The sequence below is a fragment of the Quercus robur genome, chromosome 2 (assembly GCF_932294415.1).
Source record: "Quercus robur chromosome 2, dhQueRobu3.1, whole genome shotgun sequence".
NCBI lineage: Eukaryota > Viridiplantae > Streptophyta > Magnoliopsida > Fagales > Fagaceae > Quercus > Quercus robur.
In genome coordinates this window covers 4209785-4346670 of record NC_065535.1, presented here as the reverse complement: position 1 = coordinate 4346670, position 136886 = coordinate 4209785, and the positions used below count along the sequence as shown (strand labels likewise).

Genomic DNA, 136886 nt, shown 5'->3' with positions numbered 1-136886 from the left:
TGAAATAAGGTTAGCATAGTGGCTTATATAAGCTTCATTCTGAGCAGTAAGATTAACAAGGTGGATTTCGAGAGCTTGGAGGGTTTTTTCAAACAGGGAACAATGGTTTCTAGTAAAAGTAGCATAGAGATTATCAAGAATATATTTTATGGAATTTGGTAATTCACTATAGACTCCATTATGAAATTGTAAGGATCTGGATAAGACTTCCTGTAAAGCAATTATCATATCACCACTGGAATATGTCATTTTAGTTGGGACATATCCCTGAAGGGATGTTGATCCGCTGGGTTTTACCCCAGAAGATGCGCCTTCATGCATTGCAAAAGGTCCCGTTGGGAGTCTTTTGTTTTGAGAATAGTCCTATGTAGGAGCTTTTCCCTTATTTTTCTTTTCCATAATATTCCACTTACTAGTGGTATAAATATGAATATTATTATTATCCCACTTATTAGTGGTATTTATCCACACATCATTGTCCGATTCCTGCAAAGAATCATTGATAATGTTAGGATGATTGATAGTATTTAACATTTTGTCACTATGAAAATTACCTTTAAAATCATCAGTGAAATATTGGCAAGAACTTAACACTAGTTCTTGAATAAGTTCATTCATGGGAGAATTTTTCTTATAAGACAGATTATCAACATCAATTTCAAATTTTGAAGCAAATTTGAATTTTACTTTCTGTCTAAAAGGATCAGTAGTAATTCCATCATGTTCAACAAGAAAAGGATATAAAGCATTTATAAATGGCAGACCAAGAATCACTTTATCAGTCATATTTTTAACAAGAACAGAAGGAATCTTGAAATAGACATTATCATGGCACACATGAGCATTATTCAATTTATACTTAATTTTCATCTGAGAACCATTAGCAAAAACCAATCATTCAGTAGATTTTTCAAAATATTTTGAAGGAATCAGTATTTCTTGGATATAGTTCATATCCGCACCAGAATCAATCATAGCAATAACAGTGAAATGATAATCAGGAGAAACAACAATTTTAACTTTTGTAAACCATTTTGGAGGAAGAATTTTATTAACAAAAGCAAGTTGAGGATTAGTGAAAGTATCAGGAATACCTTTATCAGAAAGAAGAGCCTGTTGACTGGATTCATCTCCATCTTGGTGCTCATCATGTTCACTATCAGATTTATCAGATTGTTGTTTATCAAGGTTTTTATCAACTTTTAACATTATTAGCTCTTGTTTAAGATTATTGTTATCATTTTTAATATACTTAAAATCATGTTTTAATTCGTTTATTTCTTGTTTAACAATATTAATTTCATATTGTAAATCATTAACAGTTAATTCTTTGGATTTCTTTTTATTAAATCTTTCCAAAGTTTCTTCAAAGCTTATAGTTGATTTTAGTTTTTTATCAGTTTCATCTTTTACCAAATTTTTCTTGAACTTATCTAAATATTCTTTTTGTAATTCAGGATGTTGAATTTGATTTATCAGTTGAATTATTAATTTTCATTTTCTTCACTTTTAGTGAGGGTTTTAACGGATTTAATAACATTGCAACAAGAATCTTTACAACCAAGTTTAATATTAGGAGAATTAGAAGAATCATCAACAGATTGATAACAAGAATCAGAAGAAGAAAAATCATCTTCCAAAGAATCAGACAAGTTGTTTGATTCAAGGATTCTGAATAATTCTTCTTGCACATTATCATCAATATTTAACATGTTGAACTTGTTTTTTAACTTGCCTGGTTTTTCTTTACAATCTTTACTAAAGTGTCCAGGTTTACCACAGTTAAAGCATTTACCTTTACCTGATCTTTGTTTAACATATTTTTTAGAAACATTTTTCTTTTTAGCATAGAAATCATTAGGTTTAACAAAGTTATTTCTGTATTTTTTATATTTTTTATGGCTCTTATCATGTTTTTTACTTTTTTGCCTGGAAGGAGCAATAGGAGGCAAACCATATTGTTCACAGAAATTTCCCATTTCATATTTAGCTTTCCTTTTATTCCTTAATTGGTGTTTTAACAATTTTTCATCATTACACATATTGATACCAAATTTTTTAATAGTACTGAAAATATCACCATAGGTTAAATTATCATAATCAATAGAATTATTTTTACCCATTAACTCTTGTTTTACCTTATGAGTAAAGATAGGAGGCAAACCGTCAATAAACTTTTCTTTCCAATAAGGCTTATGACAATCTTTCCGGAGCATCACTTTGGAAGTAAAAACATCTTGATACCATCTGTAATCAGACATAGTAGGACAACTCAAATTATTTAAATAGTTAGAAACACGAGATGAAATATTGGATGGAGTACCAACAAAATGTTTGAGAATAGTATAGATCAACGTATTAACACCATCAGGAATACCACGACCAATACTTTCATCAAAAATAGGCAAACCTTCATCATTCTTTTTAACAGCATGTTTAATAGACTCTCTGGATTCTTCAGTGATGTATGAATCCCACCATCCACGAAGAGTACCAGAAAAACCAGTAACAAATAAATTAACAATTTCAGGTTGATCAAGATCATGGTTATTTTGATAAGCAATACCAACCATAGACATATGACTCATTTTGTTAATGATTTCTTGTTCAAACAAACCATCAATATTCCATTCATAAAGCTTATCAGCAGAGACAGAAAATTGTGTTTGAAAAGATCTCTCTTCAAACTGCATATCAGGAGGAGTGGGTTTTGAATACCAGTTTTTAGTAAAAGATATGGGTTTGGAGTTCCAAAAAATCTTTTAATTTCTGGTAAATCATCATCAAAGATTCTTTTTGCAGAAACAGAAGAAACAGTATCAAAATCTGTATTTTCTTCAGAAACAATTTCGTTTTTGGAAATAGTTCGAGTAGTTGGAGTACTTGTAGAAGTACCTTCAGTTTTAACTTTTAAATTAGAAAGCATTTTTTCAACAATTTCAAAAGTCTTGGACTGAGAAGTTTTAAACATAACTTTTTCTCTTTGACTAGGTAAATCAATCAAAGGTTTCTCAGTTTTAACAGAAACAGATTTTTCAGAAACAGGTTTTTCAACAATTTTTTCTTCAATACGGTCAAGCTGTTGACCAATAATATGCAAAGATTGATTAGTAAAATTGTTTTGTTCAATAAGACTAACAATGGGAGTTTGGTCATCAGCAATTTTGTTATATATATATAAAACTAAAATCACAACAGTATGATTAATCAAAAATAAATTTACAGTCTTTGAACCCTAGAAACAAAACCAAACAGCAAACAACATGAGTGAACCTTAAAAAAAAAAAAAAAAACACTAAAACTAAAAGCAAAATCAAACACAAACATGAAAGTTTGACACAACATGGTGAGCTGAAAACAAAATAAAAAATAATCCTTAAAAGAAAATCAAACAAAAAAGAAAAAAAAATTGTGAACTCAAAACAAATATAAATAGTATGAGAAAATACTCAGAACTATTTAAGCCTTCGAGATTTATTCCTTTACTAGGCTGAAGCTGAATCTTTTAAATTACTCCTGATATTACAAGAAAATAACCAAAAAAAAAAAAAAATTAGAATCAACAAGAAACATTAGTGAGCATAAAATAAAACTAAAACAAAGTAGGGATTAGGGTTACCAAAGACAGAACTACATAGTGGCAGAGCCACGGTGGAGAACAGAGATGAAAAGGAGATTGACTGTCTTAGCCTCTTAGATATTAGGAATTTCGTGAGACCATGAGAGGAAGGTCTTTCTTTGTGAGAGACTGAGACTGAGAATCAGAGATGAGTCTTGAGAGTGAGACTGAGAGCTTGTGTTCTTAAATAGGGGAAGGTTAGGTCGGAGCCTAAGATTAAGAATTTGAGAGGGAACAACTACTTTTTGTTCGGTGGGATTAGGGTATAGAAAAAAAATTATGTGGCTGAGTGCAAAAGAGAAGAGAAAAATGGTTGGTGGGAGCCTGAAAATCTAAGATTGAGAGGGAAACACTACTAATTGTTCGACGAGATTAGGGTTTGGAAGAAACATTATGATTATGTGGCTAACTGAGAGCAAAAAAAGAAGAGAAAAATGGTTGGGTGAGAGTCTGAGATTGAGAGGGAAAAACTAATGTTTGTTCGGCGGGATTAGGGTTTGGAAGAGAAATGAAGGTAGCTAAAAGCTATCTAGCTAATGAGTAATGAATGATTGAGTTCTTCTGAGTCTGAGAGGCGAGAGAGTTTGAGACTTGAGAGGAGCAGAGTCTAAAGAATAAAGAGGAAAAATGAGAGCAGCTGAGTAGAGGAGAAAAGACTCGTGTGGCTGAGATCAAAAGAGAAAAAAAAAAAAAAAAATCTTGCACAAACTGACTCCATCATTGACAGGCATCCTTTTTTTTTTTTTTTTTTTAATATTTTTTTTTCAAAAAACGCAAGTGGCATGGCTGTAACACACTAACCCATTCGGCCACAACATTCTTTTTATTTTTTTAATATATTTTTTTTCAAACAATGCAAGTGGGAGACACTGAGTTACTTAAACAAGACCACTCAAAGTTTCAGAGTACCATTCCTCTTGACACACACATAGCCTCACACATGTTAACTTCTTCTTTTATTTAAAATTTTCTTTTGATAAGGACGAGTGGACGTCAACCTCCTCTTTTTTTTTTTTTCTTTTTTAATTCTGACACTAAAACGACGCTGTTTTGAACTTGATAGTAAAATTTTAAAATGGTTCCAAAATGGCGTCGTTGTGAATCAGATTTAAAAAAAAAAATGCAACGGCGTCGTTCTAATTTAAATGGTTCCTTCTTCTTCCTTTAGTTCTCTTAGTTTCACGCCAAACTGCAACCGGTACTCTCTCTCTCTCCTTCTCAACTGATGAATGATTATATATTATATATGCATAACTTAAATATATATATATATATATATCGGTTCGGTTCGGTTTCTCTTCGATTTGCAGATCTTGCTGACGACCACCGCACCGGCTGACTTCGGTAACAGAAAAAGCCTACCGATCATCACACCGGGAACCTTCGGTGGAGCTATCAGCGATCGGATCGGCGCGGTTTCGGGCGGTTTTGTCGGCGCCGGTGAATTCTTGAACAGGCCTAGTTCACTCTATGTTAATCGCTCTTAAAGGTCGGTCAAATTGAGCCAACCTGACCCATTTTCTTTTGGCATGTAGGTTTGTTGGCTTCTTGGCTTCTTTATCAACCTAGCGTTTCATATTGCCCAGTCTTAAGCATTGTCTTTGCCTAATTTAGGTAAGGAGAAAGTTTATTTCTAAATTGATTTAGAGGAATTTTGGTAGTTGAAAAAGATCATCTATGTGTAGTTTTGGTCACAAATCATTTTTAATGAATTATGTGAATTATTTAAATAATACATGTGGGTAGTTTTAAGAATTGTCATCTAATTGGGATAGGCTTTCGAGTAACTGGAAAAGCCTAATGGGCTCATTGGCTTCCTTATTAACCTAGCCTTTCATATTGCCTGGTCCCGACTCCCAAGCATTATCTTGGCCTAATTTTGGTAAGGTAAAAGTTTAGTTCCAAACTGATTTGGAGGAATTTTTCTTTAACCCATTATATGGCAGTTGAAAAAATCATCTATGTTAGTTCCTTCATCATTTTATTCAATCAAACACTACCATGAAATTAATCATGCATATTATTTTATATTTGTGGTTTAATTTTAGTTAGATATTATTGTTCTAGTTGTAGTTGGAATTAGGGTAAATCCTTAAATCGATTTGGGGATTTTTTGTTATAGATGTATTTTTTTTCCCATTGATTATTAAAGGGTGGAATTGAGGACCCAAATTGAAGATTTGAATAATCAATTCATCAAAATAGCAACTGGTTAACAAATTACTAGAGATTATAAATTCTAGGGTTAGGGTTTATACTAAAATGGGAGATTTTTTTTTTTGGCCTTTAATACATTAAATTGAATTCTCAAGAATGTTATTCTAAAAAAAATTAAAAAAAAAAAAAAAAACCTCAAGAATGTAATATTAAGGGTTCCAATTAAAGTTTTAAACTTCCAATAATGTATCACTTGTTATAATTTGATAGGCCAAAAATGTATTGACCCCTTGTGATAAATTAATTGATTAATTAGCCAAGTTTATTAATTAACATACAAAACGCGTGGCAACACAAACAAATCACCAATTAAACTAAATACAACAAAAAATAAATTGACACGGTGATTTGTTTACAAATGGGAAAAACCTACACAACAAAAATCCCACCTAGTGATTTTAAAGTCACCACTCCCGAGAATCCACTATTATCAAAACAAGCGGTTACAAGTAAAGGAATCTCAGTACCTTATACCAATCTACAGTTGAATCCTTACCCCAATACCGAATTGGACTTGTTTTGTAGTAACAATCTCTCCTTTTCAATGCACGGCTCTCAGTACGTGACTAACCAATTGCGTGAATCTCAGTACATGACTTAATCACCAACTTGAGAAGAATGTTGGCTGCAAAGTTCTTCAATTCATCATACGATGAAAATCAAGAAGCTCCTTCAAACACAACAACTTCTTTAAGAAAAAGATGAACTAGGGCAAATTCTGTCTTTGGTCACAATTTTGCATGAACAAGACTTTACTTCACACTTGTGCAACTGTGCAACCTTTTACGGCCCTTAAAATAATCCTTATATATGTTTAGGGTTGTGAGAAAAAAAAACCTAAACACATACTCACAGATTGGATGAAAAACAATTCTGAAAAATCGAGTTTCATAAACCTCGATAGATAGCCATCTATCGAGCTAGTTGTTGAGTCATGAGTTTCAGCAGCTTTTAAATCTCAATAGATGCTAGCTGTCGAGCTTTAAAATCCAGTACTTTCTCACTTGTTTCTTGAACAGACTTGCATGGCTTTAACACTTGAACTTGAAACCTTATTTTTTGAAGTATTAAACACATTCTAGATCTACCCAACTACAAGTAAAGTGCGTTTTATCAAATGATTAGCCAATTAGATAAAATATTGACATATGTTCATAACATTGAATCACATATGTCCTAACATAATTCTTGTTCTTGTTACTTATATATTGAAAAAACGAGTTGGAGATCTATATTTTTTCAATAAATTCATATTTAGAATAGGTAGACGTGGCAAAACGGGCAGTTCAGGTCGGGTCAATCAAGTTTGCGGGTCGCGGGTCAAAACGGGTCATTTTTAAACGGGTCAATCGGGTTGCGGGTCAATTGGGTCGTGGGTTGAGTCGGGTTGAGTTGACCCATATTTTTCAAACAATTTTTTTTTTTTTTTTAAATAAATGCAATCTATCAATTGTTTATGAGTTTCTTAACTGTGATTAGATTCTCACTAGTGATATTGTTACCAACTATTACTAAACACTTGACTTGATACCCAAATTTGGTGCAACTCTTGTTCCAGCTTTCTAGAAACTAATCTTGGTATAATCTTCGATCTATTTAAAGTAGGAAGAGAAAATGAAGGTGACAAGTAAAGAATGATAAACTATAATGGAGTACATAACATATTAAGTATAGGAGAATAAGTAAATATTTTATAAAAATTACACCTCAATCTCAATCTACTCAACGTTGGTAGACATGGCAAAACGGGCGGGTCGGGTTGAGTTCGGGTTGGGTCAATCGAGTCGCGGGTCAAAACGGGTCACGGGTCATTGGTCAAAACGGGTCATTTTTAAACGGGTCAATCGGGTTACGGGTCAAACAGGTCGGGTCAAACGGGCCTGACCCGTTTTGCCATGTCTAAGAATAGGTACTCTAAACTCAAACTTGTGGACCGAATATACCAAGATAATCGAAAGGTAGACCTAGTGGACCGAATATGACCGAAATAGAACGAATGGACTGAAATGGATAGAATAGACCTAAGTAGACTGAAATGGACTGGAATAGAACAATGTGGACCAAATAGACTGAAATGGACCGAACTAGACCAAATAAACTGAAATGCTATAAATGTTACACTTCAACTTTTAGATTGATTATATATATATATATATATATATTCTTTTATCTTGCATAATGATTATAATTATGTTGTGGCTTATTTTAAGTACATTTAATCCTACTTGTGATGTGATGTATATGCGGTGTAGTAAAAGATGCAGCGGTGGTGGTGGTGGTGGTGGTTAGGGAAGTTTTACATCCCACAGGACATGGAATATTGCTCTTGCCTATGGTGCCCAGGACATCGTGCTGTTAATCATATCTTGAATCTGACTCTTATTATGATTCATAGTGTTGGATGCAAACTCTGTGCAATTTGGTTCACTTGATAAGTTACTCTTTTCTTCATAGGCACGAGTAAGGAACATTTCGTGACAATTCTAACTCATATTTATTTGGTCAGAATGTTCCTTACTCGTGCCTATTTTTGTTTGTTCAGAATATTCATTTTCAAACCTGTCTATTAATATGTGCGGACTGAGAGTCTTAAAACACGTAAATCAGGTTTTATTTAATTTGATTGGGATCCAAAATTGGTGGAGCCAGAAAGCTTGGAAATTTTTTTAGGCCATAATTTATAGATTTGAGACTTGAGGGGATGTTGTTTCATTGGATTAAGATATGGACTTTATTTATATATGAAATGTGAACCGTGTGCGAAACTGTCATGCATCCCACTAAGCCATGAGTCATTGCTATTGCCTCTTGGAGACCAGAACCTTTGTTTATTGAACAACTTGAAGGTTGTTTTAACATAAAAAGAAGTATAATGTTATGGAGGAGAGATGTTCTCTTGCCAGGAATGCATAGTTTGCAACTTTGAAAGTGCAATTGAAAGAAGGTATAGAGGAAACATACAGGAAAAATGGCATGATAAATGATGCCAAATAAGGTAAGACCAAACTTTCATCAAAACAGAAAATTTTAGCAGTTTATTATTATTATTATTATTTTTAAATAACGACTCTATTTGTATTTCTTGAAATAGTTTTTTAAATTTCTTTAAACTTTAATCATAGAATTTCACTTAGACTAATAGCAAACTATGTTAATAATTTCACTTAGACTAATAGTTCGGGCTAGTGACATGGCAACTCGGATTAGTGACATGTTAGGTCAACAAGACAACAAGGCCGCAAAAAGCCCCATCGTTGAGCCTCGACAAATAGAGTCATCTCTTTCTCCATATGGAAGTTCTTTCTCCATATGGAAGTTCAGTGTACCATTGAACTAAGGGGGTGAATTAAATGGGATAATCACCAAAGCAGGTATGAAAAAAATAACCTTAGAATTACATCTTTTTTCTCCTCTCTACATAAAGTCTCTTAAAATTTTATATTTGAGGGGAAAAGTCTCTTTACTGACTTAAGTATTGGCGAATTTCCCTCCTACCCAATGCGACTAGACTCCCTCCTTATAATATGTCATATGACAAAAGCACATCAGACGATATATAATGCTTACTTTAAGTTACACTAATGTAAACACAACGTGTGACACCACGTTTATTATTAATGTAATAAATTGTTGTAAATGATTACAATATAAAATAAAAAATTATTTATAAATTTCTAAAGCTTTTGGTGTTAAGATTTTTAATTGGGCAGTATTTTAAATTTCTTGAAAACTTTTGGCTATAGAGTTTCACTTTTTTTTTTTTAGTAAACAGTAATACTTATTAGAATATACAAGAAAATAATAATACTAGTATTTTAAACCGGGTCTATAATACATTACATAATCAAAGTACAACTACAAAAAGACCTAATTTCTGTAATTGTCCACATAAAATTGAGTGAAAAAATTAAGAGAGTGTCCATTTGGCACAACTGCAATGAGTGGAATGCAACTTTTTCTAGTCTTTATTTGGTTATTAGTACTCACTCAAAAATAATAAATAAATTTATTCCAAAAATTTTAAATAAATTAAGTATTGAAATGTCATTAGTCATAGGATTGTCCACGGGTCGGTCTAGGTTGGTTTTGGCCTCAACCCGATTAGGTCGGATGGAACAAAAACACACCCGCAACCGACTGCCGACCACCACAGATCGAGTTGGCCGGGCTCAGGGGAGTGAATGGTCGGTTCAGTTGAGTCCGATGATGAGTGATGGCAGGCAGAGGAGAAGTTCTATCTTCACCGATCTGAGTTGAAGGCGCTGGATCTAATGGAATATCGTCGGATTTGAGTAGATCAGAGCCTAATTTAGCCAAATTTAAGGAGATCTGAGTCAGATCTAACCAAATATTGTCGGATTTTAGCAAATTTGACGAAGAAGGAGAGTAGATCTTGGCCGGATTTGAGTGAATCTGAGCAAATGCCACCGAATCGAAATTGAGGAACACCAGAAAGTTGCTGGATCTAGGTAATTTTGGCTTCTATTTTTTAGCATTTGTCAGTTGGATCGGGTGGCTCAAGTTTTTGAGACCAAAACCCGCCACTCGACTTGTCGGAATTGGGTTTCAGAGGTTAGGACCTGTCATCGACCGTCGAAAGTGACGAATTTGGCCATGATGGGTCGAGTTCGATTGGTTTGGTCGGTTTGGCGGGGTCTTCGGGTTGCTTGGATAGCCCTAATCAGTCATGTGTGAATTTGCATTGTATTCAATTATATAAGAAAATAAATAAATTTACTTGCCACAATAAAAATTTATAGGCAAAAATTCAAAACTGACTTTTTAACTTTCAGCTTTTTTCATTTCAGTCTTTTAACTTTTAGTTTTGTCATTTCAGTCCTCTAACTAGAGCTCAGTTAGAGGCTACCGTTAAAGGTACTGAAATGATGTCATTTTGCCGTCATTCCCCTTGCCTGAAATCAAAAACAGTACTGTATGATTCCAAAAACCATAGGATTTGTTCCTTCACTTTCTTTCTTTCTTTCTTTCTTTTTTTTTTTTTTTTTTTTTCCTCTCTTGGAACCTGATTGGGGATTAGGATTTTAGGGTTTCTTTGTTGATTTTCGATTCCGCCATTGAAGGCAAAGAAAATCAAATCCATCACAGTTCAACACAGCTACAAATCTCAATGGGGAAGAACAAGTTCCCAATGCCAAAAGCAATCATGAATCGAATCAAAGCAAAGGGGCTCCAGAAGCTCTGATGGTATCGCCAGATGTGTCAGAAGCAATGTCGCGACAAGAACGGTTTCAAATGCCACTGTATGAGCGAGAGCCACCAGCGTCAGATGGAGGTTTTCGGCCAAAACCCAACCCGAATCGTCGAAGGATACTCCGAAGAATTCAAACGCACTTTCTTGGACCACATGAAGTGTAGCCACCGGTTCAGTCGCATCACCGCCACCGTCATTCACAACAAGTACATAAACTATTGTATATATAGGTATATACAAGAATAGGTTGTAATAATGATGGTTGAGTTTGGAGAATATGGTTTCATAAAGTGAAAATTCAAGTCCTAGAATTTTCTAAGTGAAAATTTGAAATCTAAATTTTCTGGAATTTTCTAGAATTTTCTGCAGAATTTTCTAGTGACTATTCAGAAAGGTTGAAGAGGTTTCAATCTTTGATAACCATATTATGAAAAAATAACTAACTCTCCATACGTGCCTTTTCATAAAACATAACCCTATGAGTATAAATAGAGGCTTATGTTCTCTTGAAAAACTAACTTCACAAAATCAAAAGTTGGAGAGAAACACAAGAAATCATGTGGTGATTCTCCAGAATTGCTATCTGTAGAACCCAACATCTTGGTTGTATCCTGGAAACAAATTTGCGATATCCCTTTAGTAACAAAAGTGTGGGGGCAAATATTGTCTGAGGAAAACGATATAGTGCCTCCACCACGTCCACATGAACTCGACGTCGTCATTCCCCTTCACTTCTTTGTTTTTATTTCAAGGGAAGGGGGACATGTTTTCTTTTCTTTTTTTTCAGATTTTTTTTTTTTAATTCTGAAATTTATAAAAAAAATAAAAAAGAATAAGAAGGCAAAACGACGTCATTTCAGAACCCTTAATGGCAGCCCCTAACTAAGCTCTAATGGAATCTTGCATTGATAAAAATTAAAAATTACAGAACTGAAATGACAAAACTGAAAGTTAAAAGACTAAAATGAAAAATGCTGAAAGTGAAAGGGTTAATTTTGAATTTTTGACAAATTTATACTATGTGCCGACGCAACCTCCACGTTTAATGACATGTAATTGCCTTTATCCGTTTACCAATGAACTAATAAAGGCTTTTAGGCAACTCTACAGCCAATAATTCCTTGTGAGGATTCTGTCTGCAAAATGAGGAACACATTAAGATGAATGAGCTCTTACTTGGATGGTTTTGCCTGGTGATTCTGCCATCAAATCCTTTAATATTTGCAGAGATGATAATCCCTCAATGGTGACTTTTTACTTTTTGCTCTTTCTTCACTTTCTCTTTTGCTTTGTTTAAAAGTCATTTTAACTGTTAGGAGGGGATGGGGGGTCATTATTTCCTAATTGACTTACTTTGCTAATCCATGGACATCTTTTTGTCATACATCTTATCTGGTTTTAGTGGTGCATTTTGTTTGTTCCTAAACAACTTGGACGGCATTAATTGTTACTGCATTGGGTACAGGTATAGAATATTAAGGCATTGAATAAGTTCCTTTTCAATTTCAGCCATTCATATCTCCATAACCATGGTTTGGTTTTCTTTAATTTCATCATTACTCACATATGACAAAAATCGAAACCTATACCTGAAACACCAGTGCTTCACCATTATATTAGGACAAATATGGAATCTTGTTTTTGTTGTGAGTCTTGTGACCCATTTTTCTTTTGCATTTTTGCATAATTAAGAATCCTTTTCCTTTTGGTTTTATCGTTTTAATGATATGCTCCTTGATTTATGGCAATTATCAATCAAATTATGAGACCGACTTCTTTCTCAACTACTACCAATACAAGGGCCGAATGGAGCATTTTAATTGTATATATTATTTTTATCAAGATTATTGGTAATGGGATGATTGTTAATTATTTAGATGATTACTCTTTCTATTTTTTATTCCATACTTGATGATGAAAGATAAGAATTAAGTAACCAACTATGGTGGGCTATAGTTGAATTGCTCTTTTGAAATCTGAGTTGGCATGGATGCATCATATCCAATGACTAGGACCCCAGTATGTTTTTTAGTAAAATAAAGATTAAGTATATTTTATTTGTAAGAATTTGTATGCAGAAAACTTCCACTTTCTTTCCTAGTTTTATTTAGTCTCTGGAAGTTCCTTTTCTAATAATTAGAGTGCTTCCATCCTGAAACAAAAAATCAGTTCATTCCAACTTAGATAGATGGAGACTGCCACTGCCACAATAAAGAAAAATCAGAACAAGTACATAGGTTGAATAAAAAATATTTGATCCAAACAAGTATTAATATAAAAAGAGAAAGAGGGGGTAGAGGGAGAGAAAGGAAAGAAAGAAAAGTTAGACTCTCTGTGTTTGAATGTCTATGGACAATGGATCCTTCCAATAATGTTGCATAAAAAAACACATGTTAAGCCCTTGCTTTAGTAAAGTTATCACTACAGGTTAAATCGGATAGTTATAAATAAACCCAAGTCACTAATTTAAACCTTTAAATAGCCTTATTGTTAACAAGATGACGCAGCTATACATGTCATAGTTTTATCCACTTCTCACTCAACTTGGCTTGTCTAACCAGAGTTCATCTCTAAAAAGACAAATCTCTTATATGGAATATATTTTGTTGATGTTTTATTTAAGAGATAAAGTGGACTCGATTCAAATCTCTAATTCATTGAAATGTTAATTGTTGATATTTTCTCGACTCATCCTAAATGCCCCTTTTTACTTCATGTTACAATTGCTTTATTTTCTACTCAAGGGTTTTGAACTTTGATAATTAGGCAGTCTATTATAAAACTAAATAGCGTATCAAAGTGTTGCGTTATTTAAAACCGATGTATCACTTTAAATTTAAATAAATAAAATCTTAACAACGAAATGGAGAGGATCTCGTGGGATAAACTATGACAAAGGAGCATAAATTAAATCTTAATTACAAACTTTACCAGTTTAACTAATTGAGAATTTGGAACTGCCTACATGATATTCACTCATTGACTTATAATCCAGGTGATTTTTATTATTTTTGAGAAGAACCTGAGTGATTAGTACCTCTGTTGCAAGCCATACTTTCTCACATTACCTGAGACCAACAATAAAGGTAATATAGCATTTGATTATGGTCAGTGAGACAAATAACTACCAGCACATACAACAAAAAGATTTCATGTTCCTCTGTTTTTCAACATCTCACTTCTTTTTCACTTTTTAACAGCCTCCCTCTTTGCCGGCTTGGCGGTATTCCAAATGGTCTCATTGTCCCCTCATCAAACCCAACTGTCAGACAACAAAATAGGAAAGAAAAAAACAACATGAAAAGCCCCCAATTCGAATTTGACATTTTAGATTCTAGAATTGCTTATATATGAAACAAAAATACCCCTCTTGTCCCTCTTACCTTCGAAACTAAAAATGAATCAAAAAACGCGTATTTTAAATGAGGCAAGTCTGTCGGTTCAAGTATCACATCAAAAAGAATTAGACCCAATAAAAAGTCTTCTATTGTATTGAAAAACATTAATCCCACATCTCTTCAAACACAAGATTGCTATATCTTCTTTGCCATTGACACCTTTATCGTTTTCTCACACCACGCTCTCCTGCCTTTCTTGAATCGGTCCTAGTCCACGCCTGCCTGTCTCTTAAACTTTTCATTCCCACGAAAATTCTCCAAATTCCTCTCTTCTTATCTAATCCAAACTAGTACCATTCAAAGCCTAAGAGAAGGAACAAAAAAGAGAAAAAAAAAATTGGAGGAGCTAAAGTTGAGAGATGCTTGGATGGATACAAGTTACAGTGGTGGCTTTGTCCATCGTAGTTCTTACTTCCCTTCTTGTTCTTTTGGTTTGGAGGTGGTGTCGTTGCAGACAACGTAAAGAAGTTGTAGAAACGTTAGGCGTTCCGAGTTTTCGAGCAACTGGGATTGGGAATAATGTTTCAAGAGCTAGTGTTCATCATCAACCTGATAATTCAGAAGCTAGAAGAAGAGGGAATCATGTTTTTCAACGTGGGGTTTCGGTGAAACCTTTGTTCAGTTGGGGTGATAATCCATCACTCATTACCGATGCTGTTGAGAATGGATGGTCTCAATTTGCTTTCATGGACAACAACACATCAACAAGATCAACATCACTGCTGGGTTTATGCGCTGTTGGTGATCAAAGGAATGAAACTGAGGCTGAAATAAGCTGGGAAGTTTGTCCAGGATCAGTGGAATACATGCAAAAGATAAGGTTCAATTCAGGGTTAAAGAGAGTGAGTCTAAGCCAACCTTCCACAACTGCTACAACTGTAATTAGAACAGCTTTGCCTTTACCAGGTCCTTCTTTGGGAAATAATATTGCTTTTCCTCAAGAAGCTTATTTTGAAATCACAATTTTGTTTTCTCATGGCGATGACAAAGAATCGGTAGGCAAGGCTAAAGAAGGTGAGAAGACTAAACTTATACAAGAGAATTTGAATGGAAAAGCTAATTATTCAGAATCTTTAGTCCATGTTACAAGCAGTAGTCATAGAGTTAACAAGTTTGAAGAGTTGAAGGTTGACATTGAAGAAAGTGGTAAAGGTGGCGAAGCAGTGAAGCTGTCTTTGGGGCTCACTGCAGGAGGCTCTCTTCCATCAAAACTTCCAGGCAGCTATCCAGGAAGCATTGGATTCAACTCCAATGGTTCTGTCTATCTTGAAGGTAAATTCTACTTTCTTGGTCTATGTTTGGTATTAAAGTACAGTAACAGAAATATAAGAAATATATAATTTTACTATTATACCATTCATCTTTTATTTGTCTTTTTTCATAATAGAATAAAATCTATATTTTTGCATTCATTTCATTAAAGGAATGAGTATTCCTCCCACTGTTTAGAAAAGCCCTTAAAAGGGAATTGAAGTAAATGAACGTTCCTTTCTAACCATTCCATTTTTTCCTACTTAATTCTAACAGAAAAATAAATAAAATTTTCTTGAAAATCCCTTTCAATTCATTTCATTCCTTTGTCCCCTCCCAAACAAGCCTAGTTTGTTGAACTTGCAGTTACAATATTTCAGAAAGCATACAACCAGGTTTTTGGGAATGTTCATGGATAGTGAACATAATAGCAATTCACTATTAGCGATTAATTTGTTATCACACTGCATTAGAAATGGGAAAGTGGCCACCCACCAAGGAATACCCTAGACCTAAAATGCCAACAAAAAGAAAGGTCCACTATATGACATGGTCACATGATCATAAATTATATGAAATGGAATAATTGATGCTGCTTTTTCTAATCTTTGACCCACCTTATCGTGCCAACATTTTTCGTGTATATGAAGTAGTTTTTGAGCTGCTGACCCAAAAAAGAAGGTTCCATTCATATTATTGCTATATTATTTTCTTGCCTAAATTTCTGAAATTAACAGTAATTTTCTTGTTTCTTTAGTCGCTTTGCTATCTGACTTTTCTTTTAAAGAATACTTTAATAAGTTTAGTCAGTAATAGATTATCAATTGTCTCAGAAGCTTGAGCCGTCAGGAAAGAGTGAATTTAATCATTTAATTATTATTCTAACAGTTTCCTTTTTCAGGAATCAAACTTGTGTTCGAATCCGAAGAAGCAGAATGGGGAAGAACAGATAAGGTGATTGGTTGTGGGTTTCATCCTAAGCAGAAGAAGGTGTTTTTCACAGTAGATTCAGAGCTGGTCCATGTAGTCCATTGCAAGTCTGAGGAATTTGGGACTCCATTATATCCAATTCTAGCAGCAAACACTGACATTTTGGTTCTGGTTAATATGGGCCAAAGTGTCTTCAAATATGGGCCTGCAAATGCACAGAGGACACCAAATCCTTGCTTCATTCAACCTCCTCTAAATTCTCCAGCTAGTGGCATAGACTATGAAGATAGCACAGATCTTTTCTCAATGAAATTTGACTCAAATTACTTTAATTCATACACAATCAGAGGCAGTCAAAATGGAACTAGTAGACATACAAAAGATTCTGACCATGAGGGTGAAGTTGAACTTTTTGAGATTGTCTTAGAAGAAAGTGGAAGACCCTCAGATGCAATGCAGTGACAAGAAGACACATTGGGTTTTGGTGCATTAGATTATAGATGCATTGATTTTGTTAGTCACATGGGTTTGCAGAATATATATGAGTTCCAGAGAGATTCAAAAATCAACTTAAGTTGGAGTTTGACATTTTGCTGTTCATCGTCAAATAAGATCTTATGCAACCTCAAGTGGCCTCAAGTGGCTTGCTCATTTCCAGAGAGATTGCAGATAAATAACACAGCTTCATAGACTGCGGACACTTTTGTTTTGTTATTTTCTGTATTCAACTCGTTTTATACATTTTTTTTTCCCTACAATTCTTTTCTTGTGAATATCAAGATACTATTGTTTATTCAAGTTGTAATTTTTGCCTTATCACCAATTTGCTAATTGAAAAGAGATAGTGATTGTATTGATGGTGTAGTGATATACAAGTACTTTTATGAGTTTAGGTCCCTCTTCAATTCATTGGTTAACTTGTTAGGAAGATAACACCTTGAGATGACTCTACTTGAGGTCACTTAACCTAAAAACACTTATAAGTTTAGGTCCAATTATGTTAAATTAGTTCCTCAACTTATTTATCATATGGGGCTTCCACTCACAAGTGTATACCCAACACTTCCCTGATTTTTTTTTTTTTTCTTCTTTTGGTGTCTAGTCTCTTTGGATCCATAGGAACCATATTACCTTTCAACACTATGAGATTGATCAAAACCTTCATTCTCAGTGTTTCAGAAATGTTGCTCAGTTATGCTGTATTGTGACCTATCAAAAGTCAATTCCCTGGATCAAATGGATAAAACGAACTAGTCAAACTCAATTCTTATGCTTCTTCATCAGTTACCTGGGGTTAGCAATAGGTATGAGGTTATTCCAGAGCTATTGGTGTCACTACTAGTGCTCTGGCAGAGTTATGGTCTCTCAGATGAGCTTCAATTGGCCTTTCAGATGGAGACCATAGCAATAGAAATTGATGCCTAAGTGGTGGTTAATTTTGTGGAAAATCAAAATACTAACAATAGGCAACATTGTGCTATCTATCATTGATGACAGGTGTTTACTTGTGTTTTGAGGAGGAAAAGTGCAACACGTCTATGTGAAGTAAAAAAATGTGTAGATACCCCTGCAAGAGTTGATGCACCCAATTAGAGGACTTTAATATTCATGTTTCATGATGTCCCGCATGATGTCATTTTTCCATTTGCTTCTGATTTTTCTAATATGTTCTCAGAAGTTTGAATTTTCTGTAACCAGTACTCTTTCTGTTGAGTTTGTTGAAAGGAAATCTTTATTATCCATTATTTGCACATTGGCATTGATTATTGCACACTAAGTGTATAATTGTTGTACACTATCCATTTTATGTGTTGAATGTGGATATACTTAATATATATATATATATGGACAACGTATGAGAAATTATGAATATTATGTGTACGGAGTGTATAAGTGCCTTAAAAGATTTTTCCTTTGCACATAAAAAAGGGGAGAGAATTGTGATTCACAAATAAGAATGAGAAAAATAAATAAATAAAGCATTGACGTGTCTAAACTTTTTGCTAGGAATAGAAGAGTCCAGAGATATAGATAAAATGATAAATAAGATGTTTCAATTCAATCTTTGACGCCTGCATGTAAATAAGATGTTTCAATTCAATCTTTGACGCCTGCATGTTTCAAAATCATGCGGTTTGACTATAAAATGAAATCCAAAGGGGAGAATTTGGTGCATGCATCGACTCCAAATTCAATGTTTACTCCTATAGATCCTATAGATCAATGATCACAAATTCAACCTTTGTTTATAACTTTGCTATGGTTGACGAAAGCACTCTCAACGACATATAGGAGTAATTTTTCATTTCTTTTGCTAAGAATGATACCTTTGCACCCTAGCAAATCAAATAAATATCTTTGTACATTTTTTTTTTTTTTACTAAATCTTTTATTTATTACTAAGACCAAGAGCCATGTACTTCAATTGTTTGACATGTTTTAGCATTTATTTATGGAATGTGTTAATAGGCACCACATTAACAACAATTTTTTTGACTTTTTTGTGACCATTTTTTTTAAATCTTTTTTGCAACTTTATGTTATTTTTTCAGCTTTATAACTACTTTTATGTCATTTTCTTTCATTTATCTCAATTTTTTTATTACGTAAAACTCACATTAGGAAAATCTTAGCAAGCACCGCATAGTGCCCGTTAACATTTCTCTTTATTTATTATTTTTGATTAGTTGATTGTTACAATTGGAAAGAGGGATTTGAATCCTGAACGTCTCAATTAAAAACATTCGAAAGCGTTAGTTGAATTATAAAACTCTAGACAACATCTTTTAATTTTATACCATAGAATCGCGGGTTTCATATTTCAAATCCAATGAGATTTGAAACCAAGCTCAGCTTCTGCAGGAGGTTTAGTAAATAGGAATAATCTTGTGCTAGCTATCCCAGAGTATTTTTCATGCCCCCCCCCCCCCCCCCCCTCTAGTAATATATAGTTATATACCGTACTAATTATATACAGAATGAAGTGAAGCACCAATTTATCTGGTCTTTATTTTTTTTTTTCTTTTTTCTTTTTTAAAGAAAATTTCTGTAGTTGATTTCCATTAATTATTGCTCGTTTGACATAGCAATATTGAAAGTTTGACTTAAAAGCGAAATGAATAGTCATTGACAGACATTGAATTAATTGGCCAGACGTATTTACACAAAGAAAATAATTATAGATCAGAAAACAAAGATTTTGGAAATCATTAGCAAGAAAATTAAGACGCATGCGCATTTAATTGATAATTTAAACATTATAGGAAAACACGTACTTGTACAAGGAAAGCTATGGAGAAAAAAAATGGTAAATATAGATCTTGGAAATTAGCAAGAGTCATTAGCAATTTTTTGAGGAGGAGTCATTAGCAATTGTCTTTATTTTAAATGAATTTATAATGTGTTATATTAAATAATTTGATTTGATTATCGGATATATAGCATTAACATAAAGAGAAAGAGAAACAAACTAATTTGTAATTTTAGTATCTTTAAAAGGAATAGAATAAACCAATTTTTATTCTTGTATATGTTTGAAATTATTTGATGTTTGATTATAATATTATATTTTTCGTGTATTTATTATAAGGAAATACAGTATATAGTATATGGTAAGTTTTTATAATGTCAAAAAATTTGTTTATAATTTATTGATAACAAACATAATCCAAATTATATATAATTTTTAACAATAAAAAAAGTTAAATAATCTAATTTTTATAAGTTCATAAAAAAAAAAAAAAAAAATCATTCTATATAGTTAACTTGATAATATAATTTCAACTAGAATTTAATTAGTAATTATTAACATACATGTGTGAATGAGTAAAAAAAAGCTTGAACATGTAATCTTACTTGATGATAAGCATAATTTTCAAAGTAAAGTTATATAAACAATTTTGAAATTTTTTGATAATCTTGACTCGACTCATTTACAACCCTAGTAAAGAGAGTGAATACAAAAATATGAGTATTGGACCTTGGAAGTAGAGGCCAGTGACGCTTCAAAAGTGGTCCAAATTTCTTTTGATGAAGAGAAGCCAACATCTAGTAGTGGTGTGATTTCATCCAATAGAAATGAGAAGGCTCATGAGAAGTTGGTCTTGCCTGGTCCAAGAAGGGCATACCAGAGTTGGGGTTGAAACATTGTTGACACAAACTGTGGATAGAGGGCATGGGTTTGAACCATCACTGAAACCAAGAAGATCATGACCTTTAAGATAGGGAAGTAATTGGGTTTTTTCCAGTAGAGAGAATTACTGTTGGTATGAATGATGGATAGGGAATGATGAGCATTTGACAAGGAAGAGAAGAAGCGGGTAAGGGAGATGTGGTGGAGTTAAGTAGAAGAAGGTGAAGAAGAAGATTAGTCTGAGGCCATGACACACACACACACACACACAAGCACTAATACCTAATTGAAACAAACGTAATTTTTTTAATTGTTGCAACCCTCTCATATTGTATTGAGTTTTTTTGTTTTATATATATAGATTAATACACATGATAAGGAGTGTAGCAGATAAAGATTACAAGAATTCAAAAATATAAATTGTTAAATACAAAATAGAAGCTGAAAAGAAGTGGAGACGCCACAAAGGAGAATGCATATATACATTCAATGCATGAAATAATTATTCTATCTTATACCAACTTGACTGCATTGATCGAGGAGCTTAGGAGTTTTCATCACTAGTGAATAATTAAATTATATGAATGAATGGTGCAATGAATGAATGAAATGCATCATAGAATATCTTCTCAAAAAAATAAAAATGCATCACAGAATAATTTCAGCATATATTGATTCTTTTATGGATGGGACAACAGCTAAAGCTTAGCAGATATATCTATATTAGTTTCATCCCAAACACAATTTGACTGAACATATTTCAAAAAAAAATTATATGATTATTTTTTGTCAAATTAAATAGAAAAATATTGTCAACTTATTTTGGAGAGAACCTTTTCAACATAGATTAAGAAATTTTGTATTAAATTCTATAATCCTCAACCACATTTATCCCTCTTTTCAGTACTTATTATCTTATATCGCAAGTGCAACACCACCTCTTTTACAGCTCCTGCATATTATTCACATGTACTCACCTTAAACATCCTCAAACTTGATCTGTCCCCGGAACATCATAGCTCCTCATATTCACTTACTGCATAAGACTACCAAAAGAGAATAACAACAATATTGCACAACAGTAACCATCTTGCTCTTTATAATTGGGTTATGCTAAGGACCACTTGCATAGCCATATCAAGAGAAGAATGGGGTCTCGCAACAAGCACATTGCCACTCAGCAGAGAGATACGGTTTACTAAAAAGACGCTTGAAACAGGTATGTTGCAGTCAACATTTGACATTCCTTCCAGCATAAGTAACCATAAATACAACCATATTTTATTATATCCACAGTGAACATGGTAACGACAAATCCACTCCTAACAAATTTATAGCCATGTTTGAAAAACAACTAAAATCCTGCCAATGACGCGGTCCAATCTTAAAAGGGCTTTAAGCATTTAATAATGGACAAGTTAAATAATTTGACCACATCCATCAAAATGCTAAACGAGAGGGGGATACTGCTTGGCCTGCTGCCGCACCCTTCTCCTGTACTCAGTTGGTTCCTGCATAACAGGGCCAGAGAAGTATTGTTAATACCATTAGCAAGACTTGGAAATTTAGACAAAGTCTAGGATTTAAGATGTGAGGGACTGCAAAAACCTGAATAAAGAGCTGGTAGCCATCAGTTTGTGCTGGATCAGCAGGGTTGGGTTGGTCTAGCAAGTCCTGAATGCCAACTAGAATTTGTTTTACAGTAATGGCTGGTCTCCACCCCTGCAAACAGAAACAAAAGGTCAAATAACAACTGCAAGTTTTGATAATCAATCATGTACACTCAGAAGCTCAATCTGCAAATCCTTGGAATGGCAGTGTTGAGTACTTACACTGTCCTCATTGAGGATTGACAAACACACTGTCCCTGAGGGGTAGACATTTGGGTGGAAGAAACCTTGAGGGAACTTGCACTTTGGGGGTTTGCTAGGGTAATCCTCACTGAAGTGGAGCGTAAGTGGAAAGAAGCCACCATCCCAATCAGTCTGCATTGTTAAGAAGATAGATGCATTGCCATTAAATGAGGCACTGAATCAACGCAATTACACCAAAATGTTATATCAGCACTCCTACTTCCAGCAAAATTCATCATCTAGACCCTAAAAGCTAAAAGAAAACATCTTTAATTGGAAACTTATCATTTGGCATAACCTGTAACTTTATAAATATAGGAAAATTTTTAAATGAAATAGCATTAAAAAATAAAGTTCTGATAACAGCCATTACCGGGCAGTATTCAATGGAAACGTCTTCTCCCATACTCACCTCTAGTACCTCTGCAAAAAGCCCTCAAGTAACTTTCAATCATGTAATCAATAATCTCTAATAGTTCCATTACTTTGTTGAGGGCCACCACAATGTCCATATTCCAAGTTCACACATCTCAATCAATATGTTATAGCTTCTGAAACATAGCCAATCCCATTTCTACCCTGACTCACTCAAATTCCCAACCACCCAACCTAGGGTTACTTTGGAAACCCTTCAGATTCTAACAGTGCCAATGTAAATGAATCATAAATCATATCTAAAGAAAAATGGAATAAAAAAATTAGTCTCCTTTATCATCAAACCAACAAATCCTTATTGAATTATTTAGGCCATCTTTGCAATTTCTGCTTTGCAAATCAACTCTTTCCAAAAGCATTGATTTTGCCACATCAGAGGTCATCGCATTATCTAACACTCCCTAAATCCATGACCTTTTATCCTTTTGCAAGCCAAATAACATAAAGCACATCACTCCTTTGTTGTTGTTCTGTGCAGTTATTAGTCTTTGTTCCACAAGATCAATCCACTAACCCCACTCTTTTGTGATCATGTCAAACATGTAAATAAAATTAAGAATTAAAAAGGAAAAGTATAGTGGGTGAATGTTCAAAAGCTAAGTCAACCAGAGAACAAAATTCCAATCTTGTATCATTAACTTTTGATTTATTAAAAAAAAAAAATCAATCAGTAATTATTAATATAACCAGCCAGAACAACAAAGGAATTTTTCAGCCCATTCTATATACCATAATTTGCAATATCTGGGGTACCTGTCAAACTTGCGAAGTTCCCAAATCACACTACTTGTCTTTAAGTTACATGATCTCAATGGATAACATAAGCACACTTCAAAGAGGACCTTCTGGATAGCTTTGTGTTAACAATACATGCTTAATACAATTGTGCATTTTGAAGGTGCAAATAAACAATATTTGAGTTAAACATATCCATGAACAAGTCAGCCATATTAAAACTTGCTTCTCCAAGTAGTTCGAAGTAAGGAACACTACAAAGGACAATGTTGTAATTAAATGTCTGCACGACATGGAATAAGCACCATAGTTTCAATAAAGAAACACAATTTCTGTAAAAGGGTGGGCGCATTAACATTGTCATTGTATCTTTATGCTACACCAAGAACAACATCAATTGTTTAAAAAAAAAAAGAAAAAAAAAAAAAGCATTGATCTCAAAACCAAAGCCCAACACGAAAGGCGATTTTACATTCATAGCTGAAATCCGCCCACTGCTGATGAAATGCACATTTACAGCATAAGACATCACTCCCATATCCACTGATAAAAACGATCTCCAAATCCAATTAAAATAAACCAAGTTACACATAAAATATCATTTAATTGCCAATTGCTAGTAATCAAAAACTCATCATCACATAAAAAAACAGCCGCCTCCATGTCATACAAAAGCGTAAAAGTCACATAATGAACAAAATCCATACAGTAATAGTATAAAATAAAATAAATTTTAAAAAAATTAAAAAGCTCCTAAATCAAAACCCTAATGGCAATTTTTAAATTCGTAAGTTACAATCTTAATTAAATTTTTTTTATAATCGGATCCTCAACAGACTATATCAACATGTATAAACGAGAAAAGTTTCCAATCATAATTTTTATGAACTATATCAACAAAAAAAAAAATAAAAAAATAAAAAAGAACTGACCCCAGGTTTGCCAGGAATGATGCACTGCCAGACCATCAAATTGACGGAGCCATCAGTACAGGTCTCGGGCTTAGCCACAAAACCCTAATTAAACAAAAATATAAAAAATATAAACAAAAAGTAAGGAAGAAAAAAAATTGAAGGATTGAAAATAAATAAAAATAGAGAGAGAGAGTACGGACATGAGGGTGATTCTTACGCCAGGCTTTTCGTTCCTCAGCGAGACGGCCACGCGCGATTCCTCCGGACATTTTTTTGTTTTCTCTCTCTCTAAATCTCTTCAAAGACTGGGTATGGGTTTTCTGATTTTCCAAGAATGGGACTAGCACGGCTTTAATCTAGTTTTGGAACTTTCTGTCTTTACCTTAGCTTTATAATCAATCACACTCACACACACACAGTCCCAATATATTTGTACTCCCCAATCCCCAATTTTTTTCTTTTTTTTCTTTTTCAAGGACCCAATTCTGTTTTTGGTTTTTTTTTTTTTTTTTTTTTTTTTTTTTTTTGTGTTTCAAATGGCAAGTACACTGTACACAGATCTGGGTAAGTACACACGAATTTTCACAATGATTTGATAAGTTGTAATATTCACGCTACATCATTTTCGTTATATATATATATATATATAAAAGTAATTATTTGATAGCCAACTAGAACATAAAGTGTTAGGATTAGTTTAATTGGTAAAATTTTTTATGGTTGTATAAGAAATTTAAGTTGAATCTTGTCTATATAAAAAATCAATTAATGTCTTGATATGATAATAAAAAACTATTATCAAGAACAAATATCATAAGTTGAAATTCTCTTTAAAAAAAAATACAATGTGACATCTCTATAAATATTGTGAAATAAAGTTATATTAATCTCAAGTAATGCTAGAGATATAAACTTTTTATAATTTTTTTTTTACAAAATACTAATGTTGTGAGTAGTTATTGGTAAATAAAAAAGTGATATTAATGGTAGATCTAGATGAAATCAATAAAAAACCAGTTACATTAATAATTTATAAAAATGTTGTAAAATAGTTTATAGCATTAATTGCAATGTATCATTCAAAATGTTATGTCACTAGATTTATTGAATATTTAAAAGTCAAAATGTTTCTATTTTAATCTTTTTTTTTTTACAATTTTTTTATTAAAGTCTATTCCACCCAGGTAAGTGACATTATAAAAAATAATTTTAAAAAAATAGTTTTTCTTCCATAAACAATTGTATCTTAAAAAAAAAATTAGTTGTATACATATTTTTAATCAAAATAATTATTTCGAACAAAGAATATAAAATACAGATTTTTTTTCCTTCTATTTGGCCAATTTTTAGTGCCTTTCATTTCTCTTTCCTTAATTTTTTAAAGAAAATTATATTTTAAAACTTATAGTTTAGAAGTATTAAAATCATATAGTTCTAAAACCAAAAAATTAAATTATAATCCATTTAAATGAAATGCATTGTCTTGGAATTTCAATCAACTTAATTCATACTATTATTATACCCCGTTGCTTTCTTTTTTACTTGTTTGCCAATAATAATTTACCTAAATTTCTATACATAACCTTTCTATTCATAGCATCTTTCAATCAATTATAAATAAATACTGTCATTATATTGTGTTGTTTTCTTTTTTCTTTTTCTTTTTTTAAAACTTATTTGCCAATAATAATTTACATGAATTTCTACACATAACCTTTGTATTCATATTGTCATATTTATCTTTGCTTTAGCAAGTAGATAAGAATGTTTTACTATCCCCACACATGTTAGATTTTTTTCTTTTTTCTTTTATTTCAATAATTCAATTATTACAATAAGTAGGGAAAGCGGGATTTAAACATGGTTCTCTTTATAGAGAAAACCAAATAATATCACAAAATTATATGGACCAATTAATGTCACAAACTTAGGAATTTACAAGAACCAAGTAATTTCGAACTACAAGACTCTTAGCATAATATTTTTATTTCTTACACATAATAAACTTCAAAAATTACATACATCTACAATGGTGAAATTGCAATAGCAGGAGATCCTCAAAAGTCTTCCAGTTCAATCAGTTTTTAGATCGTTTATTGTTTATCACTATTAAAAACATATATTTTAGGGAGTTCTACGTATTCAAACTCCCGAGTGAAGATTACCACTCAAAATATGCTATTACTAATGAATTTTTGCACCATCCATTCTAAGATTCAATCAACTTCAAACACTATATTAAGCCTAGTTGAATTTTTCCTCGCCATGTATTGATTACCCAAAAAAGAAAAACGCCACCATCATACACAGGCCTTTCCTTTTCAGAACATCAGTGAAGTTGCTAATTGGTAACAAAGCATTCAGCCCCATAATGGAAAAGTATTGGTCCCAGTATGACCCGTCTTCAAAATGCTTCCAGAGCAGTGACGCTTAAATCATCTTTTCCTTATCTTGAATAAAGCAGCTAGAGAGGTTCAGAAGAATAAAATATTTAATCTCTACAATTTTTTCATCCCAAAAATGTCCACAGTACAGTGAACAAACACTCTTTTTTTTTTTCTTCCCTTTGATAGGTAGATAATGGAGACAGGTGGAGTTTGAACCATAAACATGTGATAAGACACCCCAAAGGATGCTATTAAAACTATGGCTTATATTAAAAGTACTCAAAAGTTGCATGAACAAAATTTGTCATTCTAAAAATAATTGCACAGGAATTACTACATAAATTATCAACAATGACAGGCCGTAGCCTACATTACAAAAATTGTCTTAAAATATGAAGGGCATCTAAAAGAAACCTGATGAGGTCCGGCAAGAGCGGACAGAGTAGAGATTTGACATGCACCACTCAGTTTAACTAGTTTTAACTCTTGAGCACCAATGCTGTAACTCTTTTCAATGATTCAGCTGCCTTCTGCAGATCAGATTCTGAATGGGCCGCAGAAACAAACAATCTGATACCAACGGGCAAACGGCACTTATCAAGTGTTGATCTTTTGGAAGCCACCACAAATACGGAGTCTTCCTTCAACACCTGCAATCATACAACAATTAGGAAATAAAAATTGCAAAAGGTATGAATAGAAAATGGATAAAGCTATTTTACTTACATGGTCAGCAATGTCCTCAAGAAGGCTTAAGTCATTTTTCATTGATCCTGTTGACTTCTCTAATTTGAGAAAAACAATGGGTGATTCAGGATTACTTGCTATCGAGAGGCCAGGTATATCTGACAGTCCTGCAGTCACCAAATATATTTTGAACTAAACAGTATGAAGGCAGCTTTAAGCAAGCATATCTATATTAATTAATTTTTGGTTGACTTCATAAGTTTTAACAAGAAGGTAGGAACATAAAAAAAATTGGCTTTTGATAGATTAAACAATTATGTTTTCAATGGCTGGATGCAGCACCATGTATTCAAGGCATCAATCTAAAGTAAGCAGACTTGTTTTAAAAGGTATAATTCAGAGGTAAATACGTAAAAAGATTACACATGGCCATGCAGCCTAAAGCAACCAACTTTAAACAACGGATAATAATGCCCTATCAATAGTTGTTTCTTGTACCTATGCCTATAATGATTAAAAAAAAGGGATAAATGGTACTGTTATAAAGCATTACTGAACATAAAATTCTTCAGCTCCCAATGTATGGTATTTTTATTCTTTCCAAATATATCCAACATCAGTTAGCAGTGAGGTAGAATTTAGAACCAACCTTTCCATAAGAGAGCAGTGTTTGCCTTCAGCTTCTTTATCAGACCAGGATTTTCCTCCAGGACATCAATAGCGGTTATTGCAGCACTCGCAAGATAGGGGGGCAAGGAAGCAGAAAAAACGTATCCGGAACTGCTCAATCGCTGCCAAAAATTAGCGCGCACACAGACATTAGCACTTAAAACACTGGACAAGAAATCTATTACTATAAAATAAGCATTACCATCTAGAATAGAATAGTATAAAACTTTCGAATTGTGTTTCCATCCAATCAGCAAAATTGTTCATTTTACTTGGTCATTCTTATAATTTACTATTTACATACTTGGTGATCAATAACTCTAGCACTTCCAGTGCAGAATCCTCCTTCTGTGGCTAATGCATGTCCCATTGCAGCAGTTACAATATCTATCTTGTCAATCTGCATACCGTATCACCATCAATCACAAACAGAAACTGGGAAATTTATTTTAGAAGAAAAAAGGGTTTGGATAAGTTTTCATAACATACTGGAACCCCACAGTACTCAGTGAGACCTCTTCCAGAACTGCCAAGCACTCCAAATGAGTTGCTCTCATCCAATAAAACACGAAACCGATGTTTCTCCTTCAATCTAATGATCTCATCTAAGGGAGCAATTTGGCCAGAATTCTGCAAATTTTAGAAACAGATATCCAGTGTTTTATAAAAAAGGTGGCAGTGGCAAATATGGCAAAATTAGTAGAACGAATCAGTGTGGATACCATTAACAAAGCAAAGCCATCATGGTGTACCAATAAAATTATCATAGTCAATTCTTTTTTTTATTATTATAAATTTGATAGTTACAATAGGGGGGGGGGGGGGGGGGGGGGGGGGGCGCAATTTGAACCTTAGATGTCTACGTTGAAAACACTAAAACATGCTAGTTGAGCTAAAAGGCTCTTGGCCCAAATGTACAACCCTCTACCCTGAGAAATAAATTAAACAAATCTAATGGGAAGATAAGAAATTGGCTTCAGAAACAGAAAAGAATAAAACAGCTTAATAGTCTATTACAACTCTCCCAATTCTCTGTGGAACTGGAGAAAAATGGCTAACACGCATATTAGAGAGATTGCAACACTTAAGAATATACTAATGTATTTGCAATTGCCCATCTTTCTTCTACTGACTACTGCCAGAATGTATAGCAGTAATTCATGGAGAAACTTAACAACTACTGCAACATGCAACATAAAGACAATAGTTCAGGGTGCCTCCTATGTTTGTTCACTATGTCTAAGCACATGAGCCAAGTTAATGTATGAGATGTACACAAACGAAGCAAAGATGAATTTTTTAAATATATAAAGCACAAAAATTTACCTGGTATACAGCTTCCACAACAATGTAGCGCCGCAATTTCTTAGCCCGTTGATTCTCTGCAGTGAATTTCTCCAGAGTATTTCTTAGAGATTCCACATCATTGTGTTTGAAATACACAATTGTGCTTCTAGAAAGGTAAAGGCCATTTTGTATTCCCCAGTGGACTCCCTCATCCCTGAACAGGAATGACAAGAAGCACATTAAAGTACAGATACAAATTTACAGCAGAAAACCTATTTTAACAGCCAAAACTCCTAATTTATGCTGAAATCTAGAAGGCACCAGGATATATGTTAAAATTGGCTAAGGTCGGCTAGCAAGCTAATAAGGCTGGTTGCATCAACGTTCTTACATCAACAAAAGAAGGCCAAGCAACGATCACATTTGTAGTTACCTTTTTTTGAAATTCTATCTCACTACGGTCATTTTTAATCATGATTTTTTTTCTTTGGGGGGGGGGGGGGGGGGAATCCATTTAATTCAGAAGTAAAAATTTACACCCACCTTCATAAAATATCTCTTCAACAGATTTGTGTTTCAATATAATTATATAAACTATATTTCTATTTCCAAAGTAGAAAAATAGTTTTTCCTCCAACAATTGTGTTTGGTTTGCTTATAAGGAAAAAGGAAAATTTATTTCTTTAAAAACACCATTTGATGCAGCAGAAGCAAAAATTAAGCAATAATTGGACACATTCACTCTCCTCATTATGTTATTTACACCCACATTAGTGCTAACACTCTTGTCACCCAATTACTACCTCCAGTCATTGCTACTGTCTACAACATTCATCCCATCACAAGCAACTTGCCCCCTCTGAATCCGACCCAGCATCATTGATATTTTTCTCACCCCCACAAAGAAGAGCACCTTATGATTGCCCACATAGCCACCAACATGTCTTCAAAAGTGTCTCTTAACAAATTCGCAAACATGATTTTCCTCTTAGAATCGATTATTTCCTTTGATTATAAATACATACACAGAAAGAAATCCTAAAGGAACCTAACTTTTATACTACAATCAAGATTACGTATACTCACACCACAACGATGTCTCCTTTTTTGCAGAATGCTGGAATTGCACTGAACATGGTGGAGAGTCCATAAGAATAGAGAATTGAATCAGGAGTTCCCAAAAACTTTGCTATTCTTGCTTCACAATCAAGGTGTACATCTAGTAAGAGGGGAAAATATATAAGTAATCATCAAAAATAAAAATATTTTTACATGTGAAAACTGTTTTTTTGGAGGGGGGGGGGGGGGGGGGGTGCTCTTGATGGTAGTTTCAAGATTAACTCTTACCGATTGTTCCATAGAACCCACGAGGACCACAAGACCCAACACCATATTTCTCCAATGCAGACGTACATGACTCCTAAGAAAAAATATTGTTATAAATGCTCTATCCCAACAAAGAATCATAAAAGAAAAAACAAAATATATAATAGGAACCACATTTCCTTACAAGTAACTTCTCATGTCCTATCAATCCAAGATAATTTGCTGAAGCAAAATTGACAACTTCTTTGCCATTGATTATTGTATGCACCCCTGCAGCACTGCCAGAAGGAGAAGACACAACTCATGAGCGACAATACCTCTTTTTTGTGGTTGATAAGTGCTCATGAGTAACAATACTTTAGACTTTTTAAAAACACTTTTTAGTTCTTATTCAGAACCCTAATGTTTAACTTATGAATAATTGAAAGTCTGTAAACACAATTATTTGTCCATATAATAAAATACACAACAACGAAAGAGAATAGCAATAAAATGTGGTGCTAGGGAAGAAACTTTCTATAGAGGAGAAAAAATATGCATGAAACTCATAACTAGAAAAATATTTCCTCTTAAAGTTCAAGTGAAAAAAAAAAAAAAAAAAAAAAAAAAGATCAAAACATATAGGTAAAGGAATTATTCTGACAAAAATCAAGGAATCCTCTACATAGAGATCACAACTATACTCACCTTTCCAACACGGGAGGTTCACTCTGCATCTCTTCTGTAATAGGAGGAATGAGAGATTCTGGGACCCATTCATCACATAGCTCATCTATTTCCTATCAACATCAGGAACAGCTTCAGTGCCAGCCCTCAGTGAAACAGAATTAAGTAAAATCACAAAAGCACACAATAGACATACAGAACCCGGTGACAATTTCAATCCTATGCATTCAACTCTAACGATGATTTCATATGTCACCATAATTCAAAATTCAGCCAGGATTTCAAGCAGTGTCAAGAGTTAAGGTGTAGGTTTAATGATAATGACTTTCCAACATTGACTGAATTGATATTTTTCCTTTTCTTTTTATGAAAAAAAAAATTCCTTATATTGACTTTAGCAACAAAGATCCAGGGGGTGAAAGAAAGAGATAAAAGTCCTGCACCAAAATAAACTAGCTTTAAGCAGCAGTACAGCCTTCATCTATGCCAACTATGATAGAGCAGAAACATTGCTAAACCACATAACATTAAGAGCACTACACATAGGCCCAATCCACTGCAGAAGCCATAATACCACCCTCCCTTCTCCCTTTCCCAAACCCCCCCCCCCCCCCCCCCCCCCCCAAAAAAAAAAAACCCCCCAAAGCAATTAAAAAGAAGAAGAAAAATAACACCCATATACACCCACCAATAGAATCCAAAAGAGATTGCAAGACATTGGCAGAAAATTAAAAATTATTTTGGCAAACCAATCATCGTTAGGGAGAAGTTCTCTACATTTGATACCAAAAATGTTCTGAAACACTCTGTTCCACAGAACATGATCAGCAGAATTTTTGTAACAAAAAATTTCTTTCAATTTGTAAAGCATACTGATGTGGGAGACGCAAGAAGATTTTTATTTAGTATTATTTATGTTTGCAAGTCAATTGTATTTTTATGTACTAGGTCCTAGTAGTTTATTAGGATAATAGTATTTTAATTTGGAAGCAATGTTATTTTTGTAAATAAGCAATAAGGGCTTCCTAAGCCAATTAAAACTAGGGTTTAGCAATCCTTTATAACCAACCTATTGTACTCCTTGAGAAGATAGTTGATATTTTGATGAATTAAAAAAATGGTCATTTGGTCTCTCTTTGGTTTGGTGCTTACTCCAGGTCTGCCCTAAGTGCTGATTCTTAGTGCTTGGTGTTGACTCTAAGCTAGGTCTAGGTGTTGACTCCTAGGTCATATCCACTTATTTTCCTATTATTTTAATTATGTTCTGGTTGTCCCGCGCCACATATGCTAGTCATATCACAGCCATCAACACTCAATACATCTCACTTAAGTATGTTAAAGAAACAAAAAGTTCAAGTATACATCAGAATTGTCACACAAACCTTCTTTGTTAAAGGCCTCTTAGGGGGCTTGTAACTTTTTTGGGAAAGTAGGAAAAGGATGACCACCAGAAGAAGAACTTCCACAAATAAATGCCCTTCAACCAGAAGATCAAGGGAAAAAAAAAAGAATCAGTTAACCAAACAATTATCAGACAGATGAGAACAAAGACATTTTGTTTTTAAGATTTAAGAAATTACCGCCAATATGCACTCCAAAAACAACAGCTCGAGCAGAAGGAGCATCTAAAGCCATGGTAACCCAATCTAAAGTAGTATTAACTATTTTCAGAACAGCTGATGCCATTTTACTTGATATCTCAAATTGAGGGTTCATAGAGGCTTCATTCATCATTCACATAGACAAGGATACTAATGTAAGTACAATGTCTTGACACTCGTCACCGCAGCAAGTGGCTTAGAGACCAGAATCTGCATGTAGTTACGATTATTGTCCCATTGTTATGGCAGTAAAAAGTATTACACAATCAAAAGCAAAATATTATTAACAGAAAAAGATGAATAGTATTAAAATCAAAGATGCATACGATGCTACAGGGATATACCATATATGACTGCATATATTGCAACATTTTAGAAGTAACAATCATTTAAAGGTAGATATCTTATATCATCAAAAGTGGTCATGAAGAACCAGCAAACCTTAACAAGGGAGCCATCCAGTTCAAACAAATTTCAAATGATTCTATTCCTCATCCAAAATTCAAATTCCATTTCTTTATCATAAGACAATATTGATTAAAGTTAGAAAACGCAAACAAGTTCCAGTTTCCTAATTTCTGCTCTACTAGACCACTCAGTTTTCTGCTGGAATGAAAATATAAAGTATTTATTTCCCTTATTTAACAAATAACCTAATCACATCCACAATTATATAGTTTCAAGACAAACAATCAACAAGAAACTTGGCAAAATTTTAGACTCCAATTAAACATGCTTCCACAAATCAAAGCAGTATTGTTATAATCCTACAGTTCCTGCTTCTAATGGTTCAACTTTCAAGCAAAGTCAAATGTTCCTTGAATCAGATTAAAAATAAGCAGGTCAAACTACAGTAACTGAGAACAACATGCCAATACTGTAAATCAAATAGAGGATCTCGGAGGGGAAAAAAAAGACAATTTAAAATGACCTGAAACCCAAATGCCATACTACTTATAAGTATGACTTTTCATATTTTCATTTCATGTTTAATTCTTCTATGATACACATATGAATAACTGCTTGCATAATATGTAGTCTACTTTCCACCACACAAAAATAAGTCAGTCCTACTTACAACAATATCCAAAATGATAAGAAATTAAAGCAAGAGCAATTAAAACTCTCCAAAATGATAACCCCCTACCCCATAAATTTCACTTCCGGATACCTTGAATGTAAGAACCAACTCTCATTCTCAATGTAGGATTCCATAACAATCCCCATGCATCTTGATACAAACTTCAGCCTACTTATAATAACTCAGTAACCAAACCTAATGATGACATGAGATAAACCAATATTGAGGTCTCTCAAAACCGCCCACTAATCACCCTTAATCAGCCAAGCCATCAAAATAATGTTTTAGAGGGATAAGAGCCTCCAACTGCTCCTATGGAACATCTTCACAATCCTTAATTCCCTAAGCACAAGGGATAAGCCAAAACAATAAATCTAGAGATATAAGTTATATAACATCTTTCACAACTTTTTTCACAATAGCTGTGCATAATAAAAATGGTGTCAGTGGTGGACCAAGATGAAAGTGATGTTGTTCCTATCACAACATGCCAAATATTGTATCCCTAGCATCATCATCATCATCATCATCATCATAAAAAACAACAACAAAGCCATAGTCCCGAATTTTTAGGGATTGGCCACAGATTCTCAACAAACTAGTTAGTGTTTAACCACATGTATTCTTTTCCTCCAATTTATTCTATCCAAAGTCATACTCTTTGCCACTTCCTTAATTGACAATTGTATCAATATCATGATTGACATGAACCTCACATCTTGAAACATCATTCTCTAGAAATTCTAGTTCTCCTATGGAAAAACATCATGAAATAGTAATACACATAAAACACTTACCAAAAAAGTAATACACATGAAACAGAAATCTGTACATATAAAAAAAAATAATAAAAAATTTGTTATTCCCAAATCAAGCTGAGATTCTCAATTTAACATCCTCTTTTTTTCAATTTGCTTCGAAGTAAGTTTCTATATTAAGTTTTTGAATTACCAAAGATCTAAAAGACAGAAACAACAATATAGTCGAAAGTTTGGGGATACGAACCAAATCCAATCAATTTTAACGTAAATCAATCTGATGGCACATGGAAATGAGTGAAGAGAGATTGAGATTGTGGAGAGAGAGAGAGAGAACCTGGTAATAGAGTATTTTGGACACGGCACTGACTATTCAGAGCAGCTGATTCTTCTTATCCTTCTACTTGTATTTTTTCCTTCATTGGTTTTCTCAGACTCAGAAAAGAAAAAAAAAATTATAAAAAACGAGGGATAGGGTCAACCAATTCCCATTGACTCCTACGGAGGTAAATTTAATGGGCAAAACTCAAGTACAGTTCCTTAGCTACACTACCGTAGGTTCCTATTTAAAATTTTGACACTTGTCCAATTTAACAGCTCAAGCAAACGGCGTTAAAAAAGAAAAGAAAAGAGAAAGTATGGTCCAATGGAGCTCCCACCGAGTTTTCCTTCCATTTTCGCCACCACAGACAACCCTCCTACTATCCAAGTCGCAACCAGCGTTCTCCTCACCGGCTCTATCTCTGTTTTCCTCTTCCGCTCTGTCCGCCGCCGCGCTAAGCGAGCCAAAGAACTGGTATTCTTCTTGGATCTATGAGGCTTTCTTTGTTTCTGATCTATGATTCTGATCTGTGATTCTTTCTCTCTTTCTCGGTGTGTGTATGTATGTATATCTGTTTCCTTCTTCTTTTCTGATCTATGATTCTGATCTATGATTCCTCTTTTCTGATCTGTGATTCTTTCTCTCTCTTTCGGTGTGTGTGTATGTATGTGTATCTGTTTCCTTCTTCTTTTCTGATCTATGAGTCTTTCTTCGTTTCTGATCTATGTTTCTGATCTATGATCTTCTTCTCTGATCTGTGATTCGTTCTCTCTCTCTCGGTGTGAGTGTGTATGTATGTGTATTTGTTTCCTTCTTCTTTTCAGATCTATCTTTCTTCGTTTCTGATCTATGATTTTGATTTATGATTCTTCTTTTCTGGAGATTTTAAGCCAGTGGGTCGCAGTTGCAGTACAGGAAAAAGAAGGATGAAGGAAAAAAAAAAAAAAAAATTTTAACGCCGTTTGTTTGGGGTGTTAAATTGGACAGATGTTAAAATTTTAAGTAGAAAATTATTGTATTTAAAGCACTATACCTAAGTTTTGCCCATATTTAATTATGCTCGTTTTACTGTGTGATTAAAGAAAGAGATTAAATTTTATAACCTCCAATACTAGGACGCCACGTCATATTTTTACACATTAATGAATAAGGCTGAAACCACACACAATCCTTTCAGGAAAATTAAAGGAAAAAAAAAAAAAAATCCATCGTCTGAATTTCAATTCCTCACCGGAGTCTCCGTTTCCACCTCCCTCATTCACTTATTTGATAAAAAGTAATAATAATTATTGAGAAATACTAGTGCCATAAAAAGTTTCTTAATTTTGGTCACAATTTGTCACATTCTCGTCAAAATTGTCTTGAACGTCCTGAAATGGGTGTTTGAAAATGGTTGAAGAGTTGAGAGTGATGGTGAAGAAAAATTGTGGCCGTAGCATTTTTCATAATTATTAATAAGTGGTCTGAAGGCTCTGAACAATTCGTGGACCATGTCATGTGATTTCTTCGCCATACAGTTATGTTTTGTTTTGTTTTTTCGTTTGACTATTGGTGGATCATAAGCTTAGTTGGATAAAAGACCTGGAATAAGTGAATAACACCTAAACTATATGGACTCAAGCCCAACGAAATTTGCTGTTGGTCTAGTACTGCTACTTGGGGCCAGCATTAGAGAAAACACATATCTGTTTGGGCCTGGCTCACTACAGAGTTTTAACTCTAAGTTTTTGTTTGGTAAAATAGGATCACATACAAAATTAAGATCTTAGAGACCGAAAGATAATGATTTCCTTCATGATTTACATGCATTATACATTTTAGTTAGCTTACCTGATAAAATTTACCATCACTGTTATCTATTGCAACGAAAATGTAAAGACAATTTTCATATTTCAAGTGACAGTATCTTGAACTATATTCATCAATTTATTATTATTATCTTTTTATAATTTTTATTAGATAATTTTATAATCACGTCAATGGTGGTGTGATTTGAACATTAGACGATTCTATTAGAAATATTAAGAGGGGCATGTTGAGCTACAAAGCCTAATGATATAATAACTTCTGACGTAACAACATATTGCCATTTGACTCACCAATGCACCATATAACAATTTTGTCATTGAAACTCAAATTTCATGACTTAAAAACACCAAAATGGTGTTCCCGGTTTTCATCACTCAATTTGGAGTGATGAAAACATAACTAAAAAATTATACCAAACATCAATTTATGTTGTGGGTCCTACATGTTTTGAGTTTTGAGTGATGAAAACTAAGTTATATAACTTAGTTTTTACCGATTCAAACACCCTCTTAGTCATTAGATGTTGGGTCCAATCCCATAAGAAACCAAGAAAAGAGTTTGCACTTTGCATAGAGGAACTCATAAGTCGTAACTCGTAACCAAGTATCCCAAACCCACCCATAAATATTCCTTTACTAATAAGACCACATTTGAGGCATGATCATGATGAACATTTGCAGTGATGCACATGTTCTGTCTCCGCTCTCCTAAGCTTTTAAGCTTAGAGCTCGGAATAAGGTATTGTAGCAGAGCTTTAGAGGGGCATTGCGGTTGTTATCCAAGACAGGATATGATGGAAGACAAAACTAAAAAGAAGCACAATTAGATTGCCTAGTGGACAGGAGGACCGCATTGATAATCATACCATCAGAATCATATCTCCTCTATGGCACTATAATTTTATGTTTTAATGTTCTTAAAATGAGTGCACTGACTAAGAAAACTGCCGCTATTGGACCATAAGATAGTCCAAGTTAGTTATAATTATAGTATCAATAATTATGGTAAATAAAGAAGGATTTGCTTGAGAGAATGATAGAACAAAAGGGGACAGAAAGATGAGAGCTTGGATAAAGAGGACGATTGAGAATAATTTCGTGATGTAAAGGAGGTGGGAGCATGTGATGCAAAGCTCCACATGGGTAAAAAGTGCTGGGGAAAAAGGTTGTGTGAGAGGGAGTGTTGGAGAGAATACACTATGAAAGAAAAGCACTACCATCCACACAAGTAGTAGCATCTCTGAACCTGAGGAATACTTACACAACATTACTTTAGAAATAATCTTTTTGCCAAATTTCATGGTTGCCCTCATGGTCTAATGAGAGTTTGTGTTGGATTACAGTGATTATAAGCAAGTATTGGATGGCCGAAAGCTGATTACACTGTTTCACCGTACATTAAAATAAGACTAAAACTAAAAAAGGCACATATATAAAATGGGAAAAGTTGCCTTATTGATGAACATTGGCAGATTGAGTAATTGACTCGGCAACATAGAAGAAAAACCATTTTACTTTTAGTACGATTCTGTACAATAATGGCTGAAACTAGTTCAAGTTCCGTGCCACGGAGGACACAGGTTGGACATATGTAGAAGGAGCATTTTCTATTCGTTGGTTGGACATATTTACGGAACATAAGGCCATTTCCATCTTAGCATTTTAGTTAAACGACAAAATTTACACACAATCAAGATCTCAAAGAGCTGTCTTTGTAGTTTGCATTCAAAATTTTAATCATTATTTATTGAAACAACATATTAACATTGTTTTAGACCCTTTATTAAGGTTTTCTAAGGCAAGTTCAAAAGAAACAAATTCAAATTAACTACTCAATTATTTACAGGGGGCAATCTTACCTAGTTCCTTAGGTGATTTTTCAATTAAATTCATCCATGTAGTTAGATCGACTGATTCCATGTAAAAGTATTACATTTAAGGATAACTCAATTCAATCATATGGATGACAAATGTAGTCCATTGATTTGCCATATAATTGAATTTGATTAGAAAACTAAATGCACAATGTCCAAATCTAAAGAACTGTAGCTATATTTTGTCTATTGCAAAACTGCATTGTCATAAGAAACTTAATATGGAAAATTTTAAAGTGGGGCCTATCAGTGGTTGCTTGGCCTGCATCCAAGCTAACGGTCGGAACATTGAAATCCAATGAAGAGGAAGTTAGGTTGGGGAAAAGGGAACTTGGGGTTGGGATCATTTTTATTAGGTTTTCTTCACATCTCCCAGCTCTTCCTTCTGACTGAAGGAGTAGTAGAATTGCAGAAAGAATTGGCATGTGGACTTGTGGAGCAGTTTGCTTAACTTGTAGTCTACCACTTCAAGAAAAAGATGACTCAATAAAGGAGTGTTTGTTTTTATGAAAATAAATAAAATTAAAAAAAAAAAATGTCAATCTCTTGTCCAATGGGAACCACAACTTGAAATAAGTCAGATTATTTTGATGGTCTCATTATTGTAAAATTATTAAATATTGATTATTGGGCTTTTCACCCTTATCTTAAGAAAAAAAACAAAGACAATAACAGTATGATTTGATACGCATACAACCGTATTTGATAGGAAATGTTTTGTTTTTATTTTTTTCCCTCAATTTTGGGGTGATGATAGTTTTCCATGGTTACTACAAAGTTGGCATTGTGACATGACATTCAGACCAAAACAAATAAGAACAATGATATTTCAGCTGTGACCCACTTAAAAAAGTTTGGCACGCTCCATAATATGGTAAGAGTATTGGATTATTGAGTGGGTCTGATCTCCTATAGACATACACCTTTAGTCATGGATTTGTAATAAGTGGGGCTATCTTGCTTGAGCTCCTGTGTATACACCTTACTTTGTATAAATATGGATAGCAAAATTGTATGAAGTGAATAGCATGATTAAACTTTGTATGCTCCAATAGTCCTATGATTAGGACCTCCAACATGCAGCATGGAACCAAAGCAGGCTTGAAATGCAGGCCTACAATGACACAAGCTAATGACACAAAATTCACTCTACTTTAAACGTCATTGATAGACGGTGCTTGAGCCTGCAGATAATGACATTTCGGGCAAAATGTGTTGATTCACACTCTTTACTTGAAATGCCATTGATGAAAGTCCTTGTTTAACCACTTTGCTCGATAGTCCTTGCTTATCTACCATGATCATTTCTTTGAATCCTCTTAATGATCCAACAACTCAACAACCAGCAACGGCTTGCGCTAATTATCTATGTACTTAGGGCTGTGGGCTATTACTCCAATGCCGACTTAACACACACCATGTGCTACTTAAGTTCAGAGTAATATGTGGAAGACTCTTACATTCAGTTGGGGACCTCTAGCTTCATTTAATTGGATAAGTTTCTTCTGGTGTGGATGTGTGTTGGTGTTGCTCTCTTGTCATTTTAAATAAAAGTAGGAGAATGGAAGTCTCGAACGGACGAAAAAAAAATATGATACTTAAGAAATTAATATAATATAATTAAGTCTATAGACTCTATCACTCTATACTGATGAAACTTTTGAATTAAGTAATATCTAATATGATATTAGAGTTAATGGTGGTGTGTGGTAAAGGTCATCAAGATTCTTTTGTAATCTGAGAGGCCCAAAATATTAAGAGTTTGGCTTGTCTTTAGTACTTTTTTAACTAAACATGTCATTTTGTTTTAAATATATAAAGGTAAGTAGTAATGAATTTTAATCCCTACATTTTATTTAGTTAGTAAATGATATAACAGTCTTTCATTAAAACAAAATAGTCTCTCATTAAAATAAAATGAGATTCTTTTTTAAAAATTACTGGAAGTAAACCAAACCCAAAGATTAATTTTGCCATAGTGTTAGTGTTAGATACCCACCAAAGCCTCAATCGGAGGATGCCGAGTTCCTATGTGAATTAAATGATATATTAAGAGCACCTTTGGTACGCTAGAATATATTTTGTAATAAAATAGGTATTTGTCCCATAAATTGAAAGATAACTATTCCTTTGTAAAATAATTGTAATAGTTATTTCTTAATGCACATAATAACTCTAAAAATTACAACATCTGAAAACATAAACACTCTTTAACTATGTACATAATTGTAGGGACACGATTTACAGCCCAAGCCCAAAATGTATGGGATATTGGCCCAGTGAGCCTAGTACAATAAATTTGTAGAGAGTAGGTCAAAGAATTAGGCTTTAGTGAATTGGACAATGGCTAATATGGATGAACTCCTTGTCCGAGGAGGTAAGTGCTCATATAAATCAAGTAAATAGAGTACAAGTGCAACTGTGATTGCTACAATGTTCTTTCTCTGTTTTTCGATCCCCTTCTTCTAAGGTCTCTATTATCATTTATACTACGTCTCTTCCTTCACCTTTACCCTACACGTGGATAGTTGATGGCTTAGGCTGATACTTGTCCCATCAGCTTCCTCTAGAAATCTTTGGAGGATGATTATAAGGCTGGAAAAGTACTGTTCAGAGATCACTTCCTCATTAATGCGGCCAGGGAATTAGCTACAGAGCATTCAATGCTGTGGTAGCAGTTTTCCCTTAGATATTTTTGGGTTCTCATCTTTCTTGTACGTTTATGGTGCACGTCCTTATCACTAGAGCTTCTTGGAATGCCACTTTGATCATTAGGATCTATACCTGATCTGCGTTTAGCTTATTTGAGGAGATATTTCTCCTCGGATTCGGACTACTCATGCTCTCGACCAAAGCCCAAAACCCAATTGTATGATTTGGGCCCATGACCCCACAATAATAATTATAAAAAATCCTCAAAACATAGTATCTCTCTCATGACAAATTATTATTATTTTTTAAAAACAATCTTTCACACTCTTGGATACTCAAATAGTTTTGATAAATTCAATAGTTATAATAATTTCAAAGGGGGAGGATTTGAACCATGGACGTTTTTGTTAAAAATACTAGAAAGTGCTCATTAAACTACAAAACTCTTGACTATACGTAAATAGTTATCATAATCCATCTCTAGTATGCTCATGCTATCCATCTCCATCATAATTATGATTTATCCAAAGATATCTACCCCCTACTCCATCTCTAAAGCTCCATCAGCAACCACAATTTTAACAACTATTTGAAACATCAACATTTTTTTTACCATTTGAAACCCTCCATTTTAGTTTCCAAATCACACACATCCACACACACATGCTCACTTACCAAAAGAGTTCATCTCCATTTCTCATACCGTCATATTGTCCCTCTCCATCATAATTATAACTTAAACAATGACATCTGCCCCTTAGACTGCCGCCATGTTATCCATCTCTCTAAACCTCCATCATCAATCACAATCTCAACGACTATCTAAAACATCAACCTTTCCTAATTTTGTTTTTATGCAATTGGGATACAAAATTTTTTTATTTGTCTTCTTCTTCTTCTTCTTCCTTTTTTTTTTTTTAAATTTTTTTTAAAGTTGATATACGTATTAGTTTAAAAAATGGACAATGTGGTAAAGATTAAAATTATTCAATTTTTAAGATAATTGAACCATACAACAAGAATAAATATAATTGCATAAGCAAGAATTTTAGAAATACAATTTATGAAATACGGATTTGATTTTTTATTTCAAGTTTACAATCAAATGTACTATTAGAAAAAGTTATTTCATTGCAATTTTTTTTATTTGTTTGTTTATTTATGGGTTTATTACATGTTTAGTCCCTAACATTTATGCTATATGTCGATTTGGTCCCTGGCCTTTAAAATGTGTCAATTTGGTCCCTAACCTTTTGGTATTGTGTCAAAATGATTCTTATTATTAAGTGATGGATGGAAAATGATGACGTGTCTAATAGCAAAAATAAAATATTATGATTTTTGCCGCATAGACTGCCTTGTCAGCATAACCTTAAATAATCATTGAAAGATAAAAAAAAAAATTGTAGGGTCACGTTTTTCAGGCCAAGCCCAAAATGCATGAGACTTTGGACCAGTGAGCCCGGTATAATGAGTTTGTAGAGAGTGGGCCAAAGAGCTAGGCTTCAGTGTATTGACAACGGTTAATCACGGTGTTCTTCTCGATCAAGTTGAGACGGACTGAGTTCGCCAGAGAGGATTAGTCCTCGGCACAGTCCGAGGGGCTTTTTCTTATGCCTCTGGCATGTTGGGGGATCTCTACCCCCAACCCTTTTCTCTCCTTCCATCCCCTTTTTATAGTGGTTTTCTTCCTCCTGAATGGGGTGCTTAGGGTAGGTACTTGTCCTATCAGTCTTTCCCTTCAGTTGTTGGGAGTGGTTGTAAAGACAGAAATGCATGGCTGTGTCAGGCACGAGGCACTGAATGCAATAATGACAGCCTTTCCCTTAGACATTTCCCTTTTCTTCGTTGTCCCTTTCTACTTTAGTACTTTTCCTGCTCCGAGGGACGATATGGAGTGTCATTACTAGTGGCAGGTTGCCTCATTTATCCTCGGCTATATCCATGCCAAGGAGGGGTTTTTCCTTGGGCTGGGCCCTTGGCCCAATGTAGACATTGACATGGGCCTCCGGGTCTTTTACTCCCACAATAGCCCCTCAAAATCCTGTTGTCCGGCTCCTCGGACGGAGAGGAGGGTTTTGGTGACATCGGGCCTTCGTCACGGATTGCCAAGTATTGTCCTCCATTAATGCCAGAGCCTCTTCACCTGCTTGAGGCGCGTTCCTGGCTGTGAGACATCTTTTAGTCTATCCAAGCCGCGTTCCTGTCGTTTCGGTACACGAGGCGCGCTTTAATTAGGGCCTTTTCATGAGGTGACATAAATCTAACGGCTGAAGACTACTTTGGAATTTAAGCGAGATTTATCTCGTTTGTAATTCCTTCTTGGAGATTTGGGACGAATTGATTGCCTCCAGATTTGCCCCCTATATAAGATGTATGGTGGGAGATCATCCCCCTTTATTCATAGACCCTTGAGTTTTTTAGATTTCTAACTCTCCAAATGTTCCCAAAGTCCCCACTATGAGAGTGATTGAGATTTAGGGAGTGAAATGGTCGTGGTTAGGGTGAGGGTGAAGGAACCAAACCCTCTTTAAAAGCCTTGTGTGTCTCTGAGATTTAGAATGGCCCGGTCAGGGCAAGGGAGACAAAGGCCAAAGATATTCCTTCCCCTCAATAGGACAAGAAAGGAGTCTCTTCTTCCTTCAGCCAAAATCCGAAGCAGGTGGAGGTCGCATCTGATTTTTGGTGCGACAACATTGGGACTTTCATCTGGCGCCGTGTGTCACACATGTAAGGGTTTGGACTTCCCATCGCCAGTACCATCCATACTTGCTCGATTGCTGCTAGAGCAATACTTGCTCGGTTGCTGCTAGAGCAAGTATGGGAAAATTTGGTGTCCCTGCTTCTTCTTCTCTTCTACCGCTGGAGCCATTCATACTCGTTCGATTGCTGCTGGAGCGAGATCGAGGATTTGTCATTCCTGTGTACCCTTTTTTTTTTTTTTTTTTTTTTATAGTTAGCTTCTGATATAGGCTTGTCTAAGCCCTTTTATGTACATTGTACTACTTTTTTATCTAATAAAAGATGATTTTATCTCATTTGCGTATCCTTTTTTTTCTGCAATAATTATTTTGTGAATAGATGTGCCGGTGTCTTTTCTTTCAAATAGTTCTTAAAACTGATGCCATTGATGGTAAAGAGTCGTCACTCTGAACTTATCAAAATTGACGGGTACAGCAACGCCGACTTTAAGTAGGTCAATTATATAAAACTAACCAGGAAAAACAACCACATGTTCTGTGCTGCGAACAGAGTGACCGCCCGAGGACGTGTAACCTAAAGTAAGCTGTCTGAGGGGGTCACCGGTTAATAGGGTTCTTTTCCACGTTTCCGATGATATTCATAGCTTTAACTTGTTTTACGTGTTTGGTCCAAGGACCGAGGCATGATTGAACTTAGCTTGAACGCTTAGAAAGGTACCATCGTGTGTTAGTTTCCACAAAACCTGAGGTCCGAGGATCACGCAAGACCTTCGTTCCGTCAAGGACTTAGGTTTTTCTTGGAGTAGCTAGTTTCCCTATAGGTTTGAGTCCGAGAACCATGCAAGACCTTGGTTCTGTCTAGCACTTAGGCTTTTGGAGTGACTAGTTTTCCCATAGGTTTGAGTCCGAGGACCATGCAAGACCTTGATTCTGTCTAGCACTTAGGCTCTTGAAGTGTCTAGTTTCCCCATAGGTTTGAGTCCGAGGACCATGTAAGACCTTGGTTCTGTCTAGCACTTAGGCTTTTGGAGTGTCTAGTTTCCCCATAAGTTTGAGTCCGAGAACCATGCAAGACCTTGGTTCTGTCTAACACTTAGGCTCTTGGAGTGTCTAGTTTCTCCATAGGTTTGAGTTCGAGGACCATGTAAGACCTTGGTTCTGTCTAGCACGTAGGCTTTTGGAGTATCTAGTTTTCCCATAGGTTTGAGTCTGAGGACCATGCAAGACGTTGGTTCTGTCTAGCACTTCGGCTTTTGGAGTGACTAGTTTTCCCATAGGTTTGAGTCTGAGGACCATGCAAGACCTTGGTTCTGTCTAGCACTTGGGCTCTTGGAGTGTCTAGTTTCCCCATAGGTTTGAGTCCGAGAACCATGCAAGACTTTGGTTCTGTCTAGCACTTAGGCTTTTAGAGTGACTAGTTTCCCCATAGGTTTGAGTCCAAGGACCATGCAAGACCTTGATTCTGTCTAGCACTTAGGCTCTTAAAGTATCTAGTTTCCCCATAGGTTTGAATCTGAGAACCATGCAAGACCTTGGTTCTGTCTAGCACTTGGGCTTTTGTAATGACTAGTTTTCCCATAGGTTTGAGTCCAAGGACCATGCAAGATCTTGGTTCTGTCTAGCACTTAGACTTTTGGAGTATCTAGTTTCCCCATAGGTTTGAGTCCGAGGACCATGCAAGACCTAAGTTCTGTCTAGTACTTCGGCTTTTGGAGTGTCTAGTTTCCTTATAGGTTTGAATCCGAAGACCATACAAGACCTTGGTTCGGTCTAGCACTTAGGCTTTTGGAGTGTTATTAGTGTGCATTAATTTCCCCAAAGTCGGAAGTTCGAGGACCTGACATAGCTAAGGTTCTGTTTAACCGCTTCAAAAGATTCTAGTTTAGCCCTCGGCTTCTTTCTCCGAAGGGAATTCAACGAACCGAACCACTAGACCCTCAAGGATTAGCCCCTTGACGAGTACTTGAGGCATATGCCTAACGTTGGAAGCCCCTAGAACCGCACTCCGTTTAGCAATCCTTCCTGCGTAATGAACACTTTGAAGCGTGGACCTAAGCGGAGGCTGAGTTATGACAACGACGGTGTGTTCTTGGAAATGATGGGGGCTTTCGCGTAGCTTGCACCATTGCCAAAATGGTCCTCTCGAGGAACTCTTGCTGATAGGAGCTTAACCGTGATTAACCGTTACATTCGCCAACGCACAAGCTTCCCCACAGACGGCGCCAATTGTAGGGTCACGTTTTTCAGGCCAAGCCCAAAATGCATGAGACTTTGGACCAATGAGCCCAGTACAATGAATTTGTAGAGAGTGGGCCAAAGAGCTAGTTTTTAGTGTATGGACAACGGTTAATCACGGTGTTCTTCTCGATCAAGTTGAGACAGACTGAGTTTGCTAGAGAGGATTGGTCCTCAGCACAGTTCGGGGGGTTTTTTCTTATGCCTCTGGTGTGTTGGGAGGTCTCTGCCCCCAACCCTTTTCTCTCATTCCATCCCTTTTTTATAGTGGTTTTCTTCCTCTTGAATAGGGTCCCTAGGGTAGGTACTTGTCCCATCAGCCTTTTCCTTCAGTTGTTGGGAGTGGTTGTAAAGACAGAAATGCATGGCTGTGTTAGGCATGAGGCACTGAATGCAATAATGACTGTCTTTCCCTTAGACATTTCCCTTTTCTCCGTTGTCCATTTCTGCTTTAGTACTTTTCCTGCTCCGAGGGACGATATGGAGTGTCACTACCAATGGCAGGTTGCCTCCTTTATCCTCAGCTATATCCATGCCGAGGAGGATTCTCCCCATGACTGAGGAGGGGTTTTTCCTTGGGCTGGGCCCTTGGCCCAATGTAGACATTGACATGGGCCTCCGGGTCTTTTACCCCCCACAAAAACAATTCCCAAATAAGTGAGTAAAAGTAACACAGAATGTGAAGTGAAATTTGGGATAAAAAATTCAAAATCCCTAACCCACAATTGTAGAACAATTGGTTTGCTTTACGTTTTGGTCCAAAGATTAGATAACGGTCAGGCTCGACGGTATAATCTCTCTCTCTCTCTCGGTATAATCTCTCTCCCAGGCTTTTATCTCTTCAGTTTGAGTTGGTATTCTGATTTTTGGTATAACTTTTTCAATTTTCTCGATCAAATGCTTTAATTTCCACTAATTCCTTTTTCTTCCTGTTGGGTTTAGAGATTGTATAAACTTGGGCTGAACATGTCCCTAAATCGTTATAATTTCTTTTATGATCTCCTTTTTCTTGCCATTGACACAGAACGACTTGGTATATTGTAAGCTATCATTGTTCTTATTATGTAATTCTTATAAATCTTAGTGCTAAAAATGGTTAAGCAATGTATAGGATGTAATTTGTGGTATAAACAAACTTCATTAACCCTTCACTGGTAGAACTTAACACGAGTAAAGATTAATGGTTGTTTATCATTAATCTTTACTTCTTGTGCGCCATGATTTATTCTTCATAATGCGTGAAACCGCTCAAACTGAGAGGGAGATATTATACTAGCAGATCGGCAACATCGTCAACCCTTGGCTCTAGTCTTCACAATCGGTCATCGCTATCAGGCATCACCCTCGACGTCGCTGGTCATCGTCGAGCCTTATTGTTATCACTAGACCAAAATGTAAAGCAAACCAATTTTTCTATAATTGCAGGTTAGGGATTTTGAATTTTTTATCCCAAATTTTTCTTCACGTTCTGTGTTACTTTTCTCACTTAACTGGGAATTGTTTTTCTTTTATCGTTCAATGATTATTTAAGGTTATGCTGACATGGCAGTCTATGTGGCAAAAATATTAATATTTTATTTTGCCCGTTAGACACATCAGTATTTTTCATCCATCATTTAACAGTAAGGATCATTTTGACATAATACCAAAAGGTTAGGGATCAAATTGACACATTTGAAAAGTTATAGACCAAACCGACATATAGTGTAAAGGTTAGGGACTAAATATGTAGTTTACCCTTTATTTATTTATTGCTAGATAATTAAGGAGAACGATAGGAGTAGGAAAACATTTTTCGCTTAATTTGGAGAGAAATTATTCAAATTCCTCATATATCTTTTTATTAGATATGAACTTTGAAAATATAACCGTTAGATTGTAAGTTTTCTTGTAAAATTTTAAGAAGATCAAAGATCAATAACTATATCATCAATCAAATATTTAAATTTTAAATTTTTTTGATCTAAAATCATGCATTAAAATTAAGTATATATTGATCAAATAGTAAATAACATCTTATTTGAACGAAATTTTACATGCATGTTAAGAACATAGAGAACATGTCATTTAACAGTTAGATTTTCAAAATTTCACATCCAATAAAAAAGATATATAGAGAGTTTGAAAAATTTTCCTCCAAACTAATTTGGAGGGAAACCTTGTTTGATATAAGTAGATGTAGTCTAAAAGATACCTAAGTTACCTCGAGAGTTTTGGGATGGGCTTGAGACTTACACTATTACACCTATAAAACCTTACTCTACTCCTCTCATTCTCATTAATTACTTAGCAAAAGAAAATAAAAACATTTTATAGAAAGTTTAATAGTGACTTTATAAATCTCTAAACAACCTCTTTTATGTTTATTTATTATTATTATTATTTTTTATAATCTCCTTTAAATCTAGTAATACATATTTTCATTCCTAACATATTTTTATTTAAAGACAAAATTTATGTACAGTACCTTAAATGTTGTTTCTTAAATTCTCCTCTTAAAATTTGGAAAATTATTATGTACTCTCGGAGTACCATAAATGCGTACTCTCTCCTCTTACATGAATGATAAGTCCCACTAATTAAATTCATGGTGAGATTCATCATTCAAGTGAGAGGAAAGAGTACGCATTTATGATATTTCGAGAATACACAATAATTTCTCTTAAAATTTAGCTATGTAACTATTTAACTAAAAAAATACACTTCCATCTTATAAGATAAGAGTCATATGACAATATTTTAAAAAAGAACTTAAAGAAAAATAACTAAATATTGTATCGCATAAGATGTATCAAAACTTGTCCGAAGGTGGACCAACGTAAGTCCTTTCATATTAAACGTTATCTTTACATGTTAGTATGAAATGTTTGATACTTTTAACGTGTGTAGACTTAGAGTCTCCCCACATGATGAGGTACTTCTGATTAAATTTATGTTACGCTACTGAAAGCTGCAAAATACAAGGAGCCTATTTATTCTAACAGCCAGAATATCTGTAAAACGTGGGCCATCCAGAAGTTCTGACCGAGTTATTGTGGGGTCCACCTTGTTGTGGACACTAAAATGCCATGTGATGAGAAGAGACCACCAGCTGGCTATGTCTACTGTGTGGGTCTCTCTCTCTCTCTCTCTCGCTTTACTTCTCTTCCTCTAGCAGCTACCTTCCCATCCTTTCACTTTACAATGCTACGCGATAGACATTCCCAAGTGCAAGGTAATGTGCCCCCAACCCCATCCCCTTTCCCACCACATCTACAACCATCTTTCAGACAATAATTTCTATATACTAAAATCTATTTAAAGGTGGTAATAAACACTTTTGATAACTAATATTTCTTAATCTAACGAGATTTCTAGATTTCAAATTTATTATTCTCATGCCTATTTTTTTATTCAATAAACAAAGAATACAATATTTGTCATTTTTTTTTTCAATTATCAATATAATCTATTGTGATTAATGCATCGGAACAACCGTGATGAACTTTGATAAAAGTAATATTACTAGGCAATTACAACAAATCCGCAAACTATTATGAGGAAAAATTGTGTTTTCATTATTTGATAATTCAATAGTTGAAAAATATAAGATTTGTATCTGGACATTTCTACTAGAAACACCACCTATCGTCAATTGAACAGCCATACATTTGACAAAAAAAATCATGTATTTGACATTTACTTGGAAGAATCACAAGAATTAATCATGACAGTGTATCTTGCTCGTGCCGTGAACATCTCCGTAATCCTATTCGATTCCTCATCACGTGCCTTATGTGCTGTGCTGCTAATCCTTCTTTATTTTATTTTATAAACTAATGAGCAGCATTAAACCAAAAAAAGAGAGAGAGAAATGAAGAGGAAAGCGAAAGGGGTAAGATGGTAAAAACGGCGGGAAGGAGGGGTCAAGTGGGAAAGGCCAGAGAAAGAGAGAGAGAGAGAGAGAGAGCCGTTGTGAAAGGAAGGACGATTTCGGAAAGAGGTGTCATAAAAGTGTCACAAACGCAATCGTCAGGGCTGGTGTGTAGTGAAGCTTAAGGAAAATGATAGTGGTTGTTGTCTTTGCGGTTACCTCCTAATTACCCCAACTACCCCTCTCTCTTTCTCTCTTAACTATTTTTTTTTACTTTCTTTCTCTACTCCTACTTCTACTACTAGCTTTGTAATGTAACAAACTCTCTCTCTTTCTCTCACTCTCTCTCGTACACACAGTTTTCTCTTTCTCTTTCTCTCCTGCTCTTCCTTTATTATATTTCTTTACTTCTTTTCTTTCTTTCGCTCACTAGTTGCTGCATCGCTTTCTGTTCTTTCTGAGAATTCTCTCTGAATTCTCAGACAATGAGAACGGTTTTCCACGGGAATTAAAATTCCTTCAGCAACTTTATTTAATTTTACTTCTTTTTCTCTCTCACTCATTTTTCCAATTTCTCTCTGAAATTTCTTTTTCTCTCTCTCTCTCTCGCTTAGCTTCCTATGGAAGCTGGAGGAGAAGATTGTTGCGTGAAAGTCGCGGTTCACATCAGACCGCTCATCGGCGATGAGAAACTCCAAGGCTGTAAAGACTGTGTCACTGTTGTGTCTAACAAACCACAGGTACACAGAGACACACACTCTCACACATTCAGTGTGTTTTTCTCAGTTTAACTTGAAACGGTTACGAATTCAGTGCTTGTCAATGAATTTTGGTTATTTAGCAGAGAATTCAGGAGGAGTAAATCTAGGGAGATCTGGATCCGTATATAGTAGACTTTGCATGCGTTTCTTTGATTTGAAGTCTTTGTTCTCTATAATCCGATTTTGGATCGGAGCTAAGAAGTTAATTGAGTGGTACTTTACCATTGCAATTTGTTTGGATTTTGATTTTCTGAAAGCTTTTGACTGGTATCATGTTCTAGTGGCAATTTGGTAAATCATGGTAGTGTCATGCGCACACTCTTTTTTTTTTTTTTGCATTTTTGGCTTATTCTGGCTTAAGAGTTTGAGGTTGTAACTGGTAATGAATTTCTGTGAGGAACAGTGAGAATACAAGGAAAGTTAATTCTTTGATTTTATGGGGGGCTACATAGATTCTGCTCTGTTTGCTAGCTATGTCACTTGTGTATATTGCATTTAATAATTTCTCAATTTGGATAAAATTTGCAAATCTTTTCTTCTTCTATTAATTCTGTAGTATAAGACAAGGCGAATGAGGTCTAGCTCAAATAGCATCTTCTTTCCTTGTTGGGTGATGTTGTAGGTTCAAGACTTACTGGGTGCGTGTTTGACTTAGTAAAAAAAAAAAAAATGCAATTCATATATTACAGATATGTATGTGAACAAAACTCCCATTGTTGAGGGGTCGTGATTGGTAGGCAGCCTTACCCTCTTTTTTTTTTAAGAGGCTTGTTGCAAGAGTTGAACCTGCAACATATCGCATTTGGTGGAAGGCACCGTCACACCAAACCTAACCTCTAAATCGAATACTATGAATATCTAAGCTTATTATTTTTAAAAATAAATAAATAAAATGAACAGCAAAAACATACTATCTTGTTTCTTGTTCCTTGTGGAAATTTCTATTTGTTTGACATGCATTCTTTTGTATGATAAGTACGGACTTGATTGGTTGGATAAACAAAAGAATTTTAACTGTTGGTAAATGGGAAATTGCAAGGAAGATAATTGATAATTATGTATTATGTTTTATCTACATGACTACCTGAGACATACATGGCTAATATAGGATTTGGTACATCTATGGTAAGATTGCACTTTTCAGAAATGTATTTTGACGTGGGATTAAATGCCGGTTGTGGATGTGGTGCAGGTACAGATTGGTACACATTCCTTTACCTTTGATCATGTCTATGGAAGCACGGGTTCTCCCTCATCTGCCATGTTTGAGGAATGTATTGCTCCACTAGTTGATGGTCTATTCCAAGGATATAATGCTACGGTTCTTGCTTATGGTCAGGTAAAGCTTGCTCAAGCAACACTTACATGCTTTTCCATCCCCTTTACTTTGCAGTTGACATTTTCAATCTGTTGCAGACGGGTTCTGGTAAAACATATACCATGGGCACAGGCTTCAGAGATGGTTGCCAAACAGGAATAATCCCTCAAGTTATGAATGTTCTGTTCAGCAAGATTGAAACTCTAAAGCATCAAACTGAATTTCAATTGCATGTTTCCTTTATTGAGGTCTGTTGAAGTACTTGTTTCCTTGCTTGTCTCAATTAATTTGAAATTCCATACGTTATGATCAGTGACATTTCCTCTCTCTCTCTCTCTCTCTCTATATATATATATATATATATTTTTTTTTTTTTTCAATAAATATTTATATTAAAAATCATGTTAGTATGAGTCATGTAGTATATATATATATGTGTGGCTTGAACAATAAATTATTTCATCAAGGGTTAGGATTTATCAATCACATCATATATAGCACATGAATTTCTGGGTATTTTCTGCAGATTTATTTGTCCACTACTTGTGTTGTACTAGAAAACTATATGATATTAAAATAACAATAAAAGATTTCACATTATTGGGCTTAGTTTATGTAATGCACCAATGATATTCCACCTTTTTTTTTTTTTTTTTTTTTCCAATTAGATAGGTTTTAAGGTCTCTTCTCTAATTTTCTATTCCCTTACGTCTTATAGTGCAACTTTCTCAAACAAGTTTCAAAGAACCTTATCAATTTTTTTAAAAAAAATGCTATGAAATGGCCTATCATTTTCCTGAATGTAACTTCTGAAGCTATTCTGCCTTCTTAAAGCAAGCATCTGACTAAAAGATTTCAATGTGAAAAGATTCTAAAAGAAGAAGTACGAGACTTGCTGGATTCCACTTCTTTGAGCAAACCAGAGACTGCAAATGGGCATGCAGGGAAAGTACCTGTTCCTGGGAAACCACCCATACAAATTCGTGAATCATCAAATGGTGTGATTACACTGGCAGGTTCTACTGAACTCAGTGTAAGTACATTAAAGGAAATGGCTACTTGCCTCGAACAAGGATCATTGAGCAGGGCAACTGGGAGTACAAATATGAACAACCAGTCAAGGTTAGTTAAGCATCTCCCTCTTTCTAAATTGTGTTTTCATGAGTTCATCTGTATTTGAGGAGGAAACAGAAAACCGGTATGACCTTAAATGTTCATAAGTAAAACCTGTTACATGGCAAGTTTCTCTGGACATCTTAATATAATAAAACATCAATTACAAAATATAGTTGGAGAAAGAAAATGCCTAGTTTCACTCAATGAAGTCTTATTCACAGGAGTCAGGAATTTAGGTATACTATACACATATTGGGACATATCTAGATCTTTTTCCTCTTATATTTTACCCTTTTGGCCAACTATTCAATATTTCAATTCAGCCTACCAACCTGGATTTTAGGGTGGCATTGCATGTAAAACTCTTTTTGTTCAATCTGCAGTCTACACTATTGGTTTAGTGACCTTTTTTCATTATTTGGTTGTCTTTAAAGCCGTTCTCATGCCATCTTCACGATCACATTAGAGCAAATGCGCAAGTTCAATCCAGCTATCTCTAGTGATAGCAGTCTTGATGAGACTCTGAATGAAGAATATCTATGTGCCAAATTGCATTTAGTAGATCTTGCTGGATCAGAGCGAGCTAAAAGAACCGGTTCTGATGGTCTACGTTTTAAGGAAGGTATGTGGCAATGTACTTGACATGTTTAATTGAAATGTGCCTTCTGGTCATCACAAAATCACATCAATACTTCCATCTTTCAAACAGGTGTTCACATTAACAAGGGCCTTCTTGCACTTGGTAATGTTATCAGTGCACTTGGTGATGAGAAAAAGCGCAAAGAAGGTGTTCATGTTCCATACAGGGACAGTAAGCTTACTCGGCTTTTGCAGGTTCGATATGTTTAAATGTGCAACTGTCATGTTGTAAAGGGCAAACTTTCATTTATTATAATAAAGGACATTAAAGATGTGAAGAATTGGACTTTGATGCCTTTGTTTTGCTAGATGAATCTCATAGCAACTCCTTAGTCTGATTGCTAGTCATTAATTTTGAAGAGAGCATATGAGATCCATTGATTTATTGTGCTATTAGTTATCACCTTTGAAAATAAAATGTATGAATATGTATCTGAGTGAATGTGCAGCGTATTAGATCATTTCTGGTTTTATTATGCTTTGATTTTATATATGTTCTTTGTTTATTTCTTTTTATTTAATTTTTAAACTTAGCTAATGCATTTTGACAGGATTCACTTGGTGGTAACAGCAGAACTGTTATGATAGGTAAGTTGCTTATTGTTCATTTATTTGATTTCTCATGGGCAATATCCCATGTTGCTTTTGGCAATGATGGTGACCTTATTCTCTTTCATAGCAGTTGCCTGAATGTGATTTTGTTTTATATGTATAAAAATAAAATGAAAGTATAAGGGTACAATATAAACATGATAAAATAATTTCTTTTTATTTTGTTTCTTATGAAAGTTTCCCCTCAATAAAATCTGTATATTGGTGCAATAATTGGTCTTTGTATATCAGCATATTATATTAACTCTCTCATCCTATTCCCAAAGTGTGTCGTCCAAACCTCACAGACATGTCATGTTTCCAAGTAGCTAGAAATAAAGATTTATCCTTCACATCTCTGGCATTGCTCATGCCCAAATAATCAATGGCACTTCAGTTTAAAAATCTAGTATGTGCACTCAGGCATCACTTTTGTTATGTCCAGAAAATGCTTTTCAGCATCTCTTAGATGGTTCTCAGGTTTTCAGCATCATTAATAAGATACTACAAAATAACTACTGTCTGTATGTTGCATTTTTGTGTGTTCTAGTTTTCTTATATCTCTTATATTTCCCTTCACTTTCCTTCCAAAACAGTATCTCTGGGTATCATGTTTTCCTCATATCATCAAAATTTCATCCTTTTTCAGCCTGCATTAGTCCTGCTGATATTAATGCTGAAGAAACCCTTAACACTTTAAAGTATGCAAATCGTGCTCGCAACATCCAAAATAAGCCTGTTGTAAGTCTTTCAGATTGATTCTTTCTTTCTTTGTTCTTTCTGTTTTTCCCCCTCTTTATGAAATTTAGATACATATTTGTTACCATTGCATAAGTGCAATCATTTCTCTTCTGTGTTTTATCATCGAGCAGATCAATAGAGATCCTATGTCCAATGAGATGCTAAAAATGCGTCAACAACTAGAGTATTTGCAGGCTGAGCTTTGTGCTCGTACAGGAGGATCTTCTTCTGATGAAGTACAGGTACTTTGCATCTTATATTTAGATTAATTGTTTATTACTACAATTCAATGACCACGTTTTTCAAATATATTCTCAAAGATAGTTGATAATTAATGGAAATTAGTTCATAAAACTAATCATGAGGTTTTTAAAAAGAAATGTTACTTGGCTTAGTTTGACTTATATTTGTGATCTCTTGTTGATCCTAGAATGAACTTTACTATTCTTTCTTCCATCTGCTCTCGGAGATAATGTATATTTCACTAAAGTAAAGTTACGTTATTGTGTAGGTTCTCAAGGAAAGGATTACTTGGCTTGAAGCTGCTAATGAGGATCTCTGTCGGGAACTTCACGAATGCCGCAGCAGATGCACAGTTGGAGAACAATATGAAACAGATGTTCAAGTACGTTCTAGATACTCCTATTAAATTTTTTTGTGACTTCTAGTCTTTCTCTACTGTCATTTATGTCTCTGAGATGTGACTATAATAATAATAATAATAATACTATTATTATTATTATTAACACTGCACCCTAATGTTTTGGTTATGAATAATTGTTACTACAAGACTGGGCTTTATATATCATCTGGATACATATGTGAACCTAAAACTTCATCTTCCAGGATGGTAATACTTGCCCTCTAAAAAGTGATGGTCTTAAAAGGGGCTTGCATAGCATGGAGTCATCTGATTATCAAATGGGTGAAACACTAACAGGTATGAGTCTTCTCAAGTGTGAGATCTTTTATCAGCTCAAATTAAGTTTAAACTTCATTTCTGGTTTGTTGTATTTGTTTTACTAGCTATTTTATCATCGATCTCTTCCCCTCTCCATCTTGTTCTCTCTTTCTTCTTTTTTGACATAGTTTAAGTTTGCTCAGTTGGAACCATTTCATCTAGGCTAAGTTGCCAATTATCAGGTGATTCAAGGGAAATTGATGAAGAAGTAGCAAAAGAATGGGAGCACACACTTCTGCAAAATACTATGGACAAAGAATTACATGAATTAAATAAACGTTTAGAACAGAAAGAGGTATGCATTTTGTTGTTATAGTTACATGTTCAGCATTAAAGTGTCCTCTGATTCTCCCCTATGGATTCGTCTTTTATGCATAAGTGTAAAAGATAGGAGAAAAACATGATTGTAGTATTCGTCTCTATTTTTTACTGGAAAATTTTATGCAGTGAAAAAGCATATATGAAATTTCTCCCTTATATTAATGCATTCTCTTTTTATTAGATGAGATAAACACACACACACACACTTACTACTACGAATCTGTGTCTATATTGTTTTATTTAAGCATGCAGATGGAACAGATTTCACATGACATGTTCTTGTAGTTTATGTGTCTCTTTGGGATCTATGTCTGTGCAGTCAGAGATGAAACTTTTTGGAGAGTTTGACACTGTGGCCCTCAAGCAGCACTTTGGAAAGAAAATCATGGAACTTGAGGATGAAAAGAAAACAGTGCAGGTTAAATAGAACTTTTTAGAATATGCATGGTTTTTTGAGAAAACCAATATTTACTTGTTCACATGCTATATTACTGCAGAAAGAGAGGGATCGTTTGTTGGCTGAAGTTGAAAATCTTGCTGCTAATTCAGATGGACAAACACAGAAATTGCAAGATATCCATGCCCATAAATTAAAATCACTTGAGTCTCAGGTGAAGATCGATCTCTCTCTCACTAATGCCATTTCTTTTAGAAGGTACTCCTCATAACTAAAATTGTAAATGTCTTTTTACAAATCATAAACACCAGATTCTGGATCTCAAGAAGAAACAGGAGAGCCAGGTCCAGCTTTTAAAGCAAAAGCAAAAAAGTGATGAAGCGGCAAAGCGATTGCAAGATGAAATTCAGTCCATAAAGGCACAAAAGGTTGAATCTCATTTTGGTCTTGATTAACTTTACATTCTTTGTCCTATTATTTCTACTATATTGGGCTACTTTTTTAACTTCTAGGTTCAATTACAACAAAGGATAAAACAAGAGGCAGAACAATTTCGGCAGTGGAAGGCTTCTCGAGAAAAGGAGCTGCTGCAGGTACTTCTTCTTACCTTTTAAAAACAAATGTGTTTAATTTATCAAAGAGACACGTTAGTCCACCAACTCTTATGCCATTTCCAGAAAATTCTTTTTGGAGCCAGAGGTGTGGTCTATGAAGCTTTATTGTTGCTTTCAAGGAAGTAAAATTGAGCGTGTGGTATTTGAACTCATATGTGACAGAACTTGCAATTTTATTTGTGTTTTATGTCATAATTGAAATACAATTTATAACACACATGACAGTTTTTGCTACTGAATTGGTAGATGTGGCAGATTAAAAGTGTTATTCTCATACTATTAAAGTCTACCAGCTAGTTATGAGCATAAGTTCTTGTTCTAGATTCAGCTATTATAAACTTCATGTTCATGCAGCCTTGTTATTAGCCTGCAAATAAATACACTCATGATGATTAAGTGTGGATGGTTTCAGTTAAATGCTGCTAGAATTGAATTATAGAGTTACACCTCATCGTTGTTGGAAAATTTTATTTCTCTTATCGATGGCACATAATGATGACAACAAACTTGAAGCACTCAATGCTGGCCTCGTTTGTGTGTGTGTGTTGCTTGGTGGGTGGGTAGCTTTTCATGAAAAACAGTGATGAAATGATAGTTCTTAATGTAAAGTAGATATATTTTGCTTACTTGTGGACTGTGGGAACCCTTAACAATTGAAAAGGGAAGAGTAAATCTTAGGTTGATGTGAGATGAGGGTTATTCTACTGTAAGACAAAAAAATTCTGTGGCAATATCAATAAATAGAACTATTGGTTTAAGCATCCCCTTTTTTTAAACTGCTACTGAAGATTTTTTGGAAAATCCCAAATGACACCTCTACCTCCCATGAGCGTGGGTTGTGGACAAGGTCATGGGTTCACAACCCATGGAGCGTGTGAGTTGCTTGCCAACTAAAGAATGATCCCTATAGTAGAATAGCAGTTTATATGAATTTTTCTACAATGCCTTCTTTATGACATTCTTTTCCCCTTTAAAGGTACAGGTTTCCATTTGAGTATGCTTTCAGATTGTAATGATATATAAATTTTATTGCATTGACTATGTTATTAATATTATATACATCCTTGTGCTTATGATACATTTGCAAATCAGTTACGTAAGGAGGGAAGGAGAAATGAGTATGAAAGGCATAAGCTTCAAGCTTTAAATCAGCGCCAGAAAATGGTGAGTATTTTGCTGTTGCTAGCTTGTTATTTATTTAATCATGCATCTCTAACAAAAAATCCCATTTAACATTTGGTAAAAAACTTCCATAAAATTGTGCTCCTATGGATGTCAATTAGTTCAAGTAGAGTCACTCACATAAGGGAAAAGGCAAATGTGAAACACCCACAAGTAGTTTTCCTATTGTGTCTGTAACATACATATGTAACAAAGTTAATTTCTTCTATTTCTATTTTTAAGGGCTGATCGAAACCTTATGCGTGCGTGTCTGTTCAGGTTCTTCAAAGAAAGACGGAAGAGGCTGCCATGGCCACCAAGAGGCTAAAAGAATTACTAGAAGCTCGAAAGTCTTCTGTCCGTGACAGCTCAGGTATGTTTTATTTTAATTGATGACAAATTTTATCTTTATATAGAGGCCCCTTATTTTAAAATTTTTGAAAAAATGTGCGACTTCTCTATTAAAATTTTTGAAAAAATGTGCGTCTTCTCTATGTAACATTAAAATGTCAGCTTTACCCTTTATCAGAGCATATGCATTCAATAGTTAAGAGTAAAGCCTTGAAGGGGTGGGGGGTGTCATACATTATGTAGAAAATGTGGGGTTTTTAAACCATGGACCTTCCCTTTTTTATTCCAATTTTCTAATTGTGTATCTTCTTCCAGTTATTGTCAATGGAAATGGAACAAATGGGCAGGTAATGATCTTTGTTATCTCTCTTCTTGGGATATGTTTTTGAGGCTATCCTATGATATAAAACCATCCTAATATAAAGTTGCATCTTTAGAGCAATGAGAAAGCCTTGCAACGTTGGCTTGATCACGAGCTAGAAGTCATGGTGAATGTGCAAGAAGTTCGTTATGAGTATGAGAAGCAAAGTCAAGTGTAAGAAGAATATATATTTTCAGTTAATAATTATATGTGATGTGTAGTGATGGCCTATATAATAATAATGCTGCAATCTCCAGGCGAGCTGCACTGGCAGAAGAGTTAGCCATGCTGAAGCAAGTGGATGAGTTTGCCTCAAAAGGTCTTAGTCCTCCAAGAGGAAAGAATGGAATTGCTAGGTAAATTTTGTGCTATAAGTTAGTTTAATTACTCCTGAATTTTTTTTCTTTGGTATAGTATGGAATTTAATAAACAAGATAGTATCAAATATATAGAATAGAAAATGCTTAAAATCTCTTTCTCTCTCTCTTCTGGTGTTTTTATTGCTCATTCTTTCTTGTTCAGAGCATCCTCCATGTCACCAAATGCAAGAATGGCCAGAATTTCTTCACTTGAGAACATGTTGAGTATATCCTCCAATTCACTTGTAGCTATGGCCTCGCAACTTTCAGAGGCAGAAGAGCGGGAGCGTGCCTTTACTAACCGTGGACGTTGGACTCAATTGCGCTCAATGGGAGATGCAAAGAATTTGCTTCAATATATGTTCAATTCTCTTGCAGACTCTAGGTACTTTCTTTAACCTAGTAATGTTCTCAATATTTTCAATTTATCATTACTCACTCTAATTGTATAATGAATGTAATAATAATATGGGTAATTTTTTTGAATAATGGTGTTTAGGCAGAATTTCATTTCCTTATCTAAATTTTAAGTATAAGTTTGCACGTTTCTACAGGTGCCAATTATGGGAGAAGGATATGGAAATGAAGGAAATAAAAGAACAACTTAAAGAACTAGTAGGACTATTGCGGCAGAGTGAGACACGAAGAAAGGAAGTTGAGAAGGAACTAAAATTGAGAGAGCAAGCTGTTGCAATTGCATTGGCTACATCAGCTTCGGTGAGATTATCTGTTGTTGTGTCTAAGTTTTCTTCATGCATTAATGTAATGACTTTACAGCCTAATTGTTGCTTAGAACTGAAGTTTGAGAAATGAATGATTTTGAATTTGTAATATTGACACCCATATGCATCATCATAAATTGGTCAAGTAATCTTGGAGGACGTTGGTTAAGTGACTTTTAAGCAGCCTTTGGAGTTCTAAATTTAGCTTTACTACTAAAGTAATATATTATCAATTGACACCTAAGATTTCAGGTCCTTTCTACAGTTTATGAAGCTATTGTTGATGTTCTCATGGTTTCCTTAGCCTTTGCTGCCTACAGTTTATGAACCTAATCTTGAATGCTTTTTTTTATTGATATAATCATTTTTATTATCTCTTCAGGCTGGGCTTGAACAGGTGAACTCACAGAATTCCTTGAAACAATTTGCTGATGACATGAGTGGTCCCTTGTCACCAATGTCTGTGCCAGCACAGAAACAGCTCAAATATACACCAGGCATTGCTAATGGCCCGGTCAGAGAATCAGCAGCATTTATAGATCAGACGAGAAAGGTTAATGTTCTGACCCTTTAATTGTAAATTGCAATCTGCTTTCCTTTTGGCTAAGAAAGTTGAATTTGTTGTTAGTACAGATGGTACCAATTGGGCAGTTGTCAATGAAAAAATTGGCAGTTGTGGGACAAGCTGGGAGGCTCTGGAGGTGGAAGAGAAGTCATCACCAATGGCTAGTACAGTTTAAATGGAAGTGGCAGAAGCCATGGAGACTTTCGGAATTGATTAGACACAGCGATGAAACAATCATAAGGTCAAGGCCTCGTCCCCAAGCTCTACAAGATACAATGTAATGCTCTAAGGTCACCGGCTTTTGGTTGCCAGTATTCATCTTTGACCTATAACTATGATCCAACACATAGCACGGGGATAGCATACAAATAAAGTGCAGGTAATCTTTCTCAAACTAGCACATCTTTGTGAAATATCTACAAATCCACATCTATAACATTTACCATTTTGGAAAAAATAAAAGTGATTAGAACAAATTATTCAAAAACACTAATACCTAAGTGTATAACACTTCTAGGTCCCAAAGACATAATTGTGTCATATTTTTTATAATAAAAAAAACACAATTATGTCCTTGGGACCTAGAAATCCTTGGGACATGATTGTGTTATTACAATAGTTAATAGTAACAAGCATGGTAGCTATGGTAATGATCACATCACTGTAGTTTTAAAAAGTGCCAATAAATATTAGTCTTAGCTGTCGAATTGGAGAATGGAGACCAGCTTGTTCAATGAAATGGCCAACTGGGAATTTAATATGCTTCCAGGAAAGGTTAGGTAGATTTCCAAATTAACTGCTGGTCATCAAAATGTGTGTCCAGGTCAAGTTTGAAGGAAGGTTGAAAGATTGTTTATATTTTATTTTTTTGGATAAAGAAGTTGAAAGATGATGGCATCAATAAAGCTTACTATATTTTTTTTGGTGTCTATGGGTGCAGTGTGCTGTAAGTGGTTGTCAAGGGATATCTGCTTATAGCAAGTCTTGGATGAGTTGATTTTGAAAAAAGCTAGCTTTGTAGTATTGAATTCTTTTGCGATGGAAGCATCTTGTAAAGCTGTGTTGATGCTACCAATAATACCCAGATAGTTAAAAAAGTAAAAAGACACCAAAAGCTGAGATGGTCCAAATGTTTGACGCATTGGTGAAAGGGCATTTCGCTCGAGGTGTCGCCAGTGTTTTGGTAAAAATTTCTCTACATAACAACCATACTTCAAGGAAGGAAAAATTCTTTGATCAAGTTATATAAATGTGTATTAAGGCTTTCTTTTTCTTTTCTTTTTTCTTTTTTATTGTAATTTACTGGCTAATTTGTGTTAGTGCTTAACTGTTTAGTGTGTGTGTATGTAAGCACAATATTGATATTGTTGGAAAGAATTGAACTCCGTCGAATTTCTACTACATCACAGCAAAAGGAATTCTTTATACAGATTTTTTTCCCAGTTCTTGTCTAAAGTTTATAGTCAATTTTATTAAAAGTCATTGAAGCATCCACGCAATTTGTGCTTGAAAAAGAGGAAATTTGGATGAAATTATTATGCTTCTTTTGCCTTTTTGCTTAGGCTTTAAATTATTTAATTCGCTTTCTTTTCTTAATCAAATTTTGTGTGAATTTATTAGTTCCCTTCAGCTGTTGGGGGCCAAAAACCCAAACTCAAATCAAACCCATCCAGCAGTAAGACCAATCTCAAATGTTGTATTCCATTAGTTTACTGGCCAATGCACCTTCCACGTGTATAGTTTTCCAAGTTCACATGATTAAATTTAATCCAAATATAAAATCCACAAACGAAACTGTATTTAATTTAATTGAAGAATTCAAGATACAACATTTAAAGAAACATGCATAAGTTTTGCCCTACCCACAGTCAACAGCACCGTCAAACTGAAGGCAAGATACACATGGGTTCAAAAGGCAAGATATGGGACCTGTTGCTATACACATTTTTATTCTACACACACTTTAATAATCTTTTTCTGGAAAACACATCAAATCTGTAAACCCTGCTTGCAAAATCCAGGTCCTTAGTTAATTGTCACTTCCTACCCGAAACAGATGAGCTACTCGGTTATTATAATTTCAGTTCTTCTCTGCATTAAATTGTATTGAGTTGTATAATCATTCGCCGTCCTTCCAATTTGTGTAGACTGCAAAATTGAAAAGTTATTTCCTTTCTATTACAAAGTCCAAAAGACAAATGCACGTTGAAATGATTTAATTATCATTCGTTTTAATTTAGAGAGATACTCAAGGTATTATCAATTGTGAAACTAATATGCCAACTTTTTAACACAAAACAGAATACAACTAAAAAACCAATTAGTTTAAGAAACAATATTATCTCAGGCCAGACAGAGATTGGCTCTCGAGTTAAAAGGAATGAAGAAGGCATATTTGGTAGAATCCAATAAGTTTAAGAAACAATATTATCTCAGGCCAGACAAAGATTGGCCCTCGAGTTAAAAGGAATGAAGAAGGCATATTTGGTAGAATTGTAACCATAGAATATGGCCCTAATCATTGATACCAAAATTTACTTTTTAAGTTACCAATGTAGCACAATTTAGTTAACTTACCAAGTCGGTATGAAACAAGGTTATTGATTTCATTCAATTTTGACCGAAAAAGATTTGTACTAGTAAGTTAACCGATACGAAACACCCCCCTCCCTCCCCACAACCCCCGCATGCAGCATGCCTAAATTTCGATCTGTTCCAACCATTCTAGTCATTTTCGAGAAAGTTTTGAGTAGTATTTAAGATTCTACTGGTGCGCATTTAAGGTCTACTTCACTTTCGTTCCTTTTTTCCCCCTCTTTCAAATCTAATCATTCTCTCTCTCTCCTCTCTCACTAGAGACTTGTGAGGAAGACCCATCGTCATTGCCCTTCACCGTCGTCATGAAGAAGACCTAGCCTTAAATACCCATTATGTCATTGTGAGAAGTCACTCTCTCTATTGCAACTTGGTTTCTGGTGATTTTAGTAGGTAAATTTCATATCCTAGTTTCGATTGAGCTATTGAGATTTGAGTGTTGATTAATATGTTAGCTATTGAGATTTGAGGGTTGATTAATATGTTATTGATTTCTGGTTTGGATTTTGGGTTTTGATTTTTGAGCTTGATTCTATTGAGATTTGAGTGTTGATTAATTTTTTTTTTTTTTTTTTTTTTTGATAAATAACGGAATTGCATTAATCAAAAGTCCAGGTACACCGGAAGTGTACATGGAAAACAATACATCAAACACAAAAATTACAAAGATCAAGCATTTCTAAAAAATTAGAACAAGGGAAAAGATTAAAGGAAGAACTCCACTCTAGCAAGGTGCGAAGAAGAAGAGATTTAAAATCTAAAATAGACTGTTCCTTCCCTTTGAAACATCTTGAGTTCTGTTCTCGCCAAATACACCATAGGACACAATGTGGGACAGCCCTCCATAAATCAATGCTCCAACGCCCACCGAAGGAACCTTGCCAACTCGAAAATAAATCAAAGACACCATGCGGCATAACCCATTGAAGACCAAATAAAGCCCACACCATAGACCATATTTCATAAGCAATAGGACAATGAAGAAGAAGATGATTCACCGATTCTCCACTCTTTTTACACATATAGCACCAATCCACAACTACGACACCCATATACGATAAATTTTCAATAGTCAAAATCTTACCTAATGAGGCAGTCCAAGAGAAGAAAGCCACCTTAGTAGGGACCTTTGAACGCCACACAAGCTTCCAAGGGAAAGAAATGTCCAGAGTAGAGGAAAGGGAGAGATAGTACTCACTCACTTTAAAATTCTTATTCCCAGTTGGTTTCCAGCATAGTTTGTCCTGACCTTCACCATTAAGGGGCATTGAATTGATAAGATCTAGAAAAGTGTAAAAATTTCTGTTTCCCAATCTTGGGGAGCTCTAGTAAAAAGAAGATCCCAATGAAACCTCTGGTTAGGAAAGTGCATAACATCTGCAATGGAAGACTCCTTATTACAACTAATATTATAGAGTTCCGGAAAAGCCTCCCGGAGAGTACAGCTCCCACACCACACATGATGCCAAAATTTAATTCTATCACCAACACCAACCTCGAACTGAATGGATTTTAAAAAGGCTGGCCAGCCTTGTCATATGGTTCTCCAAAGACTAACACCATAAGGATTAGAGACTTCTTTTGTACACCAACCTCCCCAATCATTCCCATATTTAGCCTCAATAACCCACCTCCAGAGATGGGTTGTCTCTCTTCCATATATCCACAACCATTTCCCCAACAAAGCTTGATTGAAGGTTCTCAAATTTTTAATACCCAAACCGCCATATTGCAATGGAGAACAAACCTGGGCCCAATTTACTAGTCGAAATTTAGGAGACTCATCTATCCCACCCCATAGAAAATTTCTTTGAAGCCTCTCAATACAAATAGCAATATCCGCAAGAATAGGGAAGAAAGATAGGAAATAAGTTGGCAAACTTGATAGAGTGCTTTTGATTAAGGTAGTCTTACCACCTTTTGATAAGTATAATCGCTTCCAACTCGTTAATCTTCGCTCCATTCTTTCTAGGATAGAGTTCCAAATCGCCTTGTCCTTGAATTTAGCACCTAACGGCAGTCCCAAGTAAGTCATTGGCAAAGATGACTGTCTACAACCCAGCAATGCCACAAGCTCCCCCATATTAGTCACCTTTCCAACTGGAACTAATTCTGACTTAGCCAGGTTAATGTGCAACCCTGACACCGCCTCAAAAGAGGCTAAAATCTCCCTCAAATATTCAATCTAACTTGCTATAGCATCATAGAAAATTAAAGTGTCATCCGCAAAGAGTAGATGTGTCACCATGAGAGGGGTATTAGACCTGGTACCAACAGTGAAAACCAAAATGTGTCCTGCCAGAACCGCATCATCCAACAAACGGCTTAATGCCTCCATAGCAATAGCAAATAAGAGCGGGGAGAGAGGATCTCCTTGGCGTAGCCCCCTAGAGCTCCCAAAGAAATCCTTAGGGGAGCCATTTATCAAAATCGAAAATCTCACTGTGAAGATACAAAATAGAATCCACTTTCTCCATTTCTCAGAGAATCCGCAACACTACAACATATACATAAGAAAATCCCAACTAACATGATCAAAAGCTTTCTACACATCCAACTTACATAAAACCCCAGGTATCTTTGCCTTGAGCCTACTATCCAAACACTCATTAGCAATTAAGACAGAATCTAGGATTTGTCTATCCAGAACAAAAGCATTTTGAGACTCAGAGATAATTCCAATAATCACCCTTCTCAGCCTATTAGCCAGCAACTTAGAAATGACTTTATAAATACTACCCACAAGACTAATAGGTCTAAAGTCTCTCACACTGACAGCATCTACTTTCTTTGGAATGAGAGCAATGAAAGTTGCATTAAGGCTTTTCTCAAAGACAGCTTGTGAATGGAAGTTGGCAAGAACCTCTATAATTTCAAGTTTTAAAAAGTCCCAACAAGCCTTAAAGAAAGCCATTGAAAAACCATCTGGCCCTGAAGATTTATCACCATTACAACCTTGGATGACACCATATACCTCCTCTTCCTCAAATGGTCTTTCTAACCAAGCAGCTTCCTCCTCAGAAATCATAGAGAATTCCACTTCATCAAGCACAGGTCTTTGGCCCTCATTTTCAGAGTACAATTGTTTGTAGAAATGAGAGATGCAAGCTGCTATTGAATTAGGATCCGATGTCAATTCACCTTCCACCAACAGATTGTCTATAGTATTAAATCTTTTGTGGGAGTTTGCTGTTCTATGAAAGAACTTAGTGTTTCTATCCCTCTCTCGGATCTAAAGGACCCTAGATTTCTGCCTCCAACATATTTCAACCATGAGAGTAACCTTTTCAAGATCAATGCGAAGCCGTTCTTTTTCCAAAGTCTCATCATATGATAGAGAACGACTATCTTCTAGTAAGTCAAGTGCTTCAAGGTTCTTCCATAACTTGTTCATCTTATCCTCCACATTGCCAAATTCTTCTACATTCCATTTCTTTAAATCTAGCTTCAAAGCTTTCAATTTGCTTGCAAATTGAAAGCTAGGGGAACCTTGAAAATGATAGGACTCCCACCAAGTTCTCACTTTCTCCACAAAACCCTCTGCCTTTAACCAAATATTCTCAAAGCAAAAAGGACGGCTGCCTCTGTGAAAATTTCCCTTCTAATAGAACTGGAAAGTGATCTGAAAGTAATCCATGCAGTCTTTTTTGACGAATATTAGGAAAGTGCTCTTCCAAATCAGAAGAGAGAAGAAACCTGTCAAGCCTAGACCACGAGGCCACTTCTCTAGAATTAAACCAAGTGAAAGTACCTCCCTCCAATGGTAAATCAATAAGATTGTGTTCAGAAATGAAATTTGAAAAATCAAGCATAGCTGATGAGAAAGAGTTTGCACCAAGTCACTCCGAAGGAAAACGCACGGCATTAAAATCGCCTCCAATGCACCAAGCCACATTCCACCAACTATGAATACTAGCCAACTCTTCCCAAAGCAGTTGCCGGTCACAATCAGAGTTTGGTCCATATACACTAGTGAAAGCCCAAACAAAATGATCTACCACATTCTTAAATTTGCAAGATACAGAAAAGCTTCCCACTGCTTCGTCAATTTTTTCCACCATCCTTCTATCCCACATCACCAAAACACCCTCCGAAGCATCTATAGAGCCCAAATATAGCCAATCCAAATGTTGACAACCCCAAAAGCTCCAAATCTCTCTCCTTGTTAGCAATTCCATTTTTGTTTCCTGCAGACAAATAATGTTTGCCCCCCAACCTCTAATCATATTCCAAATTCGAAGTCTTTTTTCACAATCATTCAGCCCCTAACATTCCAGGAGATAATTTTCAGATTCATTGAGACACCACAGAATCCCGTTCACCACTGGCATTTCCTACCAAATCAGAATTAGTCTCAAAGTTCCAAGAATTTAGCAGACTTTTCAACTCCCGACGCCCTTTATAACTTGTCTTAGGCTCTCTCTTCTAAGAGCATTCTACTTGCATTTTAGCTTTCTTCCTAGCCTCCAAAGCTAAAAAAATCCCAGTAATTTCCGCTTCAAAGCCTTCAAAGGAAGTACCTACAGATTTCCTAAAGGCTTTAATTCGTTTCTCAACCCATAGTGATAATTGAGTGGAAGCATCTGCCACTTCTACAAGTGGAGCAACTGGGTTAGCCATTGCCAAAGGTTGCACAACCAATGGTTCTTTATCATTTTCCCAGTTTACAAGACCCCCATCAGATTCCCCCAACTCACAATCTGACCCTGAAACAACAGAAACATTATCCAAAGCACCATCACATTCATCCGCCCAATTAACAATATGCCCTTCTTCCTTGAAAGTGTTGTTACCTTGTCCCACAACTCCCTCGAGATCGGAAAAATCCGTCAAGCTCTCAAGAGAGTGGTAAAGTGAGAGAGGAATAGCTATCTGCCTCCCTCCACGAAGCTTTAAGACCCATTTCTCTGAATTACCACAAGTGTGCTCCAAATCTTCAACGAAATTCTTAATGGAGGGGCAAGGCTTAACATGACAATCCTCAGCTGTAACTAGCACCGGAGCTACTGGCAAATCGGAGATCGTAGCACTGGCCACCTCAGTAGTGCTCGATTGATAAGTGTTGTTGGTCAACGGTGGGAGCTTGATGCCCGACACAGACCCAAATTGTAAAGAATCAGCTCTTGGTGGAGAAGAGCTGTTGCTGTTGCTGTTGGTGATGGGGCTGTTCTTCAGTGGTGGGAAGATATTGATATCGGTCGTCGATGGAGGAGTGGGACTGTTCTTCACTGGTGGGGAGATGACGATGTCGAACAATGGAGTGGTGTCCTTGATGATGGTGGACGTCGGAGGCATATCGGTGTTGTTACTAGTGGTGCTCCTCGGTGGGTTAGAAGTGCCGTTGGTGGTAAAGGTAGTTGAAGGAGGCATGGAGGAGGAGGTGAGCTTCATCAGCATCATATCTGTGTTCTGATGAGAGTGGGTGGCTTTAGGCTTAGAAATAATGGGTTGCTGAGGTTGGGCTTTAGGCTTAGGGGCCCAGATTTGGGTGTACATGTTACTACCCTTGAAAGTATTGGGCCTCATTCCATGGCTAATTTGATTGAAGCCCACATTTTTAATAAAAAAAGAAACAACAGCCCACTACCCCTCTTTCCCATGCTCCACATGTAAAGAGATGTCTGGAGTCAGCAAATCTCTTTTGGCAATCACATTAATATTAGACAAAATATCAGCCCCGAATTGTGCCGTATCTTCCCCAGAATATCTCCTGCCCTGATCACGGAATGAATTGCTAGGAATTGAAGGTTTCAAATTTTGAAAGACCGTAATTTTCTCCTTACCTGTATTTTTTGCACCGCCGTGATTATGAAGTCTACCAACCACTGCCGCCGCAACAGCCTTCGGTGCATTTTGTATTCTATGAAGCGATCCTTGACTACTTAGGGAAGTTGGTTTTAAAATTTTCCTCAGGTTTAAGCCAAAACTCCTCCAGCCACTACCTAACCTTCCCTCCGGTATCACTATGTTACCCTTCCATCGACCATGAAGAAGTTCAGAAACCATTAAAAACGTGCCATGGGCGTTGGACCCCAATTGAAGGATGAAAACAATGTCACCCTCTCTAATTGTTCTTACATAATGACCAGGTGATCGCTTTGAAATTAGTTCCTCCAAATGGAACAAGAATCGGTTTGCACTCTCCTTCCCCATAAAAACAAAGTGCATTGAGGTAAGGCCTCTCTCAAAGATCCGTAGTAAGAAATAAGAACCCCCTTCCTCAACAGAAAACTCAAAACGTTTTGGATTCAATGAAGAAAAATGTGGAGCCACCCATTACGAAAAGAAAGAAAACAGCAGCTACCAAATCAGAAAGAAAACACGAAATCTAAAGCAGCAGCAACCATACCATGAAAAAAGTACAAAATCTATGGCTAATTCAAGGTAGCCAGGCCTCATATGTGACTAATCCGAGGTAGCCAAGCCTCATACTTCTCACTCAGGTCGTTATAGAACAGAGGGTTGTTGATTAATGTGTTATTGATTTATGGTTTGGATTTTGGGTTTTGATTTTTGAGCTTGATTCGATTGTCTTGTTAGGGTTTGGTATTTCACTATTTGTGGTTTTTCTCATAATTTGGCCGTTTGGGACTTTGAGTTTGGACTTTGAGTAATTGTGTTTGTGGATTGTTGAGGTATAGTGTAATTTTGAATTTGTATTTGACTAATAGTTAAATAAATAGTCCATACAATGTGATGAAATATACATGTTTTTTTTTTTTAGTTAAAATTAATGATAACCTAAAACAACATGTTGAAATAATCTGGTATTAAAATATTCTGTTCCTAAAGGCAAATCAAAACAGTCACTAAAACGAAATTGATAACTTAAATTTGAGAAACCTGTAGCAAAAGTGACAGAATCCTTAACATTTTCCTTCAATTTACTGGGAGTAATTTAATTAGTAATTACAAACTTTTGGACTTGAAATCACTCAGCAGTGCACCAAACCATTCTAACAGCAGATATACCAGCTTCTAGTTCCTAGAAAAATTGGGACTCTAAAAACTGATCTCCCGCCCACCAAAGATGTTTCCCACCTCAATTCATGGAAATTAACTTGGATGGTACTTGGCTGGTACCATCCAAATAACCGAGTACAAGGGTCTCCAGATTTGAGAATTATAATTATCTAAGCTTGAATTAGTACGGTTTCTTTAGCCAAAAAAAAAAAGTATGGTTCAGCAATGGGTTAATAATAACATGAGTTGAGATGAGTAGGAAGCAGAGACCAACTGCAGTGACAAGGATTTTGAGGAAATCTTGAAACAACATGGATCAATTTTTCTCCCAGGTGAAAAATATATATGATTCACTTAGTCAAGGCTAAAATTGTTGTAGTGACTTATTTTACTCGAATGCACAAATTAATAATCAGCTTACATATTAGCTAAGAGTCTTGTCAATCAATTGGTTGGCACCTCCTGATGTTTTAATGGAGACATCCAGGTTCAAATCAATTGAATTATCATAAAAATAATCAGCTTACAAATTACAAGTAATCAACGAAATTATGCACAAGTGCCAATGGCCTGTAGACCAATTGACATGCCTACCCCCTTGTGTACGCCAGGTGGGGTGGGGAATCCCCCAGCCCCTTTACTAGGATGGAGAAGAGAGTCTTTATGTGTGTGTGTGTTGGGGGGGGTGGTTGTGTGGGTGGTGGTGAAGGAGAACCAGATGTACAAGCGATAATGAGACATTTGACAAATTTGCAATACTTAGTTTCAAGTAATTGTCATGTGTACTTGATAATTGGAATAACAAGTAAAATAACCACGACCAAAAAAGAGGAGAAAGTAGAACACTGGTTTGGCCATCGCTGCCCTTTATCTTAAATGTCAAAATACATATAGATACACTAGCCTCACATATCACCCTGGCCAAAATTATTTATAAAGGACAATTTAATGATTACAGAATTACAAGATTCTGGACAACTCTTACAGGGAAAGAAGTTTTAGCAATTCACTCATCAACTGTTGTATGAATTCTAAATCCTAGATCAGGCATTGAAAGTTTTGCATGTAAATGACCACCACCTAGCATATGTGGCCATCAAAGCAGAGATCAAAACCAAATACAACATTAAGTACAAGAGAAGTAGGACACCCATATAGCATTCAGAGCATCAAATCGAATAAGCACAAAATACCCATTCCACATACCTGGGCATCAGGTTTGGCAACACCAATAGGCATAGTGCTCGTCTTTGCGATGGTTACTAACAAGACCCCCACATTGTAAACAAATGAAGCTGCTCCCATCTGAGAATGCATCCAGAACCACTTGCATTCTGCCACTTTCTGCCAGAATAGAAGTCCCATGAGCATCTGGAGAAATTGATGGCCCACCCACATTGGTTATAGTTACTGATGGTTCAATTTTTAAAGGCTGGGCCTCAGCAATTGCACACTCGGCAAACAAACAAGCCAGTTGATCAGCAGCAGCATTTTCTTGCAGCCTATTTCTATAAAGTTCACGAGCATGATGCAGAGACTGAAATACAGCCTCATCACCCCCTTTGGTTCTCATTGCCATTATGACCTGTTCCAGAGACTAGATAAGTACTAGATACTGAAAATTATCTGAGGCCATTATTATGCCTGACATAAAAATACTTCCGTCTGCCTTTTATTTTATTAATTGCCATCATCAAATATTTTGACAGATAACACAAGGTATTGATTAAACAAGCAAAATAAATAAATAATAGCAACTGTACAAACTATCCAAGATAAGAACCATACAAGGCTATGAAAACAAGAGTCTCACCAACTTTCAAAAAGAATCAAATAGTATTGTGACAAAAAAATTGGATGCATTTATACAAAAATATATTTTCCTTCTCCATATCATCCAGTTTGGTAATGCATGAAGTTTCTCACATACCCCAAACAAAGGTGAAAGAATTACTATGCCACCTGATACACATGCACTGCACTTTAGACCTTCGCTGGCCACCGGCCCATAAGTGGTCAAGGTGAGAAATGAGTGAAGCATAACCAAGGACATGATAGATCTTGACAAACTCCAGAATATTATCTTTGATAAGAAACATAAACAAGTAAACAACACCCCCCAACCACCACCACTACAAAAAAAAAAAACCCACATATTTTGACTTTGCCATTTTAAACAGTCTATTACAAGGTAATGTAACAAGAATGCTACTATCTTTTGTCACGTCAAACAGCTCAGATGCAAGTTATCCGCGCTTAGTAATGTTTGGAGAGGCCCGAGTCAGAAAATTCAGTATCCCACCAAGCATTGAGATTGATGTCTGTCTTCTGCCATGAAGTGGATGTAAAACATGGTTATAATTTCTTCATAATCAATTCACAGAGCGGATGGAAAACTTGCTGACTAAGTAATTTGGAAGAAACAAGTTAATTAAAAACTGCTGATTAATTGATTTGTTAGGAGACAACTGACAGATCAAGACGAGATCAAGATATACTCTTATCAACGATTTGATGGTCTTAAATAAAATTGTGAATTTGTGATCCTCTTGAAGTGATGGTTTATAGATTTATGCAGAAAAAAAAAATTTCTCCAAGATATTCATGGGACAAAGATAGTTGAAACCACATTTTAAAGAGAGGAAAGGGGAGGGGAAGTATGAAGAGTAAGATTAAGATTTTAGCACCATCTTAGCATAGAAGCTCTTCGACTTCTAAGATCTTTAGATGCCAAAATGAACTTGGCTGTTTTTAGACCTGAATGGTGGGGGACAAAGTGTTGACCCTCAAAGCTTTACCTTGGCAACCATCTAAGATTTCTGCAAACATCATGGAACCTATATTACCCCATAGTGTTGAACAAATTCATGCATCAAGGATAGATACAAACAAAATCAACCTACAATGATTTAACCTTTAACATTCGCATTTATATGGTCCTTGACATGTAGCCATTGTAAGTGAATACAATAAAGGGCCTAACCACCAACATTGTAACCATAACCCTACCACTGCATAATTCACCATTGACCACTTAATATTTACTGTACCACATAGGAAAATTATTGCCAAATTGCACGTAAATTTGTTTTAGTACGACACTCCTTTCAACCATTTATATAAGTGTCTTCTGCTAATGCAGGTGCTTCTTCTAGATGCATCTATTTTTAGTGCAAAGTGTGTTGGTGTGCGTTCCAAACAATTGGTTCTCCTTGGCTTCCACGTGTGCTCCTACTTGCCTTTATATATTCATGTGGGCTTTGACTGGTACCTTTAGATATACAGCCTAGTATGAAGCTTGGGCTTTATATCACACATGCATGTCCTGGCCTAACCAGTCTCGTCTCGTGCACATGAGAATCCAATTAAGCTTTGCTTCGGTCCACTTTATTTTCTTCCTTTTGAAAACCTTTTAGTTTGGGCCTATCATTCTTAGGTTTAAATAGCCACTTGTTACCATTGAAGGCCTTTGGCCCTGTTTAATATTTACTAGACCAATTCAATAGCTTCTCTAACACACTTCCAAACACACCATCAAACAACTTTACTCTGCCTTTCTCTACACACACATTCTGTTCTCCCCCAACAAATTCTTTCTCTCTCTTTCTTGTGGAAAGAAAAGGCTGTTATAAAAGGTTGATCTTGAATCTTTGTGTGAAAGTGCATCCAACACAAAGATAGACACTATAGTTTAATCCTAAAGGTTGTTTGGCCGAGAAATATTGTTTCAAACTGACTTTTACTTCATAAAATTGGTTGTTACCATGTGCGTCCGCGCTTAACTAAAAAAAGCAATAAATGGGTGTATGCAGGGGTTTCCACTAGAGGCATGAATCAACCTTTAAAGACAACGCTTTTTCATAATTCTAGATTGTTCCAAAACTTTGACTCCGGTTTTTGTTCTTCTTGTTCATTTTTTTTTTTTTTAATTTAAATTTAGGGCTGTAAACGAACCAAGCCGATCATGAACAACTTGAGCTTGACTCGATAAAAAGCTCGTTCATGTTCGTTTGTTTATAAATAAGTCAAGTTTAAACCTTAGTTTACAGCTTGTTTGGTAAACAAGCCGAGCCCATGCAAAAAAATTTGTTCGTGAACAAGCTCGTGAACAATCGGGCTCGATACAATACAAGCCAAGCTTAAGCTCGTGTATAGCTTGATAAAAGGCTTGATATATATTTGCTAAATAAACTAAATGTTTTTACATTACACTTCCACATGAGACCACTTTTCAGTACCCATTACTTTTAAGTTTTTTTTTTTTTTTTTAATAAACATTTTTAGCCAAAAATAAATAAATAAATAAATAAAAACTGGAGTTCACTCTACTTGGTTGAATAGAAGTAAATAAAAATAATGCTAAGTATCCTTTCCATTTGAGTTCTCTCAACTAGTTAGTTTACTAGTTTAGTTTCAATCTTTCCATCGAAAAAAAAAACCCAAGTCAGTTTACTAGTTTTAGTTTCTTCTCTGAGTTCTCTCTACTGAAACTATCATTGAACATAAAAAACCCAATCCAGTTTCATTCAAACTGAAATTCTCGACTGTCACTCAATGAGTACATGTCTATCCTATGCAGTCTGCAGCCTAAAACTCTTAGGCTCTCTTGGAAAGACCGAAGCTTCTTTGAGAAACTTCAATCTTTCTCTCTTTTATCATCAGTTTCTTTCTTTTCCCCAAATTCTCACGGTTGGTATTGATCAGCTCTCTCTCTTGTAAGGCCAAGAAATTCCACCAAATCTGCCTATATCTCTTTGCAACAAATGAACAAGTCCTAGATTTGGAAGAGTTAGATGCTAGCAAAGAGGATTTAGAGTTCGATGCCACCATGTAATTTAAGGGTTCTAGTGGGTGTGCAAAGAGCTCCGACAACAGCTCTAGATCCGGTGTAGTATTTGGTATCACTACCATTTTCGCTCTCTACCTCCATCCTCCAAGACGCTCATAGCCTTCTCTCACCATAGGTAAATTTTCACGTTTAAAAATGTTTCTATATATTTTTATAGTTGTTTGCATTGTAGTTTGTTTGATATTGCGAAATCCTTTTGATTTCCAAGTTATGGTTGTTTATGAAATTTTTATATAACTTAGAAAAATCTTGTTGGTTGAATTCGTTTGATAATAACTTAACTTTGTAATTAGTGGATTGTGGTTGTGGAGTCTGGTATTTAGTTTGGAATGGGTCAGTGCTTTTCTTTTCCTGAGGTGCAAAGTCCTCTGTGGTTAGCTAATCACAGGGGGAATTAGAAGCATGAACAAATGAGTATATTATTTTCTTATTTTTGTTTAATTGATTGTTGGAGATTTGAGCAGATTTGAGCACTTGATAATGCAATTTTGTTAGATCCCAAGCAAAAAAGCTTGACTTGAGCTTGAGTTTGAGCTTGATGTTAAGCTTGAGCTTGGCTTGATTAATTTATCAAGCCAAGCCAAGCCGAGCTCAAGCTTTTGGGTTTTCCCACAAGCTCAAGTTCAAACATCATATTTAAGCTTGTCTCGAGCTCGAGCCAAGCTTGAGCATTTGATTTTTACTGACGAGCCAAGCTCAAACAGGCACTACTCGCTTGAGCTTGGCTCGTTTACAGCCCTATTTAAATTCATTTCTTTGCTAAAGAATTTATGTGTTCTCAGAAAATATTTCAACAAATTGCACATTCCTCTTTAACTATGGTGCAGTTGCAAAGTCCTCGTAAACCATATGACAAAGAAATTTCCCCCTTTAAATATTGATAATTAGGACTGCTCAGGGACCTGGTCCACCCGAGCAGACCAATCTAACCTGAAGGAATTTGGGCATTTTCAACCAAGAAAGAATAACAAGTGTGAGGGTTTAATTTTCTTGGGTTGCAAGTCGGACCTCAATCGGCTAACCCGACTTGCCTGACACCAATTACCAACCCCCCTCCAATTTTCAATTTTCCCCTTCTTCCTTTCTCTCGTCCAAGACCTCTAGTCCACCTCAACTCCTCACATTCACCATCAACAAACATAGGGAAATCTATGGTTTCTGTTTTTTCAAGTTTTATAATTTGTTTATCTATTATTGATTTGATAGATTTATGCAATTTTTGTAACTGATTGTCTACCACAGTTTATTTCCCGTATACTTGGGTGGCTCATTTTTTCTAATTAATATAATCTTATTACTTATCCAAAAAAACTAAATAAATAATTTGTTTAACCACCACCTGTTTGGCTCCTGATCACGTCAGAAATGAGTGCTGGACGGCTGTGACAGGGTTACCTGTCGACAATGGGTGAAAGAAAAGCTCGCCGAATAGTCAGGTCTAGTGGTGAGTTGACACCAACCCCAATCCTACTCAACCAATGAACACCCCTATAAAAAAATTTGATTTTTTATTGGAGTTGTTTTTCAGTTTTTTGTATTAAATTTCAAAAAAAAAAAAAAAAAAAACTACGGATACATTGGTCAATTTTAAAGTCTACGGATACATTGCAACTGCACCATAGCTAAGCAGGGAAATTGCAATTAACCCCAATTTTTATTACATACATCCAGATTTTGTTATGCTACACTCTAAACTTGGACCTTTCATGCTTCAATCGATAAATGGATTACAAAATTGCTAGATACACCACACAGAAACCTAAATAAAACCTAAGTTGAAAGATATATATCCAAAATTACTTTTTAAACTATCAACATAATCACAAACATAGTTAGTTCAAAGACAACTAATTAATAAAATAAAAATAAAAAACTAAATCAATCAGAACAATAATTTAAAGCAAGTTCTGCTCTATAAATCTGAAATAGCTAAAAAAAAAAAAATTATATTACCGCCTGGAGAGCCTGGGAAGGTTTTCCTTGATCGATGAGCTGGCGAGCCAATGTGAGAAAGTCTCCGACAGCGACGTCGTTTTGTGCAGTACTACTACTAGTGTTGTTGTTCTGCATGGTGGTGGCGCTACTCTCTGCTGTTTCTGTTTCTGTTTCTGTATCCATCATCTCCGTGTCCCTGCGCTCCATTGCGCTAGGCATTGAAAGAGTGAGATTTTGGGAATTTTAATTTTAAATATAGATAGATGGTAGACTAATAGACTATAGTCATTGATTATATAGTATGACTATCTGGATGATTCTAGGAATTTCTTTGCCCTTTACCTTTTCTGCTCTGTTTTCTCTTTTCTTTTTCTTTTATAAATTCGTTCTTTCTTTCTTTCTGGCAATTTCCTCTTGCTTACCGATGAAACGTGGATTGTGCTGTTTGTTTGTGTTTGGGTTTGGAAATTTGGAATCTGGGCTTGATTACGAGATTTCTAGTGGGCTTAAGGCTCAACCTATTACATCTTGATATCTGTTATAGAAGGCCACTTTTGGGCTTTTCGGGTTATTCCATTCTGTTCCCTTTTTAAGATGAGTTGGAGCAGGAATTAATATTGCCAATGGGCTTACAGCCCAATGGCCCGTTACCCTTCTTCTTCGTCTTCTTTTCTCATTTATTTATTTATTTTTATGTATTGATTTACTCTATCATGGGTTTGGTTTTTCTCAATCACCATGAAAATTTAGCTTTCTTTTTTCACCAAAATAGAATTTTAAATAATAAGAGACGATATATAATTTATATTTATATTTAATATATATAATATATATATTATATATAAAAAAAATTACCTTCTTCATTTTAAATGTAATGGATAGTGTTTTTTTTTCTTCTTTGGCTCACAGCAAGTCACAATAGCGGATGGCTACAACCAGTATTAACGGATTAGTGACCTCTTGATAGTATCATCAGAGGTTGGTTTTGGAGGTGGGGATGTATTAAGGGTTTTAAATTTTCTTTTAGATAACTGAAATAAAAATGAATGTAGAATCTATAATTTATATAAAACCGAAAATGCTAGACTTATAGTTGGCATCATAGTATTTTGCTTACTAAACTTTTAAGACCTCTGAATTTACAAGTCATTTCTCTCATATATATATATATATATAAATATATATGTAGGGACTGGGTTTGAGCACTATTCCTAAGGGATAAGTGAATCCAAGCCCAGCGAGCCCAATACAATAAATTTGTAGAGAGTGGATAGAAGAACTGAACTTTAATGAGTATAACAACAGTTGAAGATGATTTAAAGAATGAATAAGTTAAACAAATATAAACTTGAGCAAACAATTCAATCCTCGGCACTAGTCCGAGGAGCTTCAACTTATTGCTTCTTGAGTGACAATGACAATGGTTACAAAGTTAGTTCAAATTGCTACAGTGTTTTCTCTAGTAAAATCTCTGATCCATTTTCTTAGAGCTCCTTCTTCCTTATATACTATTTTCCTCCTTCATCTCCACCATACACGTGCAGGTTAGATCTGCTGTTGTTGGTCTTTGTCACATCAACCTCCTCCCAAAACTCTTAAGTAGTAGCTGTGAGTCTGAAAAAGCCACTGCTTAGGTATCATTTTCACATTAATGCAGTCAGAGTGTTAGTCGTGGAGCATTTAATGTGAAGGCAGCAGCTTTTCCTGGAATTGCTCTATCGCCATGCTCCAGTGTGCTTACTTACTGTACTTATCTTTTTCTTTGAAGTACTTTGGAAGATTGTCTTTGTCGGTAAATCACTTTTCTTCCACCTCGGCTTTGGCTAGTTGAGGATAGAGTTATCCCCAACACGGTTTCCTGGGTTGCCATGACCACCACTGTCTTCTTCATATGCGATTGTGGGCCTCAGGCCCAGTACAAAAGGTGGATGTATATCACTGGACTCTATGACCCCAAAATATATAATTGGTTTTAAATTTTATTCTATATTTAAACTCTCCATTAAAATCTTGTCACACCATATTTTCTTTAAATAGTACTATATATAGTTTTATATACACACTGTCATAATAGTTTCCTATTAATGATTACTCTAATTAACAAAATTCATATTTACAAAATATATATATAAAAAAAATTATATTGTTTAACTTTTCCGTGTATTGCATGGATTATTGACTTGTTAGGATTAATTAAATAAATAGACATGCAGCGAGTTCTTATTTGTAAAGCATAAAGTGGAGTAAAAAGAGAGGATTTGGATTTATAATACTACAACCTCAATGAAAATAGAATCCTCAATTTCATTCTGAGTATTCCACTTTGTACTCTATTAATCATACCATGCCATATAACTAATTTATTTTTATTTTATTTTATTTTAAACTTCAGTTAGTTTATAAAGAAAGAAAAAATAGATGTATTATAGGTTATTATTGGTTGAGTATAAAGTAGGATAAAAGATTTTCATTACCGTTAGATTTATGCATGATTGCAACTATGTTCATAGTTCATACCTTTACCAAACCTTATTTTTTTCTTCTTTTCGATTTTTTATTTTTATTTTTAGAAGTAACAATAATGGAAGTAGTCTACGGAAGAAAAAAGGTGCTCCTCAACAACGATGATTTGAAAGCAAGATAGGGAAAGAACGCAGAAAATAAATAAGTATATGAGGTGGAAAAATGTAAGGAAAAGTAGCATTGCATTAGTTGTTATCTATATCTTTTATCTCTATTCATGACTCATCTATTGTACGTAGAAACGATAAAACTAGGACATGGCAGTAGGCGGGTCCAATAATTCACTATCCTCCATTAATACAGTCTCTTTAATCTCCTGTAACATCTTCAATACCTGCCACATAGTGGGCCTCTGCTCAGGTGAGGTTAGGCTACAAGCTATAGCCACCTCAAGAAGCATTTCCATACTATTGTCTTCCCCTCCATCTTCATCCCTTGTGGACCTAACCCAATTTACCATATCATTGGGCACCAAAAACGGATGCTGCGATGGAGGTTTGCCTGTGAGAAGCTCTAGCAACAAAATTCCAAACGAGTAGACATCGGATTTTGAGGTTGATTGGTGATTGGAATTGCGAGTTTCGGGGGCTTTATATGCAGTGTTTTCTTGGTCATCATCGGAGGCTGGGTTGGCAAGGATGGAGAGGCAGTAGTCCGTGACACATGCCTCGAAGTCGGGGCCAAGGAGGACATTGGAGGACTTGAGATTGCCATGGACAAGCCTCCATGCTTGGTGGATGTAGGAGAGGCCTTGTGCTACATCCTCTGCTATTTTTAAGCATGATGTCCAATGGAGTGGCTTTGCCCTAGTTGATTTTGAACCTGCACATGCAATTTTTAAACGTACTACATCAAAGAGGATTTTATTACTAAAAATAAAATCAAAGACGAGTTTACAAATTTTAATGCAATTCATAGTCTCAACTAACAACAACTCTATGCATTAATTCCAATTAGTTTAATTGATAAAATCTCTCATCACAAAACAAAGGACCTAAACTTGAATCCAATTATACAATAATATCAGTTAGTGTCTTGATCTAACCACAAAGAGCAACCACCATAAAGCAAATGTTATAGATTGAAATTTTATACATATAATTTTAATCTCAGTTTCATATGTTGAAGTAACACAACATATACATAAAATTTTAAGTTGAACCAAAATTAAAAAATATTTCAAATAATAATAATATGAAAAATAAACATATGCTTTGTACATTGCTTGAAAGTCAGTTAAAATCTGAGAAAATATACACAAATTGCACAATATTTAATATCCCAAATTTGTTGCCAATATCTTATGAAATTATATTGATATGACATAACTATGCCATTCAGTTGGAACATAGTTTTTTTTTTTTTTTAAATCTAATATGTACAGCCATACCTTTTAGGTTTTTGTCCTCAATTTCTCAATCAATTTGTAATATATTTGTGCATATTTTTATTTATATTTTTTTTCATTTACATTTATTATGTTTAATCCGTTTTTTAAATCCTTAATCAAATGAATCTTATTTATAGTGCAAGTACATTTTTTTTTTTTTTTGAGGAACATTTATAGTGCAAGTAGTAAAACCTCGGCCGTAAATTATTCTAGGTTAGCCTATGGTTAGTTACTATATAAATCATGCATGGGCTTTATTGTAATATGAACAGTTCATATAGTACATATGTAACTGTCAAATGTTTTCTATTATGAGTATAGGTCATATCTCTCTCAAATATATATATATATATATATATATAGGTCATCTGTCCAAATAATGTTAATTCTTACTACCAAACATTGTTAATTCTCATTTTTTGCTCTTTATTCATACTCTATTCTATCTCACACATAATCACAATAACAATTTTAACACTCATGACAGAGTGTTCCATCAACAGTTAAGATTGGCCTTCAATATTTAGAAAGCCTTATTTAGAAGAGATTAAATTTTGTACAGATGTGGTATAAAACCCATGTTTTACCCCTTCAATACCAACATATTACATCATCTTATTACATATTCAATAATAAGCACAACCATACTCAATTAATTCTAATACACAAATATAAATCCAACAAAATTAAGAGTTTATTAAGATGTTAAAGTGTGGTAGAATGTAATGAATTTTAAATAAAATGTTGATATGACAATCTCTTATTGAATAATGTGAAACATAAGTGTTACACCCTATCCTTACCAAATTTGGACTCAAAAAAAAGTTAGCTGTTCCACTAGGAACGGTGGGAGCCCATTATGGATCACCTTTATTATCAAATAAGATCGGCTTTGCTATATATGAATGTTACAGGAATCAGGTGGGCTGGGCTCCACTAGCTACGAATGGGTCCACTGGAATAGTAACAGTTAATACCTTCAGGCCCATCTAAGTTCATAATCTTATATTGAGGTGGGTCCCACAACGACAACTACCAAATATAATTCCTAAATTCCAGCTATGACTATTCCTCGTGCAACCCGACGCGAACAACTGCGCGTGGGACAAGCAAACTCAGACACTTTTTGCTGGGGTCCTGTCCGAATTTCAAATCGGAGAAAATTCAAGAGGCTGTATCCTATAGGTCCCACTCCCATACCGTACCCCACAACCACCTAAGTATTATCTCCACGCGCTCTACTTTAGAGCAGCTAGTTCTGGTAACATGCCAACACAGTGACCATGGTCTCAACGAGAAAGATACTTTTACAAAATCAAAATATTTTTTAAACGTCAAAATCGAAGTCCCAATGTAGTCATCAGCAAGATTCTCGGTTTTAAGATACCACCAAAATCTAGTCCCATCTACCATCGATTACAAATAATCATGTCGTTATATCTTAATCTCGTTCCTGCTAACTACTAATAATAATAAAGAGCAGATTTCAAAACAGAGGTCCCCCTACAGTCATTTTAGTCTCTAAAATAGTTGAGAAAAAAAAAAAGGACTAATGGGCTTATCAGTGTTTAAAGACCTGTTAACTTTAAGAACCAAATTAGCCAATAAAAACCTTAGTCATTGTTGGCGCATGACTAACCTACCTATCGGTGTCCTATCAATGTTTAGGGATTAAGATTGTTTAACGGCCTAAATTGGTCAGAAAACCTTTATCGAGGTTAGTTCAAATTTCAAAGTATGGTAATGAAAGTTTAAACAGTAATAATTTAATTAAGAAAATAAAAACAGACTTACCGTGAATGAGAGAGGAGAGACTGCCATTGGGCTGGTAATCATAAACCAAAAGCCTTTCTTCCTTGGCGTGAAAAAAGGCCCTAAGTGGAACCAAATTTGGATGTCTAAGCCCACCTACTGATTCCATGTGACGCTCAAATATTTCCTTACTTGTACCCGCTAATTTCCCAGCGTCCAATCTTTTAACACTGACAATCAGACGGTTATCAAGCACTGCCTTGTAAGTGGTCCCAATGGTCCCACGCCCAAGCAACTCAGCCGAGCCTCTCATAAGCTGGTCCAGCGAGTACAGCTGCGCCTCGCCCGCACAGAATACTAAGCTCCCACTCTTCGCCACCTGCATCCCTTGCGCTCTCTTCACCTTCGCCTCCAACTCTTTCTCTTGCTCCATCGCAGCTTGCGCCGCCGCAGCATCCGCTTCCTCCGAAGCCATCGCCGGAGCCGCCGTCAAAGCCGATGCCGAGTACTCGCTCTTTTTCTGGCTCCTCTGTTTCTTAACGGCTATAACGAAGCAAACAACAGAGACGATCAGAACCGCCACGCCAGCCGAGAAGCCGATGATCACTTTGGTTCTCTCGTGCTTTTTTTGTAACGGTTCGTGACTCAGCTCGACGCCGTGTACTTCCGCGCTCTCGCCTAACGAAATATGCGGCGGAGGCGCCGCATTCGACGGAGACGGTTGTGGTGTGAAAAAGGGAGTGCCAGGCTGGCATTCCTTGTTTATAATCTCACCGCAGAGAGTAGGGTTTTGTGAGAACGAGGAGGAGCCGAACCGGACGAGAGTGACTGTAACCGGAATCGGTCCGGTTAGGTTGTTACCAGAGACGTTGAAGGTTTGGAGAGTGGTTTGGTTCAGTGGAGGAACGGAACCGTTAAACCGGTTCCACTCGAGCCGTAGGTAGTACAGCCGGTCTAGTGTGGCTAACCAAGACGGTAACGCTCCGGTGAGGTTGTTGTATGATAAATCTACGGTTCTGATTCGATGGAGCTTCAGGATCGAAGGTGGAAAAGTGCCTGAGAAAGAGTTGTGGTCGAGAAAGAGGGTTTTGAGGTTGACGAGTCCGGCGAGGTCAGGAATCGGACCAGTGAGCGAGTTGTTTTGTAGACTCAGGATTCGGAGCTGGTCAAGCCGAGTCAACGTGTCTGGAGCTAAAGTACCAACTAGATCTAAGTCCTCAAGGACGAGACGAATCACTCTCTGTTGCACGCATTTCACTCCTTGCCATTGACAGAAACGGAAGGTCGTGTTTGGAGTGAAGGAGTAAAGTTTGTTTTTCGAATCGGCTTTGGATTTGAAAGATAAAAGCGCTTGCACATCGTTTGGTTGTGAATAAGAAGAAGAAATTACTAAGGTGAAGATGAGTGAGAAGGAGATGAAGAGAAGTTTAAAGGGTTGAAAAGGAAGCATTGCCAGCATTATTGGAGAAACAGTTAGCAAGAATGTGAAAATGGGAATGAAGAAGGTTGGGTGTTTTTTCTCTTTGCTATTTTTCTCAGTTGAAAAGCTAAAGGGCAGCACAAGAAGAGTGTGATTTGGCCATATTTTTCATTTGCCTAATAGACAAGGAGAGGGTTTAAGCAGAAGGTGACAAAAGCATGTAATAGCTGAGTAGCCGCTGTCGGACTCTGCAAAAATCAGAATCACGTGAAGGCAAAGGGAAACAACAGTGTGACTGTGTTGAGACTTGAGAGAGTACTGTAATTTTTTATAACTTCTCAACTGTACTATTTATGAGTTATTAACTGTTGTACGGTTGAGATAATTTACTACTAACAGGTTGGCTTTGTTGATTGCTCATGGGCTTTGGCTGTCACGCCACGGAACTTATTTGCTTTTAACGTGAGAGAGAGAGAGAGAGAGAGAGAGAGAGTGTGTGTGTGAGATTGTTGTTGGCTTTTGAGGAGAGATTGTCTCCTTTTTTTTTTCTTTTTTGGGTTTGGTTTAGTTTTTAAGGTCCTTTTCGTGTGCTTGGAACGGTGTTCTCTGTCTGTGACTTCACAGTTACGTGATTTTGAGAGATGCTTTGACCTGAAATTTAAGATGTAACATGATTGCATGTTTGATTAGCATGTCTTTTTCCTTGAAATTTGATTACATATTACAAACGTAATAGTGAAAGTATACCCAATACTATTCCAAAAAAAAAAAAAAAAAAGTATACCCAATAAGTCATAACTACAGAGTTTTAGGGTCCGTTTGGTATGTGTGTTTAAAAATTGAAAATTGTTGTTTAAAAATTTTTGTGAAAATACGAGTGGGTGAAAAAGTGTGTGGAAATACGTGAAATGTTGTTTAAAAACTGAAAATTGTTGTTTGAAAACACTCACCAAACACCCCCTTAAAGATGCAAAAATAATCGAAGTGATTTTGTAGTCTGATCACTATATTAAATTTGAGCTGGAGTTCAGAGATTTATACGGGCTCAGGAATTTGATAAAGCCCGACTTCTGATTTGTCTATGATTTTCATATCAAACCCAAATCCACAAATAAATTAATAAAATAGGTAAATTTCATTAACATACTATTAGGTCTAGACTTATACCAATCAAGTCCAAATTTTTCAAAATTAACTAATTTGGTCTCTAAAGCTAACTTAGTTAGAAACTATATTGACTTTAGAAACTAAATTGGCTAATTTTAAAAAGTCTTGAATTTTTTTGAAGAAAACAGTAATATTTATTAGAATACACGAACATGAAAGTAGTATATATAGTTTTTTAAACAGACTTATAATATATTACATAACCAGAGTACCACTATAAAAGGATCTAACCTTTATAGCAGTAGCCTAGGATTATAAGAACTGAAAGTCTGAAACTCATACTCACAACCTAATTGGCATTAGCTCAAATATCAGGATATGTTAATAGAATTTACCTTAATAAAATTTGTACACATGTAGTTTATACATATATCATTGCTCTTTTATACTTGGTAAGCTAGTCTATAATTAACCAGGATGCAGGACCCATAATTTAGCTCTTGTGCATAGAATCTCGTTGCCTAGAATTTCTCACTGAAGCTAAGGTCGACTTTTACTATCAAAAAACGGGCTTAGAAAAATACTTGATGAATACTAGAATCATCTGTGATCACACACCCCAAACCCACTCATATGAAAAAGAAAAAGAAAAAGAAAAGATGGGCTTAGTTTAGCCTGAACTTTGAGAATAATTTTCGGCGGAAGCCCAACACCGTAAATCCGTAGGCCTAATAGAATGTTTTCAGGCCTTGGGCCATCTCGGAACTACGAAATTTGGAGAAACAGTTAGCAACAAGGGCTAGTCTATATGTTGGACACATAAGTCGGCTTGTTCAAATTTTTTAAGAACAAAAGGGCGTTTGGAGATCAATCCCATTTTGCTTCATCCGATTCCTACAGTTAAAAGAGGTATAGTTGTTAGTTTGAATTGGTAAAAACATTGGACAATTGATTTCAAAAAGAGGTTTTCTATAAATATTCTTTTCTAACAGTTTTCATTTTCAGTGATTTTTTCTAAAAGATATCAGGAAAAGAGAGATGACCACTTGTATACCTACTCTGTTAAAGAATAAAAAATTTCTTAGTTCTTTGTCCTTTCCTTTTTTTTTTTTTTTTTTTTTTTAATAAATGAATTTGATCACTGCAAGTCTTACATTTGAGTGAAAAAAAAAAGAAAAAGATTTTATGTGATATTATCACTTTTTACCATATCCTAAACTTTTGACTACTGCCACAATATTTAATTATGACAAAATCTAAATGACAATCTCCTCAACAACACTCATTTAATAAAAATAGATTAAATGACTAATTTACGAATAAGATATTATCATTTAGCTAAACCCTTTCTCTCTCTCATTTTCTGTGCTTTCTAGAATTTATATTTTGTACACCTAACCTAAGTAGTGACATGTACGTATAGCAAGTTGCTAACTGAAAAAAAATGATCAAACAATTAATCAAAGAGGCTTAGGATAAAAGATTTCACCTGAGTTGAATAAAAAGAGAACAAGTAGAAATGATAATGCGGTGGAGCGGTTAGACATTTTCACTTAACCAAAAAATAAGTATAGCAAATCTATTCCAAATTTCTAATACTTATAATACTACTGTCCTGATCAACTACTATTCTAGTATTTTTAGAGCAACTAAAGTATTTGACTGGTATTTATAGAGTACCTAAAGTAAAGGAGAGAGGCTAACTTGCATTCTAACTTATTTCGCCAGATTTTTTGGGCCCCGAAAAAAGGTAGTAGATTGTTCAATTTCCTAAGATGCAAGGGACAAAATCTGGAAATTTTTTTAGTGTCTTAATCATGTACAAAAATTATATTAGTCAAGTTTTATGTCACGAATTGGATTGAGCAAAGGTATATGTGTAGAATCCACAAAAAAAAATGTATAACTGTCATTTATGTTATTAATTATTGGATTGAGAAAACGATCTTTTTCACTTTACTCCAAAAAATATAAAAGAGTGAAAATACAACTATGTAAGAAATTAAACTTCATTAACAAGGCCAACTTAACTAGCTGGGGTATATAGTCAACTATATGGTCAATTTTGTTTCTGCTGATTTACAAGCCTCTTGATTAATATAATGATTGATTTTCTTCTAAAAAAAAAAAAAAAACTAGCTGGGGCATGTCCACTAATAAACGACCTAGTACAACTAGTACTTAAAAAAAAAGGAGTACTTGAAACTACATGCCAAATGTGCACTAAGCCAATTTTCCATTTAAATACATGATAATTGATAAGCAATGCACATTTGTGTTAGATTTTCAAGCTAAAATTCTATTATTGCCTATTAATGTGAAATTAGCCGCAGCCAAACGATTGCAAAGTAGGGTTATTCAATCGATCATCTTCCAACTTTTTCTTTAATAGTTGTCTTTCTCCTAGTGACTGTTTCATAAAGCATTAGTCCAAACTGTAACTTTGTAATTGGTAAGTTCGATCAATAAGATTATGCAATTTTTTTGTATACATTTTAATGTTTGTTTTCATTTCTTTAGGGAAAATTGAATTTGCTATGTCAATGAATGCATTCTCAAGCAAGACAAGTAGAATCAGTATTTCTCAAAAAAAAAAAAAAAAGAAGTAGAATCAGTAGATAACTTTATTGAACCTTCTGTAAAAATTTCCCATACTCTGATACTCACCATGGTATTCAAATTTCAAAAGCAGATGTGGATCCAATGATATAGACCCAACTAACGGAGTGGTATCACATTGACATGGGCAGCACAACACTACACGGATCCAATGATACAGTGAACTAAATGCTCTGGTTGGACTCAATCAGTCGTTACAAACATGTTGGACCTTGATTTATGATTGGGTTCTAACATAACCCAAGTTCAAAAAGGGGTTTAGAACCTTTTTTTTTTTTACCAAAAATAAGAAAAAAACTTTCCATTCCATTATCGTGTTTGTGTATATATATATATATATATATAGATAAAATAAATAAAAAGGTTATCTGGCTTATAGATGGGCTTCATGCAAATGGTGGTCCGTGGACTGACTGTCCATCCCTTCCTCTATGATTGAATTGACATTTATTTTAGAATTCTTGCCGACAATCTATTTTATAACTAATGAAAAGGGAACCATAATTTGTCTTTTTAAAGTGTTCAAGTGACCATAAATAGTTGGATTCATTTTGCTTCAGAAAAAAAAAACATTTTCCTTCGAAACCAAACACAGCAATACCGTATTTTAAACACCCAGTACTGTTGGGATGGCTGACTATTCGATCACTTCTTTAAAGATGCTGGTCATGCCGTAACGGTCCTCCAATAATGTGCGACAATTGGAGCCCATTAAGAAAGTCAGAAAGTAGGCATAGTTGGAGATAATTCTCACACAGAATTAGCATCACTTTCCATATATAGCTATGCCTGTACGTATATATTTGCAGCACTAAACAAATAAAGCATCTGAATTCTGAACTTCAAAGCCATGAAAAAGGTATGGTAAACCGGCCCACGAATTCTAATTAATCAATTTCTTAATAATAATCGTGTATAAATTATAAAACAACACACGATATTAATGTTATCTGCAGCTTTCCATTAACGATATAGAACGATGTGTAGTGACCAATGACACGGCTATTTGGTAAACGATACAGTGTTGGTTACTTTTTTTTTTTTTTTCCACATTGTTTTTGGTTAATTATGTTTTAGAATGATAAATGTTGGGTTATGTAGAGCTTAGTTTTGTGTTTGATTCGGATTATGATCCAATCAAATATAAAAATGTTATGATTTTTAATTGAAGATATATATTCTAAGACTTAGTTCATGGAGCGAAGACTTATTTTTAACTTATTAATAATCTGTGTAGGTTATAAATATCTTTATTTCAGATTAGGGTTTTGTATATTGTTTTAAGAAAGAAAAATTGTATTGCAACTTCGACAAAATTGTTGAACGAAATAATTTTTTGTATTATGTGATTATCTTGTGTGTTATTTTTTCCTATATGTTTTTGCCCCTTATAGATGTGAGAATTTGTGTATATCTCAACAATCAGGGACAAAACTAGGATCAAAATTTGGGGGGGGGGGGGGCAAAACCTCAATAAAAAAAATTCTTTAAAATACAAATTAGCATATATTTAATGTTAAGAAAATATCAACAAAAGAGAGGAGAAACAAAATAACCATTTATTAATACATTTTAAATTAATAATTTAAAAATAGAATTCAACATTCTTTTAAATTACAGAAATCATCCCTAGTTGATTTTGTACTAAACTTTGCAACAATCTCCCTTTCAATCCTAATTTCTTTTGATTAATGATACACAATTTTTTTTTTCTTTTCAGCAAAAATAGTCATATCCTTTTCATGAAAATTCAAATAGTCAATCTTAACACTCATAAAAAAATAGCTTAGATCTAAGAAAAAAGAGTAATAAACAGTCAACACAATAACACAGATGTTGTAGTCTAGTTATTTGCTAGTTGGGTTTTATCATTTTCATGGGCCAATTTGTAACTTATTGGGAGGAGGGGGGCCAAAAATAATTATTTTGGGCTCAATTGTTAAACTATTCATTAAATGTGTATACTACTACTATTATCATTTTCAGCCCTTACTAGTTCCGTCTCTGTCAACAAAATAGGCTCTTTTGGTCTTCTTGAGCTGGACCATATTGTTGCAGTCGGAGAATGTAGTGCGTTGGGGTAGTTGAGACCTGAACTTGGGAGGTCGGCAGCAAAGAAAAGGCATTGAATGCACAAATTTCTGGACCAGATTCTTTGGAAAAGAACCTTTTCTTCATTGGTATGCTTATGAGATACCCCACTAGTTTCTGCCTTCTTCTTTCCCTTTTTTCCAACCCTTTCCTGGGTCAGACAAACAAAGCGAATGACTCATTTGGGTTCTCTATAATAGTAAAATTGCAAAAGGACAACTTCTTATTAATTGGACTACGACCAAGTATACCCATTCATATTTACATGACTTAAACATATTCAGTATTTTTCATTAAATTACAGGAAGTAAATGATGATTTATCATCATTCAAAATGAGAGTTCCATACTACAAAGAGAAATAAAATTAAAAAAAAAAAAAAAAAAATTTAGAACAACCGTTTCAATGAGCATTGACAATAACAAGCTCAAGGACCCATGGTCGTCGTACACAGTGCATAAACCTCTCACTTATTTGGGGTTTTAGGAAAGATAATTAGTAGGCGGAACTCTGAAATATTTTTGGAGAGACTAATTTCTGGCTCAAGGAGTACTCAAGGTGAAGGAGCAATTGAAGGAATTGGAGAGCCAGAGGGAGGAAACTTACAGGGAAGGTAAGTATAAGTCCACGTGTTGGGACACTTCCTTGGGTTCGTGAAGAAATTCGCACATTCACGTACTGATTTTTGAAATGGAAGATCAGGAATGCAGTTGTTACTAATATCAAGCACTCCTCTCTCAATTAAACTCCTACATAGTGGCCCAACAACTATAAAATAATTATTGGACAATGACAAACTTTCCAAATTCTCTAGCGTACACACCACTTCAGGCACCATACCATACAAGAAGTTCCCAGCAAAATTCAACTGCTCCAACTTCTCAATGCAAGCCAAAGAGGATGGTAAAGGACCAGTCAATTCGTTGTTGCTAGCATCAAATAGTGTGGCCTCTTTTAAAACCCCTATCTCATAAGGCAAACAACCTGTGAGCTCGTTGTTTGACAAAAGGACCTCAGTTAGAGAGCCCAAAGCTTTGGCAATGCCTTTTGGGATCGGACCAGTGAAATTGTTGTTGGCTAGAGTGAGTACAAGAACATGGGAGCTGCCTAGATTATCAGGAAGTGCCTGCATGAAATTGTTGTTGTTGATAAAAAGGACGTCAAGGTTTTGTGTGAATATTTGAGGTGGGACTGACCCGGTAAAGAAATTGAACCGAATGTCCAAGAATGTTAAGCCGTTCATGCCTAGAACAGCACTAGGAAATGGACCAGAGAATTGGTTGTTGCTTATGTCAAGCTCGTAGAGATAAGGGAGCTTGGAGATGTTTGAAGATAAAGTGCCTGAAAAGAAGTTGGAATTAGCATGGAAGAGAGCTATGTCAGGAAGCTGATCAAGAAAGCCATCAAGAGTAGGAGCGCTAAGTTGAAAGCCATTGAAGTCTATAGAAGCTACAGCTATTGCAGATTGGTTATCTGGGGGTTTGTCACAAAAGAAACCTTTGTAGTTGCATATATCTGAGCCTACCCAGGATTTAGTAACGCCTAGAGGATCTGAGGTGATTATGGACTTGAATCTTTGGATTATAGGATAGACCACAGCAAGCCTTTTGTCTGCAAATACCAAAGTTCCTTTTTTTTTTGGTAAAGGCGGTTGTGCTTGAGAGGCCGTTGGTTTCTGACAATGGAATGAGCTGGATATACCGTGAAATTCATTGTTGCAGCCTTTGCTTTGGCTTCTATCTCTGCGAACAGTAAAGAAATCTAGTGTTTCTTTGTTGGTACTATGTGATAGTGGTACTACAGTGTTGAGAATCAGAGAGGCAAGAAGAATACAGAAGGTTGAAGCTGTTGCTTTGATGGATATGCTGCTCATCTTTTCCTATTGATTTGGGCTTTGTTTGAAGGTTTTAAGAGCAAAAGGTGAAGAGCATGGAAAAACTCTACAGAGAGAGAGAATAATGATAAGAAGAAAAGGAGGTAGCAACATAAGCCAATACAGAATCATATTGAATTGCTTTTGTACATCCATGTTTGTTTTTCTACAGAATATCACCTCCATCTAATGTACTATTCCAGAAGAGTGCGAGACTTTTTAAAACCCACTTTGCAAGTTACCGAAAGTAATCAAACAAAAAGTAGTGGAATGTATAAGAAATAATGAAGAGATGTACATGCTGAGTATGATTACTCACTAGACTCGAGTAAGTATGGGTAATCATACTGAAAAGAACCTTACTGTATAAATATCATATTTCATGATAGTCCATGTTTTCTCATTTTCCTGATGTAGATTCAATCCTAACATGAACATTTTCCACCTTTCTATCTAACAAAATCTTTACCTGAACTTGCAAAATCAGCATTCATATTATTGTATTTAGTCCAACTGATTAAGTATTCTTAAAATAATTTTGTTCTTTTAATTTCCAGGACAAAAAGACAAGGGTACTTTTTTCTGATTAGTTATTTTTGTGTGTATGTCCTTAGTTTAGCTTATATTAATACTAATTTTGGGTTACAGAAAAGCAATTGTTATTTTTATTACAAGGTCGGCAGTCAATCCTTCCTTTCATCTTCTATAGCCGCTTTTACTAAGTGGGTTCCCATTTCCATATCATTGTGATGACTACTGCATAATTGGGTCCAGCTGGTATCATTGTCTGGACCCTTTCGAATACACTAACAATGAGGGCTTAAATACATTTCCTAAGAGCCAATGGAATGAAGGGCTGCATATTTTTCTAACCTAAGGCAATAAGGTCAGACTCAGGTGCAACATTTTCAATTGGAAGCCATGTGAATACCGGATCCAATAATATAGTTAGCTAGGTTACTATTTGTCATTATCCAAACAAGCATTAGTCAAATTACAATTAGATGCTCATAATTGTTTTTATAACACAATTTAACACGGTAAACAATAGATGTAAGATTTAATACACGTTCGCATAACACATACTTATCCAATCAATTTACTTGATTCTAAATATCATACAATAGAAATAAAAAACTTCTATAAAACAAAAAACAAATGATCGGCTTTGTTTGCATATCACATGCATGCAAAAATTGGCCTTTCCCAAGGGACATTGGAGTGCATGATATTATTGTTGAAGGAGGCTTGCATTTTCTAATCTCGTCATTACTCATCATTGTTCGTTCTCTTTACATGAAGGTGTCAATGAAATCTTTTTAGGGTCCAGGTGGATTCAAATCCAAATAACTTATTCGAAAAGCAAAAAACTTTGCTAGTTAAAGTTAAGGTGTTAAACTTGCATGTCACAAAATATTGTAATTAACAAAGTTGCTCATTTTCTAACTTTGCATGCTTGATACATAGAAGTATTGCTGAGGAGCCGTGATTCCCTAGGGTTAAAATGGCAAGTACACTACTTAGGCAGGGTAGTTATGTAATAAAACTCTAATTTCACACTCAATTTCAAACATGATGCTATGATCAATATGAGTTGATTTGAGTTGTTGACAAAAAGTTGTAGTCATTTAAACAAGTTTAAACAAAAGTGTTCACCACTCACAGTCAATCACACCAATATATTGTAAAATTGATTGTCCCTAAAATTATTAGGTAGCTATACTCTCACTTTCACTTTTGTGTCCTTCCATTTTTCTACCTATCACCCTCCTATAAATAGTACAAGTTTGGAGCAAGGAAAACCCCTTCCACTATAAAGAATATACAACTTATTCGGCAATGAGCCCATGACAAACTATCCAGTCATTCTTATCAAAATTTTATCTACTTGTTGTACCTATTTGTAACTTTCAAATATGATTTAATAATGATAATTGTATCTAATCCAATAATTTGAATCTTTTACTTTTATTAATCCACCTTTAAGGGAGACATGATCCTAGGTTAGGTAAATCTCCACATCCAATAACCTAAAGATTAGGTCATAATTGATTGTTTAACAATCCTAAATCAAATTATACGTGGGAGTGCGATACAAGTATACGTGCAATATAAGAAAAGTAGAGTGAGCCTAAGACCTATTAGGCTTGTATGCTAATTACACTAACATTACAATCTAGTATGCCCATTGCCAGTAGTGGAATTAGCCCTTTAAGAGTTTAAGACACCATTCCAAAACCAGAAAACAAAGTGCGCTGCATTTCCTGCTCCGTTAACACAAATGCAAACAAAATAACGTACCAAAAGGATGGGAAAACACAAAAGTTTTATCAATTTTACTATAAAAAAATTATGTTGATTTGATCCCCATTAAATGGGGCAGTTAAATTTAGCCCAAAAAACCAAGTCAGAATGAATTATCTGGCCCAACAAACTGATTCAGTCATCGCGTACTTTCAAAATTTGGAAACGGGCCTGGGAAACTGGGGTCAGGGGCCATCAAGTAAAAAAGAAATCTATAGATTAAGCCCAATACTTCAAAATTATCACGTTGGTTTAATCTTCTTTTGGTTCAATGCAGGTACTAATTTATGTTCTTTGTGCTTACTAATTTATCCCCGTTAAACCTTTTATGTTTTAATCATATCCTTGCTTAACCTTAATACTAGTATACTTTGTAATTCTACGAATAAAAACAACAGCACAAAGAGGTTATTCTTTTGAAGCTAAAACATGGGACTGCACGCAGGAATTGTGGTATCTATTATTGGGCTGTGCTTGAAATTGCTTTATGTGGTTATGTGTCCAACACCACTGTCTACAGACATTGAGACCATTTATAAAGAGGCCACGCCTAGACCTCCCTCCAGTTCATTAAACACACCAGGCCCAACCCAATCAACAACTTGCATTAACTGAACAAGGGAGTAAAAAATCTTCTGACTAATTATAAACTTGAAAGATTAGGTTACATTAAATACTAATTTATGTGTGTTCCACTTGAGCAAGATTTAGGTATAGTACTTAGGTACTGTTTCTTAAGTTCATTTCTTAAAATTCTGCCATGTGGCTTTTTTCTCATGCATGGAAGTGTATTTTTTAAGTTAAGTAGCTACATGACAAAATCTTAAGAGAGGAACCTAAGGAACAGTATCTAAAATACTGTACATAAGTTTTTTCCGTTCCACTTTATACTCTTATAAAGCAAATAAAGTTTAAAATGAATACATAAAAAATTAGACACATGATATATTCGTTGGTGGAGTATAAAATGGGTTAGAAGATTTTTATCCTTGAACAGGGACATCCTGACCAAACTAAATTAATTTGTCCCACTAAAAGTGTTCCACTTTATTTTTCATCGATTGTAGTATATTGTAAGGACACAAAATCTTTAACGGCCCGACATGGACGTTGGGCTCGCACACGGAAGGTCCCTCACAATAATATTTGTAGAGAGTGGGCTAAAAAGGCTAGCGTTGGGGCACGGGGCGACATTTCGAGTCGGACTACAGGTGAACTGATATGAGATAGAGCTTTGGGCTGGATATTCAGGCCCATCAATCTTGTTTCTAGGAGGATTTGGCTCCTCGGATCATGTCCGAGGAGCGTTGGCGCTGTCCCCGGTTACCCGTCGAAGGGTTTTTACGTGGTGTCCGGCGTGTATTATCCAGACATTCTCTTTCTTCAAGCCTTTTTCCAGAAGCTAGATGGAGACCTCCTTCTTGGTCACATAACATTCTCTTTTATACTCGCCTACGTTCGTTGTCCTTCGTCCACGTGTAGGGTCGATCTTTCCGGGGCAGATATCTGTCCCATCAGTCTAATCCCTGAGTTGTGGGAGATGGTCCATAAAGCCTAAAAATCCGGATCTGTTTGGGGCGGTGTCATGTCAATGAAGGGTATTAAGGACTATTTCCGTGAGATATTTTCTGATCTTTCAAGTCTGCCTGCATCCCATTTTCGTTAATGGGGTTCTGGGCTTTCCGAGGACGGAGCGGTCCTCGGACGTGCCCTTGAACCACATCGGGCTCACTGTTTTTGGGCTTAGGCCCTGGCCTCCTTTAGTTTGGGGGCCTGTGGACTCCCTATAAGCGAGCAAGCCGGGCCCATAGACTCTTGGCCCCCACAATAGCCCCTCGAAACCCTGCTGTCCAACGTCCTGGTTGGAGAGGTGGGTTTCGGTAATTGCGAGCTTTAATTGCGGCTCATTTAATTCGGCCCTTGATCCACGTTGGTGACTCTTCACCTCCACGAGGGCTGCGCCGGTCTATGAGCCGTTTTTCCTGGATTTACGTACGTTGCCGTTATGCCGCGTGGTTATCCGCAACGTGCCTTTAATCCCTTACCATTTACGAGACCTTCCAGATGTAACGGTTACTGATGGTGTGGGAGAGCGAAACGACGCGTCATACTCTGGATTTCCCTGAGGGTCCGAATGTGTCACATACCCTCTTCTTCGTCCCCTATATAAAGAGAGAAGACAGGGGGTGACCTTTTCATATCAGAATCCCTCACGTTCTTCCCAGAGTCCATTTCCTCCTTCCGGTTACGCCCACTTCTATAATACTTATTTCACAGTAATCCACCATGAACAAATCCCTCCTTTCCCAGAAACGCCATGTCCCAACAAAACTCGAGATGGCTCGGTCTGGGCAAGGATGGCGGAGGCTTAAGATTTGCCTCCCCATTCTTTTAGCCAAAATCCGAAGCAGGGATTCGTCACACCCCACTTCTGGTGTGACTGAGTCGAAAACTTCCCTTGTCATCTCCATCTGCTCTCTCACGAGCATACCTAATAAGGCTCCCCTTCTCCCTCTTTTGCTCCTTTTACTTTCTTTTCATTGCTTCACTCTTCTTCTCCTCCTTCCCGCTCATGTCCTCCATCTTCTTTTTCCCTTGCATTCTTCAGTAACAAGAGCTTGCTGAAGTGCTTCCATGTCTTCCAATTCGTCTTCCTTCTCCTTCATTATTTTTGTATAAGGATCTTCTCCTGATATGAGCAGTACCGAGGCATAGATTTCGGAAAGACTTTGAAGGCGAACACAGAAGGCACCTGATGGTTTACTTATTTGTATTACGGATATTGTTACTGTTTTAACAGTTCATTTTTTGTATAGGCTTGTTTAAGCCCTTCTTTGTACGTTGTAACAAATTTTCATATTAATAAAAGTCAGTGTTACTTTATTTCTTATGTCTTGTTTATATATTTTAACAAGTGTGAAAGCGCTGCTCGGCATAATAATATAGCATTTCAATCAATAATAACTAAGGCTAAAGTAATCCTTGATAAAAAAAAAAAAATGCCACGATAACTTTAAAGAGATTACTATTCAACCTAACAATCCGACCAGCGAAGAATGAGACTTATCTTAAAGTTAGCAGTGATGGGTGTTGAATGCTCGATAAGGTGTGAGAAGTATTTTTCCGAGGACATGTTACCCATCGGATGAATGGCCTCCTTAGGTTGACGATCATTAGGTTGCTCTGCCATCTCCATGACGCACAAGCCCTAACCCTTTCCATTATTTAAGCCGAAAAATTTCTTCATTAAGGCAATTGATTTCCCAAGAAGCCTGAGTCCGAGGACTTTGCAAAACCTGGGCTTTGTTCAGGACTTATGCGTTTTATCTTATGCACTTGACTTTTCTCTTAGGCTTGAGTCCGAGACTTGGGTCTTTACCGGTACTAGGTTTTCCCTTTTAGCTTGAGTCCGAGGACCATGCAAGCCTTAGGTTCTGTCCCAGACCATCGTCTGCATTAGTACTTGGTTTTCCCTTTTAGCTTGAGTCCAAGGACCATGCAAGCCTTAGGTTCTGTCCAAGACCAATGTCTGCATCAGTACTTGGTTTTCCCTTTTAGCTTGAGTCCGAGGACCATGCAAGCCTTAGGTTCTGTCCAAGACCAATGTCTGCATCAGTACTTGGTTTTCCCTTTTAGCTTGAGTCCGAGGACCATGCAAGCCTTAGGTTCTGTCCAAGACCAATGTCTGCATCAGTACTTGGTTTTCCCTTTTAGCTTGAGTTCGAGGACCATGCAAGCCTTAGGTGCCGAACAGGGTGTCCCTGGGCCTCCACGCAAAGCGGGCCTGGGCCGCGAATCCACTGGACCCGCAGATTGAGAGATATTTCTGCAGCCTCTGGCCATGCGGTATTTCACTGACGTCCCAAGGATCGAGGCGCGCCTTTACGAGGCCCCTCGAGTCTCTTAGTTGCAGTTGACGTTGGAAGTTGAGCCAAGACCACTTTGTCTGTAGTGCTCCTTGGGACGCCGCGTGAATTGACTGACATCGTCTTGTCTTTTCAAATAAATAGGAGGGAGAAAAAGGTTGCTTTATATATACACCCCTTCTTTTAGCTTTCTCTTACATCACGCCTCCCATATCCGGAGTCCTCCTTTCTTGGCACAACATGTTGAAGGCGAGGGTTGGGAATAAAGAACTTCCTCCGCCGCGGAAGCACCGTGTCTTCATGAGGCTTATAACAGCAAGGTATGGGCACAGGAAGCACAAGTTCAGGAGAGCACTCCATCTCCACCGAGAGGGAAAGGAATCTTCCCCTCTTTTAGTCAAAATCCGAAGCAGGTTCTGTCCATGCCAGAGTTTTGGTGCGGCAGAAGAAGGGTTTTCCTCCATCAGCGCCTCTGCTTTGCGGTGGGCGTATATTTAGAGAAGGCCTCACCACCTCCAACTCCCTACACCTTTTCTTCAACGGTGTCAGGTTCAAGTTGGGTCTCTTTGGCTGCCTGAGTTATGGGCAGGCAAAGATGCGGGGGAAGAATAAGGTCTCGGAGCTGTAGCCAACCTCTCCTCCGACATACCTCCTCGGCTTTCTACAGCTTTCTTGTGTTTTTCTTTTTCTTGCTTATGTAGTAGGCTTCGACATAGGCTGATTTCAGCTTTTCCTTGTACACTATACTATCTCTTCTTCATGATAAGAATGGAAATTTCTTTACTTGTTTTGAGCACTGTTTCTTTGACCACACTGTTTCTTGAATGGGTGTGCCCTCTGTGTACGTTTCTTCAAGAGTACTTAGGGCCGTATAACTTGAAGCATAATTCAACTAACTCCAATTTATCGATCATACCAGGCATTACATTGATGATTCATAATAAATGAAACTTAAGAAAACTAACCGAGATATCAGTTGGATATTCTGTGATAAGCGCGTGAACATCGTCCAAGGCTGATGATTTCTAAGCAATCCATCTGAGCCATCGACTGGGATATAGGGGGTTCCGGTGATGTCTTCATCTTTGTACTTGGTTTCCCCATAGGCTTGGGTCCGAGGACCATGCAAGACCTTGGTTCTGTCCATTACTTTTAAGATGTTTTCATCTTTGTACTTGGTTTCCCCATAGGCTTGGGTCCGAGGACCATGCAAGGCCTTGGTTCTGTCCGTTACTTGTAAGAGTTCTTTTTGTACTTGGTTTCCCCATAGGCTTGGGTCCGAGGACCATGCAAGGCCTTGGTTCTGTCCATTACTTTTAAGATGTCCTCTTTGTACTCGGTTTCCCCATAGGCTTGGGTCCGGGGACCATGCAAGGCCTTGGTTCTGTCCGTTACTTGTAAGAGTTCTTTTTGTACTCGGTTTCCCCATAGGCTTGGGTCCGAGGACCATGCAAGGCCTTGGTTCTGTTCGTTACTTTTAAGATGTCCTCTTTGTACTCGGTTTCCCCATAGGCTTGGGTCCGAGGACCATGCAAGGCCTTGGTTCTGTCCGTTACTTGTAAGATGTCCTCTTTGTACTCGGTTTCCCCATAGGCTTGGGTCCGGGGACCATGCAAGGCCTTGGTTCTGTCCGTTACTTGTAAGAGTTCTTTTTGTACTTGGTTTCCCCATAGGCTTGGGTCCGAGGACCATGCAAGGCCTTGGTTCTGTCCATTACTTTTAAGATGTCCTCTTTGTACTCGGTTTCCCCATAGGCTTGGGTCCGGGGACCATGCAAGGCCTTGGTTCTGTCCGTTACTTCTAAGAGTTCTTTTTGTACTTGGTTTCCCCATAGGCTTGGGTCCGAGGACCATGCAAGGCCTTGGTTCTGTCCATTACTTTTAAGATGTCCTCTTTGTACTCGGTTTCCCCATAGGCTTGGGTCCGAGGACCATGCAAGGCCTTGGTTCTGTCCGTTACTTGTAAGAGTTCTTTTTGTACTCGGTTTCCCCATAGGCTTGGGTCCGAGGACCATGCAAGGCCTTGGTTCTGTCCGTTACTTGTAAGAGTTCTTTTTGTACTCGGTTTCCCCATAGGCTTGGGTCCGAGGACCATGCAAGGCCTTGGTTCTGTCCGTTACTTTTAAGATGTCCTCTTTGTACTCGGTTTCCCCATAGGCTTGGGTCCGGGGACCATGCAAGGCCTTGGTTCTGTCCGTTACTTGTAAGAGTTCTTTTTGTACTTGGTTTCCCCATAGGCTTGGGTCCGAGGACCATGCAAGGCCTTGGTTCTGTCCATTACTTTTAAGATGTCCTCTTTGTACTCGGTTTCCCCATAGGCTTGGGTCCGGGGACCATGCAAGGCCTTGGTTCTGTCCGTTACTTGTAAGAGTTCTTTTTGTACTTGGTTTCCCCATAGGCTTGGGTCCGAGGACCATGCAAGGCCTTGGTTCTGTCCATTACTTTTAAGAGTTCTTTTTGTACTTGGTTTCCCCATAGGCTTGGGTCCGAGGACCATGCAAGGCCTTGGTTCTGTCCATTACTTTTAAGATGTCCTCTTTGTACTCGGTTTCCCCATAGGCTTGGGTCCGGGGACCATGCAAGGCCTTGGTTCTGTCCATTACTTTCAAGATGTCTTCGTCTTTGTACTTGGTTTCCCCATAGGCTTGGGTCCGAGGACCATGCAAGGCCTTGGTTCTGTCCATTACTTTTAAGACGTCCTCTTTGTACTCGGTTTCCCCATGGGCTTGGGTCCGGGGACCATGCAAGGCCTTGGTTCTGTCCGTTACTTGTAAGAGTTCTTTTTGTACTTGGTTTCCCCATAGGCTTGGGTCCGAGGACCATGCAAGGCCTTGGTTCTGTCCATTACTTTTAAGATGTCCTCTTTGTACTCGGTTTCCCCATAGGCTTGGGTCCGAGGACCATGCAAGGCCTTGGTTCTGTCCGTTACTTGTAAGAGTTCTTTTTGTACTTTTTTCTCTGCACTGATTTATTTTTCGAAGGTCAGCCCCTAGGCCAGGGAGGGAGGAGTTGGCTCGAGGCCGCAAGCCCCTAGAGCTGTCCGCTACGTCGTCAGTGCAAGGCGTAGCCCCTAGACGAAGCTCACGGCGGAGCAACAACTGCACGCCGCTGGAGATGAGAAAATCTCGTGGGACTCTGTTTGCGAGAGGGCTGACTCATGTGCCACTCGTGCCAACGCGCAAGCCTTTCCCACAGACGGCGCCAATTGTAAGGACACAAAATCTTTAACGGCCCGACATGGACGTTGGGCTCACACACGGAAGGTCCCTCACAATAATATTTGTAGAGAGTGGGCTAAAAAGGCCAGCGTTGGGGCACGGGGCGACATTTCGAGTCGGACTACAGGTGAACTGATATGAGATAGAGCTTTGGGCTGGATATTCAGGCCCATCAATCTTGTTTCTAGGAGGATTTGGCTCCTCGGATCATGTCCGAGGAGCGTTGGCGCTGTCCCCGGTTACCCGTCGAAGGGTTTTTACGTGGTGTCCGGCGTGTATTATCCAGACATTCTCTTTCTTCAAGCCTTTTTCCAGAAGCTAGATGGAGACCTCCTTCTTGGTCACATAACATTCTCTTTTATACTCGCCTACGTTCGTTGTCCTTCGTCCACGTGTAGGGTCGATCTTTCCGGGGCAGATATCTGTCCCATCAGTCTAATCCCTGAGTTGTGGGAGATGGTCCATAAAGCCTAAAAATCCGGATCTGTTTGGGGCGGTGTCATGTCAATGAAGGGTATTAAGGACTATTTCCGTGAGATATTTTCTGATCTTTCAAGTCTGCCTGCATCCCATTTTCGTTAATGGGGTTCTGGGCTTTCCGAGGACGGAGCGGTCCTCGGACGTGCCCTTGAACCACATCGGGCTCACTGTTTTTGGGCTTGGGCCCTGGCCTCCTTTAGTTTGGGGGCCTGTGGACTCCCTATAAGCGAGCAAGCCGGGCCCATAGACTCTTGGCCCCCACATATATCATGTCTAATTTTTGGTCATTTTAAACTTTGATTGTGTTGAAATAGAAGAGAAAATGAATATATAATCTAATAAAAATAGAGTGCATTACAATTGATATGAAGAAGTATATTATGTTTCTGTAACATGAGTCATCCCCCTCACATGAGGGTGGACCCCATAACATGTGAGAGGGAGGGACGGAAACATGATGTATTTTCACAATTGATTCAATTACCTTTTATAGGAAAGTAAAAGGATATGTTGTACTATTATATCTTTCTCTTTTTTTCCTCTTTTTTTTTTTTTTTTTTTTTTTTTTTCATGTTTCATGGAATATATAGAGAATAAAACATAAAGATCCTCGTTTTATTTTCATAAAAAATATTTCGCAAACCAAGAAAATGTGATAATATTACAAAAGGCCACAATGTTCTGAATTCGCAAAAAATAAGACCAAGAGAAAAATTAAGAAAAGAAAAAGGACTTCTTGGAACGGAGAACATGAGTTCTTTAGCAACGTCTTTCCAAAAAACAAAAAAAAAAAAGGAAAGGAAAGAAGAAGAAGGTAATTACACTTTTACAAACATTGACGCTGATAATAGCCATAATTAACAAAGCAAATAAAAAACTCGTATAATCTTATTCTATATGCTATCACAGAGTTCACGAACCGAGTCAATACAATATATACCTTCAAATCATCAATGGCGAGGCTTTGTAAGCGCACCATAGGTCGTAGGTGAAGGTGGAGTCATTTCATTTTCATCAATGGTAGGTGATTGGACTGATGAACTCACCTTCATTGGACGACCTCATCAAATATACTCGTCCACCTGGGCACGATATAGACGAACACAGGAAAACCATTAATAAGAGCATTCGATGCCATAAACAGTTACCAACCAGTGTGCACTGCTAAATTAAGTTGATTTAATGACAACTACAATTCAATTTTTCCAGCACAGCCAAAATGAAGTCCTAGCTAAGTCAATCATAATCTCTATTCATATAAACTTTAAAAGCTACAAACCAAGTTTCCAGTTTTCACCTTCTTAGTCTATCTAATTTTTTGAATCAAGTCGTGCTTACAACAAATTATCACAAACCAATCTCCCTTTAACAAAACCATGGCTGGCACCAAAAACTAGGAAGCAGTCCCCACAGGTTATACAGGCATGAACTTGAAGGTCTTGACTGAATACTAACTTTTTAACTGGAAGATAGAAGAATGTGTATGGGAATTCATGAAATGGTCTTTTGTATACCATCTTACAAGTTAATAGAGATCATTGAAAGAATAAAGTGTGAATAAGAGTAATGATACTGAACAGAAAATCTTAATCCTCACAGCAAAGTTTGGCAGCCTCCACAAAGATAGTGAGTTCAAAAACAAAAATCAGAATTTTATATATATACATCAAGCATTCTTGAAGATCAACAACTACAGAGAATGTAAAAATACAATTATTCTGATTGTCATGGCATTGAACTGCTCATTTTAGTAAAATAATTTTTACTATGGATTCTCTTATTATATTACTTATATTTGATTTAACACACATTTAATTAATATGACAAACCCATCAGGACAAATATCCATAATCCACCCAAGAGAAACCCACTAACAAAATAAAAGCTCAATTCTAATTACTGAAAAATATTTTGGTACCTTTAGCTTCTTCACTTAGAAAACTTTATTGTAGTATGGAAAAAGAATACATACTTGTTCAGGGAGCCTCTCTATTCGCCGAGCCAAAGTACGAGCAAATGGATATTTGATTTTTCTCAACCTCCTTGTGAAGAAATGATAAAAACCCACCACCAACCCTGGCACCAGTTTTACGGTACCAGTCAAAATCCTGAAGCTTCTACATTTCTTTGTCTGGCTCAGGCCCATTGCTAGTGGCAGAGACCCCAACTTGACGGCTAACATGTTTTAGAATGCAAAGAAAAAAAAAAAAAAAAAAAAAAAAAATATATATATATATATATATATATATATTATGCAACTTTGTGGAAGCAAAAGAAATAAGAAGGAGAAGAAAAAGTGAAGAAGTCACTTTTTCATGTCTTTGAGTAATACCTTCAATAGAGTATCAGGGAGTCTTGAATACGATCCCAATGCTCCATGAATAGATGTGATGAATCGAATCAGAACTGAAATTTTGTATGGGATTGGAACTCATTGGTGCTATCGACAAATGCAAACCCAACTCAAAATCAGTGAATCAAACCCATTGTCTATTATTGCATATAGAGACAGTGCAAAGTGTGTGTGTGTGTGAGAGAGAGAGATAGAGAGTGTGTGTGTGTGTTACTAGTTCCAAATTCTGACCTTCAAAGGGTCAGACTTTTTGTAAGAACAAGACCCGAAGTTCTCAATTTTGGAAGAGAATCGATCGATGAGAAGGGAATGGAGAGGAGGGAAGAGCGGAGGGAGGGAGGAAGGGGTTCCGGAGAGGGTGGAAGTGAGGGAAGGAGGGGAGTGTGTTGGATCGAGAGGTAGCTTGAGAGTTGAGAGTGGTCTGAGAGTTTTTTGAGATTGAAAGCTTAGGGTTTTTTTCAGTTGTGTGGAGTAGAGGAATTTTTTATTTATTTATGTTTAAGCCGCGTTTACCCAAACATAGCTCCAAACATGTAGAAGTTGCGTTTAATCAAACGCAGCTCTAAGCATACCTTAAGCTGCGTTTACTAAACGTAGCTCCAGACATATTGAAAAAAAAAAAAAAAAACTCGGATGGGTCTGTAGCTGTGTTTTTAAAAACGCGGCCTAAGTCCTACCCAGCTAAACGCAGCCTCACCATCACAAAACGCGGCTTCAGAGTTGGTCTATAGCTGCGTTCACTAAACACGGTTATACGTCCAGGGGTGGAGCTGCGTTTTTCATAAACGAGGCTCAAAGTTGTTTCTGTAGCCATGTTTTTTGTAAAACGTGGCTTAAAAATGCATTTTTTGTAGTGTATGTTGGGTTAAGGTTGACCCATATAGTCGAATATTCATGAGTCGACATGACACAAATTTGACACGTGAACACAAATTGCCACCCCTAGTTCATTTGAACCCCTAAATTATAAGTGCATCCACCCCTGCACTATACATATGATCATGATGAGCTGTTAGAGAGCACAAACAGAACTCTAACATAAATGGAATCCACAAATATAAACAATAAGGCATGCTTTTGCATTGTAAACACCCTTATTAAACCTATCCACTCTGGCAATTGCTCTCCAATGCACTCTATCCCTTTGAAACCACTACAAGCCATCTAAATATCTTCATGGTAGATGCCTAGAGCTCTTAATTACAAATTTAGACCGGCAAATCTAAATCCCTTGCATGACCAACTTCTTGTTTCGATAGAAGCAAAACTTACAATAATGCTATCTTGGTAATATATCTTGCACAAATTCAGATTACGTAACTAGAAATCTGAACACACTGGATAATCTAATCTTATTATACTCCTTTTTTAAACCCCCAACCCCCCAGAATATGGCATGACACGTCAATGAAAAAGTTAATTGAAGATATGATGTTGCAGCATCAAAAGAATCTGAAAACCAAAAGCATATACTTGCAAGCAAAGTAAATACACATCCACATCCAAAATCGAAAAAACATAAAAACACAAAAAAAAAAAAAAAAAAAAAAAACCATATGACCATTCACTAAGAAAGAAATTTTCTCTCTTGACAAACTCAAAGCAGGCCTTTATGCCTCCTAGACTTGACGTTGCTTATGAACTCCAAAATCATATATCAAAACTTGAAGATCGCAAATAAGAGAATAAATCATATCAAGTCTATACCAACAAGTTGTCTTACAGCTAACCCAATTTCTATATATAATTTTGGTTTTTTAGTCAAAAAGTGACAATACTTAAGAATTAGATAAACACATAAAAGATGGGTTCCATTTAGGTCAACTGGTAAAGTCTTTGATGCTTGTATAAGAGATCTAGGGTTCAATCCTTATCTACACCAAAAACTGATTGGTGACTTGGTTTGATGATAAAGAGGTATTATCAGGAGCGGACGCCATAGGTTGAAACTCTCTCACAAAAAAAAAAAAAAAAAAAAAAACATAAATACATAAAAGGAATGTAACTGTAGGTAAAGAAAACAACCAATACTCATGAACTAAACATTTTAGTATTCAACATTGTCAATTTCTATTTTTTAATTTAGGGTAAATAGAAGTTTTTCTTAATACAAAGTATTTGAATTCATGAAACATTACGTAATTCAATTTATCAAATGGCCAAAATCCCAAAATCCCAAACCCTAACTCATTTTATTTCTCATCCCACAATACCAAAACCACAGTTAAACAAAGATTAAGGTTATGTATATTCTTATTTGAAATTGAAGATGTAGATCACCGATTTAAAACTCAATATCGTCAACATTGAGATCAGCCTTGAATTAACTCGGAAAAATATGAGTGCTTTGCACCTTTTGATTGGATTTCCGGTGACTAGGAGGGCTGTGACGTCATCTAAACAAAGAGAGGGCGAGCAAGGGAGAGTGAGAGTGACGGTGAGAGGGATAGATTCTGGTTGTGAGAGTGAGAGTGTCAGTAGAGGGGACAGGCTCTAGTAGTGATGGTGAGAGCGAAAGTGAGAGTGAGAGTGACAGATTAGGCATATCACATGGTACTTGAGTTTTATCAACTCAGGTATGTACTTACATGGTACTCGAGTTTAAGGAAATCAAGTATTGTGTGGTTTACAAATTCAATTACTCGAGCTTCCAAACCTTGAGTTCAAGGTGGCATTTTATATTTACAAAAATCCAGCTCATCCACTATGATGCAGGCCGAGACCTGCTAGATAGGTATTTGATGTGCATGAAATATATACAATAAAATACTCACATATCTACATATTTAGCCTTACTTTTATGTTATTTTGTGACTGATTATATAATATCTTTGTATTGTAGGTAACAAGGGCTTTACATGCAAAGTGAGACTAGGCCAATTGAATCAAGCCAACTTACATCCTGCCAGGCATGAATTCAAGAAAAGACCAACCAAATTAAATTTAAGTCCAATTGGAGTAAGGAATCAAAGGAAATTTGTACCAAATCCAAGTCCAATTCGGATTAGGATTCCAGACTGCATATCAGTTAGTATTTTTAGCATAACTTTCGGCTCATATGTCCAATCGAGATGATTCAAGTTGGGCTGGAACGTTAACTTAAAGGGCTAAAACTTTGTAGTTTACCAGAAGTCCAAATTCTGACGTTAAATGGGACAAAACCGTCGGTTAAGTGAAGCTTAAAAATCTGGGATTTTCTCCAAACGGGAATTCAACTTGTAATAGGATTCCTTGACCTATTTAAGGGCTCTTTAGGGCAAAATTCAGGGGGGCGGAGGCTAGTGCTAGGGCTGAGGGCTGAATGTATAGAGTGTGCGGCTACTTCTTTGGTTTTCTTCTATGACAGTTAGTTTTATTTTATTTGTCTAATTTAATGTTTAGTATTTTATTTTTGTGTTTTCTTTCAATTACTATGAGTAGCTAAATTTATAATTAGGGTTGAGGATGAAACCTTGTTAAGGATTATCAGTAATATTTATGTGATTTGATTTTTCCCATAATAATTGTTCTTTAATGATTTAAATTGTTCTTGCTTCATATCAATTGACTAAGATGGGATTCTAGATATGAGTTCAATCATGTTTTTCTCATGATTTAGGATTTGTCTTAATTAATTGAATGCTTGGTTTATTAATTCTTGATTATAAAATTAGATATCTCTTGTTATTTGTCTGTCAATGGATACAATTTATGATTTGATTTTTAGAGTTGGATATATCTTGTGATTTGTTTAGCTACGGATACAATTGATGATTTGGTTTTATACTTAAGAAGCAAAGAAGAACATGCTTCAGATTTTTAAACATAAGTTTTAATGATGATATTTTCCATGATAGCAAGATTGATTTCTAGATTATCATGTAGTGAGTTGGGAAAAATTAATGATCATAAATATATGCTAATATGACTTACAAGGCAGATTCCAAAACCTTAATTCATTTCCCTTGATTGTTTACATCTTTTTATTGCTTTATATATTTTGCTTAGTTTAACTATTTGCTTAATTTTATTATTTACTTAGTTTATTTAATTGCAAACAACCAATTTTTATTAAACTAGATTAGGATTAATTTGGTTAAGGTTTAATTAATTTTCCTACGTTCATACAAGTCCCTGTGGGTTTGACTTCGTTCTTGTCCAACTATACTTCGGTACGGTTCATACACTTGCGAGTATTTTAAAATTTCACAACAGGCTAAATCAAAAATTTAACCTAATGATAGGATGAATAGTTTAGGGATGCCACTAAACCGGAGATAGTGGATGTCACTCAACGCTACTAATCGCGGATGTCACTCAATGCAACCAAGTCACACACTTGATTGTTAGGAAGAATCACTCAACTCCAAAGCAAGGACACTTGCAAATGATTTTCTAAATAGAAACTTTCTTTTTTCTTTTCTTAGGACTTCTTATTGATAGTTATAGGTGAATATATTTTATATGAAATAAATGCCTACACTAAATGCTTGATAACTTCCAATACAAATAACAACCCCCTAGATTGACTTCACATCACCTCATGATCAAATTTATTAGGCTAGAACAACTACCAACAAGACTTATTATTTACTCTGACTAAAAAATAAAAATAAATAAAAGACCAATGGACTTATAAATAAATGACACAAATTGCCTATGTGGCTGCCACATAAGTTGCCATTATGCTCCTGCATCACACTACCACAGTGGCAAATTTTAGTGGAACTCAAGTTCCATGGAAAACTTAAGTTTAAAGAACTCAAGTTCCAAAATAATGGTAGATTGCCATATATTTTCGAAACAATGGTAGATGTCCATATATTTTACAAAAATGTGCTATTTGGCTATTTTGACCTCTTTATTATACATATCAAAGAAGAAGCAACCAATCAATGTGATTTGGACGAAGAAAGCAAAGCTAAAGCAAGATTATTTTAGTGTTGTTTAAAGACCACCTACACCATGAAAAGGGGCAAGTCTAAAAACAAAAGGCTGCCTTGAGCTAGTGACTGCTGACAAAGGTTGTAGCCACTGGCGAGTTGAGAGGCTGCACTGGTCTGCATCACCTGTTTCAAGCTTGAAGTTGAAGAGTAGTGCTCTTTATGTGTTACACACTTGGGAGTCTCGGATAATACTAGGAATAGGGCATGCAAAATTAAAAAAAATTGGTCCAATTTTGGAGAGAAATCAATGCTAGTTACATGATATTTAATTTCGATATTATTTTTATAAATTATTGACATACACTCTCATTATTGTGGGTTCCAGTTAGCTTAGCTGTAAAATCTTTAATGGTTGAATAAAAAATCTGGGGTTTAATTTTCGCCTACACAAAAAATTAATTAGTGTCTTAGTCTGATTATAAAAAGTTATTATCAGGAACGGACTTCATAAGTTGAAACTACCAAAAAAAAAAAAAAATCATTATTCATTAATTAATCACCCCACCCGAGTCCAATAATATTTTTATTATGAATTAATCACATAAATCATATAATAGTCGGTGAAAAACATTTTATCCTTAATGTTGAGTAGAAGATCATTAATAGAGGTTCTTCAAAAAAAAAAAAAAATCATTATTAGTAGTTAATGCATTAATTATTTTTCTATCCTAGGTTTTTAAGTCTTATGTGTATGGATTTTACTAATGTGTGCCCTAAGGGCAAACAATAGTAAACCAATTTTGGAAAAAGTTTTTTGGGAATTGAAAAAGTTTTGACAATTTTTTCAATTCTCAATAAAACTTTTTCAAAAATGAATTTGTTAACGTGTGCCCTAAGTGTTTGTGAAGTGTGAGGGGCAAAGATTTTACAGCTGAATTGACACCTCCTCATACACAAAATACTTGAAGATTTAGGAAGAAAATAATTTGAATTGCGGGATAAGCAACATATTGTAATTATCTCTAAAAAGAATTATATCATATTAATAATCTTGATATAAAGACTACATTCATATTCCCCTTTTTTTTTTCTTAATTTTTTTTAAAAATGGAGAAGACTACATTCATAATGATTTAAAGTTGAAAGCTTTTATTGCATATTTTAATGGATCCGAATATAAGTTGCTAAAAAAATTAAAGTAACCAACTTATATTTTACAGCATTTTCTTTTCCAAAGTCTTATCTCTGAAGCACAAGGATAGAATTAGTGTAAGCTTCTTTTTTTTATTTTTTGGTCTAATTAATAACAACGTATTGTAACTTATTTTACATAAGTCGGATTAGTTTACAGCCTGACAGTACAAGTAAAGAATCATTCTTGTAATATCTAATGCATTATCACTTATTAGTGGATTGCACTACTAAGTTGATAGGGGGGACAGCCCGTCACAAAAGTTGCTGAACAGAAGGAAAAGGAAGAAGACAAAAAAAAGTTGAGGAGAATTTTCTTTTGGTTGTCTTATTTATGCATCCTTATTCATCTATCTAACTTTGTAATTAACGTGAAATTGGTATATTAAGACTTCTTGACTTATTTTTTTCTTCTAAAAAAAAAAAAAAAAAAGACTTCTTTACTTTTGTCTTTCTCCAAGTCAAGAGGTTGGAATTCGTTTATGATATTTAATGCTATGTTTGATTGCCCCATTGGCTACCTTTTTCTAAAGGGAAGAAACAAATTCCAGAGTGCAATAAACCTTTGCTGTGACGAGGGAGGAAATATGTCAGCAACCGACACAAATCATTGTTATCTATCATGATTCATGTCGGAGGAAAATTATATGGAGTTGATATGAAATAAATAAATTAACAACAATCCAAAGAGGAATAGCTCTTTTTATTTGGCAGGAAAATTGGAGACATAAATGTATGAATATTAAAAGGTAGGAAGAAATTTTTAATTTTTTTTCATGATATATACTTGATAGAAAAGTTTTATTTTTTTATTTTTTTAAGTGAATGAATGAAAAAATCAATATAATTATCTTTATTGATAGAAAAAGAAGGATTTGATCATTTGAGTTAAGAAAAAAATATATATTATAATATAATTACAATTTTATAATTATAAAAATTATGTATAAAAATATACATTTATTAATATATTTATTTTATCTCCCATAAAAATTAAAAGGTCTAAGTTATTCCCCTTTCCTTTGCTTTTTCATTCTAAAAGTATCAATCCTATTCTTTTTTTTCTTTCTTTTACAAGTGGGTTGAGGGATTTGAACTAAAATTCTCCTCATAAAAGAGATAATATAATACTATTAAATTATAGGACCTTTGAAAAGCCTATACTATTTTCTCTTTGCACCTTTTCTATTATTGTCATCCTATCCTCCCCTCCTAATAGTCAATAGACTCAAAACTCAGTAACACATGAGTTTTACCCATTTGATTTCAGCATTGTTTTGTATTTGTAATCAAAATTGGTACCAATTATTTATTTCATAAAAAATAAGGTTGAAAGCCAAGATAATCAAATGAGGTTTTAGTTGCGTTTACCTAGGTTTAGATCTAATCCCAAAAGTGACATGTGGATAAGCATCAGAAAAAAGATGTACACAATCTCTTTTGACCAATTTATTATTTTCTTTAATGGTTGCAATGTTGCATTCAACATCTCTCTTGCGTGAATGTAAGAGAGATATCCTATCAAAAAAAAAAAAAAAAAGAATGTAAGAGAGATATTACGTGTAATTATTATGCGTAATACCACATCTTTTTTAACAGCACACATACAATATGGATGTTGTGTATTGATAGGCTACCAAGTGTCGGTGGGTAGCTAAATGATGATTAAGACACCACTTGAACAGCTAATTGGAAAATAGCTTGAGAATTTAGTCCTGTAACTGTTACATGAAAGGGAAGCTTAAAAAAAAATTATTAAAAGAAATCTATCTTGACAATAAAAAAGAGACAATTTAGGAGGACTTGATGTTTAAAAGATAGGAAAACATTGACACAACTGATGAAGCGCGAGATCATCAGTCAAAGTGGGCAGATGGAACTCCTTGTTGGTGCGAGAGTATCCTCTATAAGGGTCACCGGTGTGGTGCCTGTCACAACGCCTCCGATGCCAAAGTTAGAATAATGAAAGCACCTTTTGAAATGAAAAACAAGATAAAAAACCAGAGTGCTCTCTCAAAGTGTGAATGTATGTGTGTACCTTCTGTTGACTATGTGAGGGCTTTATACATATGGCTTTAGGGGCTAGCCGTTGTGGTTGTTAATGCTTTCCCTGGTAACGCCTCTAGTCAAATAATGGGACTTTTAAGAGGCTCCCAACGGTCTGCCTGGTTGATTTGGTAACTGCCCAGGTCATTGATTGACTGCATTGAATGACTCCCCTGCCTTCGTCAGTGATTACTGGTTTCTTCGTTATTCAGGACGACTTCGTCATGGGTGCTTTCTTCGTCATTAGTGTTAGCTTCGTCTGTGGGATGTAATCTCGTCATTCCCATCAATAACAAACATCTTAAGAGTACTAGCATCAAGTGCACCAAATGTTAAATATTTAGCATTTGACACACCTAACATCAAAAATCAAACCTCATCATATGTGCTAATTTTTTTTTATTTCTCTCTCCTCTTTACTAACTGTTTCTATTTTAGGAGTTTGTGTCCAGTAGTCAGTTCCACTAGACATGTTGAGATGCGAACACATATCTAGTTTTGGAGATGTGTCCGTATTCTAGCGCAGTGAAACTGGCCACTAAACATAAACCTCACCCTTCTTTTTTCTCTATCATATATCTCTCTCCTCTTCCCTCTCTTTTATTACTTTTTTGTTTTTTAATAGATGGTGGATGTTATTTTAGATTATTTTAATTGATGATATAGTAAAATAAGATATGTGATATAGGATGTATTATAAAGTAGTGTGTTAAAATAAATAAAATAACTTTTTTTTTTATGGGAAATAAAATAATTTTTTAGTGTGTCAAAATGACATTTATTTTTAACAATCCTGATGCTAATGCTCTTAGATCTGCTCACTTGCGTAATTACTTTCTATTTGAATAGGATTCCAATTGTAATCTCCTTCATTTTCCAGTAAAATCTATCCCTAGCTTTTGTAATCTTTTATTTAGCTTGAGACCTTCAATCTTCATTCCGTTGTTTAATTTCCTCATTTTCTCTTCGGATCAATTGAAGTTTTTAGCTATCATATTTTTCCTTGCTCAATTTAAATCTAAGTTCGATTTAAAACAAGGCCCAATTAGAGCATATCTAAACTTCAATTATTTTGTAGCTAAAACATGGAACTGCACGCAGAAATTGTGGTATTTTTTATTGGGCTGTGCCTTGAAATTATTTTATGTGGTTATGTGTCTAACCCCACTGTCTACAGACATTGAGACCATTTATAAAGAGGCCACGCCTAGTCCTCCCTCCAGTCCATTAAACACACCAGGCCCAACCCAATCAACAACTTGCATTAACTAAACAAGATAAAAACTCTTCTAACTAATTATAAACTTGAAAGATTAAGTTACATTAAACACTAATTTATGTGTGTTCCATTCTATGCTCTTATAAATAGTGTTTAAAATGAATATATAAAAACTTAGACACATGGTATATTACCGTCGGTGGAGTATAAAATGGGTTAGAAGATTATTATCCTTGACTTTAAACATTCTGATTGAACTAAATTAATTTATTCCACTAAGAGTGTTTTATTTTATTTTTCATCGATGGTAATATATCATGTCTAATTTTTGGTTATTTTAAACTTTAATTGTGTTAAAATAGAAGGAAAAATGGATGTATAACTGGATAAAAATATAGTACACTACAATTAATACAATGAGATATATCATATTTTTGTAACATGAGTCATCCCTCACAGAGGGTGGACTCCACAACATGTGAGGGGAAGGAACGAAACCTGATGTATTTTTTCAATTGATACCGTTGCTTTTTATAAAGAAGGGTATATTGCAGGAGTACTATTATACTATCTTTTTTTCATGTTTCAGGGGAATATATAGAGAATAAAACATAAAGATCCTCGTTTTATTTTCATATAAAATATTTAGCAAACCAAGAAAACGCGATAATGTTGGAAAAGACCACAATGTTCCGAATTCGCAAAAATAAAACCAAAGAAAAATTAAGAAAGAAAAGGACTTCTAGCAGCAGGGAACATGAGTTCTCCAGCAACGTCCTTCACCCCAAAAAAAAAAAGAAAAGGTAATTACACTTTTGCAAGCATTGACGCTGATAATAGCCATAATTAACAAAGCAAATAAAAAACTCGGATAATCTTATTCTATCACAAAGTTCACGAACCGAGTCACTACAATATATATACCTTCCGGTCATCAATGGTGAGGCTTTGTAAGCGCACCATAGGTCGTAGGTGAAGGTGGAGTCATTTCATCAATTGTAGGAATAACCTCAAATTCTTCTTCTTCCGAAGACTCACCAGTAGTAGCAAGCCTACAAGGAACAACGCTGAAAGTGCTCTCTCTTGGGCAGCTTCTAGGCCTAGCAAAGAACGTGTACACTCAGCTGCTGATTTCTGCTGTGGAAGCCCAGTAATGCAGTTTCTCCTCACATCAAGCCTCTTTGCTCTGATCAATCTCCTACACACAGGCCCTACTTGTGTGAAGAAATTGTAAGACAATGAAAAATTGTACGCATTTGGTAACCTGCATAGTGATTCTGGAATAGTCCCATAGAACTGGTTGTGAGCCAAATTGAGTAACTCCATCTTGAACAAACACCCAAATGATTGTGGAATTGGACCCGTCAATAAATTGCCACCGACATCAAACACTGTGGACTTTTGCAAGTAACCAATTTCAAAAGGCAAACAACCGTTCAACCTGTTGTTCAAGAAGAGCACTTCAAGTAGTGTGTTCCAAGTTCGGCCAATACTACGTGGGATTTCACCAGTGAACTTGTTGTTGGCAAGTGTGAGGTACAAAGCTGGTGTGTTACCTAATGTGGCTGGAATTTTCTGAATGAACCTGTTGTTGTTGATAAACAACACGTTTGTGTCAATGTTGAATACCCCAGGTGGGATTACCCCAACATAAGTGTTGAACCTAAGATCCACAAATGTTAAATTTGTGGCACCTAGGACATTAGATGGAAATCTTCCAAGGAACCTGTTGTTACTCAAATCCAGCTCGTATAAATAACGTAGTTGGTTAAGGTTTCTATTAATAACCCCACTAAAGTTATTAGAATTGGCATGGAAGATAGCAATGTCTGGCAAATTTCGAATAAAGCGATAAAAGTTCAAGAAAGTACCACCAAATCTTGCGCCATTGAAGGTAATGCGAGCGAGCCCAGTGATGTTCAAGTCAGGGACAGTGTCACAAAAGAAACCTTTGAAAAGGCAATAGTTGTTTCCAACCCAAGTGCCAGTATAGTTTTGTGGGTCATAGGTGATGTTTCTTTTGAGTTCTTGGGTGATGAATAGAATTCTGGCTCTATTGGACAATGGTCCAGGATTGTTTGCTGGGCGACGAGGCATGAGATGAAGTCCTGGTGGGTATAGTGGTGGTCGTGGTCGAGGGTATACTGGTGGTCGTGGTCGAGCTGGTGCTGATATTAAGGGACATCTAGGACATCCACCAGGTTGGGCTAGGCCATGCAGAGAATAGGAACAAAGGATGAGTAAAGCTGAAATAAGTGTTCGGAGCATCATTGTGTAAGTAGTGTTTGGAAGAAGAAGAAGGTTTGTGTAAACACACGTAGTTCACCCCTTCTTATAGTAGCAGATGTATCTTAGTGGAGAAGGTGGCTCGAGTATTAAAATATAATATTTGTTAAAATTTGGTACACTTCTTTAATTAACAGTTCCGGAGGAAAATGAACAGGAGGATCCTATGCTTTCTTTATCAACAAGGACAACAATAATGCTATAGATAACCTTTTTTTTGTCACACATTTTTTTGGCATTAATTATTATTGTACACGTAAAATAATACATTATCAAGTAACTTGTAGGTTGTGTTTTCGAACCATTTCAGTTATAATTATAAAACGGTAAAATTCTGTTTTGGAAACACAATTTTCTAATTACGATTGAATTGGTTATGTACTTGTCTCATACACACCATATATAATTATCACTTATCTTTTTATAATTGTTGAAATGATCATTTGAACAGTAAACACTTTTTACATGTATGAACGCGAACTTACCATCTTGCCCACCACACAAAGTCAAAAACTTCTGTCAATTTTGAAAAATAATTTGAGTTATGTTTGTAGCATTAATGCTTTATTATACGAGGTTAACTGCACAATAATTATTAAGATCTTTTTCACAACCATTAACATAGAAAATGGTGACAAAAAGAAAACATTTTCAAATACGCACACATCATCAATATAATTTTTTATCAACTTTAACCACAAAACCTAACCTCATCAATTATAAAAAAAGATTATGCAAAATTGTTGTCCTTAAATACTTATTATATCACCTATGCCAGCTACACTCTCTTTTTCTCTCTGGGCGTACGACTTGGACCCATGCATGCATGCTTTTTCAAACATCAATCTTTAAATGAGATAACGATCATGTTCGGATATAAATGAGATAACGATCATGTTCGGATATAGATGATGAGGTACATTTGGTATAATCATTCAAATACGTGTTTTTAATTTTTAAATAATATTATATGTATTTTCACTTTTTTTTTTACTCATACGTATTTCTAAACATGTTTTCAAACATATATTTTCAGTTTTTAAGTGCATATACCAAACACCCTCTCATTAGTCTTATTTTACAAAAAGATTCAATACAAGTTATAGTGTTATACAACCAACAACTTAGAGATCGAAAAGTATTGAAAGTGAGACCTTCATGCCTTTTACTAAAGGTTGAGAATACATCAAAACTTCAATACCACGAGACCCTATTGAGTTATTAATTATATATGGTGGTCAAATAATATTTTTAATCCACTTCGATTACTCAGCGCATTATTTTTCAAAATTTTTTTTTTTTATGGTAAATGTGTCTAATAAGATGATATTTCGGCATTTAGATTAGCCTATGCATCATATTTGATGGTTTTATATTATTTAAAAATCAATTTATTACTTGTGAAATTCAGATTCTACGGATGAAATTAAAAAATTGAACAAACTTTAAAAAACCAAATGTCAATATAATATTTATAATTATTAGCTTTTGGTACCCTTGTTAACTGTAGAAAGGGATGGGGTCAAAGGAACCTATACCACCAAGACTTTTTTTCTTTCTCTTTTTCTTTTTCTTTTCCTTTTTTGTCTTCTCTCTTGGTTCCCCATGTTTTTTTCAATCCCACTCTACAATGTGGTTTCCGACTTCCTGTCACTGTAGTTCTCATGATTTGGGTAGATAAGTCCATAATTTCACACTTCAAAGTTCAAGCAATACATGCATGAATACATGTAATCGATTGAACGTGTGACATGTATCATCTTTACATACACGAATACATGTAATGAATTGAACTTATGAAATGTATCATCTTGCAATTAGATGTCTAGATAAGTTACTAATGTTTAAAGTTCTGATCATATCTTTACACAAGCTTCAATCCTCTTGAGAAAATTTATTTGACTCTGTTCCTCCATGCTAGTGTATATATATTCGATCTTACACTCAAATCTTTTTATTTTCAGTCTCTTCAATTTTATTTTTGTTTTGGGTCTTAAAAGTTTATCCATTTAAAGCATTCCATCAATTCAAGATGTATTACCCGTATTAGTTTGATCTGCAATCATTTCGGTCATATCTACACTTTTTTTTGAGTAATAGTTATCTACGCTTAAGTAGTCAGTAGTCTCATTACAAGGTTGACTGTATTTTAGATTTTATGGGTCTATTTGGATTGAGTTTATTTTTACTGAAACTGAAAACATTGTAACAAAATATTTTTTAAATGTGTGAATAGTGCCGTAGGACCTATTTTTAATGAAAAAATTGCTGAAAAGTGGAATTTGTGAGTCCATGAACAGTGTACAGATGCACTATTCACCATGGAAAAGTCAACATTTGCGGCTGAACAGTAGCCTATTACTCCTGAAATGCGAGAAAACCAAAAAAAAAAAAAAAGGACGCATTTACTGTAGCGTGGGTCCCATGCCCCAAACGCAAACGCTGAAACGTGCATAAACGTTCAAACCAACCGCTCACTATAAGCTCTTCAATAATATGTGAGCATATGTAAGGTGCCATATAAAGTTAGGATTTACATACATACATATATATATATATATATATATAAATTTTTGAGAAGACACATTTTTATATTGAGTGTAGCAAGAGTAAAACCTAAAAGTTTAGGCCCTTCATGTGTAATCATGTTTATGAATATTAGTTGTCGGTTGAAGGTTCAAGGTGTTATGATCTAAGATATCTAAATTCGATGTACACCCATTACACAGTAACTATATTTCTCAACAACAAAAAAATCATATTTGTGAAACAAGTACAAAAATTTTAGGGTTAGTCTAGAATTAACAATTACATATTCCAATATTTTGTCATAAAAATTTATATAGTAAATACATAATTATTAAGGACTTTTCATTGCAAATGAACTATGTTAATTCTACTTTCATAGAACAATAAATTTAACATTGACAAGTAGAATATATATACGATATATAGATAGAATATTCATACATCATGGTTTCTTTAATAAATATATTTAATAATGCTGTTTAGCAAAAAAAAATAAAAATTAATAATGCTAAAATATATAGTTTTATATACAAACACAATCATAATAAACGTATATTTATAGCTATTATAATTATTAAATTTCATATTTAGACCCAAAAAAATGAAAAAAAAAAATATCATATCATATTTTTTGAGCATTACACTTACACGGGTTAGTGACTAACTATAATGAAAACTAAAAAATACTTGTTCGTCATTTCGTGTTGTATCATTCTATCAAACCTAATGATATTAAATGCATACCATTTATTTCGGTAAGTAAAATCCAATATATGATAATGCTTTGGAAATATACTTGGTAACATAATTAGTACCCTTTCATTTATGTTAAATAGTGTATTTTACATGGAAACATTATATAAATGCACCTTGAAATACTTATGGTAAGAAATCAAATTGGTGATTATCCATTCTTTATTTGCATGCCAACATTTGCGCAAGGCATGCTGTTGTGGTATATACATTTATAGACATAAACAATAATGAATCCTAAGCAATTTTAATTATAAATAGACCTTCTCAAACCTTTCCTTTCATTAGAAAAAATTGATTGATGTAGTCTCATGAGAGAGTGTGTTAGATGACATCTATCTATCGGATTAATGATTTACCAGAGTTAAACATTATGTATAGTTTGAAGACTATCAGGGTCATGCATGAATATAGCCCAGTTTATCTTCAATCAGGCTAGCTTATTGTCTTCATTTCTTCCCCTTTATGACAATTAATAATAATAAGTTGTGCCTTTCTTATTCCTTACTTTTGAAATTTTTGTTGCAGATTGTGTTAGATGATTGAAATAATCCATTGCGAAACTGTAGAATCTCCCATTTGTGCTACCAATTTCAAATACATATGCAGTGTACCAACCTTGCAAAGCATCAGAATGTTCATGATGAATTATTGAATTGATTTGAAGCTTGTGGTAGAAACAACTTCTGTAATAACATTATATTGTTCATTTATCCTAAATGTTATATCACAATTTATTTGAATAAATTAAAACAAAGAATACATAAGATAAAACAGAATGATCTGACATAGCTAACCTAACATAGGATGATATTTAGAACTTTCCAGGAGAGCAATTCACTATGAATGCTTTTTATTTTATTTTATATAGAATACTATGAATGCTTTTTCTTTTTTCTTTTTTTGGAGAAACTAATGTTATGAATGCTTAAATAGACCATATGTAATTAAATATGCCGATTGCTGAGTCTATTTTAAAACTTTGGATCAATAATTTCTTTATTACTCGGTGGAACAGGTGAAAATATGACATAAACATTCATTTCATTCGATGATACGTGTGACGTAAATCAAATACATATCATACAAAAACAAAAGGCACACATCCATTTATTTCTATCATCACCATTTTTTTTTTCCTTAGTGCCATTTAAAATCTCGAAATCATATAATAAAAACCCTCCCACGTGATTTTGGTGGTTCAGTTCATTGGTTCTTTCTTTTTCCTTTTTTCTCTTTTTATATATAGTTTTGATTCATTCTTTTTTCTTTTTTTTAACGAATTAGTTTTAATTCATTCTCAATCATATGAAAACCTACCCACGTGATTTTGGTAGTTCTTCTATGCCAATAAAGGAATGTATTGAGGGAAAAAAAAGAAAAAAAGGAACAGGGCCAATCCAAAAGGCACAGAATTCTTGTAATCTTTTGCTGTCATCATTCGGAAAAATAATCAATTTTCTTATCAATAATTGCAAAGTGGAACTATCAAAGAAAAAGAAACCAATCAATGTGATTTGGATGAAGAAAGCAAAGCTAAAGCAAGGATATTTTGGTGGTCCTCGCATTTTCCAATATTTTGGTATTGTTTAAAGACCACCGACACCATGAAAAGTGGCAAGTCTAAAAACAAAAGGCTGCATTGAGCTGGTGACTACTGACAAAGGTTGTACCCACTGGAGACTGTGGAGAGGCTGCACTGGTCTGCATCTCCTGTTTCAAGCTTGAAGTTGAAGAGTACTGCTCTTTACGTGTTACACACTTGGGAATCTCGGATAATACTAGAAATAGGGCATGCAAAATTAAAAAATTTGGTTCAATTTTGGAGAGAAATTAATGCTAGTTACATGTTATTTTTCGTTATTATTTTTATAAATTTTTGACATACACCCTCATTAATTAATCACCCCACCGAAGTCCAATAATATTTTTATTATGAATTAATCACATAAATCATATAATAGTTATGAAAAAAGTTATATCCTTAATGTTAAGTAAAAGATCATTATTAGTTGTTTCTCAAAAAAAAAAAAAAAAAAAGATAATTATTAATTGTTCCTAAAAAAAAAATCATTATTAGTTATTAATGCATTAATTATTTTTCTTTCCTGAGTTTTTTAGTCCTGTGTATATACCTGTAGCATGATAATCACTTTACAAGTATAAACGCTTGTAGAGTTGGGGGACATGAGTTTTGCAGTTAAATTGACACCCCCCTCATGCACAAAGTGCTTGAAGATTTAGGAAGAAAATAATTCAAGCTATAAGATTAATAACATATTATAATTATCTCAAAAAAAAAAAAAAACCTACATCAGATTACTAATCTTGATATAAAGACTACATCCATATTCCCTTTTTTAATTTAAAAGAAAAAAAAAAGGAGAAGACTACATTCATAATGATTTAAAGTTGAAAGCTTTTATTGCATATTTTAATTAGAGTGGCAAAGGAAGCCCAAACTCATTTGCCCACTCACTCTAATTGAACTCAAACCCACCCAATTATTAGTTAGGTTAAATGGGCATCAACCCAATTAGACCCAGTAATTATTAGGTTTTGACTAAAAATCCATTGAGTCCCATTTAACTCAAAAACAATATACCCAAATTCAACCCAGCCCTTCCCATAAAAAAAAAAAAAAAAAAAGCCCTAAGACATTTCAGTGTTTTAGGATTTTCATTTTCCTTCATTTTCTCAGCCTCCAAATACTTCTCTCTCTCTCTCTCTCTCTCTCTCTCTCTCTCGCTTGCTCTCTCTCTCTCTCTCTAGCTCTCACAGAGAACAATGAGGCACAACAAACACAACACAGAGACCAGTGGATTTCTCGACGTGGCGACGTAGGGGTTTCGGCGTTTGTGTTTATGTTTTAGAGTAGATTTCGGGCTGGATTTTGGGTTGTGTTTCTATTTCGGTATGGATTTCGGCGTTTGTGTTTGTGTTTCAGCGTGATTTCAGGCTGGGTTTCAGGTTTTGTTTGCGTTTTAGGTTTGTGTTTCGGGCATGGGTTTCAGCCTCTCTTTGCGTTCCGAGCTGGTTGTTCTCGATCTATTGGTTTCGATCTGGGTTGCTCATATTTATGCTCTTTTTCTGGTTTTTCTGATCTAGTTTTCTGCTTGTTTTTGCTCATATTTCCGATTTGTTTTTTTTTCTAATCTGGTTTCGATTTGTGTTTTTTTTTTGTTGGTCTTAGACCACTGAGTCTTGCTTCTTAGGAGCCATATCCGCTTCTTACAGTGCTTTTTTGTTTGGTTGCTGAGAAAGTGCAGGAAATGGAAGCTAAATGCTTAATAAATTAGGCCCCTTTTTATTTTTTATTTTTTTTAAAAAAAATTTGTTGTTTAGATAATGCTGTTTGCACGCCGAGAAAGTGTGGGAAAATAAAAGGAGAAGGATGATCCAATTTGAAGCGATTTTATTTTCAAGCTTGTATCTTTTGTTTAATATGATTTTTTGGGAAAGTAGAGTGGAGACTAGAGAGTGGAAAATGGAATCTAAGAAAGTGTTGGAGTTTTCACTTTAATGGCATTTTGGTAATTTTGATAATTGGGTAATTAGGTGAGTTGGGGTTTATCCATAATAATTGAGTTGGGTTGAATTTGGATTAGAAACAATTAGTTAAATGGGTTTTAATGAGTAAATGAATTTTATATACTCCAACTCAATTATGCCCACCCCAAACCTACCCAAACTCACCCATTTGAGACCTCTAATTTTAATGGATTTGAATATAGTTGCACAAAAAATTAAAGGAACCAACATATATTTTACAGCATTTTCTTTTCCAAAGCCTTATCTATGAAGCACAAGGATAGAATTAGTGTAAGCTTCTTCTTTTTTTGTCTAATTAATAACAACATATTGTAACTTTTTTTAACATAAGCCGGATTTGTTTTCAACTGGCAGTACAAGTAAAGAATCATTCTTGTAATATCTAATGCATTATTACTTATTAGTGGATTTCACCGCTATCAAATCGTGAATTTGATAGGGGGGGGGGGGGGGGACAGCCAAAAATGTTGCTGTACAGAAGGAAAAGGAAGAGGAAGAAAAAAAGTTGAGGAAATTTTTCTTTTTCTTTTTTCTTTTCTTTTTTTTAAGAAACTAGGAGAATTTTTTTTTTTTTTTTTTTTTGAGAAAGAAAAAATGAGGGTCTTTATGACTATATTTCACCCCCGGACAGGGAGCTGGCTGCAAGAGAGCCCAGCTGAAGGGAGTTTGCTAAGCCGTGTGAGAGTCACCTCTTTTTATCTAGTACACCCCTCACCAAGTTTACCCACCAACGAAAACCTGCGGGCAGCGAGACTCGAACCTAAATGTGGTTGCACGAAATATCCGAACCTTACCCACTCAACCAAGCCCCCATTGGTTAGGAGAATTTTCTTTTGGTTGTCTTATCTGTCCATCCTCGTTCATCTATCTATCGTTGTAATTGACGTGAAAGTGATATATTAGGACTTCTTGACTTTGTCCTTCTCCAAGTCAAGAGCTTGGAATTTGTTTATTATATATATATATATATATATATATATAATATTATGTTTGTTGCCGCCACTGGCAACCTTTTTCCAAAGGGAAGAAACAAATTCCAAAGTGCAATGAACCTTTGCTGTGACGTGGGAGGAAATATGTCAGCAACCAACTCAAATCATTGTAATCTATTATAATTCGTACAGAAGGAAAAAGAGTAACGCTAGCTGCACGTTAAATAGTATAATTTTTGTTACAATTCGTCTATATATAGTAAGTTGTGAATGATTAAAGTGCATTTTTATATAGACTTATTATCATATTTCTATTATTCACAACTTATAATATAGACAAATTGTGACACAAATGGTGTCATTTTATATAATCCTAACATTACTAAAAGGAAAATGATATGGAATTGATTAACAAAAATCTATTTAATAGCTCTTTTTGTTTGGCAGAAAAATTAGAGACAAAAATGTATGAATATCAAAAAGTAGGAAGAAATTTAAATATGAAAAATTCCATGATATATACTTGATAGAAAAGATGAATGAATGAAAAAATCAATATAATTCTATCTTCATTGATAGAAAAAAGAAGGATTTGATCATTTGAGCAATGAAAAATATATATATATATATATATAAATATATATAAATAACAATATAATTACAATTTACAATTATAAAAACTATATATAAAAAATATATATTTATTAATATATTTATTTCATCTCCCATAAAAATAAAAAGAGCTAGGTTATTCTCCTTTCCTTTCCTTTCCTTTTTCATTCTGAAAGTATGACTACAAAAAAAAGGTTCTATAGCCATGTTTTAAAAATGCGGTTATAGCTCCTAAAAACATGACTATAGGACAATTCGGCCTATAGCCACGTTTTTTTTTTACTACGTTTTTAGAAACGTGACTATAGGACATACTCTAGCTGCGTTTACAAAAAGCGGCTATAGCCCCATTTTTTTTTTCCCCTGGCCAAATGGCAAATGCGTGGAAGTAGTAATGCAAAATGATCTAAATCAATCAATTATATCCATGCTATTACTTTTCTCATACAGTTTATTCTCATAGGAACATAAATAATCCACAGAACAATCAGATAACTAAGCTTCCACCATGCTCTTCCTTCCCATACTTAGATGATCAAAACAATAACAGCCAACCCAACATGCATGGACACAATACCCACCTACATGTCTACATTCACTCGCATGCTCACACACAATTCAAACCAAGTAGTTTTTAGAAATGAGTAGCATCAAAGGAAGTACGGACAGAAGAAAAGGATATGGGTACAATGAAATGTGGATAGGTTGATACAGCATAATTATTAAAAAGTAGCATAAAATGGCAGATATTTCATAGTTATTCAATTTATTATGCCTTCCTATTTATTATTTACAGTTATATGCCCATTCTACACTAAAGAGGAACATATCTAAGAGCTTAGGGTGTATTTGATGCATAAGTTTACAAACTTTAGATGATTTATCAAATTGCATTGGTAAGCATCTGAGAAGTATCGTATCTAATACAAATATGACTCATTTTCCTAGAAGCATCTGTGCAATATAGGAAACACAAGTCTGAAAAAACCAAAGCCATTGGGTTATAAATTCACATACCCTCTTTGGCATAGTCATTGCCATCAAAAACCATTGGTATTTTCTCTCATACCCTCTTCCTGAAACAGTACTAAACACAAAAATCACAATTCTATTCCAAATATTTAAGCTTCCAACTATAACTTACATAAAGAATTTTTTTTTTTTTAAAAAGACCTTGAGTTCCTTTAAGGCTATAGGGATTGCACGAAACCCTTTCCAGGTATATTGATTCTTGGCTCTTCCTGTAAGAACCTAAAAAAATTGAACCATAGAAACACAAAAGCAGCGTACGAAACTTGCTACATTAGTTAGGTTAAAACAAACCCATTTTTAGTTGATAAAACAAAATTAAACCACTAATCCCAGGTCAAAATAAACCTTAAAAAAAGGAAGGAAAAAAAAAAACCAATTTTGTGAATTCCAACCAAATATCCAGATAAATAAAAAAATTAAAACAAAACAATTATATAATTTCGTCAATAAACAATTAGCAATTTCTGACTAAAACAATTAGCAAAATAATTACATTATTAAAAGGGAAGTATTTTCTTGCATTCAAGTATGTCAGGCACTCACAACTTTAAGCACTTCGAATGCTTGCAAGTGCAGTGTATTTTACACTTTGGAGTATCATTGCTTCCATTGATATTAAGCTGTGGCCGTGATCTTGGGGACTCAGAGTTTCTGCATAAAATATGGTAAAGGAAAATAGTAAGACATCAAAATGACAAAGCAGAACATTAGAATTGCTAAACATTAGTAATATTTTTTTTAATGAATTTACATAAGATTTTTACAATTTTGAGGGGCCCGACCCTGATGTAGTTTCGCCAAATTGTACTCTCTTGGATATAATAATCATTTTTTGTTTGGTTAACATATAATAATCGTTTAAGATCACTCCTAAAGCACATTAAAAAATACAAAATCCTACTTAGGTGTAACAACCAAGCCCAAAGAACATTTTTGATTATTTCTTTTTTGCTTGGCAAGGCTCTAGAAACTTGGACTATATAGGTAAGTCTTTTGAAAGATAAGCTAATGGTTTTTAGACCTCTTAAAAATACAATTGGATTAACCTAGGTAATTAACCAAGTTGTTACTTAGTCCAATTTAACAAATCTAGGTTATCACAATCACAACAGTCATATCATGTAAAGCAGCGGAAAGATAAATAACACAAAGATATGATCACCCAGGAAACCAAACCAGTAAAAACCTGGAGAGGATTTAACCTAGCTGTGCTCAAGGTAAACTTGAATCCACTATCTTGAAATAATCGAAGTTCATACAATAAGACTTACAAGCCCCCACTCTCGACTTCTTATTGCTACCTACCAGTAGAACTTATTGACACGACCACATGCAAGCTCCAAATCCACGAACTCCTTCTTTCTTGGATTCACCACCAAATACAAGCTTACCTGCTTATGTTTCTTTAAACTTCAATGGCAACAACTGAATTGATTATCAAGGTGTAGATAATATCTCCTCCTTGAAAACTCTAAGTTTGTGTAAAGGAAAGTTCCTCTAGATCTCACAAGAGATTTACACAAATAGCAATATGATCAACACTAAAATGTGGCTGAGATTTGCCTTTTATACTTAGGACAAATTAGAAAACCCTAAACGTTTTAAACAAACTAGGGCTAAGTTGGAATTCTGCAGAAAAACGCCTCTGACCCGATTTTCGATTGATCGAGCCTAAATTTCGATCGATCGAAATAGGCCGAGAAGCATAAAAGCCTTCTACATAAACTTATTCCAACTTTACATAAATGAGATAACTTTGAGCAAGTCTAAACACGACTAAACATATTGTTTTGATCATGGTTTGCCAACAATACACATTAGAGTTCTAAATACATAAAAACCTAAGTCTTTATAATCTAACATAAGCAAAGGAGATTATAAAATTACACAAATGCTGAAAATGGCAAACTCATCCCCATTATAGAAACATGAGAATGTCCCAAAGAAATTGTTTTCAAATGGGCCACCTTTCCTCTATCTATCTCTCACAACAAATTCAATGCGTTCTTCATTTTGATTTGTTACCACTGAATTTCATATGGCTAGTGCTTTCTATGAGTACCCATAATCCATATTAAAAATTGGTAGAGATCTTAGAAGGGTCGAGATAGAATTTGAATTTGTAAACGTGGCTAAAAAAGGGGAAACCATTTATGGAGAATTCAACAATTCTAGAAATGATAGCCATTTTTGCATTATATCTCAAAATGATAAATCAAGTTGTAACCAATATTCCTAACTCTTAATTACTTATAATCTACATGGTAAATACTAGATGTGATGACTCAACACACATCCACACAATACACATTCATTCAATCCACATAATTTTGGGTATCACAGTTAATATTCACAATTTTACACTTAAATTAGCCGAAATAATCAATTAATTAATTATGACTTCTTGGAAACAATATGTACATTCTTAATATCAATTAAATATTACATTTTTCTTCACAATTTTATATTTTGTGATTTTTTTCCTCATCATATATATAATTGAAACCAGTTTTCAAATGTTTTTTTTTTTAATACAAAATAAAAATTCTACTCTAGTCTAATCTAAGTGTATATGTGTGTAAAACTCTTCTTGAAGACTTGAACCCTGACCTTTACTCCCCACCCCAAGCACTTATACTTGTAAAGTGAACGTTGCACCAAGGGTGTGCGATGATATAAAACATCAATGAGTTTTATACTCTGTATTCCCAAATGTTAATGATATTATATACCATAAAATATTTATTGCACATGTGTTACATAAAACACTACCTATAAATTATTTCAAAATAAAATTATAGCCTATATGTTTATGCATCTTGTAAAACATCAATTGGTAGTCAATAAATAATACAGAGTAATGATATAAAACATCAATGAGTTTTCTTCAAAAACTATATTTTTTTATTATGTTCTGTCTCACCAAAATGCAGCCACATTATGTAGTTGTTAATAATTTATAAAGCAAAGAACTTAAACATCAATGTGTATGTTAATATGTCATTGCTTACCAAAATGTAGACCGGCCCACAATGTCATATCATGCATATTGGACATATATAATCCATCCTAACTCTCAAAGATTTAATCAAAGAGTATAAATCAATTAAAAAGATGAAATTTGAGGGTTGTCTCCCTAACCTCCTTAATTTGTATGGGTCCTAATCAATCATACCACAACTATATCTTGATTGATTATTGCTTCCTATTATTGCAAAGTAAAAAGTACCTTATACAACAGGTGTATATAACACTCTTACTCATTGTGGATTTTACATCCATGTATGAGTGTGATTGTATTATCTATTACATAACAAAACTTTAGTCTCAAAAAGTTAGAGTTGGTCACATATTCTTTTTTCTCATTCTCTTTTATCTAAAATCATACACTATGTAATTAACTTTGTCAAGTGAAAACCTTCAACTATTGGCAATTTTAAAATGAACTACGATGGGGCAATTTTTGAAGAAACTAAAGAAGTTGGGATTGGGGTGATAGTTCGTAATGAAAATGGTGAAGTTCTAGTAGCTTTATATATCCAAGAGAATTTCCCTACCGTCATTAGTAGAAGTATAGAAGCTCTAATAGCACGAATGACTGTTCAATTTATTGTCGAACTAGGCATCCACCAATTAGATTTTGCAGGAGACTCAAAGGTGGTATACAAAGCCATCATAGTAGGTGATCCTCCATTGTCAGCCATTGGTCATATTGTTAAAGACATTGTGTCTATTGCGAGTTTTCTAAGAACTCATTCCTTCTTTCACACTAAGAGGCAGGATAATTCTTTAGCCCATGCTTTAGCTAAGAGAGCCAGATTTTCTTTTCTTTTATTTGTCTAAACGAAGTCTATTCCACAAAATATTTCCTGTTTTGTTGTTTGTGATATTCCTATTACTTGAATAATATTGCTCAATCTTTTACCTCACTAAAAACAAAAAACTCTAGAAAGGATCTGATACTATTTTGGTAATATCCTTAACATTTATTAATTAATCTTCAATTACACTAATTGATAAAATTTCTTATACATGTACAAAGAGAGTAACAAATAAAACCAATATGAAAGCAAATGACAATAATCATTCCTTTTGTTATAACATCCAATTTTTACAGTTAGCAGGGCATACTTATGAGCCACCAATGATTATTGGACATCATATTAATCTAATGTCATAATCAATAGAAAGCTATGAACTTTGTCACTTGAGGACCAAACATTGACATACACTAGATGGCTATCACAATAAAATCACATCAAGCATTAATCAATCGTCCACTATCTAATGCTTATCTAATCCAAATAATTCATCATTAACTCCACAACAGTAGAATTAGGTAGACTAAACGCTCAAACATACACAAAAATCTTGAAACGCGGCTAAAACTACCTATAAACGTGGCTATAGACTTAACCTATAGTCACGTTTTTGTAAACGTGGCTAAAAAAAACGTAAGCTATAGCACGTGTTTTTTTTGTAGTGATCAATCCTATTCTTTTTTTCTTTCTTTTACAAGGGGGACGGAGGGGTTGAAATATAATTCTCCTCATAAAAGATATAATATAATACTATTAAATTATAGGACCTTTGACTATCCAATACTATTTTCTCTTTGTACCTTTTCTATTCTTGTCATTCTCCTCCCCACCTAATAGTCAGTACTCAGTAACACGAGTTTTACCCAACTGATTTAAACATTGTTTTATATTTCTAATCAAAATTTGTACCAATTATTGATTTTCATTAAAAATCAGGTTGAATGCCAAGGTCATCAAATGAGGTTATAGTTGCATTTACCAAGGTTTAGAATTTAGATATAATCCCAAAAGTGACACATGGATAAGCATGAACAAAAAGAAATAATATTTTTCGAATGATTTATTATTTTCTATAATGGTTGCATGCAATATCTCTATTACATGGGGTCAATCTGGCAAGCATGTAATGCACTCAATGTAAGAAAGATATGACATGTAACCATGATGCATAAGGACAAAATTCAATTACAAAATTGGTTGTAGTCTAAGATTACAACCTTACAAAATAAAATAAATATTATTACATATTTTGAAAAGTTAACTATTATCTATCAAAAAAAATAAAAAAAATTAACTGTTGAATTGTATGTTCTTTACGTTTTTAATACACATGTCAAATTTTGTATCAATCGGATATTATTTACTATATGATCTATAAGCTTATATTTTATACATAATTTTTAACTACAAAAACTTAAAATTTAAACAATTTATTGATGTCATAGCTATTGATTCTTAATTTTTTTTAGAAATTTTGCAAGTATGGAGAATTTTTTGTCAAAATTTATCTCTAGTAAAAAGATATTGAGTAAGATTGTAGTTTAAGGGTATAATTAATTTTATAGTTAAACTTTGTCCTATATGTAATACCACATCATGCTATGTATTGATAAGCTACCGAGTGTCGGTGGGTAGCTAAATGATGCTTAAGACACCACTTGAACAGCTAATTGGAAATTAGCCCGAGGATTCAGTCTTGTAACTATTCCATGAAAAGGAAGCTTAGAAATGAAATTAAAAATAAATTATATTTTTTGTAAAGAAACCTACTTTGACAATCAAAAAAAGACAAATCAAGACCTAATGAATTGAGAACTAGTGCAATTGCTAAATGCAATTGTACCGTGCAATTCACCCAATTTCTTCACAATTTTTTTTCTTCCTTTTATTCATTTTTTTATATTTAATGGTGCAATACTTAGAGTATTGCACCTGATTTCAAGACCTGATGTTTAAAGAAATGACACACATTGACACACCAAACATTTTAGATCCGCTCGCTTGCATAATTACTTTCTATTTGAATAGGTTTCCAATTGTAATCTCCATTATTTTTCAGTAAAAACTATCCCTAGCTTTTGTAATCTTTTATTTAGTTTGAGAGCTTCAATCTTCATTTCGTTGTTTTATTTCCTCATTTCCTGTTCGGATCAATTGAAGTTGTTCGCTATCAAATTTTCCCTTGCTCAAGTTAAATCCAAGTTCGATTCAAGGCCCAATTAGAGCATATCTAAACTTCAATTAAAAGTTGTGGGATCCTTTTTTTTTGTCTTGTCACAGGTCAAATTCCAATTGACATTTGGGTAAGGGAAAGTCTGAACATTACATGGGAAAATGTGATAAATTTTATGGGAAATTTTGTCCGTTATGTCGGCACAAGTGTGTATATATCGTTAGAAAATTTGTACGGAAAGTCTGTTCATTTTGTGGAAATTTGTACATTTTGACGGAGAGTTTGTACTGAGAAATTTTATACACGTGGGAATGTTTATATGTATTTTCTCACAAAATTTTTTACATTTTTTTACTTTTTAGCTTTAATTTTTTAACTTCTTTAATATATTTTATTTAATGGTGATATTGAAAGTTATCTTTTAACTTTTAATTACATCATATACAATACCCTAATCTCAATCCATGGTTTATGGGAGCATTTTGTGAGAGTGTCAATATATTTTGCATAAAAATCCGTATATTAAGTTTGTACATTAAGGCTGCGTTTGGTTCGATGTAAATCGAATTCTGAGCGTAAAATGAGCGCAGAGGAAAATGAATTCTCGTAAGGAAAATAAAATCCGGGTGTTTAGTTCTGCAATGGAAAATAGTCCGGAAAACGATTTTCAGTGTTTGGTAACATTCTGAAAATGCTATTTTCCTACAAATGCTTCACATTTTCTCAACTGTCAAACAAATTTTATAACAGAAAATTTCAAAATATACACTTAACACAACCAAAAATCAAAATAAAATCATTTATTCACAATATATACATAATATACTTGGTGAGAGGAGGAAGAAAGAGTGACAGATAGATTGAGAAAGAGAGAGATTTGTCAGAAATATAAGGAATAACTATTTATTGTAAAAAAAACATAACCAAACAACCGAATAATTATGCTATAAGAATATCTATTACATTACAATGTCTATCACAGTCTACCAAACGTGCCCTTAATTATCCAATTTCTAAAATGGGAAGCTTAATTAGTCTTATTTTACAAAAACATTCAATATAACTATACAAGTTATACAGGAGATCGAAAACGACGAAAAGTATTGAAAGTGAGACCTTCGTATCTTTAACTAAATGTTGAGAACATATATGCAAACGTCAATATATACCAGAAGAAATGTGTCTAATTAGATGGTATTTCAGCATTTCGATTTTAGTTTAGCCTATGAATCATATTTGATGGTTTTATATTATTTAAAAAAATCATACGGATAATGTGTTGGTTGCTTATGAAACTTTACATGCTATGCATAGTAAGAAAAGTGTGTAAAAGGGGTTCTTTAGCGTTGAAGTTGGATGTTAGTAAAGCTTATGACAGGGTTGAATGGGATTTTCTGAAGGGGATTATGACTAAGCTAGGTTTGCCTAAAAGATGGATTGATCGAGTTATGAGTTGTGTGACTTCCACTTCTTTTTCTGTCCGTATTAATGGTAAGGCATTTGGTAATATTCAATCTACCCGTGGGCTTTGTCAAGGAGACCCACTATCACCTTATATGTTTCTCTTATGTGCAGAAGGGTTCTCTTCTTTGTTAGCCAAAGCACAGGATGGTGGGCGGCTCCATGGGATTTCTATATGTAGAAGAGCACCATGCATATCCCATTTATTATTTGCAGATGATTCGCTCTTATTTTGTAGGGCTAATCAAGAGGAGGTGCAGGTTATTTCAGATACCCTACGGACATATGCAGTAGCTTCAGGCCAATGTATTAATTTTGAGAAGTCATCAGTTTTCTTTAGTAGCAACACAACAACGGAATCGAGGGAGAGAATTAAGGAGATTTTGGGAGAGAGAGAGGAGGAGTGGTTTGATTCCTATTTGGGATTACCGACTTTGATTGGCCGGGCCAAATACCAAACCTTTTCTTTTCTTAAGGACAGAGTTTGGAAGAAAATTCAAGGGTGGAAGGGGCAATTATTGTCTCGAGCAGGGAAGGAATTTCTTATCAAAGCAGTGGCACAATCCATTCCAACTTATACTATGGGGGTATTCCAGTTGCCAGTGAAGCTTTGTGATGAGCTTAACGCGATGTGTGCAAGGTTTTGGTGGGGGCAGATGGGTAATGAAAGAAAGATCCATTGGAAAAGTTGGAAGGTGTTAACTAAACCAAAGAATGAAGGCGGAATGGGGTTTCGTGACTTAAGAAATTTCAACCTTGCTATGTTGGCCAAACAGGGATGGAGATTATTACAGGAGAAAGATTCCTTGCTGTATGGATGCTTCAAGGCTAAGTATTTCCCTCGTAGTTGTTTTTTGGAAGCAGTTGACATACCTAATAGCTCTTATGTGTGGAAGAGTTTGCTGGCAGCCAAAAACATTTTGAAAAAAGGGTGTTGCTGGAGGGTTGGAGATGGCCGTTCAATCCGGGTTATGCAGGATAAGTGGATTCCAAATTACCACACTAATCAAGTTCTCCATCGGCCTTTGGATGCAGAGGAAGAGTGGCGTGTGTGCGAGTTGCTGGATGGGGATGGACATGGATGGGACCGTGGATTGGTAGGGGTGAAGTTTCATAGAGAGGATGCGGAGGCCATTCTTCGGATTCCCTTAAGTCGTAGGAACATACCTGATTCGATTGTGTGGCTGCCTAATAAAGATGGCGAATACACAGTAAAGTCGGGCTACTTCACTGCAAGGGAGTTGGAAAGTGAGCTGGATGGAAGGGTTGAGAGTTCGAGTTTGAGGAACAGAGGATTGCTTTGGTCAAAGTTGTGGAAGCTCCATTTGCCAAGTAAAATAAAGGTTTTTGGATGGAGGGCGTGCCAGGATATTCTGCCTACGAAAGAAAACTTGGCTCGTCGAAGAATCATTGAAGATGGGATGTGCGACTTCTGTAAGCAAGAAATAGAGTCGGTGTTGCACGTTTTGTGGGGCTGTGGGGTGGCTCGGGGAGTGTGGGCTGACAGTCACAGACGGTTACAGAAGTGTGAGGGAGGTCAAGTTGATTTTGTACAATTGGTGGAGGAGCTGATGGCTAAAGTAGCAAGGGAAGAGTTAGAAATATTTCTGGTTCAGTGCTGGGTTATATGGAACCAGAGGAACTCTGTTCTGCATGGTGGCGTGCTCCAAGATCCAGCCCAACTTGTTAAGCGTGCAATGGATATGGTGGAGGAGTTTAGAGGAGCACAGGAGCGTTTGGCCGTTCATAACAATACCAAGTGGATGTAGAAATGGGAGCCTCCAGTGGGGTTAATGTACAAAGTGAATTTTGACGCAGCGGTATTTGCGGACTTGGATGCTTCGGGTGTTGGGGTGGTTGTGCGTAACGATAAGGGAGAAGTTATGGCCTCTCTAGCTGCCAGAGGTCCGCTGGTGAGAGACAGTGATGAAACGGAGATGCTGGCGTGTTGGAGAGCATTAGAGTTTGCTGTGGAAGCAGGCTTCTTAGAGCTGATACTGGAAGGGGACAACTTGACGGTCATGAAGTCTCTCATTTCTCTAAAGCCTAACAGGTCGCGCTTGGGTCATATATTTGAAGAGATTCAATGTATATCAGCAGGTCTTCGTCGTTTTGTAGTTAGTTTTGTTAAACACAGTGCTAATACAGTGGCTCATGCATTGGCTAAGTATGCTAGACTAATTGATGATGAACTAGTTTGGCTGGAAGAGTGTCCACAGCAAGCTTTAGAACCTTTGTACCTTGACTCTCTTGGCCTCGGGCAATGAATGAAATTTGATTCCATTTTCAAAAAAAAAAAAAAAAAAAACCAATTTATTACTTGTGAAATTATACGGATGAAATTAAAAAATTGAACAATCTTTAAAAAACCAAATGTCAATATAATATTTATAATTATTAGCTTTTGGTACCCTTGTTAACAGTAGCAAGGGATGGGGCCAGAGGAACCTATAGCTATACCACCAAGACTTTTCTTTTCTTTTTCTTTTTTATCTTCTCTCTTGGCCCCCAATGCTTTTTTAAATCCCACTCCTACAATGTGGTTTCTGACTTCCTGTCACTGTGGTTCCCATGATTTGGGTAGGTAAGTCTATAATTTCACACTTCAAACAATAGTTACAATACATGTATTCAATTGAACGTGTGACACATGTATCATCTTTACATGAAGGAATACATGTAATGAATTGAACTTATGAAATGTATCATCTTGCAATTAGATATCTAGATTAGTTATTAATGTTAACAGTTCTTATATCTTTACACAAGCTTCAATCCTCTTGAAAACATTTCTTTGACTTCCTCCATGCTAATGTATATTGTGTATATATATTCTTCTACTCAACCCTTTTTATTGTCAGTCTCTTCAATCTTATTTTTGTTTTAGGTCTTTAAAGTTGATTTATCTATTTAAAGTATTCCATTCAAGATGTATTACCCTTTTTAGTTTCATTTACAAACATTTCGGTCATATAAACTGTTTTGTATCCAATTAATTAACATAGTTATCTACACTTAAATAGTCAGCACAAGGTTGACAGTATCATAGATTTTATAGGTTCTTCAATAATATGAGAGCATAAGTAAGGTTAGGATTTACAATTTTAAATTGAGTGCAACAAGAGTAAAACCTAAAAGTTTATGTCCTTCGTGTATAATATTAAATATTAGCTGTCGGTTGAAAATATTATAATCCAAGATATCTAAATTCGATGTACACCCCCATTAATCCATTAAACAGTAACCATAATCCTATATATTTGTAATGCAAGTACAACAATTTTGAAAAATTTTCCCTTTTGAGAAACATATTCAAGGAAGAGGAAATGAGATCAAAACACAAAAGTATACCACAAATTCTACTCAAAAGTCATGGTAACTTTTAAGAGAGAGTCAGACAAATTATACTACTCACAACACACTCTCTTAAATAACGTAATTTAGAAACACATCATATTTTCTTTTAAATGGTAAAACATATACTTCCATATAAAA

The 136886-nt window shown here is 35.2% G+C and overlaps 8 protein-coding genes, 1 long non-coding RNA gene and 1 pseudogene across 15 annotated transcripts; 3 read left to right on the top strand and 7 right to left on the bottom strand.

Moving 5' to 3' along the window:
- The first annotated feature begins 14440 nt into the window (after window positions 1-14440).
- LOC126710281 (uncharacterized) lies at window positions 14441-17491 on the top strand. Its single transcript, XM_050410672.1, has 2 exons — window positions 14441-15718; window positions 16599-17491. The coding sequence occupies exons 1-2, from the start codon at window positions 14806-14808 to the stop codon at window positions 17087-17089; spliced, it is 1404 nt and encodes a 467-aa protein (XP_050266629.1). The 5' UTR covers window positions 14441-14805; the 3' UTR covers window positions 17090-17491.
- A 4527-nt stretch (window positions 17492-22018) lies between these two features.
- LOC126710271 (SUMO-conjugating enzyme SCE1-like) lies at window positions 22019-25215 on the bottom strand. The gene is made up of 5 exons (XM_050410659.1): window positions 24897-25215; window positions 24715-24798; window positions 22592-22744; window positions 22368-22481; window positions 22019-22270 (listed from the first exon to the last, which is right to left on the bottom strand). The coding sequence occupies exons 1-5, from the start codon at window positions 24963-24965 to the stop codon at window positions 22208-22210; spliced, it is 483 nt and encodes a 160-aa protein (XP_050266616.1). The 5' UTR covers window positions 24966-25215; the 3' UTR covers window positions 22019-22207.
- Window positions 25216-27307: 2092 nt separating this feature from the next.
- Window positions 27308-36348, bottom strand: LOC126710258 (long chain base biosynthesis protein 1). 2 transcript variants are annotated; one of them, XM_050410648.1, is made up of 13 exons: window positions 35406-36348; window positions 33299-33529; window positions 33101-33195; window positions 31740-31831; window positions 31237-31330; window positions 31074-31146; window positions 30813-30945; window positions 29766-29940; window positions 28929-29069; window positions 28744-28839; window positions 28420-28561; window positions 27810-27937; window positions 27308-27733 (listed from the first exon to the last, which is right to left on the bottom strand). In XM_050410648.1, the coding sequence occupies exons 2-13, from the start codon at window positions 33450-33452 to the stop codon at window positions 27563-27565; spliced, it is 1494 nt and encodes a 497-aa protein (XP_050266605.1). In that variant the 5' UTR covers window positions 33453-33529; window positions 35406-36348; the 3' UTR covers window positions 27308-27562. The 2 variants fall into 2 exon arrangements, with proteins under 2 accessions (XP_050266605.1, XP_050266599.1); XM_050410642.1 differs by having other exon boundaries at window positions 35496-36347.
- Window positions 36349-50908: 14560 nt separating this feature from the next.
- Window positions 50909-63024, top strand: LOC126710217 (kinesin-like protein KIN-4A). 2 transcript variants are annotated; one of them, XM_050410596.1, is made up of 26 exons: window positions 50909-51344; window positions 52558-52704; window positions 52782-52931; window positions 53552-53805; window positions 54234-54421; window positions 54509-54633; window positions 54990-55026; window positions 55679-55770; window positions 55902-56012; window positions 56282-56395; window positions 56617-56710; window positions 56875-57026; window positions 57372-57470; window positions 57550-57663; window positions 57761-57877; window positions 57962-58042; window positions 59156-59227; window positions 59504-59597; window positions 59891-59922; window positions 60013-60110; window positions 60194-60292; window positions 60459-60680; window positions 60850-61012; window positions 61400-61570; window positions 61651-61961; window positions 62523-63024. In XM_050410596.1, the coding sequence occupies exons 1-25, from the start codon at window positions 51225-51227 to the stop codon at window positions 61861-61863; spliced, it is 3159 nt and encodes a 1052-aa protein (XP_050266553.1). In that variant the 5' UTR covers window positions 50909-51224; the 3' UTR covers window positions 61864-61961; window positions 62523-63024. The 2 variants fall into 2 exon arrangements, with proteins under 2 accessions (XP_050266553.1, XP_050266561.1); XM_050410604.1 differs by having other exon boundaries at window positions 50910-51344; window positions 56914-57026.
- A 334-nt stretch (window positions 63025-63358) lies between these two features.
- LOC126710240 (uncharacterized) lies at window positions 63359-78313 on the bottom strand. 3 transcript variants are annotated; one of them, XM_050410627.1, is made up of 3 exons: window positions 73071-73468; window positions 72347-72725; window positions 63359-63730 (listed from the first exon to the last, which is right to left on the bottom strand). In XM_050410627.1, the coding sequence occupies exons 1-2, from the start codon at window positions 73293-73295 to the stop codon at window positions 72354-72356; spliced, it is 597 nt and encodes a 198-aa protein (XP_050266584.1). In that variant the 5' UTR covers window positions 73296-73468; the 3' UTR covers window positions 63359-63730; window positions 72347-72353. The 3 variants fall into 3 exon arrangements, with proteins under 3 accessions (XP_050266584.1, XP_050266578.1, XP_050266591.1); XM_050410621.1 differs by lacking the exon at window positions 63359-63730 and adding an exon at window positions 71974-72220; XM_050410634.1 differs by lacking the exons at window positions 63359-63730; window positions 73071-73468 and adding an exon at window positions 77943-78313 and having other exon boundaries at window positions 71974-72725.
- Window positions 78314-80573: 2260 nt separating this feature from the next.
- Window positions 80574-85515, bottom strand: LOC126710231 (probable inactive receptor kinase At5g67200). The gene is made up of 2 exons (XM_050410612.1): window positions 83632-85515; window positions 80574-81269 (listed from the first exon to the last, which is right to left on the bottom strand). The coding sequence occupies exons 1-2, from the start codon at window positions 85046-85048 to the stop codon at window positions 80698-80700; spliced, it is 1989 nt and encodes a 662-aa protein (XP_050266569.1). The 5' UTR covers window positions 85049-85515; the 3' UTR covers window positions 80574-80697.
- Window positions 85516-91031: 5516 nt separating this feature from the next.
- On the bottom strand, window positions 91032-92897 carry LOC126710206 (uncharacterized protein At4g06744-like). The gene has a single exon (XM_050410590.1). The coding sequence runs from the start codon at window positions 92697-92699 to the stop codon at window positions 91380-91382; it is 1320 nt and encodes a 439-aa protein (XP_050266547.1). The 5' UTR covers window positions 92700-92897; the 3' UTR covers window positions 91032-91379.
- A 10256-nt stretch (window positions 92898-103153) lies between these two features.
- On the bottom strand, window positions 103154-104986 carry LOC126710197 (uncharacterized). Of its 2 annotated transcripts, none has more exons than XR_007649594.1 (3): window positions 104899-104986; window positions 104539-104741; window positions 103154-103648 (listed from the first exon to the last, which is right to left on the bottom strand). It is a non-coding gene; the product is annotated as an uncharacterized LOC126710197 (long non-coding RNA). The 2 variants fall into 2 exon arrangements; XR_007649595.1 differs by having other exon boundaries at window positions 104539-104733.
- Window positions 104987-114845: 9859 nt separating this feature from the next.
- LOC126710188 (uncharacterized protein At4g06744-like) lies at window positions 114846-116560 on the bottom strand (annotated as a pseudogene). Its single transcript, XR_007649592.1, has one exon. The product of XR_007649592.1 is annotated as an uncharacterized protein At4g06744-like (transcript).
- Window positions 116561-135184: 18624 nt separating this feature from the next.
- On the top strand, window positions 135185-135658 carry LOC126693633 (uncharacterized). The gene has a single exon (XM_050389689.1). The coding sequence runs from the start codon at window positions 135185-135187 to the stop codon at window positions 135656-135658; it is 474 nt and encodes a 157-aa protein (XP_050245646.1).
- Window positions 135659-136886: the final 1228 nt, after the last annotated feature.

Bases quoted from the DNA above. Each gene is read 5' to 3' on its own strand.
- LOC126710281 (XM_050410672.1), top strand. From the start codon at position 14,806: ATGCTTGGATGGATACAAGTTACAGTGGTGGCTTTGTCCATCGTAGTT. The intron at 15,719-16,598 runs GTAAATTCTACT...TTCCTTTTTCAG, and splicing joins TGGTTCTGTCTATCTTGAAG to GAATCAAACTTGTGTTCGAA.
- LOC126710271 (XM_050410659.1), bottom strand. From the start codon at position 24,965: ATGTCCGGAGGAATCGCGCGTGGCCGTCTCGCTGAGGAACGAAAAGCC. The intron at 24,799-24,896 runs GTCCGTACTCTC...TTGTTTAATTAG, and splicing joins GGCGTAAGAATCACCCTCAT to GGTTTTGTGGCTAAGCCCGA. The intron at 22,271-22,367 runs GTTTTTGCAGTC...CCTGTTATGCAG, and splicing joins GCTACCAGCTCTTTATTCAG to GAACCAACTGAGTACAGGAG.
- LOC126710258 (XM_050410648.1), bottom strand. From the start codon at position 33,452: ATGATGAATGAAGCCTCTATGAACCCTCAATTTGAGATATCAAGTAAA. The intron at 29,070-29,765 runs GTAAATTTTTGT...TAAAATTTGCAG, and splicing joins TTGTGGAAGCTGTATACCAG to AATTCTGGCCAAATTGCTCC. The intron at 27,734-27,809 runs GTAAGTAAAATA...GTATGATTGCAG, and splicing joins TTGAGGACATTGCTGACCAT to GTGTTGAAGGAAGACTCCGT.
- LOC126710217 (XM_050410596.1), top strand. From the start codon at position 51,225: ATGGAAGCTGGAGGAGAAGATTGTTGCGTGAAAGTCGCGGTTCACATC. The intron at 55,771-55,901 runs GTAAGTCTTTCA...ATCATCGAGCAG, and splicing joins ACATCCAAAATAAGCCTGTT to ATCAATAGAGATCCTATGTC. The intron at 58,043-59,155 runs GTACTTCTTCTT...TTTGCAAATCAG, and splicing joins GAGAAAAGGAGCTGCTGCAG to TTACGTAAGGAGGGAAGGAG.
- LOC126710240 (XM_050410627.1), bottom strand. From the start codon at position 73,295: ATGTGGGTTTTTTTTTTTTGTAGTGGTGGTGGTTGGGGGGTGTTGTTT. The intron at 72,726-73,070 runs GTATGTGAGAAA...TCTCTGGAACAG, and splicing joins TTCTTTCACCTTTGTTTGGG to GTCATAATGGCAATGAGAAC.
- LOC126710231 (XM_050410612.1), bottom strand. From the start codon at position 85,048: ATGCTGGCAATGCTTCCTTTTCAACCCTTTAAACTTCTCTTCATCTCC. The intron at 81,270-83,631 runs GTAAGTCTGTTT...TTGCATGTGCAG, and splicing joins TCTCTCCTCTCTCATTCACG to GTTCAAAATCAACTAGGGCA.
- LOC126710206 (XM_050410590.1), bottom strand. From the start codon at position 92,699: ATGAGCAGCATATCCATCAAAGCAACAGCTTCAACCTTCTGTATTCTT.
- LOC126693633 (XM_050389689.1), top strand. From the start codon at position 135,185: ATGTACAAAGTGAATTTTGACGCAGCGGTATTTGCGGACTTGGATGCT.